At 41.7% G+C, this 127,204-nt stretch overlaps 2 protein-coding genes and 1 pseudogene across 3 annotated transcripts in view; all 3 read left to right on the forward strand.

Moving 5' to 3' along the window:
- The first annotated feature begins 22,426 nt into the window (after positions 1-22,426).
- Positions 22,427-87,323, forward strand: LOC311099621 (NLR family CARD domain-containing protein 3-like; annotated as a pseudogene). Its single transcript, XR_014615244.1, has 8 exons — positions 22,427-22,610; positions 23,036-24,829; positions 25,088-25,261; positions 26,151-26,324; positions 28,539-28,712; positions 30,159-30,332; positions 80,961-81,007; positions 86,565-87,323. The product of XR_014615244.1 is annotated as an NLR family CARD domain-containing protein 3-like (transcript).
- LOC311099630 (NLR family CARD domain-containing protein 3-like) lies at positions 71,690-76,245 on the forward strand (the record flags this gene model as incomplete). The annotated part of the gene is made up of 4 exons (XM_084140352.1): positions 71,690-71,774; positions 71,904-72,132; positions 72,520-74,277; positions 76,226-76,245. Exons 2-4 carry the CDS (start codon positions 71,922-71,924, stop codon positions 76,243-76,245), a joined length of 1,989 nt encoding a protein of 662 aa, XP_083996478.1. The 5' UTR covers positions 71,690-71,774; positions 71,904-71,921.
- A 33,829-nt stretch (positions 87,324-121,152) lies between the features above and the next one.
- LOC311099642 (NLR family CARD domain-containing protein 3-like) overlaps positions 121,153-127,204 on the forward strand; it is a gene marked incomplete at its 5' end in the record, with an annotated part of 7,338 nt that continues 1,286 nt past the window's right edge. The window contains 4 exons of the mRNA XM_084140359.1: positions 121,153-122,933; positions 123,207-123,380; positions 124,220-124,364; positions 125,384-125,485. Of these exons, the coding sequence (XP_083996485.1) occupies positions 121,153-122,933; positions 123,207-123,380; positions 124,220-124,364; positions 125,384-125,485 (2,202 nt within the window). The remainder of the gene's footprint in view (positions 122,934-123,206; positions 123,381-124,219; positions 124,365-125,383; positions 125,486-127,204) is intronic.

The raw sequence follows: 127,204 nt of genomic DNA on the forward strand, positions 1-127,204 counted from the left end.
GTCCCACTAAGCGCAAACCAGATGGGATTGCGAATCGCTGCAGAATGCTGTGGTAGCCATGCTGGTTAAGTGTGCCTTGAATTCTAAATAAATCACAGACAGTGTCACTAGCAAAGCACCCCCACACCATCACTCCTCCTCCTCCATGCTTCACGGTGGGAACCACACATGCAGAGATCATCTGTTCACCTTCTCTGCATCTCACAAAGACACGGCTGTTGGAACCAATCCAAAGAAAAGGATAGACGGGAGCTTTGTGGACAACAACACCCATTGTGAGGGCAGAGAGACAGATCTTGTCAGTGTATCCATAATCTTTGATTGCACTGAATTAAATTTGACTTTCTGTTACTCAAATTCAAATTCCTGTGGGATGTGGCCAATTAGAATTTCAACTCATGAGCAATGTTCTCTCCAACTTGATAGTTTTCCCGATTAGTTAACACTATCAACATTTGCCTCTACTGTGGGAATTCTGATGGAATCAACACAATATTAGTCACTTTCAGTCCAACATATTGAAATAAAACAAACTATGCAAGACTTAGTATACAAAATTAACTATGCAATAGATTTTGTAGGCAGAGCGCATCAGAGAAGGATGCTGTAGCATTGCCAGGCACGACTCAGGTCTGTACTCTGAGCCATAGTACTCATGCATAAGAAAACAACAAAGGAAAGAAAAGCATTGCAAGTTTACATTTTGCAAAGTTAGTGTGGGAGAGGTAGAATTGTTTTTGTTATCGATCAATAATGAAAAACCTCCTGGCATTGACAACTTAGATGGGAAGCTACTGAGGATGGTAGCTGACTCTATAGTCACTCCTATCTGTCATATCTTTAATCTGAGCCTAGAGGAAAGTCTTTGTCCTCAGGCCTGGAGGGAAGCCAAAGTCATTCCGCTATCCAAGAGTGGTAAAGCAACCTTTACTGGTTCTAACAGCAGACCTAGCAGCTTGCTACCAGCTCTTAGCAAACTGTTGTTTGACTGAATACAATGCTATTTCTCTGTAAACAAATTAACAACAGACTTCCAGCATGCTTCTAGAGAAATGAATATACTTGGCCACTGTTAAAACTGTAACTTCCAGCTGGGACAGCCTCAGTGTTCACAATAAACGGGTGCTGAAAGTTGTACAGAATTTTCACAACATTCAAGTTTGCGCTCAGCAGACCTGAAATTTGCTCAATGCCGATTAATCTTCCTCATGAGTTGAATGGGAGTCAATTCCACAATTCTGAATTGAGCCCAACCCTGATTTCTACAGATATTATGACCTGTGTCTTTATCTAAACCAAAGCAGTTTGACTTCTTAGCAATGGAGTTGCAACTGTGAGCTGCTGTAAACCTATGTGATTGGGTACAAAGGTTGAGTCTCTAGATTCCCTTGCTGCACTGGGGAAATAATGAAATGGTTGTCATGGTGATTTAAACTGGGCCTGGTTATCTCCCAACTCGGAGGCCATGTCATTTGTTACATTTCAGCCAATTGATAAAAGCAGCTACAAGGCTGAACCTAAAAGACAACTCTAAATTGATACTTATTTATATTATCCTAAAATCCTTTATCTCATTCTATTGAGTCTCTTTGTTCAACAGGTAGCCTACGCTATTAATATTGTAGCAAACAGCGGGGCAGGGAAGTGAACCCGGGTCGCTGGCGAGAAAGGCAAACACCCTACACATGGCAATAGGGTTAACCCACATGGTGGGAATTGGAACGTGGCTCATTACACAGCCCCCTCCAAAACAGGAAGGTATTGGGGATTTTTCAGTAGACTATAGTTCAATCCTTTTAGACTCAGTAGACTATAAGTTAAACAGTTAATCACAACATGACAAGCACGGAGCCAGGGTTAAACATAGTTACATCTCTGTTGCTAGGCAGGAACCTCATTGGTTCCTCTCGCTGGTGTAGTCATGGCCCTGCCTGATGCTAGAACCTTCGTGGGCGTGGAAGTTTCTTCTCTCGTCATCTGATCTGACTTCGGGTCGAATTCCTCGCTCCTCCCTAATCCACGGCTGTCCTGCCTTATCAGTGACTGAAACCAGACTGTTGCCCTTTGCCTCCCTCCTTAGGCATATTCCTGGAACGGAGCCAGGGGTTAAACATAGTTCAGACTATAAGTTAAACATGGTTAATCACAGCATGACAGGTGTTGGGACTGAGTGGTACAGAAGGAAGAGGCTTGGAAGAATGCCTGCAATGTGTGAGAACTGCCTGCTATGTGTGGGAACTGTATATGATTGAGAAATTGATTATGGACCTGCCATGTTTAAGCCATGTTTAAGTACCGATTGATAGGTATGGGAATCAATTAGGGGGTCAGAATGGAGCCAGGAAATGGCTCTGCTATTTTTACAGGACAGGGCTGTTATTTTTACAGGACAGGGCTGTTATTTCTACAGGACAGGGCTGTTATTTCTACAGGACAGGGCTGTTATTTTTACAGGACAGGGCTGTTATTTCTACAGGACAGGGCTGTTATTTTTACATGACAGGCCTTGGTCCCGCCACTAATGTTTCCAGACACTGAATTAGAAGGGAGAGAAGTCAGATACCGCCATTATTATAAAATAAGGAAGTGGGCGGAGTGGTCAAGAGGTGAAAACTGGAGACAATGGTGGAGGAACCAAACAGGGAGGGATTAAGCTAGCATGTATGTAAAATGAGTAAGGATGAAACTGTATATAAACTGAGAGCTGAGAGGTGGAAAGTTAGATGTTCTGCAGACTACCTCGGCTATATTATATGTGTAATAAAGTCTATCTTAATTCTACAAAAACTCTGAAAGTACTTTTTGTTTTACTGCACACATACCATTTTCTACATCAAAGGCACTACTCAGCCCCCTCACACGTCCAGGCTTTCTGATGGCCACCATCCCACTTCTGACACCAATGTAGCAAACGTCGAGGCAGGGAAGCAAACCCGGGTCGCTGGTGTGAAAGGCAAACACCCTACACATCATGCCATTGGCACTAAGAGGGTTAACCCACTTGGTGGGAATTGTAACGTGGCTCATTTACTGAGGATCGTCGCAATATAGTGGAACAAATATGATACAATTACATATTTCATACGAAATGTGAAATGTAGAACTATGATATATTCATATGCTATATGTTTTAGAATTTGACTTACCCAATCCCAGTTAGCGCCTGTCCCAGGATTCACTATACTATAATTACACCATACATATAATTTCTCTACACACTTCACAATAATCTCACCTTGTAGCCTGAATTCACTACCAGAACATGTCAAATCATTGAGATGTTTCCCATTCTGCTCAGAGAGCAACTTCCTGATGACGAGCGGTCTGTATCTATATTCTAGGTGCAGTTGATCTCCCATTCTGCTCAGAGAGCAACTTCCTGATGACGAGCGGTCTGTATTTTTTGGTCATTTAGCAGACGCTCTTATCCAGAGCAACTTACAGGAGCAATTAGGGTTAAGTGCCTTGCTCAAGGGCACATCGACAGATATTTCACCTAGTCGGCTCGGGGATTAGAACCATCGACCTTTCGGTTACTGGCACAATGCTCTTACCCACTAAGCTACCTGCCGCCCTATCTATGTTCTAGGTGCAGTTGATCTCCCGTTCTGCTCAGAGAGCAACTTGTATTTGCCACATGCGCCGAATACAACAGGTGTAGACATTACAGTGAAATGCTTACTTACAAGCCCTTAACCAACAATGCAGTTTTTGAGTAGTATGAGAAATCACCCTGGATCATTATTAAACCCCATAGTATTTCATACAGTAATGATGATCAGTAGTATGAGAAATCACCCTGGATCATTATTAAACCCCATAGTATTTCATACAGTAATGATGATCAGTAGTATTAGAAATCACCCTGGATCATTATTAAACCCCATAGTATTTCATACAGTAATGTTGATCAGTAGTATGAGAAATCACCCTGGATCATTATTAAACCCCATAGTATTTCATACAGTAATGATGATCAGTAGTATCAGAAATCACCCTGGATCATTATTAAACCCCATAGTATTTCATACAGTAATGATGATCAGTAGTATCAGAAATCACCCTGGATCATTATTAAACCCCATAGTATTTCATACAGTAATGATGATCAGTAGTATGAGAAATCACCCTGGATCATTATTAAACCCCATAGTATTTCATACAGTAATGATGATCAGTAGTATTAGAAATCACCCTGGATCATTATTAAACCCCATAGTATTTCATACAGTAATGATGATCAGTAGTATCAGAAATCACCCTGGATCATTATTAAACCCCATAGTATTTCATACAGTAATGATGATCAGTAGTATGAGAAATCACCCTGGATCATTATTAACTCTTCCGAGTCGGCGAACGCTTCGGCGCGTTCAAATCGCGGGCCGGCTTTAGGACCGCGCAGCATCCAAACCAAGTGACGCAGAGGGCTGCCGTCGATTTCATGCAGAAATGGAGACCCGAAGCTACGTTTTGAGTGTTTGTTTCATGTAAATACACCAACTAAAACCAAAGTTATGATAATTTCAATTCCATGAAAAAAGTGCGTCAAAATATGCGCTCTTTTATGAGCGCTTTGCATTTATTATAATAACTTTGTCGTCTTTTGTGATAAAAAGGAACGGAAAAAAACGTGTGCTTGTGCTAACCCGGTTCTTCAGGATGCACACGAGTATATAAACATTCATTCCCATGACAACTAGCCATTGCGAAAGAACGAACGAGAGGAATTAGTTCAGTTCATGAGTAGTTTTGGAGAGTTTTTCACGAGTTAGTAGCACCAGCCATGTTCCTGTGGCCATTGCCAATGTTGCAGAGGCCAAAGACAAAGCCACAGCAGGCCGCAGGGTTTGTCAACGCTGTAAACAAGTTGACAAGAAGAGGTTTGTCACACCATGGAAGTGCAAGGCCTGTGATGTGGCTCTCTGTGTCATTGTGGACAGGAACTGTTTTGAAGAGTGGCACAAATAGGGTAAAGGCCAGTGGCTATACCTACTTTTTTTGTAAATAGTTGTGTATTGCTTGTATATATCTCAAGAATACTTTTATATGTTCATATTTGCACTTTGTGGTTCAATTTGAAGCTTTTTTTTTCATTTTGGACAGAAACTGTTTTGAGGAGTGGCACAAAAAGGTTTAGGGTTAGAATAGAAGAAAAACGCCAGTGGTTATACCTACTTTTTATTGTAAATAGTTATTTATTGCTTGTATATATCACCAAAATACTTTTATATGTTCATATTTGCACCTTGTGGTTCAATTTGAAGCTTTTTAAATGCTTGGTTCACCATGTTTGAGGGTTTTACAATAAAAAAACCATCTTTTTTCTAAACGGACTTTGTGTTTTCTGTGTGTGTTTGGGTCCAGTGTGTTGAAATAGTATGTCAAAGTGAAAAACTTACTAACAGATCATATAGGTGAGGTTGTGCTGAAAAAAAAGATACCCAACATTGGTCTGGTAAACATTTCTTTATGTAGTATATCAGGGCAAAATTGAAGGTACCCAAAAACGGCCAAAAAAGCTCCAGACTCCGAAGAGTTAAACCCCATAGTATTTCATACAGTAATGATGATCAGTAGTATTAGAAATCACCCTGGATCATTATTAAACCCCATAGTATTTCATACAGTAATGATGATCAGTAGTATGAGAAATCACCCTGGATCATTATTAAACCCCATAGTATTTCATACAGTAATGATGATCAGTAGTATCAGAAATCACCCTGGATCATTATTAAACCCCATAGTATTTCATACAGTAATGATGATCAGTAGTATCAGAAATCACCCTGGATCATTATTAAACCCCATAGTATTTCAAACAGTAATGATGATCAGTAGTATCAGAAATCACCCTGGATCATTATTAAACCCCATAGTATTTCATACAGTAATGATGATCAGTAGTATGAGAAATCACCCTGGATCATTATTAAACCCCATAGTATTTCATACAGTAATGATGATCAGTAGTATTAGAAATCACCCTGGATCATTATTAAACCCCATAGTATTTCATACAGTAATGATGATCAGTAGTATGAGAAATCACCCTGGATCATTATTAAACCCCATAGTATTTCATACAGTAATGATGATCAGTAGTATCAGAAATCACCCTGGATCATTATTAAACCCCATAGTATTTCATACAGTAATGATGATTAGTAGTATGATAAATCACCCTGGATCATTATTAAACCCCATAGTATTTCATACAGTAATGATGATCAGTAGTATCAGAAATCACCCTGGATCATTATTAAACCCCATAGTATTTCATACAGTAATGATGATCAGTAGTATGAGAAATCACCCTGGATCATTATTAAACCCCATAGTATTTCATACAGTAATGATGATCAGTAGTATGAGAAATCACCCTGGATCATTATTAAACCCCATAGTATTTCATACAGTAATGATGATCAGTAGTATGAGAAATCACCCTGGATCATTATTAAACCCCATAGTATTTCATACAGTAATGATGATCAGTAGTATCAGAAATCACCCTGGATCATTATTAAACCCCATAGTATTTCATACAGTAATGATGATCAGTAGTATCAGAAATCACCCTGGATCATTATTAAACCCCATAGTATTTCAAACAGTAATGATGATCAGTAGTATCAGAAATCACCCTGGATCATTATTAAACCCCATAGTATTTCATACAGTAATGATGATCAGTAGTATGAGAAATCACCCTGGATCATTATTAAACCCCATAGTATTTCATACAGTAATGATGATCAGTAGTATTAGAAATCACCCTGTATCATTATTAAACCCCATAGTATTTCAAACAGTAATGATGATCAGTAGTATCAGAAATCACCCTGGATCATTATTCAACCCCATAGTATTTCATACAGTAATGATGATCAGTAGTATTAGAAATCACCCTGGATCATTATTAAACCCCATAGTATTTCATACAGTAATGATGATCAGTAGTATTAGAAATCACCCTGGATCATTATTAAACCCCATAGTATTTCATACAGTAATGATGATCAGTAGTATCAGAAATCACCCTGGATCATTATTAAACCCCATAGTATTTCATACAGTAATGATGATCAGTAGTATGAGAAATCACCCTGGATCATTATTAAACCCCATAGTATTTCATACAGTAATGATGATCAGTAGTATCAGAAATCACCCTGGATCATTATTAAACCCCATAGTATTTCATACAGTAATGATGATCAGTAGTATCAGAAATCACCCTGGATCATTATTAAACCCCATAGTATTTCATACAGTAATGATGATCAGTAGTATCAGAAATCACCCTGGATCATTATTAAACCCCATAGTATTTCATACAGTAATGTTGATCAGTAGTATCAGAAATCACCCTGGATCATTATTAAACCCCATAGTATTTCATACAGTAATGATGATCAGTAGTATCAGAAATCACCCTGGATCATTATTAAACCCCATAGTATTTCATACAGTAATGATGATCAGTAGTATCAGAAATCACCCTGGATCATTATTAAACCCCATAGTATTTCATACAGTAATGATGATCAGTAGTATCAGAAATCACCCTGGATCATTATTAAACCCCATAGTATTTCATACAGTAATGATGATCAGTAGTATCAGAAATCACCCTGGATCATTATTAAACCCCATAGTATTTCATACAGTAATGATGATCAGTAGTATCAGAAATCACCCTGGATCATTATTAAACCCCATAGTATTTCATACAGTAATGTTGATCAGTAGTATCAGAAATCACCCTGGATCATTATTAAACCCCATAGTATTTCATACAGTAATGATGATCAGTAGTATTAGAAATCACCCTGGATCGTTATTAAACCCCATAGTATTTCATACAGTAATGATGATCAGTAGTATCAGAAATCACCCTGGATCATTATTAAACCCCATAGTATTTCATACAGTAATGATGATCAGTAGTATCAGAAATCACCCTGGATCATTATTAAACCCCATAGTATTTCATACAGTAATGATGATCAGTAGTATCATAAATCACCCTGGATCATTATTAAACCCCATAGTATTTCATACAGTAATGATGATCAGTAGTATCAGAAATCACCCTGGATCATTATTAAACCCCATAGTATTTCATACAGTAATGATGATCAGTAGTATCAGAAATCACCCTGCATCATTCATCATGTCAGACATTTCCCTCTATTTCTCCCCACATGGAACTGCTGATGTAAAAGGGCTTCATAAATAAATGAATGATATAACGTTGAACTCCCAACCTCCCAACCAGACTACAGTCTGTTACATTGTCACATTCTCCACAGATCTTTGAGGAATTCCCCTTTTATAATCTATAATGTATGGCAGTAATCTTACTTTGGGTCAAAGGGCATTGGTCCACTGATAACATTGAGAGGATTGTACATGGACCAGTCATAGACAGACAGCTGGGTATTGGAGACTGCTCTCTGGGTCTGGGGGTTGGCAGTGCCCCCCTCCTCTCTCTCCTCAGAGACACTCATCTTAGGAGTGTGTTCCAACTTCCAGAATTACAGTGTGATAAAAAGACTCACACACCATTTAGGAGACACACACTTCCTTGATTAAACATATACTTACTAGAGTTTACAGGATATCCTGCTCTGTCCTCTCTCCAGTTTAGAGTTTATAGGATATCCTGCTCTGTCCTCTCTCCAGTTTAGAGTTTATGGGATATCCTGCTCTGTCCTCTCTCCAGTTTAGAGTTTATAGGATATCCTGCTCTGTCCTCTCTCCAGTTTAGAGTTTATAGGATATCCTGCTCTGTCCTCTCTCCAGTTTAGAGTTTATAGGATATCCTGCTCTGTCCTCTCTCCAGTTTAGAGTTTATAGAATATCCTGCTCTGTCCTCTCTCCAGTTTAGAGTTTATAGGATATCCTGCTCTGTCCTCTCTCCAGTTTAGAGTTTATAGGATATCCTGCTCTGTCCTCTCTCCAGTTTAGAGTTTATAGGATATCCTGCTCTGTCCTCTCTCCAGTTTAGAGTTTATAGGATATCCTGCTCTGTCCTCTCTCCAGTTTAGAGTTTATAGAATATCCTGCTCTGTCCTCTCTCCAGTTTAGAGTTTATAGGATATCCTGCTCTGTCCTATCTCCAGTTTAGAGTTATAGAATATCCTGCTCTGTCCTCTCTCCAGTTTAGAGTTCATATAATATCCTGCTCTTTCATCTACAAATATGTAATGGCTGGACAAGAACAAAAATACTTTTATATAGGTATGCTTTCTACACACCATGAGGATAAACCATTAACCATGAGGTGTAGCTAACTGTTTTCTTTACTGACAACTGGGGTTAGAGACAGACTGAGAGAGACACAGACATCAAATACTCATGATCTTTGACCTTCCACCATTTCAGGCTTTTTTCACAGAAATTGCATGGTAACACTTTACATGGCAGATTATAGGCATTAAAATACATTCATAAAGCCCTTGACAATTTTAAATAATAGTATTTACATTTTCGTCTTTAATATACGCTCTTATCCAAAGATACTCAAGGGCACATCAACAGATTTTTCACCTAGTCGGCTCGGGGATTAGAACCAGCGACCTTTCGGTTACTGGCATAACTTTCTTAACCACTAAGCTACCTGCTGCCCATTAAAATACATTCATAAAGCCCTTGACCATTTTAAATAATAGTATTTACATTTTCGTCATTTAACATACGCTCTTATCCAAAGATACTCAAGGGCACATCTACAGTTTTTTTACCTAGTCAGCTCAGGGTTTCGAACCAGCGACCTTTCGGTTAATGGTCCAACACCCTTATCCGCTAGGCTACCTGCCACCAGTGTATGATGGGCATCTTACAACAACTACAGCTGACATTATTGTGGTCATGTTAAGTATTTAGTTTTTTATTGGGATCCCCAAATAGACGTTGCCAAGGCAATAATTTTTTTATTCAGGCTGCAAAGTAAGGATCCTACCAGGGATTATTTATGTATGATATTGGTAGAATGTATACATTGGGATAGTAGTAAGGATCCTACCAGGGATTATTTATGTATGATGTTGGTAGAATGTATACATTGGGATAGTAGTAAGGATCCTACCAGGGATTATTTATGTATGATGTTGGTAGAATGTATACATTGGGATAGTAGTAAGGATCCTACCAGGGATTATTTATGTATGATGTTGGTAGAATGTATACATTGGGATAGTAGTAAGGATCCTACCAGGGATTACATTTTAGTCATTTAGCAGATGCTCTTATCCAGAGCGATTTACAGTTAGTGCATACATTTTTATTATTTTTTATACTGGAATCGAACCCACAACCCTGGCGTTGCAAACACCATGCTCTGCCAACTGAGCCATGAGTCCCCATGTCACGGCCAGTCTACGACAGAGCCTGGATTCAAACCAGGATCTCTAGTGGCACAGTTAGCACTGCGATGCAGTGCCTTAGACCACTGCGCCACTCGGGAGTATTATTTATGTATGATGTTGGTAGAATGTATACATTGGGATAGTAGTAAGGATCCTACCAGGGATTATTTATGTATGATGTTGGTAGAATGTATAAATTGGGATAGTAGTAAGGATCCTACCAGGGATTATTTATGTATGATGTTGGTAGAATGTATAAATTGGGATAGTAGTAAGGATCCTACCAGGGATTATTTATGTATGATGTTGGTAGAATGTATACATTGGGATAGTAGTAAGGATCCTACCAGGGATTATTTATGTATGATGTTGGTAGAATGTATACATTGGGATAGTAGTAAGAGGCCGGTGGGTAAATGACTAAGATTCAAGCCTCCCGTCAGTTAAGGAGATTTGTTTCTTCATTGTGTGTTTAGTTGTACCTTTACCTTCCTGTAGTTGGTCATTTGGAAGGATTCTGAATGGAGGAATGGTCTAATATCACTCCAACTCAAAACATTTTAGAAAAAGGCTCAGTGCCGTTATCCTTGCAAGGGAGGTATTGAAAGGGAGAGCCAATTTTGACCCCTACCTTTTTGAGAAAAAAAGTATTACTTGTTAAACAAAATCTCTTTCTCTGAGCAATTGTATTAGCATAAAATCATTGAATTTAATAATTTGGGACCCCACTATATACTTCAAAGTTAGAGATATGTTGAAACTGGATCCCACATAATGATTCTACATTTTATAGTATGCCATGGCCATTACTGGCCAAAGGTTAAACTACTGTTATGTTAATGCTATACTATGGTGTTGTGCCACTAGACTTTAACCAGATATTATTGCATCCAAAGATCAACTGTACCTAGAACACAGATACAGAGCCACTTGTCATCAGGAAGGTGCTCTCTCAGCAGAACGGAAAATATCTCAAAGATTTGACATGTTCTGGTTGTGAATACAGGCTACAAGGTAAGACTCTTCCAAGGGATTATTGTAAAGTGTGTAGGGAAATTAAATATATGGTGTTATTATAGTATAGAGAATGACAGTAAAACACTCAGATCTAACAGTCCATTTCACCTGGGACAGGTACGTGACAGTTCAATCATACAAAATGGCGCTAACTGGGCGTAGGCAAGTCAGATTCAAAAACATATTGTTGTTCATATCTCGTATTATAGGATTCGTATATCGTGGTTATTTTACAATTTATACAAATGTTATGTATCATAGTTCTGAATCATCTTTCAGAATATCAGAACATTTGTTGTTTTCAAAATTACAATGAGCTCCTGCTTCCTGTGTAATTTGGTATGAAACCTGAACGTACTTTTCTTAACATTGATATTATGAATTAAATTCAATAATATCATAATAATATCAGACCTGTTGAACAAAGCAACACACTAGAATGAGTGGAATTATTACAAGAGAAAGTGAGACATTATTATCATTTTTATTTTATTTTATTTTAGTTTTAGATCAGCTTTAATATTTCAGATAGATTGTAACTTCCATCAATCCCCCATTATTATTATTATTACTATTATTATTATTAGTTCCACTACATGGAGAAAAGGTTAACAATATCAGTCATGACATTTACCAGACGCTCTTATCCAGAGCGACTTACATGAGCAATTAGGGTTAAGTGCCTTGCTTAAGGGCACATCGACAGATTTTTCACCTAGTCGGCTCTGGGATTAGAACCAGCGACCTTTCGGTTACTGGCACAACGCTCTTACCCACTAAGCTACCTGCTCACTAACCTACGTGTTGATGTGATTGCATTAAATCACCTGACTGTTTGGACGTGTCTGTTAGTAAATGTTTTATTTCTAAGAGATAATGAATAAAATAGAACAATTGACCTTCAATAATTAGTTGTCACTGTGTTAACCACAACCAAACTGTTGGATCTCTGTTTAGGGGTCAGTGCTCTAAAATGAGTCTCTCTGGGGAGAGAGAGGAGGGGGTCCCTGCCTCTAAAACAAGTCTCTCTGGGGGACATGACATCAAAGCTAAGAGGTGAGATGACAATGTTGTTTAAGAATTTATAAGGAGTTTATTTCTAAAACGTTATATCCACCATTTTTAGCACACACACACACACACACACACACACACAGAGACACATCTTTACCAGCATACACACACATCTATAGAAGTTCTGCATGACACAATCATTTATCCTACTCTTAGTTATTGTCTAATATGTTGTCATGCAGAACCTTATTGTTGTTACTAATTCTGATCGTTGTTCCAAGCGGAATTTTGACAATACTACCGTCAAATCAACACACTCTTCACTCCTGTTTTAAACAACAAGGGTTCTATCGCTTGCTTAATATATGGAACCACTAAAAGTTATATATAGAAATCTTTTATAGGGTTCTTTGATCAGAACTCTAGAGGTTCTTCTTCACTGAACCAAAATGGTTCCATATAGAACCCTGCATGGTGTCATTTATGAATTATGGCTACTACTATTAAATAGGAATACTTTTTGCGAATAATATAATTTATAGGACAATAGGAATGGTTGAAAAATCCCAATATTCATTTAAAATGATCCTTAGAAATAGCAGTGCTGGGGGTTTGGAAAGCCATAGTCAGTCAATCAACAATAGAACAATACTCTTATGGAAAATATTGATCTTTAACTTACAGTCTGTGGATACTATGCGACTAGAAAAGTTAAAAATGCATGTATGACATCACAGCACAGTTGAAAAAAATATGGCAGGTGGAAATCAAAAGAGGATGTTCTACGGAGATAGGTGGGCGGGGCTGAGAGTAGCAGAGGGGTGGGATTAAAAAAGATCATGATTGGTAATAGTCATTACTGTAAACACTATAGATGTCTGAGTACTATCTATCCAAAATGTAATGTGTATAATTAATTATTATTATTATAATATGTATATATATATATATATAAAAAGTAATTACTGTGTATTAAAGTATTGTATGGGGGGTAGAATTGATCTTGGTTATATGCAAACACACTGGTGGCCAGGGAGGCATCTTTTTGTTTTAACAATGGCCCAACTCTGGCTGACTTCTTTACAATACAATACATTACAATACAGTACAACTTTGTCCATTAGTTACAGCAAACAACAAAAACATGTATTCTGCTCCGTTCTTAACCCCCCCAAACAGCAGACCTCACACATACAGTTGAGACCAGCACAGGTTCAAGCTGCAGTGCAGCGCCCCTGGATGGAGAGCATGTTGTGGGGTTAAGGGCCTTGCTCAAGGGCCCAATGAAAGGTGATTGTTTTGAGTATGTGAACCCATTAGCTCTCCAGGGGTCAGATCAATTCCGCCTGTTTTTTCCAGCGCCCGGCCCGGGATTCAAACTGGACACTTTTCTGCCATAGGTCCAACTCCTGCCACAGCTCCAACTCATTTGCCGCTGAGCGAAAACCTGAGTTAATATTCAGAAATAAGCATGAGTTAATCTGCCAAAATGAAGACAAAATGTTATGCAGACATCATTATTATGATAACATACATGCAGTTGTCATCAGCAGCAGCCACAAGAGAGAGCATCTGATAGTTCTGGGTAACTGCCAGACTGAGCAAAACATAGATAGTGTGTTAAAAGTCATGTAATGATTAACTAGGATATTGAATCACCAACACTTATTATACATAATTATTATACAGAAATCATTGCCAAAAGCACAAGACATACGGTTGCATGTAGGTCTATATTATTTATGGATTGATCATATAGAAATATAAAAATATTATTTTAACTACTCCAAAGCAAATTACATGTGGCGCAGGAACCACTGACTCACTGCATTATTCTATAGTATTATCAAGACACCTGCTGTTAACCCAGGGTTAGGTTTAAGCCAACATGTGGATGGACATGAGTCTAAGGTTTGAGGATATATCATTAATTACCTGGCTGTATTGACCTGATTGAACCCTATATCTAGTCCTGCAAACAGAGAGAGAAAGACATACATGGGAATGTGTTTATTTTATTTTAATGTATTTAAATGTGTTTCATGTATTTTATTTTATTTTTGTACAAAAACATTTTAATAATCTAAATTTGTGGCAGATTCTCAGTAGGTTTCCATAGTCCATTAACCTAACAGCCTGGCAGGACTAGAGAGAGAGAGAGATAGAGAGAGAGAGAGAGAGAGAGAGAGAGAGGTCAGAGTCTATGTTTGTGAGAGAGAGTGGAGTGTGGAGACTGTAGAGGGGGAGACAGAGAGGAGCGAAGAGAGAGAGAGGAGACTGGAGACATTATCACCACCTACCACTAGAGGGTGACTAATACACAGTTTTGTTAGTTAGTCATTCTTACATTCAAACTACTCCAAAGCAATTACATGTGACACAGGAACCACTGACTCACTGCATTATTTTATAGTATTATCAAGACACCTGCTGTTAACTCTTAACTGGTTAGGACAGCTCATGAGGTGTCCTAAATATCTGCCGACTAGGTGGGACTAGAGGCTTCATGCATAGCTTTAATTTATACCCATAAGTGTAAAATGTCTTTATTGTCAGCACTTATACCACCAATGTTCTACATTTTTTTTACATTTTAGTCATTTAGCAGACGCTCTTATCCAGAGCGACTTACAGTCGGGAAACAAACCCACAACCCTGGTGTTGCAAACGCCATGCTCTATCAACTCAGTTGCTCTACCAAGTGAGCTACATCCCTGCCGGCCATTCCCTCCTCTACCCTGGGCCAATTGTGCGCCGCCCCATGGGCCTCCCGGTCGCGGCCGGCTGCGACAGAGCCTGGATTCGAACCAGGATCTCTAGTGGCACAGTTTGCACTGCAATGCAGTGCCTTAGACCACTGCGCCACTCAGGAGTGAGTGGTCTCTACTCTGAGACATTTTGTGGTTATGGGCCCAGATCTCAAAATATTGTTTTACACACACATATATATCTATATATGAATATTACTAATGTAAGCCACTGTAAAGACTGGGTTTAGTTTATTGTGTGGCTCTGCTCATGTCCGCGTTCAGGAACTGTCCGCGTCCCGGTACAGAACTGTCTGCGTCCATGTACGGTTTGGTGCCAAGCATATTGTCCAGTTACGCGCAGAGTTGTCTGAGGTGATGTTGGGGAATAACGACTGAGTTCGTTACAGTGTTGAGACGCCGAAGTTTATTGTTCAATTTGCTTTTTTGCGTAATGGTCAGTGACAGTATGAGTGTAGCCAGATCCTTTTCACTCGCTATCCTTGTTTCATTTTGTGGTTAACCGGATTCTTCATCATCCTCGAGACGAGGGACAGACGAACGACCTGCTAGTTAGCCAAGCTAGTCGGTACAGCTAGCTAAGCTAGCTACTCTACCAGCAGCATCCTAGTTATCCTAGCTACCACTACATCATCACCGGCTGCCTGCATTTCTTGTGGACCGATGGAGCTCCCTGGTTGTTTCTTCCACCTGTTAAATACCGTGGAGGGCTTCTCCCTTTCTCGTTGACGGATGCTGGCCTACGCTCCCTCTGTGCGGTTCTCCTCTCCACTAGATGGACGGTAACTTTAGTGATTAACCCCTCTGTGTCCAAGGACCGAACTTTTGAAAATTATTTTCGAGGCGCCTCAAGTAGGCTGGACACATGACATTTTTTACGTTTTCTTCTAATAAAAAGTAGTTAATTGCATCTGCCATGGAGCCCAGTTTCATAATATTACCTTCTGTCCCTGGTTATGAAGTAATCGTGAAACAACAGGCCTTATTTTAGTTCTATTGAGCTCCGTGACACTGACTCGCCTTCAGAATGTTCTATTCCCAGCCCATTGTTCTGCGTCACAATGCCAGCTTCACTATTGTTATCAATGAGACCTGCCTGCGTTAACCCTGTAGGTTTACCTCAGGTAACTTACTATTAACAAGGTTACGGCTACTTATGGCTCACAGTTCACCTGTGTACACCTTGTGGTAACCCATAGCGCTAGCGATGGCTCGCGAAAAGCCATGAAACGTTAAACAGTTTCTGATCATGGTTAACCATGTTTTCAGAAAAAGGTGTACAACCTAAACAAAACGTATGTCCCTGTCCTCTTTTTCAAGAGGTGGCCGATTTAATCAGCCAGAATACATTTTTTTATTAAGAAATAACTATTTTTCTTTGATTTGTTGTTTCTAAATGGCCTCTGGGTAATTTGATATGCATCAAAATCTTTATTAGTAGGCATCAAATTGAGCGAATGCTGCACAGGTTCACAGAGTTGCAAACCAAATGGATATAATGGGGTGATTGTTGTCTAATCGGGTGGTCTAGCTCATTGATTTGTAGATCTGATGCAGTTGCTACCTCAGATTATGAGCCTAGCAAGTGTCATGAATGAGTTATGTAGTAACCACAGACGGCCACAGGGAGGCGCAAGAGAGCTATAAACAATACTGTTTTTTGCCATAAAAATCCTAAACCTAACAATCAATCAAATGTATTGATAAAGTCCTTTTTACACCAGCAGATGTCACAAAGTGCTATACAGAAACTCTTACACTACGTATTACCTATTTCAGCCTTAAGGGTAGGGTAGCCTAGAACACTTGTAGAAACTATTTTTGTAATAATATTATGTTAGTAAATAAAATTATAGTATTAAATAGCATTTTTTGGTTAATCAAAACCTGTCAAACATTTTGCTTTTTTGGTTGTTATTAGTTATTTTATGATATTTATTATTGCAAGGCAGAATGCTTGATAAACAAGACACATTTATTTTATTTTTCAAATGTGGTTTGAACTGGGTGACCTAGTCACCTCTATGTGAATGTCCAGAAATTGGCGTGGGATAGGTGGGGCAGGTTTGAGACTGATCTAAGGAATTAACTAGAAAAATACACTTTATTCTCAGCTGCCTCACCAATGTCTGTACTTGAATTAATCACTTTTAATTGCTAAATATTTCCAATAGATGGCAGCATATGACCACGAAGCATCAGTTATAGGCTACAAGCAGCAATATGATTCACATAAAATAGCATGCAACCAAAGACTATATGTCCCATGATTTTCTAAGATAGTCACTCATTAATTTAGTTAGCTATATATCTCGTATTAGGCCAGTGATGCTTTTGGAAGAGCAATTAAATAGTGACTATAGCAGGTGTTGAACCCCGGGTAAATAATCACTAGTCAGATGCTCCAACCTCAACCCTAGTATTCATGTATTATAAAACATGATCTTAATATCTGATATTGGGAGTAAACAACCTCGGAATAGATAAGACAAGAGTGCATCTTCCAGCCCGCCAATAAATTACATCATGCAAATGTACCTCAACATTCCCCTCGCTTGCGCTAGAAGGCAGAGTACTCGCTGCCGCTGACGGCACAAGCTTCTTATCAGGGCTGAGTTGGTTACTTGTTCGAGAAGGCAGAGTGCTCGCTGCTGGTTGATGAAATCTGACAATGAATGTACTAGGAAAATACATTTTTCTCTACCAGAGGTGACTCAATTAATGTTAATTGATTGGGTCTAATGGTCGTCTTGTGCTGAACTGCACATGTGCAGGCCGTCAAATCAAAGGCACTCCTTCCATATAAAGTTGTTTTTGACTAACATGAAAATGTGTCAGTTTGTTAAACTACTTAAGACAGAACATTTTCTAAATTAACAACTAAGGAAGTGATTTTGATCTCTCATTGACTTCTCAAACCCCAAACCCTTTACATCAGCAGTTGTCACAAAGTGCTTATATAGAAACCCAGTCTAAAACCCCAAACAGAAAATGCAAAAAAAACATTTGTCTCTCTGAAATGAAGCCATTAAGTGATCGATTTTAAACAAACACATGTCTGTCATTGAACAACACCATGCCATGATTAGCTAGTGAGAAAACACAACCATTTATTTGATAATTTCTTTAAACAATAGAAGGTAATTTACGAACATTTCTGAATATGGATATATAGCGTTTTGGAATGAAATTCTTGTTATGTTTCCAAATCTGAGCTCAGAGTAGATGAGACATGTAATGTTTGTCTCTGTTGTGTTGAAGTCCAATCAAGCAGGAGAGACCAGCCTCCCCTGTACCCAGCTGTGTGTCCATGAAGAGTGACCTGTCTATGAATCAACCTATAGTGTTTAGAGAGGGAGACTTTTCTAGTGAAAAAAGGTAAGAAGAACTCATGGGTCATGGTCAGTGAGTTAAACAACACTGTCTCTAGTCATTTCTCCTCTCCCATTTTACCATTTATTTTTGTTGTTTTCATAATCCATAGGCTAATAATTTTTTCAATTTTCATAGTCCTGAAACAATATTAAACAAACACAACATTCCCTGTGAGTGTGTGTGTGTGTGTGTGTCAGTGAGTGTGTGTGCACTCCCTGGATGAAGAGATGTAATCTCTATCCTGATTGCCTAGTCACTTTTAACCCTACCTACATGTACATATTACCTCAACTACCTGGTACCCCTGCACATTGACTCAGTACTGGTACTCCTTATAGCCTCATTATTACCTCAACTAACTTGTACCCCTGCACATTGACTCAGTACTGGTACTCCTTGTATATAGTCTAGTTATTACCTCAACTACCTGGTACCCTGCACATTGACTCAGTACTGGTACTCCTTGTATATAGTCTAGTTATTACCTCAACTACCTGGTACCCCTGCACATTGACTCAGTACTGGTACTCCTTGTATATAGTCTAGTTATTACCTCAACTACCTGGTACCCCTGCACATTGACTCAGTACTGGTACTCCTTGTATATAGTCTAGTTATTACCTCAACTACCTGGTACCCCTGGACATTGACTCAGTACTGGTACTCCTTGTATATAGTCTAGTTATTACCTCAACTACCTGGTACCCTGCACATTGACTCAGTACTGGTACTCCTTGTATATAGTCTAGTTATTACCTCAACTACCTGGTACCCCTGCACATTGACTCAGTACTGGTACTCCTTGTATATAGTCTAGTTATTACCTCAACTACCTGGTACCCCTGCACATTGACTCAGTACTGGTACTCCTTATAGCCTCATTATTGTTATTTTATTATGTTACTATTTCCTTTTTTTATTTAGCTAATTTTTGTTACTTTTTAACTAAATTGTTGGGAAAGGGCTCGTAAGTAAGCATTTCACGGTAAAGTGTACCACTGTTGTATTCGGCGCATGTGACATATACAATTTAATTTAATTTAATTTGAAGCTCATTCGTAAAAACATGTCATCAGGTCGAGCAGTCGTCTCACGCCGAACGGTCGTCTCACGCCGAACTGCGCATGTGCAGGCCGTCAAATCAAAGGCACTCCTTCCATATAAAGTTGTTTTTGACTAACATGAAAACGTGTCAGTTTGTCACTTTCATGAGGTTGAAGTAATAATGTGTTCAACTACTAAAGCCAGAACATTTATAAAATGAACAAATCAATCAATCCAAATTAGATTTGTCACATGCTCCTAATACAACAGGTGTAGACCTTACTGTGAAATGCTTACTTACGAGCCATTAACCAACAATGCTGAGTTAAAAAATGTTTTACTAACAACTAAGGAAGTCATTTTTACTTCTTTGACTTCTCAAACCCTAAACCCTGGCCTGGTCTGCTTCATATGCGTACCACAATTATATATATTTTTACATCAGCAGTGTTGTCACCAAGTGCTTATATAGAAACCCAGTCTAAAACCCCAAAGAGCAAACAATGCCGATGTAGAAACACGGTGGCTAGGAAAAACTCCCTAGAAAAGCAGGAACCTAGGAAGAAACCTAGAGAGGAACCAGGCTCTGAGGGGTGGCCAGTCCTCTTCTGGCTGTGCTGGGGGGAGATTATAAGAGTACATGGCCTTTAAGGCCAGATCATTCTTCAAGATGTTCAAATGTTAATAGATGAGCAGCAGGGTCAAATAATAATCACTGTGGTTATAGAGGGTGCAACACGTCAGCGCCTCAGGAGTTAATGTCAGTTGGCTTTTCATAGCCGAGCATTCAGAGTTCGAGACAGCAGGAGTGGTAGAGAGAGAGAAGGAGAGGGAGAGAGAGAGAGAGAGGGTCGAAACAGCAGGTTCGGGACAAGGTCGCACGTCCGTTGAACAGGTCAGAGTTCCATATCCGCAGGCAGACCAGTAGAAACTGGATCAGTCACGTCCGGTGGAGCATGTATCGACACTGATAGGATCGAAAGAAGGGGAGCGCAGCTCTCGGATCAGTTTTGTCCATTCAAATCTTTCCAGAACATTATAATTATTTCACAGTATTGACCACAGTTCAGCTTCTAGAAAGATATTACTACCTACGGCTGCAAATATTGAGGTAGTTTATTCTAATGCTTACCCAATAAAAATGCACTAAATCACAGATTCGGCACATCATTGGGCACATGTTAAGCTACACATCATGAAATATATTGAGACAAATTACAGACAGTAGCCTACAAGTAGCAAACTAAAACTAAATATATTGAACATGGAATATATTCCAATATGATTGAAATAGGCCTATAGCCTACTGTTTATATTGTAATGCAGTCATCTCGGTTTTCATTTGAAGCAAATTTTTATACGTCCCTTGTTTGAATCAATTGCAAAGACATTGGCAACTTTGTATTTGTAGTCAACTTTGTTCTGAATTTATCTGCGGTCACAAAGAGACGGATAAACCATGTGATTCTTTGTGTGGTCAAGTGGTCTGAGGCAGGTGTTAGAATATGAGCGTTTTCAAGTGCAACGTTAATAACGATGGTTTTGGGAAACAGCTCAGAGATTTAACAATGATCCTACGAAGGTTCTAATGATGAACTTGGCCTTATAATGCTTTTGGAAAACCGGACCCTGGATAAAAAACATCTGCTAAATGTTAAATGACTAAATGACTAAAAAATAAAATGTAAATGTTTTACATACAGATCTCATATTACTGTATTTATTATTATTTTTTAAATATATTTAAATATTGATGTCACAAGTGTATCATTTCTACTACTAAAAATGTAGTTATTGGTTACATTTAACTGTGTAAAATCTAATAGTACTACTTATTTCTCTGAGAGTGAGGCAGATATATAGCATTTTGCAAAAAAAAAAACATTTGTCTCTCTGAAATGAAGCCATTAATTGATAGAATTTAAACAAACACATGCCTGTCATTGAACAACACCATGCCATGATTAGATAGTGAAAAAACACAACCATTTATTTGATCATTTCTTTAAACAATAGAAGCTAATTTACTAACATTTCTGAAAATGGATATATAGCATTTTGGAATGAAACTCTTCTTATGTTTCCCCATCTGAGCTCAGAGTAGATGAGAGACGTAATGTTTGTCTCTGTTGTGTTGAAGCCCAATCAAGCAGGAGAGACCAGCCTCCCCTGTACCCAGCTGTGTGTCCATGAAGAGTGACTGGTCTATGAGTCGTCCTATATACTTCAGAGAGGGAGACTTTTCTAGTGAACAAAGGTAAGAAGAACTCATGGGTCATGGTCAGTGAGTTAAACAACACTGTCTCTAGTCATTTCTCCTCTCCCACTTTCCCATTTATTTTTGTTGTTTTCATAATCCATAGGCTAATTCTTTTTTCCAGTTTCATAGTCCTAAAACAATATTAAACTAACACAACATTCCCTCCCTGTGTGTGTGTGTGTGTGTGTGTGTGTGTGTGTGTGTGTGTGTGTGTGTGTGTGTGTGTGTGTGTATGTGTGTGTGTGTGTGTGTGTGTGTGTGTGTGTGCACTCCCTGGATGATGAGATGTAATCTCATGTTTTGTCCACAGAAACCAACAGGAGAGATCAGAGTCAGAGATTCTCAGTGGTCAGTCTTCCCAGAGTCATCAAACAGACCTGGCCTCCATATTCAGTGTATGTGGTCCTGTTATGTACATTTGTTTTTGTTTACCTCAAGTAAAGTTGATCTGTCAATCATTCAATAATGTGTTAATGAGAAAGCATTTAGTCTCTTGCTTAACTTATTAACTTTATTTATTTCAGTTGCTTGAAGAGAATATTATGACATTTGTGAAGAAGGAGCTGAAGATGTTCAAGAGGATTCTTTGTCCAGAACCCCCAGAAGGCTTTGGGAGTAAGAAGCAGGATAAGGAAGTGGTGGATGCTGAAGATGAGAAGCAGGAGAGCAGTGCCAGAGAGGGGGCTCTGAAGATCACACTACACGTCCTGAGGAAAATGAACCAGAAGGAGCTTGCTGACACACTGGAGAAAAGTAAGAGCTGTCTGCCTCATGTTGAATGCTGTTTTAGAACATTTAAAAGCTGTAGCTAAAGTACAGCTAAAGTAGCTGTGTAACTCAATGATATTGTAGCAGCCTTAACACAACACCTAGTGACCTCATCAAGTAGCAGCAGGAATGTGTTGTGTTGATTCATTTAGACAGAGAATAGAAGAAGAGAGAGAGAGAGAGAGCGAGAGAGAGAGAGAGAGAGAGAGATAGAGAGAGAGAGAGAGAGAGAGAGAGAGAGAATATAATCAGTCACTCCAGTCTGTAATGCATTATGAAAACATTTACACATTTATACAGTCAGTTAAGAGAATAGATTACTTTATTTAAAACTTTATAACAGCCCTACAATACTGTAGGCATTAAAACAGACTTAATATTAATATCCTCTGTGTTATTTCTTCATTCAGATGAGCTTGCTGTGATTTGCCAACGTGAACTCAAATCTAATCTAAAGAAGAAGTTTCAATGTGTATTTGAGGGGATCGCTAAACAAGGAAACCCAACACTTCTCAATAAGATCTACACAGAGCTCTACATCACAGAGGGTGGAACAGGAGAGGTCAATAATGAACATGAGCTGAGACAGATTGAGACAACAACCAGGAAACAAGCAAGACCAGAGACTGCAATCAAATGTAACGACATCTTCAAACCCTTAACTGGACAAGACAAACTTATCAGAACTGTGCTGACAAAGGGAGTCGCTGGCATTGGAAAAACAGTCTCTGTGCAGAAGTTCATTCTGGACTGGGCTGAAGGAAAAGCAAATCAGGATGTCCAATTTGTATTTTCATTCCCTTTTCGGGAGCTGAATTTGATGAAAAAGGAAAAACACACTTTGATTGAACTTCTCAGTCACTTCTCAATGGAAACCAAAGAATCAACAATCTCCAACTATGACAAGTACAAAGTTCTGTTCATCTTTGATGGTCTGGATGAGTGCCGACTGCCCCTAGACTTCCAGAAGAACAAGATCTGTTGTGACGTCACAGAGTCAACCTCAGTGGATGTTCTGCTGACAAATCTCATCAAGGGAAATCTGCTTCCCTCTGCTCTCCTCTGGATAACTACCCGACCTGCAGCAGCCAATAAGATCCCTTCAGGGTGTGTTGACCAGGTGACAGAGGTACGAGGGTTCAATGACCCACAGAAGGAGGAGTACTTCAGGAAGAGATTCAATGATGAGGACCTGGCCAGTAGAATCATCTCACACATAAAGACATCAAGGAGCCTCCACATCATGTGCCACATTCCAGTCTTCTGTTGGATTTCTGCAATAGTCCTTGAACACATGCTAAACATAAGACAGAAGAGATGCCCAAGACTCTGACTGAGATGTACACACACCTTGTGGAGTTTCATACCAAACAGAAGAATGAAAAGTATCTTGGGAAAGAAGAGACAGGTCCACACTGGAATAAAGAGAGCATTCTGTCACTGGGAAAACTGGCTTTTCAACAGCTTGTGAAGGGCAATCTGATTTTCTATAAAGAAGACCTGAAAGAGGCTGGTATTGATGTCAATGAAGCCTCAGTGTACTCAGGATTGTGCACACAGCTCTTTAAAGAGGAATGTGGGCTGTACCAGGACAAGGTGTACTGCTTCGTGCATCTGAGCATTCAGGAGTTTCTGGCTGCTGTATATGTGTTCCTCTCATTCATCAACAACAATGAGAATCTAATGGCCAAACCACAATCAATGTTCAGCTACTTTTTTGCGCTGTTCAGAGACTACAAGCCTGAAGTTACAGTCTTCAAGAGTGCTGTGGATAAAGCCTTACAAAGTGAGACAGGAAACCTGGACCTTTTCCTCCGCTTCCTTCTGGGCCTCTCACTGGAGTCCAATCAGAAGCACTTACGAGGTCTACTGACAAAGACAAGAAGCAGCTCACAGAGCCATGAAGAAACAGTCGAGTACATCAAGGAGAAGATCAGGGAGAATCCCTCTCCAGAGAGGTGCATCAATCTGTTCCACTGTCTGAATGAACTGAATGACCATTCTCTAGTGGAGGAGATCCAAAGCAACCTGAGATCAGGAAGTCTCTCAGAAGAAGAACTGTCACCTGCACAGTGGTCAGCTCTGGTCTTTGTGTTGCTGACTTCAGAAAAGGAGCTGGATGTGTTTGACCTGAAGAAATATACCAGATCAGAGGAAGGTCTTCTGAGGCTGCTGCCAGTGGTCAAAGCCTCCAGAGCTGCTCTGTGAGTACATAAAATGACATTTAAGTACTAATCATCAGGAAGAAATATTCAGTTTAGAGACATATGTATTATTGAATAACATATTGAATCAATGTATTGATGTTCACATTAGTCTAACAATATGACCATACAATTCTAGGAGACGGAAGATGAATCTATAAGTTGTTTAAGAGAATAAACCAAATGCATCTGCCATTGTCCTTCTACACTACTGGTGTTAAATTAACAGTTTGTGAAATCATGATGATCTATTTGCAGGCTGTCAGGCTGTGGAGTCACAGAGGAAGGCTGTGCTTCTCTGGTCTCAGCTCTGAGTTCAAACCCCTCACACCTGAGAGAGCTGGATCTGAGTAACAATGACCTGAAGGATTCAGGAGTGAAGCTGCTCTCTGCTGTCCTGGGGAATCCCCACTGTAAACTGGAGACTCTGAGGTCAGTATTCCTGTAGTTGGTCAACAAGTGATAACTGTTCACCAGATCCACATGTGTTTACCAGGCACACATAGTCCACACCATATGTGTTTGGACAGTGAAGCTTACAGTTTTACATTTGGTGCTATACTCCAGCATTTTGGATTTCAGATTGAATGGTTCATATCAGGCAACAGTACAGAATGTCACCTTTTATTTGATGTTAATGGTGAGAGTTAAGCATGTTTTGTTGTAGCCTCTGTAACTTTCTCACTCATAATTATTCATGATTCATTCATGATCTTTCTCAATCATGGCAGTCACAGGCTTGATTTAGTCATTGCATTCAAATAATATGGGACCAAATACTAAACTTTTGACTACTTTAATACACTATAAGTTAATTGGTCAAAATACTTGACTTCTTGAAAAAGGGGGACTAGATACATAAAGGGCTTTTATTTTTCTAAATGGTGAAACAGATATGTATAAAAATTCTCTCAAATTAAAGGTGACATTATATACTGTCACCTCATATAAAACATTTGATCTCAAATCCAAAATGCTGGAGTATAGAGCCACATTTAAAATGTTAGCTTTACTGTCAAAATAGATATGGTGTGGACTGTATACTCAATACAATCTAAATCTGATACCTCACTGTTTGTCTTTTGACTGATACTGCTTTTTAAACTGCTCTGGTCAGTCTACTCAAATATTCGTACTATACATGTTTCTCTCTACAATCAATATATGATCATTTCTAATAATGAAACATTCATTCATTTATGAATAGATATGGCAGGTTTCAGGACACTGATATATCTGAATATGTTGAAAAAATATATTGCCACTATTTTCACCACCAAAGAATAGCAGTGTGGTTTTAATATGATTTGACTCTTTACAGGCTGTCAGGCTGTCTAGTCACAGAGGAAGGCTGTGCTTCTCTGGTCTCAGCTCTGAAGTCAAACCCCTCACACCTGAGAGAGCTGGATCTGAGTAACAATGACCTGAAGGATTCAGGAGTGAAGCTGCTCTCTGCTGGACTGGGGAATCCCCACTGTAAACTGGAGACTCTGAGGTCAGTATTCCTGTAGTTGGTCAACAAGTGATAACTGTTCACCAGATCCACATGTGTTTACCAGGCACACATAGTCCACACCATATGTGTTTGGACAGTGAAGCTTACAGTTTTAAATGTGGTGCTATGCTCCAGCATTTTGGATTTGAGATATAATGTTTCATATTAGGCAACAGTACAGAATGTCACCTTTTATTTGAGGGTATTCATACATATCTGTTTTACCGTTTAGAAATGAAAGCATTTTATGTGTCTAGTTCTCCCATTTGAAGAAGTCGTAATTATTTGGACAAATTCATTTAGTCATAAGTTTAGTATTTGGTCCCATATTCCTTACCTGCAGTGATTACATCAAGCCTGTGATTCTACAATCTTGTTGAATACATTTGCAGTTTGTCTTGGTTGTGTTTTGGATGATGTTTTTCCCAATAGAAACTGAATGGTGAATTTTTTTTTACATTTTACATTTTAGCCATTTAGCAGACGCTCTTATCCAGAGCGACTCACAAAATGGTGCATTCACCCCATAGCCAGTGGGATAACCACTCCACAATTTTTTTTTTGGGGGGGGGGGGGGGGGTAGAAGGATTACTTTATCCTATCCCAGGTATTCCTTAAAGAGGTGGGGTTTCAAATGTCTCCGGAAGGTGGTGAGTGACTCCGCTGTCCTGGCGTTGTGAGGGAGCTTGTTCCACCATTGGGGTGCCAGAGCAGCGAACAGTTTTGACTGGGCTGAGCGGGAACTATGCTTCCGCAGAGGAAGGGGAGCCAGCAGGCCAGAGGTGGATGAACGCAATGCCCTCGTTTGGGTGTAGGGACTGATCAGAGCCCGAAGGTACAGAGGTGCCGTTCCCCTCACTGCTCCATAGGCAAGCACCATGGTCTTGTAACGGATGCGAGATTCAACTGGAAGCCAGTGGAGTGTGCGGAGGAGGGGGGTGACGTGAGAGAACTTGGGAAGGTTGAACACCAGACGGGCTGCGGCGTTCTGGATGAGTTGTAGGGGTTTAATGGCACAGGCAGGGAGGCCAGCCAACAGCGAGTTGCAGTAATCCAGACGGGAGATGACAAGTGCCTGGATTAGGACCTGTGCCGCTTCCTGTGTAAGGCAGGGTCGTACTCTCCGAATGTTGTAGAGCATGAACCTGCAGGAGCGGGTCACCGCCTTGATGTTAGCGGAGAACGACAGGGTGTTGTCCAGGGTCACGCCAAGGCTCTTCGCACTAATGTCCTGTCATTTTGGAGTCACTTCACTTGTATTGTCAGTAAGAATAGAAGATGTTTCTGAACACTTCTACATTCATGTGGATGCAACCATGATTATGAATAATCATGAATGAATCGTGAATGATGATGAATGAGAAAGTTACAGAGGCACAAGGATCATACCCCCTCTGTTATTGGTAATGGTGAGAGGTTAGCATGTTTTGTTGTAGCCTCTGTAACTTTCTCACTCATAATTTTTTATGATTGATTTATGATTTGTATTAATCATGTCATCATCAGGATTAATTTAGTAGTGTTTAGAAACCTTAGACAGAACATTACTCCCGTTATCATCGACCATTCAGTTATTATCGGGCAAAACATAACCCAAATCACAACCAAAACAAACTGCAAATGCAATCAATGAGTTTACAACCAAATACTCAACTTTGACTACTTTAATACACTATAAGTGAATTGGTCAGAATACTTATGACTTCTTCAAATGGGAGATACATAAAGTGATTAATTTCTAAATGGTGAAACAGATATGTATTAATACCCTAAAATAAAAGGTGACATTATATACTGTCACCTCATATGAAACATTTGATCTCAAATCCAAAATGCTGGAGTATAGAGCCACATTTAAAATGTTAGCTTCACTGTCAAAATAGATATGGTGTGGACTGTATACTCAATACAATCTAAATCTGATACCTCACTGTCTGTCTTTTGACTGATAATGCTTTTTACACTGTTTTGGTCAGTCTACTCAAATATTTGTACAATACATGTTTCTCTCTACAATCAATATATATACATTTTAATATCTACAAGCAATACATTCATAACATGTCATTTCTAATAATGATACATTAATTTATGAATAGATACGGCAGGTTTCAGGACACTGATATATCTGAATATGTTGAACAAAATATACTGCCACTATTTTTACCACCAAAAAATAGCAGTGTGATTGTAAAATGATTTGACTCTTTGCAGGCTGTCACGTTGTCTAGTCACAGAGGAAGGCTGTGCTTCTCTGGTCTCAGCTCTGAAGTCAAACGCCTCACACCTGGGAGAGCTGGATCTGAGTAACAATGACCTGAAGGATTCAGGAGTGAAGCTGCTCTCTGCTGGACTGGGGAATCCCCACTGTAAACTGGAGACTCTGAGGTCAGTATTCCTGTAGTTGGTCAACAAGTTATAACTGTTCACCAGATCCACATGTGTTTACCAGGCACACATATTCCACACCATATGTGTTTGGACAGTGAAGCTTACAGTTTTACATTTGGTGCTATGCTCCAGCATTTTGGATTTGAGATATAATGTTTCATATTAGGCAACAGTACAGAATGTCACCTTTTATTTGAGGTTTTTCATACATATCTGTTTTACTGTTTAGATAGGAAAGCATTTTATGTGTCTAGTTCTCCCATTTGAAGAAGTCGTAATTATTTGGACAAATTCATTTAGTCATAAGTTTAGTATTTGGTCCCATATTCCTTACCTGCAGTGATTACATCAAGCTTGTGATTCTACAAACTTGTTGAATGCATTTGCAGTTTGTATTGGTTGTGTTTTGGATGATGTTTTTCCTAATAGAAACTGAATGGTGAATAATGTCCTGTCAGTTTGGAGTCACTTCACTTGTATTGTCAGTAAGAATAGAATATGTTTCTGAACACTTCTACATTCATGTGGATGCTACCATGATTATGAATAATCATGAATGAATCGTGAATAAGGATGAATGAGAAAGTTACAGAGGAACAAGGATCATACCCCCTCTGTTATTGGTAATGGTGAGAGGTTAGCATGTTTTGTTGTAGCCTCTGTAACTTTCTCACTCATTATTATTCATGATTCATTCATGATCTTTCTCAATCATGGCATCATCAGGATTCATTTAGTAGTGTTTAGATACATGTTAATTACTCACTTAGACAGAAAATTACTCCAGTCATCATCCACCATTCAGTTACTATTGGACAAAACATAACCCTAAACACAACCAAAACAAACTGCAAATGCAACCAACGAGTTTGGGATCAAATACTCAACTTTTGACTACTTTAATGCTTTATAAGTCAAATGGTCAGAATACTTATGATTTCGTTACGTATTACTTCTTCAAATGGGGGGACAAGATACATAAAGTGCTTTCATTTCTAAATGTTGAAACATACTTGTATAAAAATACCCTTAAATTAAAGGTGACATTATATACTGTCACCTCATATGAAACATTTGATCTCAAATCCAAAATGCTGGAGTATAGAGCCACATTTAAAATGTTAGCTTCACTGTCAAAATAGATATGGTGTGGACTGTATACTCAATACAATCTAAATCTGATACCTCACTGTCTGTCTTTTGACTGATACTGCTTTTTAAACTGCTCTGGTCAGTCTACTCAAATATTTGTCATATGCATTTTTCTATCTACAAGCAATACTTTGATAATTTGTCATTTCTAATAATGATACATTCGTTTATGAATAGATATGGCAGGTTTCAGGACACTGATATATCTTAATATGTAGAAAATATATACTGCCACTATTTTCACCACCAAAGAATAGCAGTGTGGTTTTAATATAATTTGACTCTTTGCAGGCTGTCACGCTGTCTAGTCACAGAGGAAGGCTGTGCTTCTCTGATCTCAGCTCTGAGGTCAAACCCCTCACACCTGAGAGAGCTGGACCTGAGCTACAATCACCCAGGACATTTAGGAGTCAGACTGCTCTCTGCTGGACTGGAGGATCCACACTGGAGACTGGAGAAACTCAAGTATGTAGAGGGTTTATGTCAATGTTCATATCAGACATGTTGGTGTTATCAGGCTAGTTAAGACAAACATTCTGACCACCACTTGGACTAAGTTATATAAAGACTGTGTGTGTGTGTGTGTGTGTCCAGTGCATATGTCCTGTGTGTGTGTGTGTGTGTCCAGTGTGTGTGTGTCCAGTGTTTGTGTGTGCGTTTTTGTGTGTGTGTCCAGTGTGTGTGTGTGTGTGTGTGTCCAGTGTGTGTGGGGGTCCAGTGTGTGTGTGTGTATGTGTCCAATATGTGTGTGTTTGTGTGTACAGTACACATACTGGACAAACACACACACTGGACCCACACACACACACACACACACACACACACACACACACACACACACACACACACACACACACACACACACACACACACACACACTGGACACACACAGACACAAACACTGGACACACACACACAAACTGGACACACACACACACTGGACACACACACACACACTGTACACACACACAAAAACACACACACAAACACTGGACACACACGCACACACTGGACACACACACACTGGACACACACACACACACTGGACACACACACACACACTGGACACACACACACACACAAAAGGAAACACACACACAAACACTGGACACACACGCACACACTCGACCCACACACACTGGAAACACACACACACACACACACACACTGGACACACACACACTGGACATACACTGGACACACACTGGACACACACACGGACAAACATTCTTACCACCGCTTGTACAAAGTTATATGCTGAATGTGTGTGTGAGTGTGAGTGTGTGTGTGTGTGTGTGTGTGTGTGTGTGTGTGTGTGTGTGTGTGTGTGTGTGTGTGTGTGTGTGTGTGTGTGTGTGTGTGTGTGTGTGTGTGTGTGTGAGTTCAGGTGTATCCCTCAATGACTGTCTGTTCTTCTGCTTACCGCTACAGTGTGGAACATGGTGGAGAGAACACAATGAAACCTGGACTTAGAAAATGTGAGTGTTGACTGCTGTGAAGAATATGACTAAGAACAAGTCTTAATTCAAGTGAAGTCAAAGTCAAAGACCACCATCATTACTTACTTGGTCATATTAAATATCAGCTGTAGTTCTACAGAAGCACAAATCAGGGACACCAAAGTTTACAAAGAGTTGCTTTGACAATGTGTGTGTCTGTGTGTGACATGTTCGTGTTACGTTAGAAATGTGTGTGTGTGTGTGTATCCAGTGTGTGTGTATGTGTGTGTTCAGGATGTGTGTGTGTGTGTGTTCAGGATGTGTGTGTGTGTGTGTGTGTTCAGGATGTGTGTGTTTGTGTGTTTGTTCAGGTTGTGTGTGTGTTCAGTGTGTGTGTGTGTGTGTGTGTGTGTGTGTGTGTGTGTGTGTGTGTTCAGGATGTGTGTGTGTGTCCAGTGTGTGTGTGTGTGTGTGTGTGTGTTCAGGATGTGTGTGTGTGTCCAGTGTGTGTGTGTGTGTTCAGGATGTGTGTGTGTGTTCAGTTTGTCTGTGTATGTGTGTGTGTGTAATTAATGGGAATAAGTGTGTTTTATATTACCATACAGTATAACATATGATCATTCAACAAGTCTCAAGTTACCTTAACTTCTCCTTTTGATACATAGAAACATCTACATTAAATGAATTAGTGAAAAGTGAGTTAACATTCTAATGTGAATGATGATGATTTCTAATATTGTGTCTGGTTTCATCCATCAGATGTCTGTGATCTCACACTGGACCTAAACACAGTAAACAGACTCCTCTCTCTGTCTGAGGAGAACAGAAAGGTGACATGGAGGAGAGAGGAGCAGCCGTATCCTTATCACCCAGAGAGATTTGAGTTCTATAGTCAGGTGCTGTGTAGAGAGGGTCTGACTGGGCGCTGTTACTGGGAGGTAGAGTGGAGTGGGAGTTGGGCTGGTATAGGAGTGACATATAAAGGAATCAGCAGGAGAGGAAGGGGTGGTGACTGTTGGCTTGGATACAATGACAAGTCCTGGAGTCTGGTCTGCTCTGGCAACAGTTACTCTGCCTGGCACAATAATAAGTCCACTACCATAGACGTCCCCTCCTCCAGCTCCCACAGAGTAGGAGTGTATCTGGACTGGCCAGCCGGCACTCTGTCCTTCTACAGAGTCTCCTCTGACACACTGACCCACCTGAACACATTCCACTCCACATTCACTGAGCCCCTCTATCCAGTGTTTAGGGTTCATGATGTTTGTGGTTCCTCAGTAACTTTAACACACTGGACACACACACACACACACTAGATTCACACACACACACAATGGACACACACACACACACTGGACACACACACACACACTAGACACACACACACACACTAGACACACACACTAGATTCACACACACACACACACACTGGACACACACACTGGACACACACACACACTGGACACACACACACTGGACACACACACACTGGACACACACACACTGGACACACACAGACTGGACACACACACACACTGGACACACACACACACTGGACACACACACACACACACACACACACACACTGGACACACACACACATACTGGACACACACACACACTTGATACACACACATTGTACACACACACACACACACACACACTGAACAAACACACTGAACACACACACACCGGACACACACACACACACACTGGACACACACACACACACACACAGAGAGGACACACACACACTGGACACAAACAATGGACACACACACACTAGCCACACACACACACACTAGAATCACACACACACACACACTGGACACACCCACACACACACTGACACACACTGGACACACACACTGGACACACACACACTGGACACACACACACTGGACACACACACACACTGGACACACACACACACACACTGGACACACACACACACTGGACACACACACACTGGACACACACACACACTGGACACACACACACACACACACACACACACACACTGGAAACACACACACTGGACACACACACACATACACATACACACATATACTGAACACACACACACACTGTAGACACACACACACACACACACTGAACAAACACACTGAACACACACGCACCAGACACACACACACTGGACACACACACACACACACACACTGGACACACACACACACTGATCACACACACACACACACACACACACACACACACTGGACACACACTGAACACACACACACACTGGACAAACACACACACACAATGGACACACACACACACTGGACACACACACACACACTGAACACACACACACTGGGGACATACACACTGGACACACACACACACACACACACACTGGACGCACACACACACTGGACACACACACACACACACACTGAACACACACACACTGGACACACACTGGACACACACACACACACAAACACTGGACAAACACACACACACACACAGGACACACACACATACACACTGGACACACACACACACTGGACACACACACACACCTGACACACACAAACACAGGACACAACTACACACGCTGGACACACACACACACACACACACACACTGGACACAAACACACACACTGGGCACACACACACACACTGGACACACACTTACATACACACACACACACACACACTGGACATACTCACACACACAAACACATACACACACTGGACACACACACTGGACACACACACACAGGACACACACACTGGACACACACACACATACACACTGGACACACACACACACACACACACATACACACTGGACACAACTACACACACACACTGGACACAGACACACTGGACACACACACACACACACACACACACACACACACTGGACACAAACACACACACTGAACACACATACTCACACACACTGGATACACACACACTGGCCATATTTCCATGTGTTGGATTTTGATGAAAGGAAATCCCATATAGCCTACTGGACAGGACTTTGCTATGGCATCTTCTGTTTGGGTGTCTCAGGTCAGGTCTGAGCCATGATCAGAATGCGTCTCTGTGTCTATTTCCAGCCCTGCCATTTCTACCTGTCCTGATCTAGTGTTTCACCCCTGACCTCCTCACACCGTCTCACTGTCCATGTCTGCTTTTAGCTCCCACCTCTACTTCACTGTGTTATAATGGACCTTATGCTTGTTATGTCACCTCTGTAACCAGTTATCAAACATACTGACCTTTCTGACCCTATCCCATGGCCCTACTTTCTACCACTGAACATTTCAATTCCTCTATGAGTTTTGTTTAGTGTCCATTTACTTATTTAGGTATTTGTTGAATATTGGGGTTGTGCTGCAGAGCATCATGGGGGTTTGTATGTGTTGAGATGATCACGTTCCAGATAAATGGTTGAACTGATTCCTGTCTCCTGTCTCATCATTATTGAATTGTTGTACAGACGTGGTTATGAAACCCACGAGACATAACAACAGATTGGTGATGAGTAAGTCTGAATCTACAGGAACTATTCTGTGTGGAATAAGTGGGTTTTTACAACTGTTTAAAACTGTAATTTTCTGTGGTACAGAATAGGCTAATGTTAGCACAGTGTATTGCTAGCAGAGGCAAGTGCATAGTCGAGCTAGCTAAGAAAGAGTTAACATCGTCATGACGTCAGAAAAGGACTCGAGACGGACGTCGGAGCGGGAAAACAACTTGATTAAAAATATGGAATATACAGTGGGGAGAACAAGTATTTGATACACTGCCGATTTTGCAGGTTTTCCTACTTACAAAGCATGTAGAGGTCTGTAATTTTTATCATAGGTACACTTCAACTGTGAGAAACGGTATCTAAAACAAAAATCCAGAAAATCACATTGTATGATTTTTAAGTAATTAATTTGCATTTTATTGCATGACATACGTTTTTGATACATCAGAAAAGCAGAACTTAATATTTGGTACAGAAACCTTTGTTTGCAATTACAGAGATCATACGTTTCCTGTAGGTCTTGACCAGGTTTGCACACACTGCAGCAGAGATTTTGGCCCACTCCTCCATACAGACCTTCTCCAGATCCTTCAGGTTTCGGGGCTGTCGCTGGGCAATACTGACTTTCAGCTCCCTCCAAAGATTTTCTATTGGGTTCAGGTCTGGAGACTGGCTAGGCCACTCCAGGACCTTGAGATGCTTCTTACGGAGCCACTCCTTAGTTGCCCTGGCTGTGTGTTTCGGGTCGTTGTCATGCTGGAAGACACAGCCACGACCCATCTTCAATGTTCTTACTGGGGGAAGGAGGTTGTTGGCCAAGATCTCGCGATACATGGCCCCATCCATCCTCCCCTCAATACGGTGCAGTCGTCCTGTCCCCTTTGCTCTCTTCAGGTCATTGACCAGGTCCTGCCATATAGTTCTGGGCTGATCCCTCACCTTCCTCATGATCATTGATGCCCCACGAGGTGAGATCTTGCATGGAGCCTCAGACCGAGGGTGATTGACCGTCATCTTGAACTTCTTCCATTTTCTAATAATTGCGTCAACTGTTGTTGCCTTCTCACCAAGCTGCTTGCCTATTGTCCTGTAGCCCATCCCAGCCTTGTGCAGGTTTAGACTTTTATCCCTGATGTCCTTACACAGCTCTCTGGTCTTGGCCATTGTGGAGAGGTTGGAGTCTGTTTGATTGAGTGTGTGGACAGGTGTCTTTTATACAGGTAACGAGTTCAAACAGGTGCAGTTAATACAGGTAATGAGTGGAGAACAGGAGGGCTTCTTAAAGAAAAACTAACAGGTCTGTGAGAGCCGGAATTCTTACTGGTTGGTAGGTGATCAAATACTTATGTCATGCAATAAAATGCAAATTAATTACTTAAAAATCATACAATGTGATTTTCTGGATTTTTGTTTTAGATTCCGTCTCTCACAGTTGAAGTGTACCTATGATAAAAAATTACAGACCTCTACATGCTTTGTAAGTAGGAAAACCTGCAAAATCGGCAGTGTATCAAATACTTGTTCTCCCCACTGTACATTGATTACAGGAAAGACATTTATTAAACTGTGAAGACAAACCTTTTAATTAAAACTGCCTCTATGAGCGAACTTAGGAGGAAAAGTCAGTGAGTGAAGTGAATGAAGATCACGTGACTGAGGAAAATATTGCTTTGGTTGAGGACAATATTGAAGTGAGTGACAATCAGGAGCTTGTTGAGATACGAAAAATTATTGGAAATGTTGGAAACATTGGACAGTTTGATGAAAGTATTGAGCAGTGGAGCTCATATATAGAACAGTTTGAATATTTTGTTCTTGTAAATGACATGGATGAGGACAACATTGTGCCTCCATGTTTTTTGTTCAGAATTGTTTCCTTAAAGGACCAGTGCTGTCAAAAATGTGATTTTCCTGTTTTTTTATACATATCTCCAAGCTATGAGGTTGGAATAATACTGTGAAATTGTGAAAATTATGATACTGCCCTTTTAGTGTAAAAGCTGTTTGAAAAGACCTCCTGAAAAATCAGCGTGTTTTGGTGGGATGGAGTTAATAGCCAATAGCCAATAACAACTCGTTTTCAGTTTTCCCCTTCCCACTCAGACCACTCCCAGACAGTCCTAGCAAAATACTTGCTTGAAAAATTGCTCTTTGCTAAGAGAAGCTATTTTTTAAAACCATTTTAATTCAAACCAATCACAGTAAGGTACTTAATTGTTACGCTGAAATTATTTGATATAAAAATGGCTGCATTAGTTTTTGTATATATACTGTTTATAATTTACCTCCACAGCAACATGGACACCAGCATACTTGCACATACAAACCAGAGGAGGCTGGTGGAGGAGCTATAGGAGGATGGGCTCCTTGTAAAGACTGGAATGGAATTATGGAATGGTATTTAACGCATTATTTATTTATTCCATTCCAGCCATTACAATTAACCTGTTCTCCTATAGCTCTTCCCAACAGTCTCCTCTCGGAAACTTCTCGGTTCTGGTAAAAGATAAGTTGAGAGTATCACATCATGTTTTATCTCAGCGAAGCTGTACAACAGCATATTTAAGAAGCATAAACTGCAACCATGTGATGTTGTTTTGAGAACTTACTCAGCTCAGCCTATTCAGTTATTGGGAAAGCTGGAGGTTAAAGTGAAATGTGGTGCTCAGGTGTTACCACTACCCCTATTAGTGTCAATAGGGAAGGGGTCCTACGATAATGGGGAGAAACTGGATTCAGCACCTAAAATTAGATTGGTCAAGAGTGAACCATGTGTCAGACCCAGTTGCACAGCTGTGCGATAAATATGCTGAGGTGTTTAGTGGTGAAATGGGTGTGGTAAAGGGAGTTAAAGGTGTTTAGTGGTGAAATGGGTGTGGTAAAGGGAGTTAAAGGTGTTTAGTGGTGAAATGGGTGTGGTAAAGGGAGTTAAAGGTGTTTAGTGGTGAAATGGGTGTGGTAACGGGAGTTAAAGGTGTTTAGTGGTGAAACGGGTGTGGTAAAGGGAGTTAAAGGTGTTTAGTGGTGAAATGGGTGTGGTAACGGGAGTTAAAGGTGTTTAGTGGTGAAATGGGTGTGTGGTAAAGGGAGTTAAAGGTGTTTAGTGGTGAAATGGGTGTGGTAAAGGGAGTTAAAGGTGTTTAGTGGTGAAAGGGTGTGGTAAAGGTGAGTTAAGGGTTTAGTGGTGAATGTGTGGGTACGAGAGTGTAGTGAGAGACGAGGGAGAAGTCCATGTTATAAGCTAGACCTTGCACTCAGAGAGGCAGTACAACAGAGATAGAAACAAGGAGGGATCACACCATTAGAATATAGTGAATGGGCAGCACCTATAGTTTGCCTTCCAAAGACAAAACGGGGGTGTCAGAATATGTCATGATTACAAGGTGACTGTAAATGCATGGGTGGATGTGGACCAGTACCCCTTACCAAAGACCCAGGACTTGTTTGCTACTCTAGCTGGGAGGTAAACAGTTCACAGAGTTAGAGCTTACACAGGAACTACCAGCAAGTGGAGGTAGATCAAGAGTCAAAGCATTTCCTGACTATAAACAAGGGTTTCTACCAGATGAATAGACTGCCTTATGGAGTATCAAGCGCTACAGCTATATTCCAACGTATTATGGACCAGGTCTTACAGGGTTGACCTGGGGTTGGGTGCTTTCTGGATCACATTCTCATCACAGGGAAATCGGCAGAGGACCACTTCCAGAACGTAGAAGCAGCAGTGTTACAGAGACTGCAAGAGCCTGGGTTAAGAGTAAAACGGGAAGTTTATGGAGAATCTCTCTACTCTCATCAAACCTGTGACAGAGCTCTTCCAGAGAGATAGACCTTGGGTGGGGTCAGAACAATGTCAGCAGGCATTTGAAACGACGAAGACGCAGCTGTCTTCCTCCTCAGTGTTAGTGCACTACGACCCTCACATGCCAGTAATATTGGCTTGTGATGCCTCACCAAATGGGGGGTGGGGTGTGCTGTCATCTCACATACAATGCCCCACGGTAGTGAGAGGCCTATTGCATATGCTTCACCCACACTCAAATAGAGAAGACAGAGGTGAAGTATGCCCCAATAGAGAAGACAGAGGTGAAGTATGCCCCAATAGAGAAGACAGAGGTGAAGTATGCTCCAATAGAGAAGACAGAGGTGAAGTATGCCCCAATAGAGAAGACAGAGGTGAAGTATGCCCAATAGAGAAGACAGAGGAGAAGTATGCCCCAATAGAGAAGACAGAGATGAAGTATGCCCAAATAGAGAAGACAGAGGTGAAGTATGCCCCAATAGAGCCGACAGAGGTGAAGTATGCCCAAATAGAGAAGACAGAGGTGAAGTATGCCCAAATAGAGAAGTTAGAAGTGAAGAATGCCCCAGTAGAGAAGACAGAGGTGAAGTATGCCCAAATAGAGAAGACAGAGGTGAAGTATGCCCCAATAGAGGAGACAGAGGTGAAGTGTGCCCCAATAGAGAAGACAGAGGTGAAGTATGCCCCAATAGAGAAAACAGAGGTGAAGTATGCCCCAATAGAGAAGACAGAGGTGAAGTATGCCCCAATAGAGAAGACAGAGGTAAAATATGCCCCAATAGAGGAGACAGAGGTGAAGTGTGCCCCAATAGAGAAGACAGAGGTGAAGTATGCCCCAATAGAGAAAACAGAGGTGAAGTATGCCCCAATAGAGAAGACAGAGGTGAAGTATGCCCCAATAGAGGAGACAGAGGTGAAGTATGCCCCAATAGAGAAGACAGAGGTGAAGTATGCCCAAATAGAGAAGACAGAGGTGAAGTATGCCCCAATAGAGAAGACAGAGGTGAAATATGCTCCAATAGAGAAGACAGAGCTGAAGTATGCCCCAATGGAGAAGACAAGGGTGAAGTATGCCCCAATAGAGCCGACAGAGGTGAAGTATGCCCCAATAGAGAAGACAGAGGTGAAGTATGCCCCAATAGAGAAGACAGAGGTGAAGTATGCCCCAATAGAGAAGACAGAGGTGAAGTATGCCCCAATAGAGGAGACAGAGGTGAAGTATGCCCCAATAGAGAAGACAGAGGTGAAGTATGCCCAAATAGAGAAGACAGAGGTGAAGTATGCCCCAATAGAGAAGACAGAGGTGAAATATGCCCCAATAGAGAAGACAGAGCTGAAGTATGCCCCAATAGAGCCGACAGAGGTGAAGTATGCCCCAATAGAGAAGACAGAGGTAAAATATGCCCCAATAGAAAAGACAGAGGTGAAGTATGCCCAAATAGAGAAGACAGAGGTGAAGTATGCCCCAATAGAGAAGACAGAGCTGAAGTATGCCCCAATGGAGAAGACAGAGGTGAAGTATTCCCCAATAGAGAAGACAGAGGTGAAGTATGCCCCAATAGAGAAGACAGAGGTGAAGTATTCCCCAATAGAGAAGACAGAGGTGAAGTATGCCCCAATAGAGAAGACAGAGGTGAAGTATGCCCCAATAGAGAAGACAGAGGTGAAGTATGCCCCAATAGAGCAGGAGGCCCTAGGGATCATATTTGGGGTAATGAAGTTCCATGACTACCTATATGGTGGTAAGTTTCCATTGACAGACCATCAGCCTCTTGTTAAAATACTAGGACCAACAACAGACGACCCAGCTCCAGCAGGAGCCAGACTCCAGAGGAGGGCGTTAATACTAGCAGCATATCAGAATGACATACAATACAAGTCCTCTCAGCAGCATATCAGTATGACATACAATACAAGTCCTCTCAGCAGCATATCAGAATGACATACAATACAAGTCCTCTCAGCAGCATATCAGAATGACATACAATACAAGTCCTCTCAGCAGCATATCAGAATGACATACAATACAAGACCTCTCAGCTGCATATCAGAAAGACATACAATACAAGACCTCTCAGCAGCATATCAGAATGACATACAATACAAGTCCTCTCAGCTGCATATCAGAATGACATACAATACAAGTCCTCTCAGCTGCATATCAGTATGACATACAATACAAGTCCACTCAGCAGCATATCAGTATGACATACAATACAAGTCCTCTCAGCAGCATATCAGAATGACATACAATACAAGTCCTCTCAGCAGCATATCAGAATGACATACAATACAAGACCTCTCAGCTGCATATCAGAATGACATACAATACAAGTCCTCTCAGCAGCATATCAGTATGACATACAATACAAGTCCTCTCAGCAGCATATCAGTATGACATACAATACAAGTCCTCTCAGCAGCATATCAGAATGACATACAATACAAGACCTCTCAGCTGCATATCAGTATGACATACAATACAAGTCCTCTCAGCAGCATATCAGAATGACATACAATACAAGTCCTCTCAGCTGCATATCAGAATGACATACAATACAAGTCCTCTCAGCAGCATATCAGAATGACATACAATACAAGTCCTCTCAGCTGCATATCAGTATGACATACAATACAAGTCCTCTCAGCTGCATATCAGAATGACATACAATACAAGTCCTCTCAGCTGCATATCAGAATGACATACAATACAAGTCCTCTCAGCAGCATATCAGAATGACATACAATACAAGACCTCTCAGCAGCATATCAGTATGACATACAATACAAGTCCTCTCAGCTGCATATCAGTATGACGTACAATACAAGACCTCTCAGCTGCATATCAGTATGACATACAATACAAGTCCTCTCAGCTGCATATCAGTATGACATACAATACAAGACCTCTCAGCAGCATATCAGTATGACATACAATACAAGACCTCTCAGCAGCATATCAGTATGACATACAATACAAGTCCTCTCAGCAGCATATCAGTATGACATACAATACAAGTCCTCTCAGCAGCATATCAGAATGACATACAATACAAGTCCTCTCAGCTGCATATCAGTATGACATACAATACAAGTCCTCTCAGCAGCATATCAGAATGACATACAATACAAGTCCTCTCAGCAGCATATCAGAATGACATACAATACAAGTCCTCTCAGCAGCATATCAGTATGACATACAATACAAGTCCTCTCAGCTGCACATCAGAATGACATACAATACAAGTCCTCTCAGCAGCATATCAGAATGACATACAATACAAGACCTCTCAGCAGCATATCAGAATGACATACAATACAAGACCTCTCAGCAGCATATCAGAATGACATACAATACAAGACCTCTCAGCTGCATATCAGTATGACATACAATACAAGGCCTCTCAGCAGCATATCAGAATGACATACAATACAAGTCCTCTCAGCAGCATATCAGAATGACATACAATACAAGACCTCTCAGCAGCATATCAGAATGACATACAATACAAGACCTCTCAGCAGCATATCAGAATGACATACAATACAAGACCTCTCAGCTGCATATCAGTATGACATACAATACAAGTCCTCTCAGCAGCATATCAGTATGACATACAATACAAGTCCTCTCAGCAGCATATCAGAATGACATACAATACAAGTCCTCTCAGCTGCATATCAGTATGACATACAATACAAGTCCTCTCAGCAGCATATCAGAATGACATACAATACAAGTCCTCTCAGCTGCATATCAGAATGACATACAATACAAGTCCTCTCAGCTGCATATCAGAATGACATACAATACAAGTCCTCTCAGCAGCATATCAGTATGACATACAATACAAGACCTCTCAGCTGCATATCAGAATGACATACAATACAAGTCCTCTCAGCTGCATATCAGTATGACATACAATACAAGTCCTCTCAGCAGCATATCAGAATGACATACAATACAAGTCCTCTCAGCTGCATATCAGAATGACATACAATACAAGTCCTCTCAGCAGCATATCAGAATGACATACAATACAAGTCCTCTCAGCTGCATATCAGTATGACATACAATACAAGTCCTCTCAGCTGCATATCAGAATGACATACAATACAAGTCCTCTCAGCAGCATATCAGAATGACATACAATACAAGTCCTCTCAGCTGCATATCAGAATGACATACAATACAAGTCTTCTCAGCTGCATATCAGTATGACATACAATACAAGTCCTCTCAGCTGCATATCAGTATGACATACAATACAAGACCTCTCAGCTGCATATCAGAATGACATACAATACAAGTCCTCTCAGCTGCATATCAGTCTGACATACAATACAAGTCCTCTCAGCTGCATATCAGTCTGACATACAATACAAGTCCTCTCAGCTGCATATCAGTATGACATCCAATACAAGACCTCTCAGCAGCATATCAGATTGACATACAATACAAGTCCTCTCAGCAGCATATCAGAATGACATACAATACAAGACCTCTCAGCTGCATATCAGAATGACATACAATACAAGACCTCTCAGCTGCATATCAGAATGACATACAATACAAGACCTCTCAGCAGCATATCAGAATGACATACAATACAAGACCTCTCAGCTGCATATCAGTATGACATACAATACAAGTCCTCTCAGCTGCATATCAGTCTGACATACAATACAAGTCCTCTCAGCTGCATATCAGTCTGACATACAATACAAGACCTCTCAGCTGCATATCAGTATGACATACAATACAAAGCCTCTCTGCTGCATATCAGTCTGACATACAATACAAGTCCTCTCAGCTGCATATCAGTATGACATCCAATACAAAACCTCTCAGCAGCATATCAGAATGACATACAATACAAGTCCTCTCAGCAGCATATCAGAATGACATACAATACAAGACCTCTCAGCTGCATATCAGAATGACATACAATACAAGACCTCTCAGCTGCATATCAGAATGACATACAATACAAGACCTCTCAGCAGCATATCAGAATGACATACAATACAAGACCTCTCAGCTGCATATCAGAATGACATACAATACAAGACCTCTCAGCTGCATATCAGAATGACATACAATACAAGTCCTCTCAGCTGCATATCAGAATGACATACAATACAAGTCCTCTCAGCTGCATATCAGTATGACATACAATACAAGACCTCTCAGCAGCATATCAGAATGACATACAATACAAGTCCTCTCAGCTGCATATCAGAATGACATACAATACAAGTCCTCTCAGCTGCATATCAGAATGACATACAATACAAGTCCTCTCAGCTGCATATCAGAATGACATACAATACAAGTCCTCTCAGCTGCATATCAGAATGACATACAATACAAGTCCTCTCAGCTGCATATCAGAATGACATACAATACAAGACCTCTCAGCAGCATATCAGAATGACATACAATACAAGTCCTCTCAGCTGCATATCAGAATGACATACAATACAAGACCTCTCAGCAGCATATCAGTATGACATACAATACAAGTCCTCTCAGCTGCATATCAGTATGACATACAATACACGTCCTCTCAGCTGCATATCAGTATGACATACAATACAAGTCCTCTCAGCTGCATATCAGTATGACATACAATACAAGTCCTCTCAGCAGCATATCAGTCTGACATACAATACAAGTCCTCTCAGCAGCATATCAGTATGACATACAATACAAGTCCTCTCAGCAGCATATCAGTATGACATACAATACAAGTCCTCTCAGCAGCATATCAGTATGACATACAATACAAGTCCTCAGCTGCATATCAGAATGACATACAATACAAGACCTCTCAGCTGCATATCAGAATGACATACAATACAAGACCTCTCAGCTGCATATCAGAATGACATACAATACAAGTCCTCTCAGCTGCATATCAGTATGACATACAATACAAGTCCTCTCAGCTGCATGCTATCCAGTGTCAAACTATCCAGGGTCATTTGTAGATGTACTTCCCATTTCAGAGCAATCCAAACTATCCAGTGGCATTTGTAGATGTACTTCCCATTTCAGAGCAATCCAAACTATCCAGTGGCATTTGTAGATGTACTTCCCATTGTAGCTAAGGACACAGCCAGGGAAACTACCAAGGACAAGGGTTTGGCTAAAGTGAAGCACTTCCCACTTACAGGGTGGCCTAACCACTGATCCTGAACTAAAGCCTGATTGGGTGAGAAGGGATGAGCTCACTGTAGACAGTGATTGTGTGTTATGGGGTATGAGAGCGGTGGTGCCGGCTACTCTACAGAGGAACCTACTGAAGGAGCTACATGAAAACCACTGGAGCCTGGTTCAAATGGAAGCTCTGGCAAGGAGACACTTTTAGTGGCCCAGGTTAGACTCAGACATAGAAGACATGGTAAGGAGATGGCCCAGGTTAGACTCAGACATAGAAGACATGGTAAGGAGATGGCCCAGGTTAGACTCAGACATAGAAGACATGGTAAGGAGATGGCCCAGGTTAGACTCAGACATAGAAGACATGGTAAGGAGATGGCCCAGGTTAGACTCAGACATAGAAGACATGGTAAGGAGATGGCCCAGGTTAGACTCAGACATAGAAGACATGGTAAGGAGATGGCCCAGGTTAGACTCAGACATAGAAGACATGGTAAGGAGATGGCCCAGGTTAGACTCAGACATACAAGGTTATCACTGGTTAAACCCAGCTTTTCAGCTGACATGCAGTCTAAGATACAGGACAAGGGGTTGGGCAAGAGGCTTCGTTTTTTACAGTCGGAACAAACAGTGCATGTCCCAGATTACCGGGGAGGAGAGAGAGAGAGAAATGGAGACCCGGGGTTGTGAAAAGGCTACTTGGTCCTGTAACCTACTGAGTGGCGCAGTGGTCTAAGGCACTGCATCGCAGTGCTAGCTGTGCCACTAGAGATCCTGGTTCGAATCCAGGCTCTGTCGCAGACGGCCGCGACCGGGAGACTCATGGGCGGCGCACAATTGGCCCAGCGTCGTCCAGGGTAGGGGAGGGAATGGCCAGCAGGGATGTAGCTCAGTTGATAGAGCATGGTGTTTGCAACGCCAGGGTTGTGGGTTCGATTCCCACGGGGGGCCAGTATAAAAAAAAAAGATGTATTCACTAACTGTAAGTCGCTCTGGATAAGAGCGTCTGCTAAATGACTAAAATGTAAAATGTTAGTGCAGACTGAGGGAAAAACTGTGTAAGAAGCATGTGGATCAAATGATGATGCAACCCAATGAAAGAGAAGACCTGAATGTGTCAGAGTGGAACATCTCTGATTGGGACTTGGACACTACGACTGGGACGGGCACCAATACAGACACACAGATGGTTCCAGGCCGTGAGCCTGAGGGTCCAGAGCATCATGAGAGGCCAAAAAGGGTCAGAAGGCCTCCGGACCGATTGGATCTGTAAACAGGTTGTATATGAGTTGAGAAGTGAAAAACTGTTTTGGAAAACTCATGATGTTCGTCGAGGATGTTTTCAGAGGAAGTGAGAATTTCCTGGGAGGAGTTTGGTGTATTGAGAAATGTATTATGTGTTAATGAGTTTAGATTTAAAATGGTTGCAAATAGCCAATGGGATTTGTATGCAGGAGTTATTTGAATTAACAAATGACATTGGGTTTTCCATTCTTGCATCGAAGTGATTGGATTACAAGATGCAGGGCAGTAAAAAGTTTAATGATGTATTGGGGAGTTGGGCTGAAGACACTGTAGAGAGTGGTCCACTGGAATGTGTTAAGGAGAACATGAAATAAATCTGTTCAGTTTATTATAAGTACGCTTCGGAGTCTTCAGTAAAATAACCCAGCATCTTAGGATGCAACAATGATCCTTTATCACGTTTACAAAATAACAGATTGAAAGACAACAAATAGCCTAATTTTAATTAATTAAAAATATGTTAGAGAAATGGGACATGGCCTTGTGTTGCTGCACTGTCTAAATATGTTAGAGACATGGGACATGGCCTTGTGTTGCTGCACTGTCTAAATATGTTAGAGACATGGGACATGGCCTTGTGTTGCTGCACTGTCTAAATATGTTCGAGACATGGGACATGGCCTTGTGTTGCTGCACTGTCTAAATATGTTAGAGACATGGGACATGGCCTTGTGTTGCTGCACTGTCTAAATATGTTAGAGACATGGGACATGGCCTTGTGTTGCTGCACTGTCTAAATATGTTAGAGACATGGGACATGGCCTTGTGTTGCTGCACTGTCTAAATATGTTAGAGACATGGGACATGGCCTTGTGTTGCTGCACTGTCTAAATATGTTAGAGACATGGGACATGGCCTTGTGTTGCTGCACTGTCTAAATATGTTAGAGACATGGGACATGGCCTTGTGTTGCTGCACTGTCTAAATATGTTAGAGACATGGGACATGGCCTTGTGTTGCTGCACTGTCTAAATATGTTAGAGACATGGGACATGGCCTTGTGTTGCTGCACTGTCTAAATATGTTAGAGACATGGGACATGGCCTTGTGTTGCTGCACTGTCTAACTATGTTAGAGACATGGGACATGGCCTTGTGTTGCTGCACTGTCTAAATATGTTAGAGACATGGGACATGGCCTTGTGTTGCTGCACTGTCTAAATATGTTAGAGACATGAGACATGGCCTTGTGTTGCTGCACTGTCTAAATATGTTAGAGACATGGAACATGGCCTTGTGTTGCTGCACTGTCTAACTACCTTAACAAACAGTGACACATTATATTATTATTCATATTATTATTGACATTTAACATGGAAAAGAGGTGACTCCTTGACTTTTTCCACATTTTGTTACGTTACGGCCTTATTATAAAATTGATTAAATAAAATAATGTCCTCATCAATCTGCACACAATAACCCATAATGACAAAGCGAAAAACAGGTTTATAGAAATGTTTGCAAATGTATAAAAATTCAAAATGAAAAAAACATGTGTACATAAATATTCAGACCCTTTGTTATGAGACACTAAATTGAGCCCAGGTGCATCCTGTTTCCATTGATCATCCTTGAGATGTTTCTACAACTTGATTGGAGTCCACCTGTGGTAAATTCAATTGTTAGGACATGATTTGGAAAGGCACACACCTGTCTATATAAGGTCCCAGAGTTGACACACCCTTCTCTATTGTCATGGTTGCACTAATTGAACTGTTTGTCTACATAACCTGGTTCAATCATTCATGACATCAGTTGATATACAGAGTGTGAGACTCTCTATATATTTTTATATCTTCCAGTTCATTCTCCGTTAGTCAGCACCTCTACACTAAATAATGTTCTCTGGGGGTGCGCCAGCTCATGCTTTTTATTAGAGACTTTAGTCCCCAGAGGTCTTGACCTGGAAAAGGACTATAGTATGTTTTAGATACTTTAGTCCCCAGAGGTCTTAACCTGGAAAAGGACTATAGTATGTTTTAGAGACTTTAGTCCCCAGAGGTCTTAACCTGGAAAAGGACTATAGTATGTTTTAGAGACTTTAGTCCCCAGAGGTCTTAACCTGGAAAATGACTATAGTATGTTTTAGAGACTTTAGTCCCCAGAGGTCTTAACCTGGAAAAGGACTATAGTATGTTTTAGAGACTTTAGTCTCCAGCGGTCTTAACCTGGAAAAGGACTATAGTATGTTTTAGAGACTTTAGTCCCCAGAGGTCTTAACCTGGAAAAGGACTATAGTATGTTTTAGAGACTTTAGTCCCCAGACGTCTTAACCTGGAAAAGGACTATAGTATGTTTTAGAGACTTTAGTCCCCAGAGGTCTTAACCTGGAAAAGGACTATAGTATGTTTTAGAGACTTTAGTCCCCAGAGGTCTTAACCTGGAAAAGGACTATAGTATGTTTTAGAGACTTTAGTCCCCAGAGGTCTTAACCTGGAAAAGGACTATAGTATGTTTTAGAGACTTTAGTCTCCAGCGGTCTTAACCTGGAAAAGGACTATAGTATGTTTTAGAGACTTTAGTCCCCAGAGGTCTTAACCTGGAAAAGGACTATAGTATGTTTTAGAGACTTTAGTCCCCAGAGGTCTTAACCTGGAAAAGGACTATAGTATGTTTTAGAGACTTTAGTCCCCAGAGGTCTTAACCTGGAAAAGGACTATAGTATGTTTTAGAGACTTTAGTCCCCAGAGGTCATAACCTGGAAAAGGACTATAGTATGTTTTAGAGACTTTAGTCCCCAGAGGTCTTAACCTGGAACCACTAAAACAATTTGGGAGACAGGGCAATCATATTTTTTGTGAAGAGTCCATTCCCTTGGTAGTCCAGTCCCCCCCCCCCCCCAACCCCCCCCTTCCCAACTTGTTGTTGTTTATTTCCAATACCTAACATATTTAACATGTGTTATATAGCAGTGGTTTTACATCAATGATATCTACTGCAGTTGAAATATGATTGCCCTGTCTCCCAAATGGTTTTAGTGGTTCCATTTGTGTAATTGACCACTAGGTGGAGACATTGACCACAGTACCGCTCACCCTGAGGACCAACCTGTATAGTCCACCACACCCTCTCTCATTAGCACCACCAGCTGAAGACAGTTTCTCCCTAATTGTGTTCCCCATGCAGGCCCTGCGCCACGAGGGTGCAAAAGGGGGAAATGGCATTGTGTGCATGGAGCACTTTAACAATTCCATGTCCAAGGAGGTCTGGGTGCAGTGTTGGGAATGATGGGCTCACCAAACCTGAACCCCAGGACAGCCATACCACTGTCACCAAGCCTGAACCCCAGGACAGCCATACCACTGTCACCAAACCTGAACTCCAGGACAGCCATACCACTGTCACCAAGCCTGAACCCCAGGACAGCCATACCACTGTCACCAAGCCTGAACCCCAGGACAGCCATACCACTGTCACCAAGCCTGAACCCCAGGACAGCCATACCACTGTCACCAAGCCTGAACCCCAGGACAGCCATACCACTGTCACCAAGCCTGAACCCCAGGACAGCCATACCACTGTCACCAAGCCTGAACCCCAGGACAGCCATACCACTGTCACCAAGCCTGAACCCCAGGACAGCCATACCACTGTCACCAAGCCTGAACCCCAGGACAGCCATACCACTGTCACCAAGCCTGAACCCCAGGACAGCCATACCACTGTCACCAAGCCTGAACCCCAGGACAGCCATACCACTGTCACCAAGCCTGAACCCCAGGACAGCCATACCACTGTCACCAAGCCTGAACCCCAGGACAGCCATACCACTGTCACCAAGCCTGAACCCCAGGACAGCCATACCACTGTCACAACTGTGACTCTGATTAAATGAACATGTCGAACATTCAGTCACACACACTCACTCACACACACACACACACACACACATACAGACACACACACACAGACACGCACATACAGACACACACACATACACACAGACACACACATACAGACACACACACGCACACACACACCACAAACGTTCAGGTGTATAGTTTTGCCTAGATGTTGTTTGTTTGAGAAAGACCATTTAGTGGAGGGGGAAATAATACAATATTTATTATTATTTCTGCCAAATGAAATGTTGAACATGGCAATGTTGCTCTCATGGTCTCAATAAAGTTGTACAATATTTAGTTGCATGTCATGATCTATGCCCTTTTTCATTCTGTTCCAATTCAGCCCAAGCACTGTTACAATTAAGCCAGACCATGGGGTAAATTGTAACACTTCACTCCTTGTAGTTAAGACACCACCATGCGTTTGCAGTTTGATTTACATATATAATAACCACACCAATTTGTAAAGGACAGACGTAGGTTGTTTGTATCAAGTTTTGAATACACCACCATAAAGGATCTCTGAGAAACTGACAAAAAGGTGAAAAGTGTTACAACCATCTCCGGTCTCCCCTACATGTTCAACTTAATAGACATGTTTTCCATCTCAAGAGGTCAAATAAAACAAATGTCTATAGTGCCTGTTAAGTGCAGGCCCGGCGCCACCAGGGGGCAGAAGAGGGCAATGCCCCCTTAGTTGGAATATTGTGCCTCAGTTCTGTATCCATATTCTGTCCCACAATCTGCCCCCTCCGTAATGCCCAACCCATTTGTTGTGTATGCTTCGTTCATGCAAATCCCTTGCACGCATCATACCTACGTCATACACATTTTACCGGTTAGAAGAGCGGGGTCAATCTGACCGTTTAGGTTTACTTTCAAAGTTATGTACTACAAAAAAAAAAAAAACATTCACTGCGCAGCTGGATGGAATGTAGCTAACGTTAACAGTTAGGTAGGTAGCTGATAGTATGATGGATATTAGAAAGTGGCTTCTCCAGGGCACAACAGCAGCATCGGATCAAAGCAGCAGGGAGGAGGAGAAGCCTGCCATAGAGGCCAAAGGCAAAGGCTGCTGGTCGACGCTAATCACCGAGGCCAAGGCCGCTGAGCCGACGCTAATCACCGAGGCCAAGGCCGCTGAGCCGACGCTAATCACTGAGGCCAAGGCCGCTGAGCCGACGCTAATCACCGAGGCCAAGGCTGCTGAGCCGACGCTAATCACCAAGGCCAAGGCTGCTGAGCCGACGCTAATCACCGAGGCCAAGGCTGCTGGTCGACGCTAATCACCGAGGCCAAGGCTGCTGGTCGACGCTAATCACCGAGGCCAAGGCTGCTGGTCGATGCTAATCACCGAGGCCAAGGCCGCTGAGCCGACGCTAATCACCGAGGCCAAGGCCGCTGAGCCGACGCTAATCACCGAGGCCAAGGCCGCTGAGCCGACGCTAATCACTGAGGCCAAGGCCGCTGAGCCGACGCTAATCACCGAGGCCAAGGCCGCTGAGCCGACGCTAATCACCGAGGCCAAGGCCGCTGAGCCGACGCTAATCACAGAGGCCAAGGCTGCTGAGTGGTTTGTGGGGCTGTTTAAAGTCCTGAGGAGGGTTAATGAGGTAACCTACCGTTTGCAACTCCCTGTTGATTACAGTATTAACCCGACTTTTCATGTGTCTCTCCTCAGGCCAGTGGTGCCTGGTCCCCTCGCTGAGGCTGGACACCATCAGTAAGAATGGAAGGGATGGAGTCCATCTACACTACTAACTATAGCAGGACACCATCAGTAAGAATGGAAGGGATGGAGTCCATCTACACTACTAACTATAGCAGGACACCATCAGTAAGAATGGAAGGGATGGAGTCCATCTACACTACTAACTATAGCAGGACACCATCAGTAAGAATGGAAGGGATGGAGTCCATCTACACTACTAACTATAGCAGGACACCATCAGTAAGAATGGAAGGGATGGAGTCCATCTACACTACTAACTATAGCAGGACACCATCAGTAAGAATGGAAGGGATGGAGTCCATCTACACTACTAACTATAGCAGGACACCATCAGTAAGAATGGAAGGGATGGAGTCCATCTACACTACTAACTATAGCAGGACACCATCAGTAGGAATGGAAGGGATGGAGTCCATCTACACTACTAACTATAGCAGGACACCATCAGTAAGAATGGAAGGGATGGAGTCCATCTACACTACTAACTATAGCAGGACACCATCAGTAAGAATGGAAGGGATGGAGTCCATCTACACTACTAACTATAGCAGGACACCATCAGTAAGAATGGAAGGGATGGAGTCCATCTACACTACTAACTATAGCAGGACACCATCAGGAAGAATGGAAGGGATGGAGTCCATCTACACTACTAACTATAGCAGGACACCATCAGTAGGAATGGAAGGGATGGAGTCCATCTATACTACTAACTATAGCAGGACACCATCAGTAAGAATGGAAGGGATGGAGTCCATCTACACTACTAACTATAGCAGGACACCATCAGTAAGAATGGAAGGGATGGAGTCCATCTACACTACTAACTATAGCAGGACACCATCAGTAAGAATGGAAGGGATGGAGTCCATCTACACTACTAACTATAGCAGGACACCATCAGTAAGAATGGAAGGGATGGAGTCCATCTACACTACTAACTATAGCAGGACACCATCAGTAAGAATGGAAGGGATGGAGTCCATCTACACTACTAACTATAGCAGGACACCATCAGTAAGAATGGAAGGGATGGAGTCCATCTACACTACTAACTATAGCAGGACACCATCAGTAGGAATGGAAGGGATGGAGTCCATCTACACTACTAACTATAGCAGGACACCATCAGTAAGAATGGAAGGGATGGAGTCCATCTACACTACTAACTATAGCAGGACACCATCAGTAAGAATGGAAGGGATGGAGTCCATCTACACTACTAACTATAGCAGGACACCATCAGTAAGAATGGAAGGGATGGAGTCCATCTACACTACTAACTATAGCAGGACACCATCAGTAAGAATGGAAGGGATGGAGTCCATCTACACTACTAACTATAGCAGGACACCATCAGTAAGAATGGAAGGGATGGAGTCCATCTACACTACTAACTATAGCAGGACACCATCAGTAAGAATGGAAGGGATGGAGTCCATCTACACTACTAAATATAGCAGGACACCATCAGTAAGAATGGAAGGGATGGAGTCCATCTACACTACTAACTATAGCAGGACACCATCAGTAAGAATGGAAGGGATGGAGTCCATCTACACTACTAACTATAGCAGGACACCATCAGTAGGAATGGAAGGGATGGAGTCCATCTACACTACTAACTATAGCAGGACACCATCAGTAAGAATGGAAGGGATGGAGTCCATCTACACTACTGACTATAGCAGGACACCATCAGTAAGAATGGAAGGGATGGAGTTCATCTACACTACTAACTATAGCAGGACACCATCAGTAAGAATGGAAGGGCTGGAGTCCATCTACACTACTAATTATAGCAGGACACCATCAGTAAGAATGGAAGGGATGGAGTCCATCTACACTACTAACTATAGCAGGACACCATCAGTAAGAATGGAAGGGATGGAGTCCATCTACACTACTAAGAATAACTACCTAGTTATTCTTCTGTTGTTGATATCAGGTAACGTGCAACCTAACCCTGGCCCTGATATGCAATGTCTCCAAACCCCCTCTGATTTTAAATCTAGATCTGGTTTTGGTATTTTTCATTTAAATGTACGCAGCCTGTTGTCAAAAATTGATGGGGTTAGGATTTGGGCTAAATCAACTGATGCTGATGTAATTGTGTTTTCGGAAACCTGGCTCAGCAAGTCTATTTGTGATAAGGATATTTGTATAAGTGGTTACAATGTTTATCGTACAGATCGGGTTAAGAAAGGTGGGGGTGTGGCTATATATGTAAAATCTAAATTCCATGTAAGTGTGGCAAAGTCTGAAACTATTTGTAAACAATTGGAATTTCTTGCTTTGAATATTGAGGTTTCAAAGGGCCTCTCTATAACTGTGATTGGCTGTTATAGACCCCCCTCTGCTCTTGGTGATGCATTTTCTTCATTGACGCACCTTATGTCTAAACTTCTTTACAGTGAAATGATCTTGATTGGTGATCTCAACTGGTGTTGGTTAAAGCCGGTGTCTGATGATTTAAAAATGTTTTGTAATTCTATGAATCTTACCCAGTTGATTAATTCACCCACTCGCCCAAATCTTAAATGCCGTGATAAATCTACCCTGATTGATTTGATATTGACAAATGTTCCACATAAATATTCTGCGGTTGGTGTTTTTTGTAATGATTTAAGTGACCATTGTGCTGTTGTTGCTGTTAGAAATACTAAGGTTCCAAAGACAAATCCACGTTTTATTCATAAGAGAAATTTGAAGTGTTTTAATGAGCAGGCTTTCTTTCATGATTTGTTTTATTTTGACTGGAGCAAGATTGAGCTTATCCCTGATGTGGAAACTGCCTGGATATTCTTTCATGATGTTTTTTTCCAAATAGTAAACAAACATGCACCATTCCGCAGGTTCAGGGTTAAAGGGCGGGATAATCCATGGTTTTCTTCTGAGCTGTCTTGTATTATTCACGACCGTAATCTAGCCTGGGCTAAAGCAAGGAAATCTTGTTCTGATGCTGATTGGCTTATTTTTAGGCAGTTAAGAAACAAGTGTTCTTTTCTTCTCAGGAAGGCCAAGTCTGAATATTTTATGTCTGTTACCACTGATAACCTGAATGACCCTAGAAAGTTTTGGAATGCTATTAAGTCTATGTCTGGTAACAGTAATGTTAATGAATTACCGTCATGTGTTTTGAAGGACTCTGTTGCTATATATGACAAAACTGAAATGCTGAATTGTTTCAATGAGCACTTTGTATCATCTGGTAGGCTGTTTGATTCAGTGTCCTCTGTCTCTGTACAACCCTGTGTGGATGAACCAGTGTCCTCTGTCTCTGTACAACCCTGTGTGGATGAACCAGTGAGAGCTGGTCAAACTTTTAGTTTTCTGCCATTCTCAGTGCAGGTGGTACATAAAGCCCTGAAATCCTTAGATCAAAGAAAGCCTGCAGGTCCTGATCTTTTGGATCCCTGCTTTTTAAATCTGGCAGCTGATTTCATAGCTGAACCACTTACATATCTGTTCAATCTAACCCTGGAATGTAATGAAATTCCAAAGATCTGGAAATCAGCATTTGTCCTACCACTTTTAAAAGTGGGAGATCCAACTATTTTAAATAATTATAGGCCAATCTCAAAGCTGTCACCCCTGGTGAAAATACTTGAAACCCTTGTAAGTGAACAGCTAAAATAGTTTTTATTTACTAACTCTATTTTATCAATGTATCAATCGGGCTTCAGGAAGAAGCATAGCACAATTACAGCAGCCATGAAGGTTTTAAATGATATCACTGAAGCCCTTGACAAAAAACAGCACTGTGTCTCACTTTTTATTGATCTCTCTAAGGCTTTTGATACAGTTGATCATGCTATACTAAGGCAGAGATTGTTGAGTGTAGGTCTTTCGGAGCATGCAGTTGCATGGTTTGCTAACTATCTGTCTGATAGAACTCAGTGCACTCAATTTGATGGGCTTATGTCTGTTAAATTGTCTGTCCTGAATGGTGTGCCCCAGGGCTCTGTACTTGGTCCTCTCTTATTCACTATTTATATTAATGATTTAGACAAAAATGTCCAAAATGCACAACTTCATTTTTATGCTGATGATACTGTTATTTACTGTTGTGCCTCATCTCTTACAAAAGCTTTCCAGAACTTGCAAACTGCTTTTTATACTGTTCAACATACCTTGTGTCAATTGAAGCTTATCCTCAACACTGACAAAACTAAACTAATGGTGTTTTCTAATGCAAGAAATAGACCTCTGAACCTTTCACCTGTTATTACCTGTCAGGGCAAGGAGATTGAGGTTGTAACCTCATATAAATATCTTGGAATTCTAATTGATGACGGCCTCTCTTTTAAATTGCATATTCAACAACTTACAAAAAAATTGAAGCTGAAATTGGGATTTTATTTTAGGAATAAGGCCTGTTTTTCTTTTGAAGCCAGAAGGAGGCTAGTATCAGCTACATTTATGCCTTTACTAGATTATGGGGATATTTTATATATGAATGCTTCCGCTCAGTGTTTGAGATCAATTGACACTCTTTATCATGGTACTTGAGATTTATTTTAAACTGCAAAACCCTTACGCACCACTGTACTTTGTATACCAGGGTTGGCTGGCCTTCTCTAGTCACTCGTAGGCTCAGTCACTGGTATACTTTTATTTACAAAGCCATTTTGGGTTTACTACCTTTTTATTTGGGCATTTTTATTGTTCAGAAATGTGGTGGGTACTCTCTTCGTTCACTGGACTTTATCCTGCTAACTGTTCCAAATGTCAGAACTGAATTTGGTAAAAGGTATTTTATGTACTCTGCGCCATCGTCTTGGAACACCTTACAAAATAACTTTAAACTGGAAGAACTTGTCCCGATTGGTGTTTTTAAATCTCTGATGAAGGATTTTGAGGCTGATTCCCTGACCTGTCAATGTTTTTAATTTGCTGTTTTTGATATTGTTATACTCTTGTGAATTCATGAATGGTTTTTTACTAGATTACTTGTAGTTTTTCATGTTGTCTGTCTGTAATTTTTTGTAATGACTTGGTGCTGCCTATCTTGGCCAGGACGCTCTTGAAAAAGAGATTTTAAATCTCAATGAGCCCTTCCTGGTTAAATAAAGGTTAAATAAAAAATAAAAAACTATAGCAGGACACCATCAGTAAGAATGGAAGGGATGGAGTCCATCTACACTACTAACTATAGCAGGACACCATCAGTAAGATTGGAAGGGATGGAGTCCATCTACACTACTAACTATAGCAGGACACCATCAGTAAGAATGGAAGGGATGGAGTCCATCTACACTACTAACTATAGCAGGACACCATCAGTAAGAATGGAAGGGATGGAGTCCATCTACACTACTAACTATAGCAGGACACCATCAGTAAGAATGGAAGGGACGGAGTCCATCTACACTACTAACTATAGCAGGACACCATCAGTAAGAATGGAAGGGATGGAGTCCATCTACACTACTAACTATAGCAGGACACCATCAGTAAGAATGGAAGGGATGGAGTCCATCTACACTACTAACTATAGCAGGACACCATCAGTAAGAATGGAAGGGATGGAGTCCATCTACACTACTAACTATAGCAGGACACCATCAGTAAGAATGGAAGGGATGGAGTCCATCTACACTACTAACTATAGCAGGACACCATCAGTAAGAATGGAAGGGATGGAGTCCATCTACACTACTAACTATAGCAGGACACCATCAGTAAGAATGGAAGGGATGGAGTCCATCTACACTACTAACTATAGCAGGACACCATCAGTAAGAATGGAAGGGATGGAGTCCATCTACACTACTAACTATAGCAGGACACCATCAGGAAGAATGGAAGGGATGGAGTCCATCTACACTACTAACTATAGCAGGACACCATCAGTAAGAATGGAAGGGATGGAGTCCATCTACACTACTAACTATAGCAGGACACCATCAGTAAGAATGGAAGGGATGGAGTCCATCTACACTACTAACTATAGCAGGACACCATCAGTAAGAATGGAAGGGATGGAGTCCATCTGCACTACTAACTATAGCAGGACCCCATCAGTAGGAATGGAAGGGATGGAGTCCATCTACACTACTAACTATAGCAGGACACCATCAGTAAGAATGGAAGGGATGGAGTCCATCTACACTACTAACTATAGCAGGACACCATCAGTAAGAATGGAAGGGATGGAGTCCATCTACACTACTAACTATAGCAGGACACCATCAGTAAGAATGGAAGGGATGGAGTCCATCTACACTACTAACTATAGCAGGACACCATCAGTAAGAATGGAAGGGATGGAGTCCATCTACACTACTAACTATAGCAGGACACCATCAGTAAGAATGGAAGGGATGGAGTCCATCTGCACTACTAACTATAGCAGGACCCCATCAGTAGGAATGGAAGGGATGGAGTCCATCTACACTACTAACTATAGCAGGACACCATCAGTAAGAATGGAAGGGATGGAGTCCATCTACACTACTAACTATAGCAGGACACCATCAGTAAGAATGGAAGGGATGGAGTCCATCTACACTACTAACTATAGCAGGACACCATCAGTAAGAATGGAAGGGATGGAGTCCATCTACACTACTAACTATAGCAGGACACCATCAGTAAGAATGGAAGGGATGGAGTCCATCTACACTACTAACTATAGCAGGACACCATCAGTAAGAATGGAAGGGATGGAGTCCATCTACACTACTAACTATAGCAGGACACCATCAGTAAGAATGGAAGGGATGGAGTCCATCTACACTACTAACTATAGCAGGACACCCTCAGTAGGAATGGAAGGTCCTCATTTGGGTACCGGTCACAGGAGCTAACTATAGCAGGACACCATCAGTAAGAATGGAAGGTCCTCATTTGGGTACTGGTCACAGGAGGAGCAAGAAAGGCTGCCTTTCTAATGACTTCTGGAGTCACACTCCTCTTACACATACAGAGAGAAAAACAACATGGATGCTGTTTAAATGAACTGTAGAGTACTATTAAAAACAATCAGGTTGAATAACAGGGATAGAGGACATAACCAGAAACTATTATCTACAAACTACAATATACTACCAGTGATGTTATAACAACCAGTACACTACTAAATGAAGTATAAAACAGGAGACCGTGAGCAGAAACCCAACTCCAGCAGATGATGCCAAATGTAGTTCAGGTGGTCTGCAGGAGGTTCAGGTGACAGGAGTTGTCCTCAGACTCACAAGCATCTAAAGGATGATTTAACACTTCAGTGTAGCGTGTAGAGGTACAAGAGAACAAGGATTGAGAACACAACCATAAACCTTAAACTAAACACTGGCCTATATACACACACACAATGGCTGGGAGTCCCAGAGAAGAGGTTAGAAAATAACTGATGTTGTAGATTCTCAGAAACTGCTGAGGCCTCTTCTGATCCTGGAAAAGGTAGAAGCTGCTCTTGCAGGCCTCGAGAGAAGAGTCAGTCATATTTCCATAAAATGGAAAACAAAGCCTGTAATTACAAAAAAATTGTGAATTCAATAAAATGTGAGATTAAACCTTACACACTTTTGCAATTACTCAGGAGGAAGATATGGCTGAGAAACATCAGGCGTAGGGACATCAGTCTGCAGAAGTCCTTCGAGGACCTTAAGAAAGTGGGTTATGCTGTGTGCGAGGATCACTTTCAAGAGTGTTTTATTCTGATTAAGGTCCAGCTACTATCTTTGTCAATAGAAATACATGTAAGTCACATGATACTTTTCTGGTAAGAATGTCTCTTTCAACAGTGTTCACGGAAGACCCTGTCCTCCGAGGCAGCACCTACCAGAATAAATAGCATGAATCCACCCCCTCAATCTGCAACAGATGCACGGCGTTGTGGAAAAAGCAGTAAGCCAACTACAAAGTTCGTAGCAATTAAAGATGCACCGTTGTTGTTTTATATCAACACAACAGGTTTAAAGTCTTGAATTGTCTATTTTTGAAGGAGAGGACAGGGAAGCAGATGGAGGAGTTTTAGGTGAGAAAGACAGAGAGAACAAGAGAGTGAAGGAGAGCGTAGACCCAGCTCCAGCAGAGACCCAGCTCCAGCAGAGACCCAGCTCCAGCAGAGACCCAGCTCCAGCGTAGACCCAGCTCCAGCAGAGACCCAGCTCCAGCAGAGACCCAGCTCCAGCAGAGACCCAGCTCCAGCAGAGACCCAGCTCCAGCAGAGGAAGCAGCAGATGCTATATTTAGTTCAACGGTCTGCAGGAAGGGGGTCTGTCAGGTGACAGAGGTGGCAGGAGGCTTCCTCACAAGCATACAGGAGGAGCCTCAGATGACAGGAGGAGGCATCCTCACAAGCATACAGGAGGAGGCTCAGGTGACAGAAGGAGGCGTCCTCACAAGCATACAGGAGGAGGCTCAGATGACAGAAGGAGGCGTCCTCACAAGCATACAGGAGGAGGCTCAGATGACAGAAGGAGGCGTCCTCACAAGCATACAGGAGGAGGCTCAGGTGACAGAAGGAGGCGTCCTCACAAGCATACAGGAGGAGGCTCAGATGACAGAAGGAGGCGTCCTCACAAGCATACAGGAGGAGGCTCAGGTGACAGAAGGAGGCGTCCTCACAAGCATACAGGAGGAGGCTCAGATGACAGAAGGAGGCTTCCTCACAAGCATACAGGAGGAGGCTCAGGTGTCAAAGTCAAATCTCATACAGATGTTTGGTTTTCTAAATGAATACAACTCCTGGAAAAGAAGCTGTCAAAATCACAAAACAACTACAGGCAAATGCAAACCAGGCATGCCGCAAAACTAAAAGCCATCAAAACCAAGTACGTCGTCATCTTAGAGATTGGAATAACACATATGTTGACTTCTAATACACAACATTAGGATTGATTATACAATGATATGGTGATTTCATCATGCAGCTATCCTCTTTATAATGTGTAGAACACAACAAGATCCAATGTTGGAGGCCATGGAGTCACTACCTCCACATCTAAATGACTTCTTTAAACTACAGTGTTGGAGGCCATGGAGTCACTACCTCCACATCTAAAGGACTTCTTCAAACTACAGTGTTGGAGGCCATGGAGTCACTACCTCCACATCTAAAGGACTTCTTCAAACTACAGTGTTGGAGGCCATGGAGTCACTACCTCCACATCTAAAGGACTTCTTCAAACTACAGTGTTGGAGGCTATGGAGTCACTACCTCCACATCTAAAGGACTTCTTTAAACTACAGTGTTGGAGGCCAGGGAGTCATTACCTCCACATCTAAAGGACTTCTTCAAACTACAGTGTTGGAGGCCATGGAGTCACTACCTCCACATCTAAAGGACTTCTTCAAACTACAGTGTTGGAGGCCATGGAGTCACTACCTCCACATGTAAAGGACTTCTTCAAACTACAGTGTTGGAGGCCATGGAGTCACTACCTCCACATCTAAAGGACTTCTTTAAACTACAGTGTTGGAGGCCATGGAGTCACTACCTCCACATCTAAAGGACTTCTTTAAACTACAGTGTTGGAGGCCATGGAGTCACTACCTCCACATCTAAAGGACTTCTTCAAACTACAGTGTTGGAGGCCATGGAGTCACTACCTCCACATCTAAAGGACTTCTTCAAACTACAGTGTTGGAGGCCATGGAGTCACTACCTCCACATCTAAAGGACTTCTTCAAACTACAGTGTTGGAGGCCATGGAGTCACTACCTCCACATCTAAAGGACTTCTTCAAATACAGTGTTGGAGGCCATAGAGTCACTACCTCCACATCTAAAGGACTTCTTTAAACTACAGTGTTGGAGGCCATGGAGTCACTACCTCCACATCTAAAGGATTTCTTCAAACTACAGTGTTGGAGGCCATGGAGTCACTACCTCCACATCTAAAGGACTTCTTCAAACTACAGTGTTGGAGGCCATGGAGTCATTACCTCCACATCTAAAGGACTTCTTTAAACTTCAGTGTTGGAGGCCATGGAGTCATTACCTCCACATCTAAAGGACTTCTTTAAACTACAGTGTTGGAGGCCATGGAGTCATTACCTCCACATCTAAAGGACTTCTTCAAACTCCAGTGCAGTGTGTAGAGAAATAAGAGAGGGCGGAGGTTCTCTGTGGAGATAAAACAACTTGGAATACAGCTGTACCAACACAGTCCTTCCACTTACAGATTTCTGTGTAAAAATATTCTCCTGTCATCCCTGAGTACCCTCCATCGCTACCTTCCCCGCACCATCGGTTTCTTTTCTGTAGGAATAAATACTGCATTTTGCTCTTACAGGAGGATTAATTTGTTGGACTGCATGTTTTCATAAATTATATAAAAGATGGTATTAATTATTATTTTATTTTGAAGCCCGGATTCCTCAACTGTGTCATGGAGAAGATGGAACTCCTGGTCTGACATATGAGCACAACAGAAAGAAATGTGTCTCTAATGTTTGATGAAATGGCAATATTTTTTTAAAATCTAGATTACAATCACGAAAGGGCTTAACCATCAAGGGAGATATCTGTTGCCAATCAGGCAATGGTTGTTATGGTTAGGAGTGTCACATCGAAATGGAAACTATCAGACAATACATTCTGACCACTAGACACTATCTGGACTCCCATTCTGACCACTAGATACTATCTGTACTCCCATTCTGACCACTAGACACTATCTGGACTCCCATTCTGACCACTAGACACTATCTGGACTCCCATTCTGACCACTAGACACTATCTGGACTCCCATTCTGACCACTAGACACTATCTGGACTCCCATTCTGACCACTAGACACTATCTGGACTCCCATTCTGACCACTAGACACTATCTGGACTCCCATTCTGACCACTAGACACTATCTGGACTCCCATTCTGACCACTAGACACTATCTGGACTCCCATTCTGACCACTAGACACTATCTGGACTCCCATTCTGACCACTAGACACTATCTGGACTCCCATTCTGACCACTAGACACTATCTGGACTCCCATTCTGACCACTAGACACTATCTGGACCCATTCTGACCACTAGACACTATCTGGACTCCCATTCTGACCACTAGACACTGTCTGGACTCCCATTCTGACAACTAGACACTATCTGGACCCATTCTGACCACTAGACACTATCTGGACTCCCATTCTGACCACCACTAGACACTATCTGGACCCATTCTGACCACTAGACACTATCTGGACTCCCATTCTGACCACTAGACTCTATCTGGACTCCCATTCTGACCACTAGACACTATCTGGACTCCCATTCTGACCACTAGACACTATCTGGACTCCCGTTCTGACCACTAGACACTATATGGACTTCCATTCTGACCACTAGACACTATCTGACCAGTGGAGGCTGCATCCTGGAAGGCCATGTCCAGCAGTGGTGTGGTGTTATCTGACCATTACTTTATCCCAGGGATCATCAACTAGATTCAGCCCTTTATCCCAGGGATCATCCACTACATTCAGCCCTTTATCCCAGGGATCATCCAGTAGATTCAGCCCTTTATCCCAGGGATCATCAACTAGATTCAGCCCTTTATCCCAGGGATCATCCACTAGATTCAGCCCTTTATCCCAGGGATCATCCACTAGATTCAGCCCTTTATCCCAGGGATCATCCACTAGATTCAGCCCTTTATCCCAGGGATCATCATCTAGATTCAGCCCTTTATCCCAGGGATCATCATCTAGATTCAGCCCTTTATCCCAGGGATCATCCACTAGATTCAGCCCTTTATCCCAGGGATCATCATCTAGATTCAGCCCTTTATCCCAGGGATCATCCACTAGATTCAGCCCTTTATCCCAGGGATCATCAACTATATTCAGCCCTTTATCCTAGGGATCATCAACTAGATTCAGCCCTTTATCCCAGGGATCATCAATAGATTCAGCCCTTTATCCCAGGGATCAACTAGATTCAGCCCTTTATCCCAGGGATCAACTAGATTCAGCCCTTTATCCCATGGATCATCCACTAGATTCAGCCCTTTATCCCAGGGATCATCAACTAGATTCAGCCGCGTGAAGTTTTTCTCTTGAGCGGATAGTTGGGGGGCCGGAATATAATTACAAATAATTTGTAGACTGCAAATTGACTGCAAGAAGCCGAACAGATATAATGTTTGACTAAAATATAATCACTCAAACCTTGCTTACAATCAGGTACCTCTATTATGCATGGGGATACTTGAACAGATTTCTTACATACAAATCACTTGGAGCTGATTTCCTGGTCTTTTTACAGTCTTTTATGTCCAACAAGAAAAATAATTTCATTAAATAAATAAAAATGCCTCACAAAATGCCCCGCGAGTTGGGGGAACCCTGCTTTGTCCTCACTGTCACTTAGAAACTAATTCCAATGTTGCCTGGTAATGGTTCTCCTCACTGTCACTCAGAAACTAATTCCAATGTTGCCTGGTAATGGTTCTCCTCACTGTCACTCAGAAACTAATTCCAATGTTGCCTGGTAATGGTTCTCCTCACTGTCAATTAGAAACTAATTCCAATGTTGCCTGGTAATGGTTCTCCTCACTGTCACTCAGAAATTAATTCCAATGTTGCCTGGTAATGGTTCTCCTCACTGTCACTCAGAAACTAATTCCAATGTTGCCTGGTGATGGTTCTCCTCACTGTCACTCAGAAACTAATTCCAATGTTGCCTGGTAATGGTTCTCCTCACTGTCACTCAGAAACTAATTCCAATGTTGCCTGGTAATGGTTCTCCTCCCTGTCACTCAGAAACTAATTCCAATGTTGCCTGGTAATGGTTCTCCTCCCTGTCACTCAGAAACTAATTCCAATGTTGCCTGGTAATGGTTCTGTTCAAAACAATACGATGTTGCAGGCAGCGGATGTTGAGGCCTGGAAGGGGTTGAGGGAGCTACTCCACATGCCTGCAGTGGAGCTGGAATGTCCTCCACCCAACGCCGTCTGCAGTGGAGCTGGAATGTCCTCCATCCAACGCCGTCTGCAGTGGAGCTGGAATGTCCTCCACCCAACGCCACCTGCAGTGGAGCTGGAATGTCCTCCACCCAACGCCATCTGCAGTGTGTGTAGAGTTTTGGAGGAGGCTGAGCTATGTCGCGGTGGGGATTGTGGCTCAGATAAATATTTCTGTGCCACTTGTGCCGTGAGAACACACAGCACTCCCAACATTGTCCACCAGTTGGAGTTACTGAAGGTAATACATTTTATGTTATGTCAACAAACCTGTCAGCTTCTGGCTAAATAAATGTGCTTCCCAGTCAAAGATGTTGACCAGAGCTTTTAAGCCCCAACTTAGATGAGAATTGCCCTCATGATGTATTTGAGACGGGGACTGATCCCATTGAAGATGACATGAGCGATGTAGAGAGTCTGCCAGAGGCTGAATATGTTCAAGCCATAGAGATCAACACTGAGCAGCTAATTGAAGGTCTCAAAATCAATATCTGTCTTTTTATTTAGAACATCAGTGAAGAACACTGCATCCCAGTTACGGTACAGAATAGCATTGTTGAGGACCTCAGAACCATTTTTGATGCATTGATGACACACTACAGCGATCCCCTCAGGTTTCATCTTACAAAAAAAGTAAATAAACGTTGTTGAACATGACGATCTCAGGGACTTGCTCAACAACTCTGCAGTATTTGAGGAATGCATTAGATGCATAAGCTCTGAGTGGATGCTGGAGCATTACTGTGTGAAAGAATTGGGCATGGTCAGGCCAATTGAAGTACAACTGAGCAACAAAGAAGGTTATAAAACAAGGTCATTTCAATACAGCTACATGGTCCCCAGGGTATATTAATATAAAGAGACATGAGACAAAACAATCATAATGAATAAGATTACATGGACAGGGAGACCTGATCCTAGGTCAGCAATCCTCCTCTGAGACACTTCCCAGGAGTCACCAGGACCAAGAAACATAACACTTACTGTTGTAAAGTCTAGTTACAGCAGGTTTTTACTGCCATCTAGTGGAAGATACCAATAAAACACTTTATTATCAGGGTGGGGAGACTGCTGAGTGAAACAGAAAGTAAATGTGTTCTTTTTTTACAGGATCCATTTTGAGACGACAGAGCAGAAAACACGATATGGAGAGAACTAAAAAATAAAGTGAGTATTTCTTCTAAGTATTTCTGAACAATAATCTATTCTAAAGGACAGAGTAAGAATTAATACCTGGAATGCGATATTACTAGTTAGTAGAACTGCTACTTGAGCTGAGTTGCTGACAGACAGCAGTTTTCAAAGTGGAAACTAATCAGTAGGCCCACATGTTATGAGGTAGGCTATTATCATTGTCATTAAAGTAAGCCTATAACTTTTTTTACACATGCTCAGTTCTTGGGTCTCTCGAGTGGAAATTTCAAATGGAAGTTATGGAACTCCATCATGTGCTTCTGTTATGAGAAAAACTCCACAATGAAACTGACATTAAATGTGGAGAATGATAGATATGTTGGCCATCAAGTAGCCTATTCATTGTTATGCCTGTCTAGGCTACTGTAGCCTGCCATTTTATACTATAAATATGTTGAAATGACTGGAGTCGTTGCAAATCATTTTGTGCCACTTGTGTAGCCAACCTGGAGCTGGCAAACAGATGTAATAAATAGCCTATAACTTCAGTTTATTGTTGTTGTAGCCTTGTGTTATTATGTAATTATTAATGGCCGTGTTTAGTTAATTCAATTGGAAGTTATCAAGTGTCACCATGGTCACAGTTCTATTTCAATTGCTGATCAGATGTTAGAATGCATTAGATTGAAGGTAACAGTCAGCCAGATTAGGCTACACGTAAAGAAATAACCTGGCTGTTGTTGACAAGCATGGACCTATTCAGTTCATATCCATATTATTAATATTTCATTCAGAGATTGAAATTATGACCCCATCCTCAGTAGCCTATTCCAGCAGGCTACTGGGCAACAGAAGCACTTCCTACCTCAAAATCGCCTTGCTATTCATGTTAAATAAATTAATATGTCAATTTGAACTAAGCAAGCTGCTAAATCGTTCAGCTTACATCTTGCCTACATCTTGCCCAGGCTACTGGAGGCTATCTGAAATAAGATGTAGGCCTATCAGGGTCTATGTTTTGGCCTAGTTTTCAGGCCTTGTTGGTGGGTTTTGAGGAGTCATTGGGCTAGAAAAAGTCATTGCATTAAATCACCTGACTGTTTGGATGTATCTATTAGTTAATGTTTTATTTCTAAGAGATAATGAATAAAAGAGAACAATTGACATTCAATAATTAGTTGTCACTGTGTTAACCACAACCAACATGCTGGATCTCTGTTTAGGGGTCAGTGCTCTAAAATGAGTCTCTCTGGGGAGAGAGAGGAGGGGGGCCCTGCCTCTAAAATGAGTCTCTCTGGGGAGAGAGAGGAGGGGGGCCGTGCCTCTAAAATGAGTCTCTCTGGGGAGAGAGAGGAGGGAGGCCCTGCCTCTAAAATGAGTCTCTCTGGGGGACATGACACCAAAACTAAGAGGTGAGCTGACAATATTGTTTAAGAATTTATATTCCAAAACGCTATATACAAAAAAAAATCACATTTGTGTTTTTTCATCAGAAATTATTGCTTATGGGTACCTTCAATATAACTGTTCTAGATTGTATGAAAATGATAATTTTTTCTGCACAACGCTATATATCCATTGTTTAGCTGGAATGGAATGTTCGTATCCTGTATATTTGACTGTGATATGTTGTTGTCTCACCTAGCTATTAGAAGATTAATGCATTTACAGATGACATCTTAATTTGACCCAGTTTCTCACAGCAGGAAAATAATCCTGCAAGAACAGCAAATGTGCATTATTATGTGGATTATAATTAATGGAAATGTGTTGTAGGGGTTGGTAAATTTTTCATTAGGGCAAATCAAGTCTGAAATGTTTAAGTGTAAAACACCTTATAAAGCCTTGTAGTGGTTTCATAATTTATTTAAACAATAAAAGCTAATTGACCAACATTTCTGAAAATGGATATGAAGTGTTTTGGAATGAAACTCTTCGTATGTTTCCCCATCTGAGCTCAGAGTAGATGAGATATGTAATGTTTGTCTCTGTTGTGTTGAAGCCCAATCAAGCAGGAGAGACCAGCCTCCCCTGTACCCAGCTGTGTGTCCATGAAGAGTGATTGGTCAATGAGACCCCCTTTACACTTTGGAAAGGGAGACTTTTCTACTGAACAAAGGTAAGAAGAACTCATGGGTCATGGTCAGTGAGTTAAACAACACTGTCTCTAGTCATTTCTCCTCTCCCATTTTCCCATTTATTTTTATTGTTTTCATAATCCATAGGCTAATCCTTTTTTCAATATTCATAGTCCTAAAACAATATTAAACAAACACAACATTCCTTCCCTGTGTGTGTGTGTGTGTGTGTGTGTGTGTGTGTGTGTGTGTGTGTGCTTGTCAGTGAGTGTGTGTGCACTCCCTGGATGAGGAGATGTAATCTCTATCCTGATTTCCTAGTCACTTTTACCCCTACCTACATGTACATATTACCTTAATTACCTCAACTACCTGGTACCCCTGCACATTGACTCGGTACTGGTACTCCTTGTATATAGTCTAGTTATTACCTCAACTACCTGGTACCCTGCACATTGACTCAGTACTGGTACTCCTTGTATATAGTCTAGTTATTACCTCAACTACCTGGTACCCCTGCACATTGACTCAGTATTGGTATTCCTTGTATATAGTCTAGTTATTACCTCAATTACCTGGTACCCCTGCACATTGACTCGGTACTGGTACTCCTTGTATATAGTCTAGTTATTACCTCAACTACCTGGTACCCTGCACATTGACTCAGTACTGGTACTCCTTATATATAGTCTAGTTATTACCTCAACTACCTGGTACCCCTGCACATTGACTCAGTACTGGTACTCCTTGTATATAGTCTAGTTATTACCTCAACTACCTGGTACCCCTGCACATTGACTCAGTACTGGTACTCCTTATAGCCTCATTATTGTTATGTTATTGTGTTACTATGTCCTTTTTTTTATTTAGCTAATTTTTCGTACTTTTTAACAGCATTGTTGGGAAAAGGCTCATAAGTAAGCATTTCACGGCAAAGTTTACACCTCTTGTATTCGGCGCATGTGAGAAATAAAATTTGATTTGAAGCTCCTTGGCAGAGACACGTCATCGGGTCAAACGGTCGTCTCGTGCCTGACAGCACATGTGCAGGCCGTGAAATCACTACTTTGATATAAAGTTGTTTTTGACAAACATGAAAACGTGTGAGTTTGTCCCTTTCATGAAGTTGGAGTAATAACGTTAAATGTTAAACTACTTAATTCAGAACAATTAGAAAATTAACAAGTAAGGAAGTCATTTTTACTTCTTTGAGTTCTCAAACCCCAAACCATGGCCATGTCTTTTTCCATTCAAATCTTTCCTTAACATTATAATTATTTCACAGTACTGACCACGGATCAGCTTCTAGGGAGATTGAGGCGGCTTATTCTTACCCAATAAAAATGCACTAAATCACAGATTTGGCACATCATTTCAGACATGTTAGGCTACACATGAAATATATTTAGTCAAATTACAGATAACCCTACAAGTAGCAAAATATAACTCAATTGATTGAACATGAAGTGTATTTCAATACGATTGAAATAGGACTATAGCCTACTGTTTATATTTTAATGCAGTCATCTCGGTTTTCATTTGAAGCATCATTTCATACATTGCTTGTTGTATCAACTGCAAAGACATTGGCAACTTTGTATTTGTAAGTCAACTTTGTTCTGAATTTATCTGCGGTCACAAAGAGACGGATAAACCATGTGATTCTTTGTTTAGCGGGGATCTTCTGTGTATAAAGTGACGTGGGAGGGCAAAAAAGCATCTAACGACACACTTGGCTGTTCTACAAGTGGTCTGAGGCAGGTGTTAGAATACGAGCGTTTCCAAGTGCAACGTTAATAACAATGGTTTTTTGAAACAGCTCAGAGATTTAACAATGCTCCTACGAAGATTCTAATGATGAACATTTGTTATATTTTTTAAGGGGGTAGATCAGCTTTAATATTGCAGATAGATTGTAACTTCCATCAATGTAATTGTCTGAATCACTTCCAATCCCCCATGTATTTTTTTGGCAAATTTATATATATATATATATATCCTTTAAAAATATTTATATATCCTTTTTAAAAATATATACCCCTTCCCTAATTGGAGTAAACTAGTGAACAACAATGCTTAGGCCTCTACTTCCAGCTTATAGATACAGTGAGGGAAAAAAGTATTTGATTCCCTGCTGATTTTGTACATTTGCCCACTGACAAAGAAATGATCAGTCTATAATTTTAATGGCAGACAATGACTAATGAGGGAATAAGGACCAGGAGTGTGTGATTGAAGACAAGACAAATGGAGTGATGATAAATGGATCAGCAGTAGCTAGTAAGCCGGTGACGCCGAACGCCTAATCCTGCCCGAACAAGGAGGGGAGGCAGCCTCGGCGGAAGTCGTGACAGTACCCCCTCCATGACGCACGGCTCCAGCAGCGCGCCGACCCCGGCCTCGAGGACGGCCAGGAGATCGCGGAGCAGGGCGAGCCGAATGGTGACGGTAAAAATCCCGTAACATGGAGGGATCGAGGATATCCCTCACCGGGACCCAGCATCGTTCCTCTGGACCGTACCCCTCCCACTCCACGAGGTACTGAAGGCCCCCCACCCGATGCATCGAATCCAGGATGGAACGGACAGAGTACGCCGGGGCACCCTCGATGTCCAGAGGAGGTGGTTAATGCGGTAATCAGAGGGAAGTAATAACCTATAAGTGACCTCGTTGACTCTCCTCAGGACTTTGAACGGCCCCACAAACCGCGGGCTCAGCTTCCGGCAGGGCAGGCGGAGAGGCAGATTCCGGGTCGAGAGCCAGACCCGATCACCCGGTACGAAGACCGGGGCCTCACTGCGGTGGAGGTCAGCGTTGGCCTTCCGACGACGCACGGCGCGTTGGAGGTGAATGTGGGCAGCATCCCACGTCTTCTCTGCGCGCCGAAACCAGTCATCCACCGCAGAAGCCTTGGTCTGGCTCTGGTGCCACGGTGCCAGAACCGGTTGGTAACCTAGAACACACTGGAAAGGAGTTAGGTTAGTGGAGGAGTGGCGGAGAGAGTTCTGGGCATATTCTGCCCACGGTAAGAACACCGACCACTCCCCCGGCCAGTACAGTAGGACCGCAGGAACCTACCCACGTCCTGATTTACCCGTTCCACCTGCCCATTACTTTCGGGGTGGAACCCAGAGGTCAGGCTGACCGAGACCCCCAGACCCCGGTCAGACACTATATCCTCTGGTACCCCGTAGTGCCGGAAGACGTGTGTAAACAGGGCCTCCGCAGTCTGCAGGGCCGTGGGGAGACCGGGCAGAGGAAGGAGGTGGCAGGCTTTAGAAAAGTGGTCCACAATGACCAGGATGGTGGTGTTACCTTGGGAGAGGGGAAGATCAGTTAGAAAATCAACACTTAAGTGAGACCATGGTTGTTGTGGAACTGGTAAAGGTTGTAAGCTACTTTACCAACCTTTATGAAAATGGATATGTAGCGTTTTGGAATTAAATTGTTCTTATGTTTCCCCGTCTGAGCTCAGAGTAGATGAGAGATGTAATGTTTGTCTCTGTTGTGTTGAAGCCCAATCAAGCAGGAGAGACCAGCCTCCCCTGTACCCAGCTGTGTGTCCATGAAGAGTGACTGGTCTATGAGACCTCCTTTATACTTTGGAGAGGGAGACTTTTCTACTGAACAAAGGTAAGAAGAACTCATAGGTCATGGTCAGTGAGTTAAACAACACTGTCTCTAGTCATTTCTCCTCTCCCATTTTACCATTTATTTTTGTTGTTTTCATAATCCATAGGCTAAACCTTTTTTTCCATTTTCATAGTCCTGAAACAATATTAAACAAACACTACATTCCCTCCCTATGTATGTGTGTGTGTGTGTGTGCGTGTGTGTGTGTGTGCACTCCCTGGATGAGGAGATGTAATGTTATGTTTTGTCCCCAGAAACCAACAGCAGAGATCAGAGTCAGAGTCAGAGATTCTCAGTGGTCAGTCTTCCCAGAGTCATCAAACAGACCTGGCCTCCATATTCAGTGTATGTGGTCCTGTTATGTACATTTGTTTTTGTTTACCTCAAGTAAAGTTGATCTGTCAATCATTCATTCATGTGTTAATGAGAAAGCATTTCTTCTCTTGCTTAACTTATTTACTTTATTTATTTCAGTTGCTTGAAGAGAATATTATGACATTTGTGAAGAACGAGCTGAAGATGTTCAAGAGGATTCTTAGTCCAGAACTCCCAGAAGGCTTTGAGAGTCAGAAGCAGGATATGGAAGTGGTGGATGCTGAAGATGAGAATCAGGAGAGCAGTGCCAGAGAGGGGGCTCTGAAGATCACACTGCACGTCCTGAGGAAAATGAACCAGAAGGAGCTTGCTGACACACTGGAGAAAAGTAAGAGCTGTCTGCCTCATGTTGAATGCTGTTTTAGAACATTTAAAAGCTGTAGCTAAAGTACAGCTAAAGTAGCTGTGTAACTCAATGATATTGTAGCAGCCTTAACATAACACCTAGTGACCTCATCAAGTAGCAGCAGGGATGTGTTGTGGTGATTAATTCAGACAGAGAAGAGGAGAGAGAGAGAGACAACATTAATAATACCATCAAAAAAAAACAATAATAATATAATCAGTCACACCAGTGTTTAATGCATTATGAAAACATTTACAGATTTATACAGACAGTTAAGAGAATAAATTATTATAATGTACAACTTTATAACACAGTCTTACAATACTGTAGGCATTAAAACTGATTTAATATTAATATCCTCTGTGTTAGTTCTTCATTCGGATGAGCTTGCTGTGATTTGCCAACATGAACTCAAATCTAATCTAAAGAAGAAGTTTCAATGTGTATTTGAGGGGATCGCTAAACAAGGAAACCCAACACTTCTCAATAAGATCTACACAGAGCTCTACATCACAGAGGGTGGAAAAGGAGTGGTCAATAATGAACATGAGCTGAGACAGATTGAGACAACAACCAGGAAACAAGCAAGACCAGAGACGGCAATCAAATGTAACGACATCTTCAAACCTTTAACTGGACAAGACAAACTTATCAGAACTGTGCTGACAAAGGGAGTCGCTGGCATTGGAAAAACAGTCTCTGTGCAGAAGTTCATTCTGGACTGGGCTGAAGGAAAAGCAAATCAGGATTTCCAATTTGTATTTTCATTCCCTTTTCGGGAGCTGAATTTGATGAAAGGGGAAAAACACACTTTGATTGAACTTCTCAATCACTTCTCAATGGAAACCAAAGAATCAAGAATCTCCAACTACGACAACTACAATGTTCTGTTCATCTTTGATGGTCTGGATGAGTGCCGACTGCCCCTAGACTTCCAGAAGAACAAGATCTGTTGTGACGTCACAGAGTCAACCTCAGTGGATGTTCTGCTGACAAATCTCATCAAGGGAAATCTGCTTCCCTCTGCTCTCCTCTGGATAACTACCCGACCTGCAGCAGCCAATAAGATCCCTTCAGTGTGTGTTGACCAGGTGACAGAGGTACGAGGGTTCAATGATCCACAGAAGGAGGAGTACTTCAGGAAGAGATTCAATGATGAGGACCTGGCCAGCAGAATCATCTCACACATAAAGACATCAAGGAGCCTCCACATCATGTGCCACATTCCAGTCTTCTGTTGGATTTCTGCAACAGTCCTTGAACACATGCTGAAACATAAGAGAGAAGAGATGCCCAAGACTCTGACTGAGATGTACTCACACCTTGTGGTGTTTCATACCAAACAGAAGAATGAAAAGTATCTTGGGAAAGAAGAGACAGGTCCACACTGGAATACAGAGAGCATTCTGTCACTGGGAAAACTGGCATTTCAACAGCTTGTGAATGGCAATCTGATTTTCTATGAAGAAGACCTAAAAGATGCTGGCATTGATGTCAATGAAGCATCAGTGTACTCAGGATTGTGCACACAGATCTTCAAAGAGGAATGTGGGCTGTACCAGGACAAGGTGTACTGCTTCGTGCATCTGAGCATTCAGGAGTTTCTGGCTGCTGTATATGTGTTCCTCTCATTCATCAACAACAATGAGAATCTAATGTCCAAACCGCAATCAACATCCAGGAATGTGTTTGTGCTGTTCAGAGACAAGCCTGAAGTTACTGTCTACAAGAGTGCTGTGGATAAAGCCTTACAAAGTGAGACGGGAAACCTGGACCTTTTCCTCCGCTTCCTTCTGGGCCTCTCACTGGAGTCCAATCAGAAGCACTTACGAGGTCTACTGACAAAGACAAGAAGCAGCTCACAGAGCCATGAAGAAACAGTCAAGTACATCAAGGAGAAGATCAGGGAGAATCCCTCTCCAGAGAGGTGCATCAATCTGTTCCACTGTCTGAATGAACTGAATGACCATTCTCTAGTGGAGGAGATCCAAAGCTACCTGAGCTCAGGAAGTCTCTCAGAAGCCAAACTGTCACCTGCACAGTGGTCAGCTCTGGTCTTTGTGTTGCTGACTTCAGAGAAGGAGCTGGATGTGTTTGACCTGAATAAATACTCCAGATCAGAGGAAGGTCTTCTGAGGCTGCTGCCAGTGGTCAAAGCCTCCAGAGCTGCTCTGTGAGTACATATAATGACATTTAAGTACTAATCATCAGGAAGAAATATTCAGTTTAGAGAAATACAGTGAGAGAAAAAAGTATTTGATCCCCTGCTGATTTTGTACGTTTGCCCACTGACAAAGAAATGATCAGTCTTTAATGGTAGGTTTATTTGAACAGTGAGAGACAGAATAACAACAAAAAAATCCAGAAATACTTGTTCTCCCCACTGTACATGCCTGTCTGAAGTTTGCCAATGAACATCTGAATGATTCAGAGGAGAACTGGGTGAACGTGTTGTGGTCAGATGAGACCAAAATGGAGCTCTTTGGCATCAACTCAACTCGCCGTGTTTGGAGGAGGAGGAATGCTGCCTATGACCCCAAGAACACCATCCCCACCGTCAAACATGGAGGTGGAAACATTATTTCTCGTTTTTCTGCTAAGGGGACAGGACAACTTTACCGCACCAAAGGGACGATGGACGGGGCCATGTACCGTCAAATCTTGGGTGAGAACCTCCTTCCCTCAGCCAGGGCATTGAAAATGGGTCATGGATGGGTATTCCAGCATGACAATGACCCAAAACCCACGGCCAAGGCAACAAAGGTGTGGCTCAAGAAGAAGCACATTAAGGTCCTGGAGTGGCCTAGCCAGTCCCCAGACCTTAATCCCATAGAAAATCTGTGGAGGGAGCTGAAGGTTTGAGTTGCCAAACGTCAGCCTCGAAACCTTAATGAATTGGAGAAGATCTGCAAAGAGGAGTGGAACAAAATCCCTCCTGAGATGTGTGCAAACCTGGTGGCCAACTACAAGAAACGTCTGACCTCTGTGATTGCCAACAAGGGTTTTGCCACCAAGTACTAAGTCATGTTTTGCAGAGGGGTCAAATACTTATTTCCCTCATTAAAATACAAATCAATTTATAACATTTTTGACATGAGTTTTTCTGGATTTTTTTGTTATTATTCTGTCTCTCACTGTTCAAATAAACCTACCATTAAAATGATAGACTGATAATGTCTTTGTCAGTGGGCAAACGTACAAAATCACCAGGGGATCAAATAAATTTTTCCCTCACTGTAGCTTAATTGACTTAACTGTATATGTATTATAATATGTATAACACGTCATATTATATTGACAAAGATATTGAATCAATGCATTGATGTTCAGTAGTAATGTATCTGTAGTATAATGTGTTTGTGAAGTCATGTGGAGTCTCAGCTCTAACGTCAAACCCCTCAAATCTGAGATGTTGATATGAATATATATGGATATGGCAGGTTTCAGGACACTGATCTGAATCTGAACATGTTGAACAAATATACTGCCACTATATTCACCACCAAAGAATAGCACTTTGAATTTAAAATGATTTGACTCTTTGCAGGCTGTCAGGCTGTCTAGTCACAGAGGAAGGCTGTGCTTCTCTGGTCTCAGCTCTGAAGTCAAACCCCTCACACCTGAGAGAGCTGGATCTGAGTAATAATGACCTGAAGGATTCAGGAGTGAATCTGCTCTCTGCTGGACTGGGGAATCTCCACTGTAAACTGGAGACTCTGAGGTCAGTATTCCTGTAGTTGGTCAACAAGTGATAACTGTTCACCAGATCCACATGTGTTTACCAGGCACACATAGTCCACACCATTTGTGTTTGGACAGTGAAGCTTACAGTTTTAAATGTGGTGCTATGCTCCAGCATTTTGGATTTGAGATATAATATTTCATATTAGGTAAAACAGTACAGAATGTCACCTTTTATTTGAGGGTATTCATACATATCTGTTTTACCTTTTACAAATGAAACCAATGAATGTAGTTCTCCCATTTGAAGAATTCCTAATGATTTGGACTAATTCACTTATTGTATTAAAGCAGTCAAAAGTTTCGTATTTGTTCCCATATTCCTTGCCTGCAGTGATTATATCAAACTTGTGATTCTACTAAGTTGTTGAATACATTTGCAGATTGGTTGTGTTTTGGATTATGTTTTTCCCAATAGAAACTGAATGGTGAATAATGTCCTGTCATTTTGGAGTCACTTCACTTGTATTGTCAGTAAGAATAGAAGATGTTTCTGAACACTTCTACATTCATGTGGATGCTACTATGATTATGAATAATCATTAATAAATGGTGAATGATGATGAATGAGAAAGTTACAGAGGAACAAGGATGACACCCCCTCTGTTATTGGTAATGGTGAGAGGTTAGCATTTTTTGTTGTAGCCTCTGTAACTTTCTCACTCATAACTTTTCATGATTTTTCTTAATCAAGGCATCATCAGGATTAATTTAGTAGTGTTTAGAAACATGTTATCTACTCACTTAGACAGAAGATTAATCCAGTCATCATCCACCATTCAGTTACTATTGGTCAAAACATAACCCAAAACACAACCAAAACAAACTGCAAATGCAACCAATGAGTTTGGGACCAAATACTAAACTTTTGACTACTTGGTCAGAATACTTATGACTTCTTCAAACGTGGGGACAAGATACATAAAATGCTTTCATTTCTAAACGGTGAAACATATGTATGAAAATACTTCAAATAAAAAGATGACATTATCACGGCTCAAGATAAGACCTAGCTGCAGACAGTTCAAAATAACAAAAGTTGATTTACAAAACAGGGGGCAGGCAAACAACAGGTCAAGGGCAGGCAGAGGTCAATAATCCAGGGTGGTGTAACAAGGTACAGAACGGCAGGCAGAATGGTCAAAACTGGGAAAACTAGAAAACAGGGACTAAAGCGAAACGGGAGTATGGGGAAAACCGCTGGTAAACTTGACGAGACAAAACGAACTGGCAACAGACAAACAGAGAACACAGGTATAAATACACTGGGGATAATGGGGAAGATGGGCGACACCTGGAGGGGGGTGGAGACAATCACTAAGACAGGTGAAACAGATCAGGGTGTGACAACATTATATACAGTCACCTTAAATGAAACATTTGATCTCAATTCTAAAATGCTGGAGTATAGAGACAAATTCAAAATGTTAGATTCACTGTCAAAATAGATATGGTGTGGACTGTATACTCAATACAATCTAAATCTGATACCTCACTGTCTGTCTTTTGACTGATACTGCTTTTTAAACTGCTCTCGTCAGTCTACTCAAATATTTGTTTTTTGTTTTTCTCTCTAAAAGTAATACTTTGATAATTTGTAATTTATAATAATTATACATCCATTTAAACTCAGCAAAAAAAGAAATGTCCCTTTTTCAGGACCCTGTCTTTCAAAGATAATTCGTAAAAATCAAAATAACTTCACAGATCGTCATTGTAAAGGGTTTAAACACTGTTTCCCATGCTTGTTCAATGAACCATAAACAATTAATGAACATGCTGCTGTGGGACGGTCTTTAAGACACTAACAGCTTACAGACAGTAGGCAATTAAGGTCACAGTTATGAAAACTTAGGACACTAAAGAGGCCTTTCTACTGATTCTGAAAAACACCAAAAGAAAGATGCCTAGGGTCCCTGCTCATCTGCGTGAACGTGCCTTAGGCATGCTGCATGGAGGCATGAGGACTGCAGATGTGGCCAAGGCAATAAATTGCAATGTCCGTACTGTGAGACGCCTAAGACAGCGCTACAGGGAGACAGGACGGACAGCTGATCATCCTCGCAGTGGCAGACCACGTCTAACAACACCTGCACAGGATCAGTACATCCGAACATCACACCTGCGGGACAGGTACAGGATTGCAACAACAACTGCCCGAGTTACACCATGAATGCACAATCCATCAGTGCTCAGACTCCGCAATAGGCTGAGAGAGGCTGGACTGAGGGCTTGTAGGCCTGTTGTAAGGCAGGTCCTCACCACACATCACCGGTAACAACATCGCCTATGGGCACAAACCCACCGTCGCTGGACCAGACAGGACTGGCATAAAGTGCTCTTCACTGACGAGTCGCGGTTTTGTCTCACCAGGGGTGATGGTCGGATTTGCGTTTATCGTCGAAGGAATGAGCGTTACACCGAGGCCTGTACTCTGGAGCGGGATCGATTTGAAGGTGGAGGGTCCGTCATGGTCTGGGGCGGTGTGTCACAGCATCATCCGACTGAGCGTGTTGTCATTGCAGGCCATCTCAACGCTGTGCGTTACAGGGAAGACATCCTCCTCCCTCATGTGGTACCCTTCCTGCAGGCTCATCCTGACATGACTCTCCAGCATGACAATGCCACCAGCCATACTGCTCGTTCTGTGTGTGATTTCCTGCAAGACAGGAATGTCAGAGTTCTGCCATGGCCAGCGAAGAGCCCGGATCTCAATCCCATTGAGCACGTCTGGGACCTGTTGGATCGGAGGGTGAGGGCTAGGGCCATTCCCCCCAGAAATGTCCGGGAACTTGCAGGTGCCTTGGTGGAAGAGTGGGGTAACATCTCACAGCAAGAACTGGTAAATCTGGTGCAGTCCATGAGGAATAGATGCACTGCAGTACTTAATGCAGCTGGTGGCCACACCAGATACTGATTGTTACTTTTAATTTTGACACCCCCTTTGTTCAGGGACACATTATTCAATTTCTGTTAGTCACATGTCTGTGGCACTTGTTCAGTTTATGTCTCAGTTGTTGAATCTTGTTATGTTCATACAAATATTTACACATGTTAAGTTTGCTCTAAATAAACGAAGTTGACAGTGAGAGTTTTGGCAGGTTTCAGGACACTGACATATCTGAAAATGTTGAAAAAATATACTGGCACTCTGCTTTCACAGCCAGCGAATAGCAGTGTTATTTAAACATTATTTGACTCTTTGCAGGCTGTCAGGCTGTCTACTCACAGAGGAAGGCTGTTCTTCTCTGGTCTCAGCTCTGAAGTCAAACCCCTCACACCTGAGAGAGCTGGATCTGAGTAACAATGACCTGAATGATTCAGGAGTGAAGCTTCTGTCTGCTGGACTGGATAATCCCCATTGTAAACTGGAGACTCTGAGGTCAGGATTCATGTATTTGGTGAACAAGTGATAACTGTTCACCAGATCCACATGTGTTTACCAGGCACACATAGTCCACACCATATGTGTTTGGACAGTGAAGCTTACAGTTTTACATTTGGTGCTATGCTCCAGCATTTTGGATTTGGATTTGAGATTTTGGTTTTGTTTCATATTAGGCAACAGTACAGAATGTCCCCTTTTATTTGAAGGTATTCATACATATATGTTTTACCATTTAGAATTGAGAAAGTTTTAATTAGTTGGACAAATTCACTTATAGTGTATCAAAGTAGTCATAAGTTTAGTATTTGGTCCCATATTTCTTCCCTGCAGTGATTACATCAAGCTTGTGATTCTACGAACTTGTTGAGTGCATTTGCAGTTTGTTTTGGTTGTGTTTTGGATGATGTTTTTCCTAATAGAAACTGAATGGTGAATAATGTCCTGTCATTTTGGAGTCACTTAATTTGTATTGTCAGTAAGAATAGAATATGTTTCTGAACACTTCTACATTCATGTGGATGCTACCATGATAATGAATAATCATGAATGAATCGTGAATGATGATGAATGAGAAAGTTACAGAGGAACAAGTATCATACCCCCTCTGTTATTGGTAATGGTGAGAGGTTAGCATGTTTTGTTGTAGCCTCTGTAACTTAATCATTCATAATTGTTCATGATTCATTCATGATTTTTCTTAATCATGGAATCATCAGGATTCATTTAGTAGTGTTTAGAAACATGTTATCTACTCAATTAAAAATAAATACTCAACTTTTGACTATAATACACTATAAGTGTATTGGTCAGTATACTTATGACTTCTTCAAATGGGGGGACTAGATACATAAAGTGCTTTCATTTCTAAACGGTGAAAGAGATATGAATGAAAATACCCTCAAATAAAAGGTGACATTATATACTGTCACCTCATATGAAACATTTAATCTCAAATCCAAAATGCTGGAGTACAGATCCACATTTAAAATGTTAGCTTCACTGTCAAACTAGATATGGTGTGGACTGTATACTCAATACAATCTAAATCTGATACCTCACTGTCTGTCTTTTGACTGATACTTCTTTTTAAACTGCTCTCGTCAGTCTGATAAAATATTTGTACTATACATGTTTCTATCTACAAGCAATATTATGATAATTTCTAATAATGATACATTAATTTATTAATATATATGGCAGGTTTCAGGAGACTGATGTATCTGAAAATGTTGAAAAAATATACTGCCAATATTTTCACCACCAAGAAAAGCAGTGTGATTTTAAAATGATTTTACTCTTTGCAGGCTGTCACGCTGTCTAGTCACAGAGGAAGGCTGTGCTTCTCTGGTCTCAGCTCTGAAGTCAAACCCCTCACACCTGAGAGAGCTGGACCTGAGCTACAATCACCCAGGAGACTCAGGAGTCAGACTGCTCTCTGCTGGACTGGAGGATCCACACTGCAGACTGGAGAAACTCAAGTATGTAGAGGGTTTATGTCAATGTTCATATCAGACATGTTGGAGTTATCAGGCTAGTTAAGACAAATATTCTGACCACCACTTGGACTAAGTTATATGCTGAACGTGTGTGTGTGTGTGTGTGTGTGTGTGTGTGTGTGTGTGTGTGAGTGAGTTAATGTGTATCCCTCAATGACTGTCTGTTCTTCTGCTTACCTCTACAGTGTGGAACATGGTGGAGAGTACACAATGAAACCTGGACTTAGAAAATGTGAGTGTTGACTGCTGTCAAGAATATGACTAAGAATAAGTCTTAATTCAAGTGAAGTCAAAGTCAAAGACCACCATCATTACTTACTTGGTCATATTAAATATCAGCTGTAGTTCTACAGAAGCACAAATCAGGGACACCAAAGTTTACAAAGAGTTGCTTTGACAATGTGTGTGTGTCTGTGTATTACATTTACATTTACATCATTTAGCAGACCCTCTTATCCAGAGCGACTTACAAATTGGTGCATTCACCTTATGATAGCCAGTGGGACAACCACTTTACAATTATTATTATTATTTTTTTTTTTTTACATTTGGGGGGGGGGGGGGGTTTGGGGAGGGGGGTAGAATGATTACTTTTATACCATCCCAGGTATTCCTTAAAGAGGTAGGGTTTCAAGTGTCTATGGAAGGTGGTCAGTGACTCCGCTGTCCTGGCGTCGTGGGGGAGCTTGTTCCACCATTGGGGTGCCAGAGCAGCGAACAGTTTTGACTGGGCTGAGCGGGAACTGTGCTACCGCAGAGGTAGGGGGGCCAGCAGGCCAGAGGTGGATGAACGCAATGCCCTCGTTTGGGTGTAGGGATTGATCAGAGCCTGAAGGTAAGGAGGTGCCGTTCCCCTCACAGCTCCGTAGGCAAGCACCATGGTCTTGTAGCAGATGCGAGCTTCAACTGGAAGCCAGTGGAGTGTGCGGAGGAGCGGGGTGACGTGAGAGAACTTGGGAAGGTTGAACACCAGACGGGCTGCAGTGTTCTGGATGAGTTGTAGGGGTTTAATGGCACAGGCAGGGAGCCCAGCCAACAGCGAGTTGCAGTAATCCAGACGGGAGATGACAAGTGCCTGGATTAGGACCTGTGCCGCTTCTTGTGTAAGGTAGGGTCGTACTCTGCGAATGTTGTAGAGCATGAACATACAGGATCGGGTCACTGCTTTGATGTTAGCGGAGAACGACAGGGTGTTGTCCAGGGTCACGCCAAGGTTCTTTGCACTCTGGGAGGAGGACACAACGGAGTTGTCAACCGTGATGGCGATATCATGGAATGGGCAGTCCTTCCTCGAGAGGAAGAGCAGCTCCGTCTTGCCGAGGTTCAGCTTGAGGTGGTGATCCGACAACCACACTGATATGTCTGCCAGACATGCAGAGATGCGATTCGCCACCTGGTTATCAGAAGGGGGAAAGGAGAAAATTAATTGTGTGTCGTCTGCGTAACAATGATAGGAGAGACCATGTGAGGATATGACAGAGCCAAGTGACTTGGTGTATAGGTAGAATAGGAGAGGGCCTAGAACTGAGCCCTGCGGGACACCAGTGGTGAGAGCATGTGGTGCGGAGACAGATTCTCGCCACGCCACCTGGTAGGAGCAATCTGTCAGGTAGGACGCAATCCAAGAGTGAGCCGCGCCGGAGATGCCCAACTCGGAGAGGGTGGAGAGGAGGTCTAGAAGGATGAGAGCAGAGAGAGAGTTAGCTTTAGCAGTGCGGAGAGCCTCCGTGACACAGAGAAGAGCAGTCTCAGTTGAATGACCAGTCTTGAAACCTGACTGGTTTGGATCAAGAAGGTAATTCTGAGAGAGATGGCAGGAGAGTTGGCTATAGATGGCACGTTCAAGAGTTTTGGAGAGAAAAGAAAGAAGGGATACTGGTCTGTAGTTGTTGACATCGGAGGGATCGAGTGTAGGATTTTTGAGGAGGGGTGCAACTCTCGCTCTCTTGAAGATGGAAGGGACATAGCCAGCGGACAAGGATGAGTTGATGAGCGAGGTGAGGTAAGGGAGAAGGTCTCCGGAAATGGTCTGGAGAATGGTCTGGATAAGAGAGGAGGGGATAGGGTCAAGCAGGCAGGTTGTTGGGCGGCCGGCCGTCACAAGTCGCACAATTTCATCTGGAGAGAGAGGGGATAAAGAAGTCAAAGCATAGGGTAGGGCAGTGTGAGCAGGACCAGCGGTGTCATTTGACTTAATAAATGAGGATCGGATGTCGTCAACCTTCTTTTCAAAATGGTTGATGAAGTCATCCACAGAGAGGGAGGAGGGAGGGGGAGGGGAAGGATGATTCAGCAGGGAGGAGAAGGTGGCAAAGAGCTTCCTAGGGTTAGAGGCAGAGGCTTGAAATGTAGAGTGGTAGAAAGTGGCTTTAGCAGCAGAAACGGAGGAAGAGAATGTAGAGAGGAGGGAGTAGAAAGATGCCAGGTCCGCAGGGAGTCTAGTAGCGTTGGAGGAGAGCGAGAGAGAAAAGGATACAAAGTAGTGGTCAGAGACTTGGAGGGGAGTTGTTGTGAGATTAGTAGAAGAACAGCATCTAGTAAAGATTGTGAGTAGGGGGGGACGGTGAGAGGGTGAGGTCAAAAGAGGAAAGGAGTGGAAAGAAGGTGGCAGAGAGAAATTAGTCAAAGGCAGACGTAGGGAGGTTAAAGTCACACAGAACTGTGAGGGATGAGCCATCCTCAGGAAAGGAACTTATCAAGGCGTTAAGCTCATTGATGAACTCTCCAAGGGAACTTGGAGGGTGATAAATGACAAGGATGTTAAGCTTGAATGTGCTTGTGACTGTAACAGCATGGAATTCAAATGAGGAGATAGACAGATGGGTCAGGGGGAAAAGAGAGAATGTCCACTTGGGAGAGATGAGGATTCCTGTATCACCGCCGCGCTGACCAGATGCTCTCGGGGTATGCGAGAACACATGATCAGATGAGGAAAGAGCAGTAGGAGTAGCAGTGTTTTCTGTGGTAATCCATGTTTCCGTCAGCGCCAAGAGGTCGAGGGACTGGAGGGTGGCATAGGCTGAGATGAACTCTGCCTTGTTGGCCGCAGAACGGCAGTTCCAGAGGCTACCGGAGACCTGGAACTCCACGTGGGTCGCGCGTGCAGGGACCACCAGATTAGAGTAGTAGCAGCCACGCCGTGTGAAGCGTTTGTATGGCCTGTGAGGAGAGGAGAGAACAGGGATAGACAGACACATAGTTGACAGGCTACAGAAAAGGCTACAATAATGCAAAGGAGATCGGAATGAAATTAATTAAACATCTGGGAAAGCTAGAGAGCAGGGCCTCCCTCACGTTTCACTGAAACACTCAAATATAACTCTCCCAACTTCCACTTTAGAGATTCTAATTGTTGTAAACTACAGCGGTTTAATGTTTTCTAGGAATAGACTAACTTAGTTTATTCATCTAGCTAACTTGGTACAGTATTCTAACATGAAACCGCCCAGGGCACCGTATCCTATGACGCCATATCTGACTAGCATGCTAGCTTCCAATAACACGGTTTAGCACCAATACTCAGTTACAACAGACTACCAATAGTGTGTTAACACGCTAAACAGATCATTCGTGTCCGTGTCTAACGTTGTGTAAGGTTTTGGGTTAGTTTTAACAGTTTGAGTGTGTAAGTCGTCAACTTATTCAGCCAGTTAGTTAGCTAGCTAGAATAGTTAGCATATTAGCTAGCCATTACGCTCTGTCAGCGAACAAACCCCTCCCCCCACAGTATTAAACACAGAGAGCCAAGCTAACGTTAACTAGTCACCCACGTCTTGAACTCCTTTTGAAAGACTCTGGTTACCAGTATGTAAAGATAAAAAATAAATATAGGTTATACCCTTAGTAGCTACTGATAGCTAGTTAAGTGTAGAGCTAGCTACTGAATCGATTTAGCCAATTTGCGTCTGTCCCAACCGAGAGAAAGCGTCTCCAAACATTCCAGCTAGGTCGTTCCAGCTGTTGTTGAGTAAATATGCAAATTATTTACTTAAACATCATACAATGTGATTTTCTGGATTTTTGTTTTAGATTCCGTCTCTCACAGTTGAAGTGTACCTATGATAAAAATGACAGACCTCTACATGCTTTGTAAGTAGGAAAACCTGCAAAATCGGCAGTGTATCAAATACTTGTTCTCCCCACTGTAAAGAAGAAGCCAAGCTAACCTCCCGCTTAGAGAAACACAACCTCACCCCATTGCGTCCCCCCAGCTTGTGTAGGTGTGTTCGTTTACATTAGAAACGTGTGTGTGTGTTCATGTACAGTGAGGGAAAAAAGTATTTGATCCCCTGCTGATTTTGTACGTTTGCCCACTGACAAAGACATGATCAGTCTATAATTTTAATGGTAGGTTTATTTTAACAGTGAGAGACAGAATAACAACAACAAAATCCAGAAAAACGCATGTCAAAAATGTTATAAATTTGCATTTTAATGAGGGAAATAAGTATTTGACCCCCTCTCAATCAGAAAGATTTCTGGCTCCCAGGTGTCTTTTATACAGGTAACAAGCTGAGATTAGGAGCACACTCTTAAAGGGAGTGCTCCTAATCTCAGCTTGTTTCCTGTATAAAAGACACCTGTCCACAGAAGCAATCAATCAATCAGATTCCAAACTCTCCACCATGGCCAAGACCAAAGAGCTCTCCAAGGATGTCAGGGACAAGATTGTAGACCTACACAAGGCTGGAATGGGCTACAAGACCATCGCCAAGCAGCTTGGTGAGAAGGTGACAACAGTTGATGCGATTATTCGCAAATGGAAGAAACACAAAATAACTGTCAATCTCCCTCGGCCTGGGGCTCCATGCAAGATCTCACCTTGTGGAGTTGCAATGATCATGAGAACGGTGAGGAATCAGCCCAGAACTACACGGGAGGATCTTGACAATGATCTCAAGGTAGCTGTTTTTCTGCTAAGGGGACAGGGCAACTTCACCGCATCAAAGGGACGATGGACGGGGCCATGTATCGTCAAATCTTGGGTGAGAACCTCCTTCCCTCAGCCAGGGCATTGAAAATGGGTCGTGGACGGGTATTCCAGCATGACACTGACCCAAAACACATGGCAACGAAGGAGTGGCTCAAGAAGAAGCACATTAAGGTCCTGGAGTGGCCTAGCCAGTCTCCAGACCTTAATCCCAAAGAAAATCTGTGGAGGGAGCTGAAGGTTCGAGTTGCCAAACGTCAGCCTCGAAACCTTAATGACTTGGAGAAGATCTGCAAAGAGGAGTGGGACAAAATCCCTCCTGAGATGTGTGCAAACCTGGTGGCCAACTACAAGAAACGTCTGACCTCTGTGATTTCCAGCAAGGGTTTTGCCACCAAGTACTATGTCATGTTTTGCAGAGGGGTCAAATACTTATTTCCCTCATTAAAATGCAAATCAATTTATAACATTTTTGACATGCGTTTTTATGGATTTTTTTGTTGTTATTCTGTCTCTCACTGTTCAAATAAACCTACCATTAAAATTATAGACTAATCATTTCTTTGTCAGTGGGCAAACGTACAAAATCAGCAGGGGATCAAATACTTTTTTTCCCTCACTGTATGCATGTGTGAGTGTGTGTGTGTGAGTGTGTGTGTGTGTGTGTAATTAATGGGAATACGTGTGTTTTATATTAACATACAGTATAACATATGATCATTGAACAAGTCTCAAGTTACCTTAACTTCTCCTTTTGATACCTAGAAACATCTACATTAAATGAATTAGTGAAAAGTGAGTTAACATTCTAATGTGAATGATGATGATTTCTAATTTTGTGTCTGGTTTCATCCATCAGATGTCTGTGATCTCACACTGGACCCAAACACAGCAAACAGACTTGTCTCTCTGTCTGAGGAGAACAGAAAGGTGACACGTAGGAAAGAGGAGCAGCCATATCCTGATCACCCAGAGAGATTTGAGGACAGGGAACAGGTGCTGTGTAGAGAGGGTCTGACTGGGCGCTGTTACTGGGAGGTAGAGTGGAGCGGGAGTGTGGCTGTTATAGGAGTGGCATATAAAGGAATCAGCAGGAGAGGAGGGGGTAATGACTGTGTGATTGGATTCAATGACAAGTCCTGGAGTCTGTACTGCTCTGACAACAGTTACAGAGCCAGGCACAATAATAATCTGACTACCATAGACGTCCCCTCCTCCAGCTCCCACTGAGTAGGAGTGTATCTGGACTGGCCAGCCGGCACTCTGTCCTTCTACAGAGTCTCCTCTGACACACTGACCCACCTGTACACATTCCACACCACATTCACTGAGCCCCTCTATCCAGGGTTTAATGTTTGGGTTGATGCCTCAGTGTCCCTGTGTCAGGTGGTCCCTGTGTCAAACACAACATGATGTTTCACTCTAATCATGTGTTTTATGTTTGATTAGAATATGGAATTTAAATACACAGAGTAACACACCAGTTTGGGCCAGTTTATTCCTGTAAATAATAACCATGGTAACTCTGTGTCTGTCTCTTTCCGTGATCCTGCGCCCTTTGAGAACGGTTCAGATGCACCACACACACACACTGGACACACACACACACACACACACACACACACACACACACACACAGGACACACACACGTCCGTGTTTATACTACCTACTGGGGACACCTGTTCTGGAACCACAGTCCCATCTGGGACAATAACTGTTTTGGGCAAAAGGGCAAGAAGGATTCTAATGTAGATACGTTTGTATTGGTAGAACCGTCTGGCCTTTCAGCATATAAATACCTGCTAGAGATCGTTGTCGGGGATCCTCTTTAGCAAGGTGGTCAAACATAAGAACCCAGACTTGATAAATAGCATCAACTATTGTAAAGCATGAATTGATGGATATACACTGCTCAAAAAAATAAAGGGAACACTTAAACAACACATCCTAGATCTGAATGAATGAAATAATCTTATTAAATACTTTTTTCTTTACATAGTTAAATATGCTGACAACAGAATCACACAAAAATTATCAATGGAAATCAAATTTATCAACCCATGGAGGTCTGGATTTGGAGTCACCCTCAAAATTAAAGTGGAAAACCACACTACAGGCTGATCCAACTTTGATGTAATGTCCTTAAAACAAGTCAAAATGAGGCTCAGTAGTGTGTGTGGCCTCCACGTGCCTGTATGACCTCCCTACAACGCCTGGGCATGCTCCTGATGAGGTGGCAGATGGTGTCCTGAGGGATCTCCTCCCAGACCTGGACTAAAGCATCCGCCAACTCCTGGACAGTCTGTGGTGCAACGTGGCGTTGGTGGATGGAGCGAGACATGTGTTCAATTGGATTCAGGTCTGGGGAACGGGCAGGCCAGTCCATAGCATCAATGCCTTCCTCTTGCAGGAACTGCTGACACACTCCAGCCACATGAAGTCTAGCATTGTCTTGCATTAGGAGGAACTCAGGGCCAACCGCACCAGCATATGGTCTCACAAGGGGTCTGAGGATCTCATCTCGGTACCTAATGGCAGTCAGGCTACCTCTGGTGAGCACATGGAGGGCTGTGCGGCCCCCCAAAGAAATGCCACCCCACACCATGACTGACCCACCGCTAAACCGGTCATGCTGGATGATGTTGCAGGCAGCAGAACGTTCTCCACGGCGTCTCCAGACTCTGTCACATCTGTCACATGTGCTCAGTGTGAACCTGCTTTAATCTGTGAAGAGCACAGGGCGCCAGTGGCAAATTTGCCAATCTTGGTGTTCTCTGGCAAATGCCAAACGTCCTGCACGGTGTTGGGCTGTAAGCACAACCCCCACCTGTGGACGTCGGGCCCTCATACCACCCTCATGGAGTCTGTTTCTGACCGTTTGAGCAGACACATGCACATTTGTGGCCTGCTGGAGGTCATTTTGCAGGGCTCTGGCAGTGCTCCTCCTGCTCCTCCTTGCACAAAGGCGGAGGTAGCGGTCCTGCTGCTGGGTTGTTGCCCTCCTACGGCCTCCTCCACGTCTCCTGATTTACTGGCCTGTCTCCTGGTAGCGCCTCCATGCTCTGGACACTACGCTGACAGACACAGCAAACCTTCTTGAAACAGCTCGCATTGATGTGCCATCCTGGATGAGCTGCACTACCTGAGCCACTCGTGTGGGTTGTAGACTCCGTCTCATGCTACCACTAGAGTGAAAGCACCGCCAGCATTCAAAAGTGACCAAAACATCAGCCAGGAAGCATAGGAACTGAGAAGTGGTCTGTGGTCACCACCTGCAGAACCACTTCTTTATTGGGGGTGCTAATTGCCTATAATTTCCACCTGTTGTCTATTCCATTTGCACAACAGCATGTGAAATGTATTGTCAATCAGTGTTGCTTCCTAAGTGGACAGTTTGATTTCACAGAAGTGTGATTGACTTGGAGTTACATTGTGTTGTTTAAGTGTTCCCTTTATTTTTTTGAGCAGTGTATATCAGTAAAAAAAATAACAATAGTTATTTGTTCAGAGAGTCAAGGATATGTTTTGTATAATTCTACAAAGTCCTAGAAAAAATGTAGGCCTATTTTCCTACAGTGAGTATCTATATCCACCATCATCAGTACAAATGACTCCAGTGCTTTTACCATTCCCCTACAGTGAGTTACTATAGCCAGCCGTGATGTCAGAGTTTTCAGTTCAACTGAAAGCTAACTTTGCAACAAGATTTGATGAGTTTAGTATCACAAAGGTGATGCATTTTTTTAATGTTTATTGTTATTATTATTATTTATTTATTTATTTTTTATAGGGGGTAGATCAGCTTTAATATTGCAGATAGATTGTAACTTCCATCAATGTAATTGTCTGCATCACTTCCAATCCCCCATATGTTTTTTTTCTTGCAAATATATATATATATACACACATACAGTTGAAGTCAGAAGTTTACATACACCTTAGCCAAATCCATTTAAACAGTTTTTCATAATTCCTGACATTTAATCCTAGTACAAATTCCCTGTCTTAGGTCAGTTAGGATCACCACCTTATTTTAAGAACGTGAAATGTCAGAATAATAGTAAAGAGAATGATTTATTTCAGCTTTTATTTCTTTCATCACGTTTCCAGTGGGGCAGAACTGAAAAAAGCGTGTGCGAGCAAGGAGGCCTACAAACTTGACTCAGTTACACCAGCTCTGTCAGGAGGAATGAGCCAAAATTCACCCAACTTATTGTGGGAAGCTTGTGGAAGGCTACCCGAAACGTTTGACCCAAGTTAAACAATTTAAAGGGAACGCTACCAAATACTAATTGAGTGTATTGTGGGAAGCTTGTGGAAGGCTACACTCAATTAGTATTTGGTAGCATTCCCTTTAAATTGTTTAACTTGAGTCAAACGTTTCGGATAGCCTTAGTAACTGAGTCAGGTTTGTAGGCCTCCTTGCTCGCACACGCTTTTTCAGTTCTGCCCACATATTTTCTATAGGATTGAGGTCAGGGCTTTGTGATGGCCACTCCAATACCTTGACTTTGTTGTCCTTAAGCCTTTTTGCCACAACTTTGGAAGCATGCTTGGTGTCCATTTGGAAGACCCATTTGCGACCAAGCTTTAACTTCCTGACTGATGTCTTGAGATGTTGCTTCAATATATCCACATAATTTCCTTCCTCATGATGCCATCTATTTTGTGAAGTGCACCAGTCCCTCCTGCAGCAAAGCACCCCAACAGCATGAGGAACAGTGCTTCACGGTTGGGATGGTGTTATTTGGCTTGCAAGTACTCCCCCCCCCTTTCCTCCAAACATAGCAATGGTCATTATGGCCAAACAGTTCTATTTTTGTTTCATCAGACCAGAGGACATTTCTCCACAAAGTACGATCCATGTCCCCATGTGCAGTTGCAAACTGTAGTAAGGCTTTTTTATGGCAGTTTTGGAGCAGTGGCTTCTTCCTTGCTGAGCGGCCTTTCAGGTTATGTCGATATAGGACTCGTTTTACTGTGGATATAGATACTTTTGTACCTGTTTCCTCCAGCATCTTCACAAGGTCCTTTGCTGTTGTTCTGGGATTGATTTGCACTTTTCCCGCCAAAGTACGTTAATCTCTAGGAGACAGAACGCGTCTCCTTCCTGAGCGGTATGACGGCTGCGTGGTCCCATGGTGTTTATACTTGCGTACTATTGTTTGTACAGATGAACGTGGTACCTTCAGGCATTTGGAAATTGCTCCCAAGGATGAACCAGACTTGTGGTGGTCTAAAAAAAAAATCTGAGGTATTTTGATTTTCCCATGATGTCAAGCAAAGAGGCACTGAGTTTGAAGGTAGGCCTTGAAATACATCCACAGGTACACCTCCAATTGACTCAAATTATGTCAATTAGCCTATCAGAATCTTCTAAAGCCATGACATCATTTTCTGGAATTCTCCAAGCTGTTTAAAGGCACAGTCAACTTAGTGTATGTAAACTTCTGACCACCTGGAATTGTAATACAGTGATTATAAGTGAAATAATCTGTCTCTAAACAATTGTTGGAAAAATTACTTATGTCAAGCACAAAGTAGATGTCCTAACCGACTTGCCAAAAACTATAGTTTGTTAAGAAGAAATTTGTGGAGTGGTTGAAAAACAAGTTTTAATTACTCCAACCTATGTGTATGTAAACTTCCGACTTCAACTATATATACATATATATACACACATATACATATACATACATATATATATATATATATATATATATATATATATATATATATATATATATATATACACATATACATATATATATATATATATATATATATATATATATATATATATATATATATATATACATACATACATACATACATACATACATACATACATACACATCCTTTTTAGAAATATATTTCCCTTTATTACTTTCCAACCCCACCACCCCTTCCCTAATTGGAGTAAACTAGTGAACAACAAGGTTTAGGCCTCTACTTCCAGCCCATACAGTCAATTCTACAATAATTATATTTAGTTTGTTTTTACTCCTGAACTTCCTCTACCCTCAACCTCTCCGATCATTTTCATGATGTCCATCCGGTTTGCTTCTATATGCCATATCTTTCTAACTGTGCTCTTTCACAAAGCTCTCAACCTATAACCTATATACTTGTTATGCTTATTATTGACACAGTATGCTTACATTATTAGTTATCTTGTTGTTATTGCTTGTTGTTAGTTGTTATTAGTCCCATCCTTAAACTCCATTCAATACCTCCCATCTATCTCTTAACACCATCCATATAGGATTTCTATTTGCCATATATGTTTCAACTGTACTGTGATGTTTTACAAAAGTTCTGAACCTTTCTATTCTCATTGTTTCTACAGATTGTAAATTGAAAATAAACATTTTTGCTAAAAGTATTATTATATTATTGATCGATTGACTATGACTTTTCAGATCACCCAGTAATGATATCTGCAGGGTAAGCTCCAGGTAAATATTGCAATCCTTTAGCCATTCCTGGACCTGTGTCCAAAAACAAGCTACAAATGGACAGAACCAAAACAAATGATCTAATGATTCAGTGTCTTCGCAGCAAAATCTGCAGAGCTGGGAAGATTGTATCCCCCATATAAATATCATTCTATTGGTTGCAAGAATTTAATATAATAATTTAAATTGAAAAATTCTAAGTTTTGAATACGGCGTCGTTTTGCGTATCAGTTCATAAACACTATGCCATGGAATGGGTACGTCAAAAATCTCTTCCCAACTATTTTGCAATCTATATGGGACGGCTGTCAATCCTTTGGTCCTTAAATGAAACTGGTATATTTATTTATTTATCACAGTTTTCTTTAACCAATTATGTTCTTTAATGCAAGGCCGACAGACAAGTTCCTTACTTTTTCCCCCTTCCACTTTCCTCTTCCATTTTTGCGGTAATGCTGCAATTATTTGGTTGCAATTTTGGGTAGAGCAGACATTTCCATATGTTTTTGTTAGCTGCATGTGTGGTGATGCAGTTTGTTAGGGACTCTTTCTATACTGATGCGGCGGGGGAGACTTCTCTGTGAAAGCTAAGGTGCCGATGTCACATGACAAGGGTTCCCTCTACCTAGAGATCGTAGACATGCAAGTATCTTATCTGAGGCAGGCGCTTCAGTCTGTGGGCTGCGCAAAGTTTTGGACTGAGCATATTATTGCAGAAAAATTCCCAAACAGACAGGAGTAAATCCAGCTTCTCTCATATGAAAACGAACACTGATCCTCCCTGTCAAATGGGAATCACTGCAGGTTGCCCTGATTACCTGCCAAACTTTTCTGCTCTCTCCAAATCTTAAAAGTGCAATTTCTTCCATTTGAAGGCAAACACTTGTGTGTTTCTTATGTTAAAAATAAATGGTGTAAGACAGGAAAGAATGAAATGAAATAAATATAGAACGGAATGTGATGCTGCTCAGTTGAAATATGCATAAAAGGTTTCCTATGTGTAGATGAAGAATAAAGATAAAGCTATGGATGTAGAATGGAATGCAGGTCAACTGTGTTAGAAGTTATTTCCTGTCTTGCACCATTTAGTTTTAACATAAGAAACACACAAGTGTTTCTCTTCAAATGGAAGAAATTGCACTTTCACTAAATATCCAGTTAAATAACGCTGACTGACACCCAATAGCTTCAGGATGCTGAGCACTAATGCTAGCTTATTAGAAGTCTTTGATCATCTTGTCTGTTCAATCTCCCTCCCTCCCTCCCTCCCTCCCTCCCTCCCTCCCTCCCTCCCTCCCTCCCTCCCTCTCCCTCTCCCTCTCCCTCCCCCTCTCAGCCAGTTCGACCCATCCCCACTCCCCTCCCTCCCTCCCTCCCTCCCTCCCTCCCTCCCCCCTCTCAGCCGGTTTGACCCATCCCCACTCCCCTCCCTCCCTCCCTCCCTCCCTCCCTCCCTCCCTCCCTCCCCCTCTCAGTAGATTGTGCTGATTTACTGGTACACTGAACCATGTTGCACACCGTAGTTTAAGAACTCTGTGGAGCAGTAGTAAAAACAATGACGTCATATCTGAATTCGGCCATCTTTATGCACCTTGAAATTGTAACTCTGGTATGGAGTGGTTTGCTGTGTGTTGGATTTGTCCAGGGTAGGGCAGGGAATGGCTGGCAGGGATGTAGCTCAGTTGGTAGAGCATGGCGTTTGCAATGCCAGGGTTGTGGGCTCGATTCCCATGGGGGGCCAGTATGAAAAAATAAAAAATTATGTATGCACTCACTAACTGTAAGTCGCTCTGGATAAGAGCGTCTGCTAAATGACTAAAATGTAGTTAAAGAAATCATCAGTTCAAATGTGTGTGTACAGGATGGATGACTTTTATAGTTTCCTATGAGGCAGGAAAGTTCCGGAGGAGACTATAAGAGAGATGGAGAAAGAGAAGGTGCAAAAGTGAAGATAAATCCAGATAGTGTTGTTTTCCCTGGAATCAAGCTGTTTATTCAATACATTCCACTGGGTCAAATTACATATATTTTGTAATAACTCCCCACTTTAAGTAAATTATGGTTATGAACTTATACAACTATTTATGTTTTATGTCAATGGAAAATATATTATTTAGATTTTCTTCCCTGCATTAGAGTGATGAAAGTGTGCTTCCACTCACGAGTGATGACCAGCTAAGCGCCTACCAACCGTCCTACGGGGATCGCCTTGCCATTCTCACATACTGCAGGCAGAAGACTAAAAGCCTTGCGAAACGAAAATCTAAACTGTTTGACAGATTCAAATTCAAGTTAAAGGCAAAGCAGAGCCATCAGTCAACAGATCAATCGTCATAGGAAGAGAACTCAAGTGGAGACAAAATCAAGACATGCTCAGATGAACAACAGACACATGTAGGTGGGGGGGGGGTCATCAATCAGAGGAAGAACATAACCTTTGTTAAGTCAGAGCCAGGCGAGGTGGGGGCAAAGTTGATTCCCCAAGGACAGGGGAAAGAACTTATATTTTCCAAATGGAGAAAATGATCATGGAAAAATCAAAGACTTTGATGTGGATCTGACTGATTACTAAGAATAATAATATGCCATTTAGCAGATGCTTTTATCCAAAGGGACTTACAGTCATGTGTGCATACATTTTTACGTATGGGTGGTCCCGGGGATCGAACCCACTACCCTGGCGTTACAACCGCCATGCTTTACCAATTGAGCTACAGAGGACCACATTCAATTGATGACAACATCACAGTTGGACAATTATATGAAGCCCAAAGTTTAATATAATGAGTTTCTACCTGACATCACAAGGAAGGTAAGAGGCAAATGGAACTAATGGAAGGGAAGAAGCAAATGGAACTAATGGAAGGTAAGAGGCAAATGGAACTAATGGAAGGGAAGAAGCAAATGGAACTAATGGAAGGGAAGAGGCAAATGGAACTAATGGAAGGGAAGAAGCAAATGGAACTAATGGAAGGTAAGAGGCAAATGGAACTAATGGAAGGGAAGAAGCAAATGGAACTAATGGAAGGGAAGAGGCAAATGGAACTAATGGAAGGGAAGAGGCAAATGGAACTAATGGAAGGGAAGAGGCAAATGGAACTAATGGAAGGGAAGAGGCAAATGGAACTAATGGAAGGGAAGAGGCAAATGGAACTAATGGAAGGGAAGAAGCAAATGGAACTAATGGAAGGTAAGAGGCAAATGGAACTAATGGAAGGTAAGAGGCAAATGGAACTAATGGAAGGGAAGAGGCAAATGGAACTAATGGAAGGGAAGAAGCAAATGGAACTAATGGAAGGTAAGAGGCAAATGGAACTAATGGAAGGGAAGAGGCAAATGGAACTAATGGAAGGGAAGAGGCAAATGGAACTAATGGAAGGGAAGAGGCAAATGGAACTAATAGAAGGGAAGAAGCAAATGGAACTAATGGAAGGGAAGAGGCAAATGGAACTAATGGAAGGGAAGAGGCAAATGGAACTAATGGAAGGGAAGAAGCAAATGGAACTAATGGAAAATAAGAGGCAAATGGAACTAATGGAAGGTAAGAGGCAAATGGAACTAATGGAAGGTAAGAGGCAAATGGAACTAATGGAAGGTAAGAGGCAAATGGAACTAATGGAAGGGAAGAGGCAAATGGAAATAATGGAAGGGAAGAAGCAAATGGAACTAATGGAAGGTAAGAGGCAAATGGAACTAATGGAAGGGAAGAGGCAAATGGAACTAATGGAAGGGAAGAAGCAAATGGAACTAATGGAAGGTAAGAGGCAAATGGAACTAATGGAAGGTAAGAGGCAAATGGAACTAATGGAAGGGAAGAGGCAAATGGAACTAATGGAAGGGAAGAAGCAAATGGAACTAATGGAAGGTAAGAGGCAAATGGAACTAATGGAAGGGAAGAGGCAAATGGAACTAATGGAAGGGAAGAGGCAAATGGAACTAATGGAAGGGAAGAAGCAAATGGAACAAATGGAAGGGAAGAAGCAAATGTTGCTGCTGATGACAATGAAACACTCTCCAGGTTCTCAAGCCCTGTCAGATACTCATATAAGCATTCTGCTGTTACAAGCCCTCCCAGATACTCATATAAGCATTCTGCTGTTACAAGACCTCCCAGATACTCATATAAGCATTCTGCTGTTACAAGACCTCCCAGATACTCATATAAGCATTCTGCTGTTACAAGCCCTCCCAGATACTCATATAAGCATTCTGCTGTTACAAGCCCTCCCAGATACTCATATAAGCATTATGCTGTTACAAGCCCTCCCAGATACTCATATAAGCATTCTGCTGTTACAAGCCCTCTCAGATACTCATATAAGCATTCTGCTGTTACAAGCCCTCCCAGATACTCATATAAGCATTCTGCTGTTACAAGCCCTCCCAGATACTCCTATAAGCATTCTGCTGTTACAAGCCCTCCCAGATACTCATATAAGCATTCTGCTGTTACAAGCCCTCCCAGATACTCATATAAGCATTCTGCTGTTACAAGACCTCCCAGATACTCATATAAGCATTCTGCTGTTACAAGACCTCCCAGATACTCATATAAGCATTCTGCTGTTACAAGACCTCCCAGATACTCATATAAGCATTCTGCTGTTACAAGACCTCCCAGATACTCATATAAGCATTCTGCTGTTACAAGCCCTCCCATATACTCATATAAGCATTCTGCTGTTACAAGCCCTCCCAGATACTCATATAAGCATTCTACTGTTACAAGCCCTCCCAGATACTCATATAAGCATTCTGCTGTTACAAGCCCTCCCAGATACTCATATAAGCATTCTGCTGTTACAAGCCCTCCCAGATACTCATATAAGCATTCTGCTGTTACAAGCCCTCCCAGATACTCATATAAGCATTCTGCTGTTACAAGCCCTCCCAGATACTCATATAAGCATTCTGTTGTTACAAGTCCTCCCAGATACTCATATAAGCATTCTGTTGTTACAAGCCCTCCCAGATACTCATATAAGCATTCTGCTGTTACAAGCCCTCCCAGATACTCATATAAGCATTCTGCTGTTACAAGCCCTCCCAGATACTCATATAAGCATTCTGCTGTTACAAGCCCTGACTCTTCACCCCCTGAGCAGGTGAACCAACACACTGACATTGTGGAGAAGGCTTTTGCAGGAGCAAGCACAGACTTATTATATACAGAGGATATGCAATCTATAATGTATGTCAGTCTTATGGATGAGAGCAATATTGTCACAGTTGGCAGTGGAGAACATCCAGGGATAGTAGACCTCAGTCTGGAGGACACGTTACCTCTTGGGAGAACCTCAGACAATATGGCCAGGATAGTAGACCTCAGTCTGGAGGACACGTTACCTCTTGGGAGAACCTCAGACAATACGGCCAGGATAGAAGACCTCAGGCTGGAGGACACGTTACCTCTTGGGAGAACCTCAGACAATACGGCCAGGATAGAAGACCTCAGGCTGGAGGACACGTTACCTCTTGGGAGAACCTCAGACAATATGGCCAGGATAGAAGACCTCAGGCTGGAGGGAACTTCACCTCTTGGGAGAACCTCAGACAATACGGCCAGGATAGAAGACCTCAGGCTGGAGGACACGTTACCTCTTGGGAGAACCTCAGACAATACGGCCAGGATAGAAGACCTCAGGCTGGAGGGAACTTCACCTCTTGAGGGAACTACCACCAATGCAGCAAATAGTATAACCCTAGTTGTCCACCGAGGCCAAGTACTTAAGGAACTGATCCACCATTTCTGTGATGACACTCTACTCGAAGCTGACATTCAGATCAAACTCATTCTTCCTGATGGAAAGGAGGAACATCTGAGTTCTGGGAGGAGTTTTACCACCAATGCACCATGGGTAATCATGCAAGGTGCCATTTCTACAACAAAACTTAGAGGAAAAGGAGTGGCAATGTGTAGGCCGCATTATTACAATAGGATGGAGAAAGGAGAGATATCTACCTGTGAAGATGGCTCAAACAATATTGGAACAAGCAGCTTTTGGAGCAGTGAGTTCTGATCTTGTGGATAACTTCTTGAAGTACATAACTGAAGGGGAGCTCCTGACCTTGGAGGTCTGTCGGTCAGATTACAGCAGTGTAGATCCAGAGGAGTTGACAGAAATCCTGGATATTTACAGCTGTCTAAAGAAGGCAAAAGCAGACGACCTGGAAGAGATTCTACAGGAGTTGTTGTACTAAACTCTGATTCTATAGCCAGCATACATCATAGAGCAGAGGGGAACTACACTCTCTCCATTTAAACAGGAGATGACAGGGATCTTTGGTGCTTACCAAGACCTACAGCCAACAGGAAGAAAAGTGCAGAAGTCCATGGTTTTTCCAACTACCATGACAGCACAGGAATAGGACATCCAGCGATGTATGATGACATATCTAAGAGAAGCAGATTCACAGAGGCCGTGTCAGTTCCTCCGCGTCTGATCTGTTGTTTGGCGAAGACAATCGCAGTCAGCTTTACAGAGATCCAAGGCTTCCAGTGGAAGACCACTAGTGCGTACCTGCAGTTCTGTGCTAAAGTTTTCAATATACTATGACAACTACCCAGACTTTAGATCTGAGATGAACAAGATTCTAGAGGGTGAAGTGTGGGTGATGGACATTGAGTAGTAGGGAGAGAGTGTCACACCTAGTTCATGTCTTTGGATGAATAATGTGTTCACCTGTGTTCAATGGTTGAACCAATTTGGATAATACCTCTGTTGGTACAGAGGTAGTTGTATGTTTCCTGGTCGGATTTAGATATGGAGCCATCACAAATTTCACACCTGAGGACATGGTCTCTGAAAAAATGCATACAAAGAAATGTCTGTGTGAGTTTGAGATAGTTGGTCTTTAAACAGTGCAATGTTATTACCATTTTTGTACAAAATGTTTGTTTTAAAATGTTTGGTTGTTTTTGATTGAATAACAACAATAAGGTTGCTTTGATACTAAACACAATACAGAGGGTTGCAAATGATTTCCATAATAGATGTACATTAGTCCTCCTTTCCCATCGATTACAATCTCACCCAGAGTTGGTCCCTTTTATTGAAGAAAGGATCTCCTTTAGGGTCATCAACTAAATGTGAGGACATACAGTTCTATTGTGTCTGTTGTGGTATTTAACAGGACATTGTGTCTGTTGTGGTATTTAACAGGACATTGTCTGTTGTGGTATTTAACAGGACATTATGTCTGTTGTGGTATTTAACAGGACATTGTGTCTGTTGTGGTATTTAACAGGACATTATGTCTGTTGTGGTATTTAACAGGACATTGTGTCTGTTGTGGTATTTAACAGGACATTGTGTCTGTTGTGGTATTTAACAGGACATTGTGTCTGTTGTGGTATTTAACAGGACATTGTGTCTGTTGTGGTATTTAACAGGACTTTGTGTCTGTTGTGGTATTTAACAGGACATTGTGTCTGTTGTGGTATTTAACAGGACATTGTGTCTGTTGTGGTATTTAACAGGACATTGTGTCTGTTGTGGTATTTAATAGGACATTCTGTCTGTTGTGGTATTTAACAGGACATTCTGTCTGTTGTGGTATTTAACTAGACATTGTGTCTGTTGTGGTATTTAACAGGACATTGTGTCTGTTGTGGTATTTAACAGGACATTGTGTCTGTTGTGGTATTTAACAGGACATTGTGTCTGTTGTGGTATTTAACAGGACATTGTGTCTGTTGTGGTATTTAACAGGACATTGTGTCTGTTGTGGTATTTAACAGGACATTGTGTCTGTTGTGGTATTTAACAGGACATTATGTCTGTTGTGGTATTTAACAGGACATTGTGTCTGTTGTGGTATTTAACAGGACATTGTGTCTGTTGTGGTATTTAACAGGACATTATGTCTGTTGTGGTATTTAACAGGACATTGTGTCTGTTGTGGTATTTAACAGGACATTATGTCTGTTGTGGTATTTAACAGGACATTATGTCTGTTGTGGTATTTAACAGGACATTGTGTCTGTTGTGGTATTTAACAGGACATTATGTCTGTTGTGGTATTTAACAGGACATTATGTCTGTTGTGGTATTTAACAGGACATTATGTCTGTTGTGGTATTTAACAGGACATTGTGTCTGTTGTGGTATTTAACAGGACATTGTGTCTGTTGTGGTATTTAACAGGACATTGTGTCTGTTGTGGTATTTAACAGGAAATTGTGTCTGTTGTTGTATTTAACAGGACATTGTGTCTGTTGTGGTATTTAACAGGACATTGTGTCTGTTGTGGTATTTAACAGGACATTGTGTCTGTTGTGGTATTTAACAGGACATTGTGTCTGTTGTGGTATTTAACAGGACATTCTGTCTGTTGTGGTATTTAACAGGACATTCTGTCTGTTGTGGTATTTAACTAGACATTGTGTCTGTTGTGGTATTTAACAGGACATTGTGTCTGTTGTGGTATTTAACAGGACATTGTGTCTGTTGTGGTATTTAACAGGACATTGTGTCTGTTGTGGTATTTAACAGGACATTGTGTCTGTTGTGGTATTTAACAGGACATTGTGTCTGTTGTGGTATTTAACAGGACATTGTGTCTGTTGTGGTATTTAACAGGACATTATGTCTGTTGTGGTATTTAACAGGACATTATGTCTGTTGTGGTATTTAACAGGACATTGTGTCTGTTGTGGTATTTAACAGGACATTATGTCTGCTGTGGTATTTAACAGGACATTATGTCTGTTGTGGTATTTAACAGGACATTGTGTCTGTTGTGGTATTTAACAGGACATTGTGTCTGTTGTGGTATTTAACAGGACATTATGTCTGTTGTGGTATTTAACAGGACATTGTGTCTGTTGTGGTATTTAACAGGACATTATGTCTGTTGTGGTATTTAACAGGACATTGTGTCTGTTGTGGTATTTAACAGGACATTATGTCTGCTGTGGTATTTAACAGGACATTATGTCTGTTGTGGTATTTAACAGGACATTGTGTCTGTTGTGGTATTTAACAGGACATTGTGTCTGTTGTGGTATTTAACAGGACATTATGTCTGTTGTGGTATTTAACAGGACATTGTGTCTGTTGTGGTATTTAACAGGACATTATGTCTGTTGTGGTATTTAACAGGACATTATGTCTGTTGTGGTATTTAACAGGACATTATGTCTGTTGTGGTATTTAACAGGACATTGTGTCTGTTGTGGTATTTAACAGGACATTGTGTCTGTTGTGGTATTTAACAGGACATTATGTCTGTTGTGGTATTTAACAGGACATTGTGTCTGTTGTGGTATTTAACAGGACATTGTGTCTGTTGTGGTATTTAACAGGACATTGTGTCTGTTGTGGTATTTAACAGGACATTGTGTCTGTTGTGGTATTTATCAGGACATTGTGTATGTTGTGGTATTTAACAGGACATTGTGTCTGTTGTGGTATTTAACAGGACATTGTGTCTGTTGTGGTATTTAACAGGACATTGTGTATGTTGTGGTATTTAACAGGACATTGTGTCTGTTGTGGTATTTAACAGGACATTATGTCTGTTGTGGTATTTAACAGGACATTGTGTCTGTTGTGGTATTTAACAGGACATTATGTCTGTTGTGGTATTTAACAGGACATTGTGTCTGTTGTGTTATTTAACAGGACATTGTGTCTGTTGTGGTATTTAACAGGACATTGTGTCTGTTGTGGTATTTAACAGGACATTGTGTCTGTTGTGGTATTTAACAGGACATTGTGTCTGTTGTGGTATTTAACAGGACATTGTGTCTGTTGTGGTATTTAACAGGACATTGTGTCTGTTGTGGTATTTAACAGGACATTGTGTCTGTTGTGGTATTTAACAGGACATTGTGTCTGTTGTGGTATTTAACAGGACATTGTGTCTGTTGTGGTATTTAACAGGACATTGTGTCTGTTGTGGTATTTAACAGGACATTGTGTCTGTTGTGGTATTTAACAGGACATTGTGTCTGTTGTGGTATTTAACAGGACACTGTGTCTGTTGTGGTATTTAACAGGACATTGTGTCTGTTGTGGTATTTAACAGGACATTGTGTCTGTTGTGGTATTTAACAGGACATTGTGTCTGTTGTGGTATTTAACAGGACATTGTGTCTGTTGTGGTATTTAACAGGACATTGTGTCTGTTGTGGTATTTAACAGGACATTGTGTCTGTTGTGGTATTTAACAGGACATTATGTCTGTTGTGGTATTTAACAGGACATTGTGTCTGTTGTGGTATTTAACAGGACATTATGTCTGTTGTGGTATTTAACAGGACATTGTGTCTGTTGTGGTATTTAACAGGACATTATGTCTGTTGTGGTATTTAACAGGACATTGTGTCTGTTGTGGTATTTAACAGGACATTATGTCTGTTGTGGTATTTAACAGGACATTATGTCTGTTGTGGTATTTAACAGGACATTGTGTCTGTTGTGACCTTACTCTGACACCTCTTATCTTTTCTCATATCACATCTCAATTGAAATCAGCAGTTGAAACATTAACAAAGTGAAATCCCCGCCACTGTTTCGGTAAAAAGCTGAGGGATGGGGCTGGAGAAATGTAACCACTCTCAAATTCATAGACATAGCAATGGATGCGTGACCATCCATGATTTTTAAGCATGTTTGGGGGCTATATAGTGTTAGTTTACATTCACTTTGTTTACAAAGTAAAACAAGCATATATTTTGGGTTCTGATGAGGTACGACAGTTGAACTAAACTCATGAGGCATTTATAAGTTATGGCCGATTCTTCAAGAATCAATGGGTACATACATTATTATTCATTTATAAGTCCAAAAATGAATGTAGTAACTGCAGATTGGATCTTTAAGTGAGAGAAGAAGCTGTAATCCTCAACACCCAGTCCATCAAGGATCATTTGATGACGTCTGATGTAAAGGTCAGTCATTTCATACACATCATCAGACATAAGGTTGTGTTCTGAGTTCAACACAAAGGTGAAACACATCCTCATCACAAGGGTAGTCTTTAAAAGCACAGTCCTCCTGACTAATATCAGCTTCCCTAGGGTCCTCCTGACTAATACCAGCTTCCCTAGTCTCCTCCTGACTAATATCAGCTTCCCTAGGGTCCTCCTGACTAATACCAGCTTCCCTAGGGTCCTCCTGACTAATATCAGCTTCCCTAGGGTCCTCCTGACTAATACCAGCTTCCCCAGGGTCCTCCTGACTAATATCAGCTTCCCTAGTGTCCTCCTGACTAATACCAGCTTCCATAGGGTCCTCCTGACTAATATCAGCTTCCCTAGGGTCCTCCTGACTAATAAGAGCTTCCCCAGGGTCCTCCTGACTAATATCAGCTTCCCTAGGGTCCTCCTGACTAATATCAGCTTCCCCAGGGTCCTCCTGACTAATACCAGCTTCCCTAGGGTCCTCCTGACTAATATCAGCTTCCCTAGGGTCCTCCTGACTAATACCAGCTTCCCCAGGGTCCTCCTGACTAATATCAGCTTCCCTAGGGTCCTCCTGACTAATACCAGCTTCCCTAGGGTCCTCCTGACTAATATCAGCTTCCCTAGGGTCCTCCTGACTAATACCAGCTTCCCCAGGGTCCTCCTGACTAATATCAGCTTCCCTAGGGTCCTCCTGACTAATATCATCTTCCCTAGGGTCTTCCTGACTAATATCAGCTTCCCTAGTGTCCTCCTGACTAATATCAGCTTCCCTAGGGTCCTCCTGACTAATATCAGCTTCCCTATGGTCCTCCTGACTAATATCAGCTTCCCTAGGGTCCTCCTGACTAATATCAGCTTCCCTAGGGTCCTCCTGACTAATATCAGCTTCCCTAGGGTCCTCCTGACTAATATCAGCTTCCCCAGGGTCCTCCTGACTAATATCAGCTTCCCTAGGGTCCTCCTGACTAATATCAGCTTCCCTAGGGTCCTCCTGACTAATATCAGCTTCCCTAGTGTCCTCCTGACTAACATCAGCTTCCCTAGGGTCCTCCTGACTAATATCAGCTTCCCTAGTGTCCTCCTGACTAATATCAGCTTCCCAGGGTCCTCCTGACTAATATCAGCTTCCCTAGTGTCCTCCTGACTAATATCAGCTTCCCTAGGGTCCTCCTGACTAATATCACTTTCCCTAGTGTCCTCCTGACTAATATCAGCTTTCCCTAGGGTCTACCTGACTAATATCAGCTTCCCTAGGGTCCTCCTGACTAATATAAGCTTCCCTAGTGTCCTCCTGACTAATATCAGCTTCCCTAGGGTCCTCCTGACTAATATTAGCTTCCCAGGGTCCTCCTGACTAATATCAGCTTCCCTAGTGTCCTCCTGACTAATATCAGCTTCCCTAGGGTCCTCCTGACTAATATCAGCTTCCCTAGTGTCCTCCTGACTAATATCAGCTTCCCTAGGGTCCTCCTGACTAATATCAGCTTCCCTAGTGTCCTCCTGACTAATATCAGCTTTCCCTAGGGTCTACCTGACTAATATCAGCTTCCCTAGGGTCCTCCTGACTAATATCAGCTTCCCTAGTGTCCTCCTGACTAATATCAGCTTCCCTAGGGTCCTCCTGACTAATATCAGCTTCCCTAGGGTCCTCCTGACTAATATCAGCTTCCCTAGGGTCCTCCTGACTAATATCAGCTTCCCTAGGGTCCTCCTGACTAATATCAGCTTCCCTAGTGTCCTCCTGACTAATATCAGCTTCCCCAGGGTCCTCCTGACTAATATCAGCTTCCCTAGTGTCCTCCTGACTAATATCAGCTTCTCTAGGGTCCTCCTGACTAATATCAGCTTCCCTAGGGTCCTCCTGACTAATATCAGCTTCCCTAGTGTCCTCCTGACTAATATCAGCTTCCCTAGGGTCCCCCTGACTAATATCAGCTTCCCTAGGGTCCTCCTGACTAATATCAGCTTCCCTAGTGTCCTCCTGACTAATATCAGCTTCCCTAGTGTCCTCCTGACTAATATCAGCTTCCCTAGGGTCCTCCTGACTAATATCAGCTTCCCTAGTGTCCTCCTGACTAATATCAGCTTCCCCAGGGTCCTCCTGACTAATATCAGCTTCCCTAGTGTCCCCCTGACTAATATCAGCTTCCTGACTAATATCAGCTTCCCTAGGGTCCTCCTGACTAATATCAGCTTCCCTAGGGTCCTCCTGACTAATATCAGCTTCCCTAGGGTCCTCCTGACTAATATCAGTTTTCCCTAGGGTCTACCTGACTAATATCAGCTTCCCTAGTGTCCCCCTGACTAATATCAGCTTCCTGACTAATATCAGCTTCCCTAGGGTCCTCCTGACTAATATCAGCTTCCCTAGGGTCCTCCTGACTAATATCAGCTTCCCTAGTGTCCTCCTGACTAATATCAGCTTCCCCAGGGTCCTCCTGACTAATATCAGCTTCCCTAGTGTCCTCCTGACTAATATCAGCTTCTCTAGGGTCCTCCTGACTAATATCAGCTTCCCTAGGGTCCTCCTGACTAATATCAGCTTCCCTAGTGTCCTCCTGACTAATATCAGCTTCCCTAGGGTCCCCCTGACTAATATCAGCTTCCCTAGGGTCCTCCTGACTAATATCAGCTTCCCTAGTGTCCTCCTGACTAATATCAGCTTCCCTAGTGTCCTCCTGACTAATATCAGCTTCCCTAGGGTCCTCCTGACTAATATCAGCTTCCCTAGTGTCCTCCTGACTAATATCAGCTTCCCCAGGGTCCTCCTGACTAATATCAGCTTCCCTAGTGTCCCCCTGACTAATATCAGCTTCCTGACTAATATCAGCTTCCCTAGGGTCCTCCTGACTAATATCAGCTTCCCTAGGGTCCTCTTGACTAATATCAGCTTCCCTAGGGTCCTCCTGACTAATATCAGCTTTCCCTAGGGTCTACCTGACTAATATCAGCTTCCCTAGTGTCCCCCTGACTAATATCAGCTTCCTGACTAATATCAGCTTCCCTAGGGTCCTCCTGACTAATATCAGCTTCCCTAGGGTCCTCCTGACTAATATCAGCTTCCCTAGGGTCCTCCTGACTAATATCAGCTTTCCCTAGGGTCCTCCTGACTAATATCAGCTTCCCTAGTGTCCTCCTGACTAATATCAGCTTCCCTAGGGTCCTCCTGACTAATATTAGCTTCCCAGGGTCCTCCTGACTAATATCGGCTTCCCTAGTGTCCTCCTGACTAATATCAGCTTCCCTAGGGTCCTCCTGACTAATATCAGCTTCCCTAGTGTCCTCCTGACTAATATCAGCTTTCCCTAGGGTCTACCTGACTAATATCAGCTTCCCTAGGGTCCTCCTGACTAATATCAGCTTCCCTAGTGTCCTCCTGACTAATATCAGCTTCCCTAGGGTCCTCCTGACTAATATCAGCTTCCCTAGGGTCCTCCTGACTAATATCAGCTTCCCTAGGGTCCTCCTGACTAATATCAGCTTCCCTAGGGTCCTCCTGACTAATATCAGCTTCCCTAGTGTCCTCCTGACTAATATCAGCTTCCCCAGGGTCCTCCTGACTAATATCAGCTTCCCTAGTGTCCTCCTGACTAATATCAGCTTCTCTAGGGTCCTCCTGACTAATATCAGCTTCCCTAGGGTCCTCCTGACTAATATCAGCTTCCCTAGTGTCCTCCTGACTAATATCAGCTTCCCTAGGGTCCCCCTGACTAATATCAGCTTCCCTAGGGTCCTCCTGACTAATATCAGCTTCCCTAGTGTCCTCCTGACTAATATCAGCTTCCCTAGTGTCCTCCTGACTAATATCAGCTTCCCTAGGGTCCTCCTGACTAATATCAGCTTCCCTAGGGTCCTCCTGACTAATATCAGCTTCCCTAGGGTCCTCCTGACTAATATCAGCTTCCCTAGTGTCCTCCTGACTAATATCAGCTTCCCCAGGGTCCTCCTGACTAATATCAGCTTCCCTAGTGTCCCCCTGACTAATATCAGCTTCCTGACTAATATCAGCTTCCCTAGGGTCCTCCTGACTAATATCAGCTTCCCTAGGGTCCTCCTGACTAATATCAGCTTCCCTAGGGTCCTCCTGACTAATATCAGCTTCCCTAGGGTCCTCCTGACTAATATCAGCTTCCCTAGTGTCCTCCTGACTAATATCAGCTTCCCTAGGGTCCACAGGTTGGAAGGAGTTCTGGGCGCCGTACAGGTTGGGTAAATCATACATCATTATTGGCCGACCATTGGGAACCCGAGAGGAAATAATATTACTGAATGGAAAATGTGGGATTCCACCGAGCTGCAGATTGGAGCACAATAGTTGACACTGACTTGACATATTGCTTAAGAGAGTCTTAAAAAGTTGCTTACCAGAAGAAAATATTATTGATACATAAAATTGGGAATTCGTAGGGAAGTAAAAGATACTGAAATTAAATCTGACTTGGAATACACACGGTACAATGACATGCTGACTGAGTCCAGACTACTGAACTAACTATATGAACCAGACTACTGAACTAACTATATGAACCAGACTACTCAACTAACTGTATGAACCAGACTACTGAACTAACTATATGAACCAGACTACTGAACTAACTATATGAACCAGACTACTGAACTAACTATATGAACCAGACTACTCAACTAACTATATGAACCAGACTACTGAACTAACTATATTAACCAGACTACTGAACTAACTATATGAACCAGACTACTGAACTAACTATATGAACCAGCCTACTGAACTAACTATATGAACCAGACTACTGAACTAACTATATGAACCAGACTACTGAAATAACTATATGAACCAGACTACTGAACTAACTATATGAACCAGACTGCTCAACTAACTGAGAGATGATATTACATGTATTGTGTTTTGGAAACAAAACTGGATTAGAGATTTGTCCAGGAGAGATTCTGCAGAGTGTCCTTCTCCTCTGAGCTGGTCAAAAATAGTCCATCCAAAACTCTCAACATTGACTTCTCAGAGTGAGCCACCAACGCTCAATTCTTTGATTTCCAGTGTTGGGGCCCAAAGTGACGCAGTCTGTTCCAGCCTCATCCACAGAGTGACGCAGACATTTTTGAATCTCTGCAATATGGGTGTTTTCAGTTCCATGATCGAGCCTCAATCTATAGCTGTATCCATTTCTGTCATTCACAGCATCCATGAAATACCCAGAGACGAACCTGAGACGACCCAGAGACGACCCAGAGACGACCCCAGGGTCATTGTTTGTCATTGTTCGTCTCGTAGCCTTCTAGCCATATCCTTTTAGGTGAAAACCCGTCGATGCATCCACTGGTACATATTCCATAAGGTTTTAACTTGTCGTAACCACCCACATGCCAAACATAAGGCGGTTTCTCAGGCGGTTTCTTGCTCGCAGGTTGACACCCTGACCATCCTGAAGGCACAGAAGTTGACGGACAGTTTCCCTGTCGGTAACTATTCCGGCCATCCAACATTTCTGGTGCATCCAGCGGTAGCCATGTTGTCGACCTGATGTTTGAAGCTGCTGGTGTATGAAGGAGAGCACCTCTGCTTCATCTGTTCTGTTTTTAACCCACCAGAGATGATTCCAACTTAGAACTCCTTCTGTCTGAAGACTTATTGTTATGTTGAGTGATTCCTCCAATAATAACATTTTGTTGTTGGTGAATCCACGCTGGAAGTAGTCCTCAATGATATTGTCCATTGTCTATGTAAGAAATTAAGACAATTAGGCTCTTATCAGGGCCACCAATACACCCCAACCAATCAATGTAGACACAGGGAATCTTGAGACTCAGACAAATGAGGTAAGCCCCTCCCCCTCTAATTACACATATTATTACATCACAATATCAGCTAAACAATGTAAAATAAATAACCCAGTTTATCATAAACTATACAGACTCTTATAGGTCGGGGTGTGGCCTCCTTTTCACAATTCAGAACCAGACCTGTACATCCGTTTAACCTTACAAATCAACTAAAAACTTTGAACAGCAATCAGAATATAGTGATTAAACCAGCAGATAAGGGGGCTCAGAATGCTGTAATGGATAAAGTGAATATCTTCTTGAAGCCAATAGACAATAGGATAATGTTAAACACTATGTGCTACATGGTCCCCAGGGTATATGAATATAAAGAGACATGGGACAAAACAATGGACCTGTAGAATGGAATAAGTTATAAGACCTCTATAATTCATTTCATTTGTCAGTTCTTCCAGCTAATGTGAGATGTTTAGATGACATAACATTTGAGGACACATACTGTAATTTAGCTGGCCATCTTTTCCCCTCCCTTTCTGGCTGCCCTCCCCCTTCCCTTCTAAGTTCAAGTTGGTTTATTTGTCATATACATGGAGTTAACAGTGCAATGAAATGCTGACTAGCAGGTTAACCTCTTGACAACAACAATAGAACAAGTCAGTAGCTAAGTTAATATAAAGAGTAATACAATAGTAATAAACCCTGCATTCATAACTATCCTTAACATACCTGGGGTGTTTCTGGGATAGAGGGTTGATATAAAAGTCAAAATAATCAGCAATACAGGAAGATTCTGAGACACAATCACTTACTATTGGTCAGCCGTAGGGAACCGCCAACGTCTCAGGAGATATGTATTTTAGGCAGTAAGTAAAACTGCCTAGGCCTGCCTAGTGATGATGCTGCTGAGCTCCAGTTAGCTCCGTGTGCAGAGCCTACCCACCCTTCCACAAGCACCGCCAGGATAATGGCTCCACAGCCCCCTCCACCTCCGACTGTTCCTGACTATCTTGGAACAGAGGTGCCAGCCCAGATTAGCCTAGAATCCTACCTGGGATCAGTTTGACCTTTTAGATCATAATGAAACAGATTAAATGGACAGGGGGACCTGATCCTAGATCAGCACTCCTCCTCTGGGAAACTGCATGTATGAAACCGAACACATAGTCGTAGTCTAGCTACAGCAGGTGTTTACTGCCATCTAGTGGAAGATACCAATAAAACACTTTATTATCAGGATGGTGAGACGGTTGAGCTGAAACAGAAAGTAAAGTTGTTCTTTTGGACAGGATCCATTTTAAGACGACAGAGCAGAAAACGCTATATGGAGAGAACAAAAAAATAAAGTGAGTATTTCTGAATAATAATCTATTCTAATGGACAGAGTGAGAGAATGAATACCTGGAATGAGATATTACTAGTTAGTAGAACTGCTACTTGAGCTTAGTTGCTGACAGACAGCAGTTTTCAAAGTGTTATCACATGTTATCAGTCAAACGTCTGGTAAAGATGGTGGAGGAGCTTTTAAATGATAGGGTTTTATGTTTATCTCAGGGTTTCTCAATCCTTTTGTTCTTGCCCAGCATTTACACACCTGATTCAACTAATCATCAGATATTTGAAGACAGTTGAATATTTGAGGCATACAAATGAACATTCTCAAATTTAAACCTTTTGGATTTGTAGGCCTGTTTACAATTATTATAGGCCTACAGGAATTCACATTTTGGAGGGAAAAAAGCACAGCTAAACCTGGTGGACATTTAATTTAATGACCAATGGAATGGTCTAAAACATGCCAACTCTGCCCACCCGGGGAGCCGGCCAATGGAAAACTAATTTACCCAGTCACCGTTATAACTTTATTTCCTTATTTGAAATTGAAAGTGACTTTGTAGCCTACGCAGTTACAAAATGTCTGTTCAAACTGTGGCGCATATGGAACATTAGAACAGTGGTGGAAAAAGTAAAGATTCCTTAATAGAAAATGACTCAAGTAAAAGTTTAAGTTACTCAGTAAAACACTACTTGAGTAAAAAAGTATTTGATTTTAAATATACTTAAGTATCAAAAGTAAATGTAATTGCTAAAGTAAAGTAGGAATAATTAAAATTAAAATTACTTATATGAAGCAAACCAGACGGCACAATTTTTCTTGTTATTTTCATTTACGGATAGCCAGGGTCACATTCCAACACTCAGACATCATTTTAAAAAAGCATTTGTGTTTAGTGAGTCTGCCAGATCAGAGGCAGTAGGGATGACCAGGGATGTTCTGTTGATAAGTGCGAATTGGACAATTTTCTGAATGTAACGAGTACTTTTGGGTGTCAGGGAAATCTATGGAGTAAAAAGTACATCATTTTCTTTATGAATGTAGTGAAGTAAAAGTAAAAGTTGTTAAAAATATAAATAGTAAAGTACAGATACTTTAATGTATTCTTACTTAAGTGCTTTACACCACTGCATTAGAAGACAGATAAATGTGTTGATTTTGAAAGAAAGACGGGCAGATTCTGCTAGGTAGGCTACGAACTATTATAAAGTTAGGTCGTCATCACAGTAGGTTTGAGCTACAGTATGATGACTTACCAACCTGATGGTCTCCGTTGGAAATGTTGTGGAAAATGTTGTACACTCAGTGTATTAAAATATGTAACATAAACAACAAATGATATGCTCAGATACACAAAATACATCTGGTTTCAGATCTAGAAGATTCTCCTCTTCAATAGTAATATCATCAATTCTGACCAGTAACTTACCTGGGGTCAAAGGTCCCTGATTTATCACTAAAATGTATAGGATGATCCATAGAGATGTCACTCTTCATGGACAGATGACTGGGTACTGGAGAGACTGATCTCAGAGTTTGGTTGGAGACTCTGGAAAACATAATAAATGACCATGAAACTAAATTTTAAACTATATAAAAATTATATTTCAATAGATAAAATACATTACATAAAGCATTAAAATATATGCCATTACATAAATCAACAAACATGCAGCTCTAGCAGGGCAGGAATTTGACGAACTGACTTGTTGGAAAGGTGGCATCCTATGACGGTGCCACGTTGAAAGTCACATATGCATCGTTTTTGAAAACATAGTGAACCTGGAGGCAAAAAGCGAACCCCACATTCTAACTAAATGTTGTTTATTAGCACTCAAATCTATCAATGGCATTTTCGGCACAATTTGGTGAAAGCCCCAAAGCGTTCAGAAAGCCTCTGATTCCCACCACTAGTGGACACCCCCATGAGTGTCTTTCAGAACCCCTCCTAAAACCACCTGTTTCGTTTTGGTTGTTGTTAGTGACTCTCTGTTAGTTCCTTCTTCTGTTTGAGAGACAATGTTTTATTTCTTGTTGAGGAACGTAACAATGTTCATGTGATTAAATTAAATCACCCGACTGTTTGGATATGTCTGTTAGTAAATGTTTTATTTCTAAGAGATCATGAGTAAAAGAGAACAATTGACATTCTAGAATTAGTTGTCACTGTGTTCACCACAACCAACATGCTGCATCTCTGTTTAGGGGTCAGTGGTCTAAAATGAGTCTCTCTGGGGAGAGAGAGGAGGGGGGCCCTGCCTCTAAAATGAGTCTCTCTGGAGAGAGAGAGGAGGGGGTCCCTGCCTCTAAAATGAGTCTCTCTGGGGAGAGAGAGGAGGGGGGCCCTGCCTCTAAAATGCGTCTCTCTGGGGAACATGACACCAAAGCTAAGAGGTGAGATGACAATTTTATGAAGAATTTATTGATTTTATTTACAAAATAAATAGCTATCTTAAGATGAATGCACTTACTGTAAATCACTCTGGATTAGAGTATCTGCTAAATCAGGAGTTCTCAATCCGGGGTCAGTGGAGGTACTGCAGGGGTTCTGCAGCACCCTGACTGGACTCGTTGCAATGGAAGACATTTGATAGAATTTTCACGACACGAACACTTTGCCTACTCTTCATTATTGCCTAATATAATGGAATGCATATTTCTTTAACCAATTCTGATGGTTGTTACAAGCGGAATTTTGACAATATTACCGTTATACCAACACACTCTTCACACCCGTTTAACAACTCTAAATAGCTTTGGCATCGTAGGCATCAAGTCCCTTGCCAATAATGTTGCCTACAACGTTGCATACAATGTTCATGTTCATCGAACACATATTTCCCCCTAGATGCCTTCAATTGCCCAATTTATAGCCATGGCCAATTTATGAATCAATTTTTAACAACGTGATGTTGCGCTCCAAAGGGATAACTTGAAAAAACATGATGTAGGTAATTAAATAATCAAAAGAAAAATGTGTTCATTATACACTTAGAAAAGAAGGTTCCTTATAGAACCGAAAAGGCTTCTATCACTTCCTTAATATATGGAACCACTAAAAATTACATATATTTTTGGGTTCAGTGAAGAAGAACCTCTAGAGTTCTGATCAACAAAAGGTGAATGTTTTGAGGATGTGAACCCAGCAGCCCTCCAGTGGTCAGATCAACTCCAACCTTTTCCAGCGCCCGGCCCGGGATTCGAACCAGCCACCTTTCTGCCATAGGTCCAACTTCTGCCACTGCTCCAACTCCTTAGCCGCTGGGCCAAAACCTGAGTTAATCTTTAGAAATAAGCATGAGTTAATCTGCCAAAACGAAGACAAAATGCTATGCATTCATTTATACCCATAAGAGTAAAATGTCTTAATTCTCAGCACTTATACGACCAATTTTCTACTCTGAGATACTTTGTGGATATGGGCCCAGATCTGAAAATATTGTTATAAAAAACTTTGAATGTTTGTTTTACATATAAAAATAAATAAATGAATATTACTAATGTAAGCCAGTATAAAGACTGGGTTATGTATGCACTCACTAACTGTAAGTCGCTCTGGATAAGAGCGTCTGCTAAGTGATTAAAATGTAAATGTATTGTGTTGCTCTGCTCATGTCCGCGTTCTGGAACTGTCCGCGTCCACGTACAGTGTGGCGCCAAGCATATTGTCCAGTTACGCGCAGAGTGGTCTGTGGTGATCTTGGGGAACAACGACGGAGTTTGTTACAGTGTTGAGACACCGAAGTTTATTGTTCAATTAGCTTTTTTGCGTAATGGTCAGTGACAGTATGAGTGTAGCCAGATCCTTTTCACTCGCTATTCTTGTTTCATCTTGTGGTTCACCGGATTCGTCATCATCCTCGAGGGACAGACGAACGACCTGCTAGCTAGTCAAGCTAGTCGGTACAGCTAGCTAAGCTAGCTACTCTAAAGGCAGCATCCTAGTTATCCTAGCTACCACTACATCATCACCGGCTGCCTGCATTTCTTGTGGACCGATGGAGCTCCCTGGTTGTTTCTTCCACCTGTTAAATACCGTGGAGGGCTTCTCCCTCTCTCGTTGACGGATGCTGGGTACCTACTCTCCCTCTCTCCGGTTCTCCTCTCTTCACTAGATGGATGGTAACTTTAGTGTTTAACCCCTCTGTGTCCAAGGACTGAACTTTTGAATATTATTTTCGGGGCGCCTCAAGTGACATTTTTTACAACGTTTATTTCTGATCAAATTAGTTCATTGCATCCGCCATGGAGCCCAGTTTCATAATATTACCTTCCGTTCCTGGTTATGAAGTAATCGCGAAAAAACAGGCCTTATTTTAGGGCATTTTTCACCCTACCAGCTCCTATTAGTTCTATTGAGCTCCGTGGCACCGACTCGCCTTCAGAACGTTCTATTCCCAGCCCATTGTTCTGCGTCACAATGCCAGCTTCACTATTGTTATCAATGAGACCTGCCTGCGTTAACCCTGTAGGTTTATCTCAGGTAACTTATTATTAACAGGGTTACGGCTACTTGGTGAGCGCACGCACGCACGCACGCACGCACGCACGCACGCACGCACGCACGCACACACACACACACACACACACACACTCACACTCACACACACACACACACACACACACACACTGTTCACCTGAGTACATGTTGTGGTTGCCTATAGTGAGGTGAGACACAGTTTAAGAGGCGATGGCTGGTGTATAGCCATCAAACATTAAACATTTTCTGATCATGGTTAACCATATTTGTTTTAAGAAAAAAGTGTACAATCTAAACAAAAGCATGTCCCTGTCCTCTTTCTCAAGATGTGGCCGATTTAAACAGCCAGAAGACATTTTTTAATTAAGAAATAGCCATTTTTTTTGACGACTTGTTGTTTCTAAGTGGCTGCTGGGTAATTTGATATGCATCGAACTCTTCCGTCGTAGGCATCAAATTAACTGAATGCTGCGCAGGTTCAGTGAGTTGCAAACCAAATGGGTATAATGGGGTGATTGTTTTCTAATCGGGGGGTCTAGCTAATGGATTTGTAGATCTGACGCAGTTGCTACCTCAGATTATGAGCCTAGCAAGTGTCATGAATGAGTTATGTAGTACCCACATACGGCCACAAGGAGGAGCAAGAGTGCCATAAACCCATACTGTTTTTTGCCATATAAACCCTAAACCTAACAATCAATCAAATGTATTTATAAAGCTCTTTTTACACCAGCAGATGTCACAAAGTGCTATACAGAAACTTTTACCCTACTTATAACCTATTTTAGCCGTAACCCTAACCCCTAATTCTAGGGTAGGGTAGCCTAGAACACTTTTAGAAACTATTTTGGTAATATTATCTTAGTAAATACAATTATAGAATTAAATAGCGTTTTGATTATTTTGTTGTTATTTTATTATATGTATAATTGAAAAACAGAACACTTGATAAATAAGACACATTTGTCTTATTTTTCAAATGTGGTTTGAATTGGGTGACCTAGTAACCTCTGTGTGAAGGTCCAGCAATTGGCGTGGGGCAGGTTTGAGACTGATCTAATATACTTTATTTCTCAGCTGCCTCACCAACGTCTGTACGTGAATTAATAACTTTTAATTGCTAAATATTTCCAATAGATGGCAGCATAAGACCACGAAGCATCAGTTATAGGCTACAAGCAGCAATATGATTGACATGAAATAGCATGCAACCAAATACTATATGTCCCATGATTTTCTAAAATGGTCACTCATTACTTTAGCTAGCTATATATCTCGTATTAGGCCTGTGATGCTTTTGGAAGAGCAATTAAATAGTGACTATAGCAGGTGTTGAACCCCAGGTAAATAATCACTAGTCAGATGCTCCAACCTCAACCCTAGTATACATGCATTTAAAAATATCTAATATATCGATTAAACAACCTCGGAATAGATAAGACAAGAGTGCGTCTTCCAGCCCACCAATAAATTACATCATGCAACCCTCCCGGTTAGCAAATGTACCTCAACATGCCCCTCGCGTGCTAGAAGGCAGAGTGCTCGCTGCTGGTTGATGAATCTGACAATGAATGTACCAGGAAAATAAGTTTTTCTCAACCAGAGGTGACTAAATTAATATTAAGTCTTATTGATAATCGTTTTAGTAATGAAGTATAATTTCAAAACATGAGCATAAAAACAGGTAATAATAAACATGAATCATCATTATATTATTTCACAGTAATCTGTTAAATGCTTTTTCAGTCAATCCTCTTGCGTTAGCAGTGTGGAAAGGGACAGTAAAAAGCGTGTGCAGGAGTTTTCCTGTGAGGGGGAGTGGTGGTGTATCCAGGGAGAAAACTAAACTAACCTTCTGAAATGTCATTCGTGGTCTTATGCTACCATCTATTGGAATTATTTAACAACTACAGTAGTACTGAATAAAGTATATCCTTACTAAAGTAGTAATTACTCAGAATTACAAAATATGACATTTTCTAGTTCATTTTACCACTTACAACCATAAAATAACCATTTATAGCATAACAAACAATGAAACTGACATAAACCAAAAAAAAAACATACATTTAGTTAACTATATATAAAAAATATGTATTTAGATGGGTGACATTATCTGCCAAAGTAACACGACTGTAGATAAAGAAGAGCTCTCCAGTACGTGTACAAAACATTTAAAGGCCATTTTCTCAAACATGAGGTTACAAGTTTATCATCTTTCAAAGCAGAATTACTTTCCCATTGTTCCTCAACTGTAGTGTATAATATACCTTTTTCTAGCTGAGTCTCTACTTTTATCCAATGTAAAAAACACAATTTCAAATTTTGCTACATAAGATCGAATCGAGCCGGTCGGTCACATTTGACTGTGTAAAACCTAGCAGTACTACTTATTTCTCTGAGAGTGAGGCCGATATATATTATTACTGTGTAAAACCTAGCAGTACTACTTATTTCTCTGAGTGAGGCAGATATATAGCATTTTGCAAATAAACATGATTATTTGTCTCTCTAAAATGAAACCATCAAGTGATAGATTTTAAACAAATACATGTCTGTCATTAAACAACCCCATGCCATGATTAGCTACTGAAAAAACACACCAATCTCTTTCATAATTTCTTTAAACAATAAAAGCCAAATTACGAACATTTCTGAAAATGGATATATAGCGTTTTTGAATGAAACTCTTGTTTCCCCATTTGAGCTCAGAGTAGATGAGAGATGTAATGTTTGTCTCTGTTGTGTTGAAGTCCAATCAAGCAGGAGAGACCAGCCTCCCCTGTACCCAGCTGTGTGTCCATGAAGAGTGACCGGTCTATGCGTCTACCTTTAATGTTTAGAGAGGGAGACTTTTCTACTGAACAAAGGTAAGAAGAACTCATGGGTCATGGTCAGTGAGTTAAACAACACTGTCTCTAGTCATTTCTCCTCTCCCATTTTCCCATTTATTTTTGTTGTTTTCATAATCCGTAGGCTAATCCTTTTTTCAATTTTCATAGTCCTGAAACAATATTAAACAAACACTACATTCCCTCCCTGTGTGTGTGTGTGTGTGTGTGTGTGTGTGTGTGTGTGTGTGTGTGTGTGTGTGTGTGTGTGTGTGTGTGTGTCAGTGAGTGTGTGTGTGTGCACTCCCTGGATGAGGAGATGTAATCTCTATCCTGATTGCCTAGTCAATTTTACCCCTACCTACATGTACATATTTCCTAAATTACCTCAACTACCTTATTGTTATTTTATTATATTCATTATTGTTATTTTATTATGTTACTATTTCCTTTTTTTATTTAGCTAATTTTTGTGACTTTTTAACTCTGCATTGTTGGGAAAGGGCTCGTAAGTAAGCATTTCACGTTAAAGTGTACCACTGTTGTATTCGGCGCATGTGAGAAATACAATTTGATTTGATTTGAAAATCATGCGCAGAAATATGTCATTGGGTCTAATGGTCGTCTTGTGCCGAACTGCACATGTGCAGGCCGTCAAATCAAAGGCAATCCTTCCATATAAAGTTGTTTTTGACTAACATGAAAATGTGTCAGTTTGTTAAACTACTTAAGACAGAACATTTTCTAAATTAACAACTAAGGAAGTCATTTTTACCTCTCATTGACTTCTTAAACCCCAAACCCTGGCTTGGTCTGCTTCATATGTATTCCCAGAATACATTTTTTACATCAGCAGTTGTCACAAAGTGCTTATATAGAAACCCAGTCTAAAACAACAAAGAGCAAGCAATGTAGAGGCACGGTGGCTAGGAAAAACTCCAGAGAAAGGCAGGAACCTATGAAGAAACCTAGAGAGGAACCAGGCTCTGAGGGGAGGCCAGTCCTCTTCTGGCTGTGCTGGGGGGAGATTATAAGAGTACATGGCCATTAAGGCCAGATCGTTCTTCAAGATTTTCAAAAGTTCATAGATGACCAGCAGGGTCAAATAATAATCACTGTGGTTATAGAGGGTGCAACACGTTAGCACCTCAGGAGTAAATGTCAGTTGGCTTTTCATAGCCAAGCATTCAGAGGTCAAGACAGCAGGTGTTGTAGAGAGAGAGAGAGAAGGAGAGGGAGAGAGAGAGAGAGAGAGAGAGAGAGAGAGAGAGAGAGAGAGAGAGAGAGAGGGAGAGAGAAGGAGAGGGAGAGAGGGAGAGGGTCGAAACAGCAGGTTCGGAACAAGGTAGCACGTCCGGTGAACAGGTCAGAGTTCCATATCCGCAGGCAGACCAGTAGAAACTGGATCAGCAGCACGACAAGGTATCACGTCCGGTGGATCATGTATCGATACTGATAGGATCGAAAGAAGGGGAGTGCTGATCTCTGATCAGTTTTCTCCATTAAAATCTTTCTTTAACATTAGAATTATTTCACAATACTGACCACGGATCAGCTTCTAGAAAGATATTACTACCTACGGCTGCAAATATTGAGGTAGTTTATTCTAGTGCTTACCCAATAAAAATGCACTAAATCACAGATTCGGCACATCATTGGGCACATGTTAGGCTACACATCATGAAATATATTGAGACAATTTACAGACAGTAGCCTACAAGTAGCAACATAGAACTCAATTGATTAAACATGAAATGTATTTAAATATGATTGAAATAGGCCTATAGCCTACTGTTTATATTGTAATGCAGTTATCTCGGTTTTCATTTGAAGCAAATTTTTTCATTGAAGCAAAAAAACATTTGTCTCTCTGAAATGAAGCCATTAATTGATCGATTTTAAAGAAACACATGTCTGTTATTGAACAACCCCCTGCCATGATTAGATAGAGAGAAAACACAACCATTTATTTGATCATTTCTTTAAACAATAGAAGCTAATTTACTAACATTTCTGAAAATGGATATATAGCGTTTTGGAATGAAACTCTTGTTTCCCCATCTGATCTCAGAGTAGATGAGAGATGTAATGTTTGTCTCTGTTGTGTTGAAGTCCAACCAAGCAGGAGAGACCAGCCTCCCCTGTACCCAGCTGTGTGTCCATGAAGAGTGACCGGTCTATGCGTCTACCTTTAATGTTTAGAGAGGGAGACTTTTCTACTGAACAAAGGTAAGAAGAACTCATGGGTCATGGTCAGTGAGTTAAACAACACTGTCTCTAGTCATTTCTCCTCTCCCATTTTCCCATTTATTTTTGTTGTTTTCATAATCCATAGGCCAATCATTTTTTCCATTTTCATAGTCCTAAAACAATATTAAACAAACACAACATTCCCTGTGTGTGTGTGTATGTGTGTGTGTGTGTGTGTGTGTGTGTGTGTGTGTGTGTGTGTGTGTGTGTGTGTGTGTGTGTGTGTGTGTGTGTGTGTGTGTGTGTGTGTGTGTGTGTGTACTCCCTGGATGAGGAGATGTAATCTCATGTTTTGTCCACAGAAACCAACAGGAGAGATCAGAGTCAGAGATTCTCAGTGGTCAGTCTTCCCAGAGTCATCAAACAGACCTGGCCTCCATATTCAGTGTATGTGGTCCTGTTATGTACATTTGTTTTTGTTTACCTCAAGTAAAGTTGATCTGTCAATCATTCATTCATGTGTTAATGAGAAAGCATTTAGTCTCTTGCTTAACTTATTTACTTGATTTATTTCAGTTGCTTGAAGAGAATATTATGACATTTGTTAAGAACGAGCTGAAGATGTTCAAGAGGATTCTTAGTCCAGAACTCCCAGAAGGCTTTGAGAGTCAGAAGCAGGATAAGGAAGTGGTGGATGCTGAAGATGAGAAGCAGGAGAGCAGTGCCAGAGAGGGGGCTCTGAAGATCACACTGCACGTCCTGAGGAAAATGAACCAGAAGGAGCTTGCTGACACACTGGAGAAAAGTAAGAGCTGTCTGCCTCATGTTGAATGCTGTTTTATAACAAACATTTAAAAGCTAAAGTACAGCTAAAGTAGCTGTGTAACTCAATGATATTGTAGCAGCCTTAACACAACACCTAGTGACCTCATCAAGTAGCAGCAGGGATGTGTTGTGTTGATTAATTTAGACAGAGAGAGAGAGAGAGAGAGAGAGAGAGAGAGAGAGAGAGCGAGAGAGAGAGCGAGCGAGCGAGCGAGCGACAGAGAGAGAGAGAGAGAGAGAGAGAGAGAGAGAGAGAGAGAGAGACAACAGTAATAATACCATCAGTAATACCAATAATTATTTAAATCAGTCACACCAGTCTGTAATGCATTATGAAAACATTTACATTTTTGTCATTTAGCAGACGCTCTTATCCAGAGCGACTTACAGTTAGTGAGTGCATAATTTTTTTTTTTTCATACTGGCCCCCGGTGGGAATCGAACCCACAACCCTGGCGTTGCAAGCACCATTCTCTAACAACTGAGCTACAGGGGACCTTAAATGTACACATTTATACAGTCAGTTAAGCGAATCAATTATTATAATTAAACATTTTATAACAGTCCTACAATACTGTTGGCATTAAAACAGACGTAATATTAATATCCTCTGTGTTATTTCTTCATTCAGAAGACCTTGCTATGATTTGCCAACGTGAACTCAAATCTAATCTAAAGAAGAAGTTTCAATGTGTATTTGAGGGGATCGCTAAACAAGGAAACCCAACACTTCTCAATAAGATCTACACAGAGCTCTACATCACAGAGGGTGGAACAGGAGAGGTCAATAATGAACATGAGCTGAGACAGATTGAGACAATAACCAGGAAACAAGCAAGACCAGAGACTGCAATCAAATGTAACGACATCTTCATACCCTTAACTGGACAAGACAAACTTATCAGAACTGTGCTGACAAAAGGAGTCGCTGGCATTGGAAAAACAGTCTCTGTGCAGAAGTTCATTCTGGACTGGGCTGAAGGAAAAGCAAATCAGGATGTCCAATTTATATTTTCATTCCCTTTTCGGGAGCTGAATTTGATGAAAGGGGAAAAACACACTTTCATTGAACTTCTCAATCACTTCTCAATGGAAACCAAAGAATCAACAATCTCCAACTACAACAAGTACAAAGTTCTGTTCATCTTTGATGGTCTGGATGAGTGCCGACTGCCCCTAGACTTCCAGAAGAACAAGATTTGTTGTGACGTCACTGAGTCAACCTCAGTGGATGTTCTGCTGACAAATCTCATCAAGGGAAGTCTGCTTCCCTCTGCTCTCCTCTGGATAACTACCCGACCTGCAGCAGCCAATCAGATCCCTTCAGGGTGTGTTGACCAGGTGACAGAGGTACGAGGGTTCAATGACCCACAGAAGGAGGAGTACTTCAGGAAGAGATTCAGTAATGAGGACCTGGCCAATAGAATCATCTCACACATAAAGACATCAAGGAGCCTCCACATCATGTGCCACATTCCAGTCTTCTGTTGGATTTCTGCAATAGTCCTTGAACACATGTTGAAACATAAGAGAGAAGAGATGCCCAAGACTCTGACTGAGATGTACACACACCTTGTGGAGTTTCATACCAAACTGAAGAATGAAAAGTATCTTGGGAAAGAAGAGACAGGTCCACACTGGAATAAAGAGAGCATTCTGTCACTGGGAAAACTGGCTTTCCAACAGCTTGTGAATGGCAATCTGATTTTCTATGAAGAAGACCTGAAAGAGGCTGGCATTGATGTCAGTGAAGCCTCAGTGTACTCAGGATTGTGCACACAGATCTTTAAAGAGGAATGTGTGCTGTACCAGGACAAGGTGTACTGCTTCGTGCATCTGAGCATTCAGGAGTTTCTGGCTGCTGTATATGTGTTCCTCTCATTCATCAACAACAATGAGAATCTAATGGCCGAACCTCAATCAACGTCTAGTAACTTTTCTTCGCTGTTCAGACACAAGTCTGAAGTTACTGTCTACAAGAGTGCTGTGGATAAAGCCTTACAAAGTGAGACGGGAAACCTGGACCTGTTCCTCCGCTTCCTTCTGGGCCTCTCACTGAAGTCCAATCAGAAGCACTTACGAGGTCTACTGACAAAGACAAGAAGCAGCTCACAGAGCCATGAAGAAACAGTCAAGTACATCAAGGAGAAGATCAGGGATAATCCCTCTCCAGAGAGGTCCATCAATCTGTTCCACTGTCTGAATGAACTGAATGACCATTCTCTAGTGGAAGAAATCCAAAGCTACCTGATATCAGGAAGTCTCTCAGAAGAAGAACTGTCACCTGCACAGTGGTCAGCTCTGGTCTTTGTGTTGCTGACTTCAGAAAAGGAGCTGGAAGTGTTTGACCTGAAGAAATACTCCAGATCAGAGGAAGGTCTTCTGAGGCTGCTGCCAGTGGTCAAAGCCTCCAGAGCTGCTCTGTGAGTAAATACAATTATATTTCAGTACTAATCATCAGGAAGAAATATTAAGTTGAGAGAAAACTTTGTATTATAATGTATGTAATATTCTATTGAAAAACATATTGCATAAATGCATTGATTTTCACATTAGTATAACAATATGACCATACCATTCTAGGAGACTGAAGATGAATCTATATGTTGTTTAAGAGAATAAACCAAATGCATCTGCCATTGTCCTTCTGGTTAGATTAACAGTGTGTTTGTGAAATCATGATGATCTCTTTGCAGGCTGTCAGGCTGTGGAGTCACAGAGGAAGGCTGTGCTTCTCTGGTCTCAGCTCTGAAGTCAAACCCCTCACACCTGAGAGAGCTGGATCTGAGTAACAATGACCTGAAGGATTCAGGAGTGAAGCTGCTCTCTGCTGGACTGGGGAATCCCCACTGTAAACTGGAGACTCTGAGGTCAGTATTCCTGTAGTTGGTCAACAAGTGATAACTGTTCACCAGATCCACATGTGTTTACCAGGCACACATAGTCCACACCATATGTGTTTGGACAGTGAAGCTTACAGTTTAACATTTGGTGCTATGCTCCATCATTTTGGATTTGAGATAGAATGTTTCATATTAGGCAACAGTACAGAATGTATATAATGTCACCTTTTATTTGAGGGTATTCATACATATCTGTGTTACTGTTTTGAAATGAAATCACTTAATGTGTCTAGTTCTCCCATTTGAAAAAGTCGTAATCATTTGGACATATTCACTTATGGTATATTGTTTTAAAGTAGTCATAAGTTTAGTATTTGGTCTCATATTCCTTACCTGCAGTGATTACATCAAGCTTGTGATTCTACAACCTTGTTGAATGCATTTGCAGTTTGTTTTGGTTGTGTTTTAGATGATGTTTTTCCCAATAGAAACTGAATGGTGAATAATGTCCTGTCATTTTGGAGTCACTTCACTTGTATTGTCAGTAAGAATAGAAGATCTTTTCTGAACACTTCTACATTCATGTGGATGCTACCATGATTATGAATAATCATGAATGAATCGTGAATTATGATGAATGAGAAAGTTACAAAAATATATATATATTATATTATATTGAAATACTTACTGAATCAGTGCATTGGTGTTCACATTTGTATAACAATATGACCATACAATTCTAGGAGACAGAAGATGAATCTAGATGTTGTTTAAGAGAATAAACCAAATGCATCTGCCATTGTCCTTCTACACTACTGGTGTTAAATTAACAGTGTGTTTGTGAAATCATGATGATCTCTTTGCAGGCTGTCAGGCTGTGGAGTCACAGAGGAAGGCTGTGCTTCTCTGGTCTCAGCTCTGAAGTCAAACCCCTCACACCTGAGAGAGCTGGATCTGAGTAACAATGACCTGAAGGATTCAGGAGTGAAGCTGCTCTCTGCTGGACTGTGGAATCCCCACTGTAAACTGGAGACTCTGAGGTCAGTATTCCTGTAGTTGGCCTGATTTGGTGCTATGCTCCAGCAATTTAGTTTTGAGATAAAACGTTTCATATTAGGTGACAGTACAGAATGTCACCGTTTAGTTGATGTTAATGGTGAGAGGTTAGCATGTTTTGTTGTAGCCTCTGTAACTTTCTCACTCATTATTATTCATGATTAATTCATTATTTTGCTTAATCGTGGCATCATCAGGATTAATTTAGTAGTGTTTAGAAACATGTTATCTACTCACTTAGACAGAAAATTACTCCAGTCATCATCCACCATTCAGTTACTATCGGGCAAAACCTAACCCAAAACACAACAAAAATAAACTGCAAATGAAACCAACGAGTTTCTACTTTAATGCATTATAAGTCAAATGGTCAGAATACGTTTGACTTCGTCAAATGGGGGGACTAGATACATAAAGTGATTAATTTCTAAACGGTGAAATAAATATGGATTAAAATACCCTCAAATAAAAGGTGACATTATATACTGTCACCTCATATGAAACATTTGATCTCAAATCCACAATGCTGGAGTATAGAGCCACATTTAAAATGTTAGCTTCACTGTCAAAATAGATATGGTATGGACTGTATACTCAATACAATCTAAATATGATACCTCACTGTCTGTCTTTTGACTGATACTGCTTTTTAAACTGCTCTGGTCAGTCTACTCAAATATTTGTACTGTACATGTTTCTCTCTACAAGCAATATTATGATAATTTCTAATAATGATACAAGCAATATTATGATAATTTCTAATAATGATACATTCATTTATGAATAGATATGGCAGGTTTCAGGACACTGATATATCTGAACATTTAGAAAAAATATACTGCCACTATTTTCACCACCAAAGAATAGCAGTGTGGTTTTAACATCATTTGACTCTTTGCAGGCTGTCAGGCTGTCTAGTCACAGAGGAAGGCTGTGCTTCTCTGATCTCAGCTCTGAAGTCAAACACCTCACACCTGAGAGAGCTGGACCTGAGCTACAATCACCCAGGAGACTCAGGAGTCAGACTGCTCTCTGCTGGACTGGAGGATCCACACTGCAGACTGGAGAAACTCAAGTATGTAGAGGGTTTATGTCAATGTTCATATCGGACATGTTGGAGTTATCAGGCTAGTTAAGACAAGCATTCTGACCACCACTTGGACTAAGTTATATAAGTTATATAAAGACTGTGTGTGTGTGTCCAGTGTGTGTGTGTGTGTGTGTGTGTGTGTGTTTGTGTGTGTGTGTGTGTGTGTGTGTGTGTGTGTGTGTGTGTGTGTGTGTGTGTGTTTGTTTGTGTCCAGAGTGTGTGTGTGCCAGTCTGTATGTGTGTTCACACACACACTGGACACAAACACACACACACTGGACACACACCCACACACTGGACACACATACACACACTGGACACACACACACACACTGGAAAAACACACACACACACACACACACACACTGGACACACACACACACACACTGGACACAAACACACACACTGGACATACACACACACACACTGGAGACACACACACATACACACACACACACACACAAAGGACACACACAAACACACACACACACACTCACACCGGACACACACACACTCACACTGGACACACACAAACAGTGGACATACACACACACTGGACAAACACACACACACTGGACACACACACACACTGGACACACACACACACATACACACACACACACACACACACACACACACACAAACACACACTGGACACACACACGCACTCACACACTGGAGACGCACACACACACACACACTGGAGACACACACACACACACACACTGGACACACACACACTCACACTGGACACACAAACACACATACACTGGACACACACACACACTGGACAAACACACACACTGAACACACATACACACTGGACACACACACACACACACTCACTCACACTGGACACACACACACACACACACACTGGACACACACACACACTCACACACTGGACACACACTGGACACACACTGGACACACACACACACTCACACACTGGACACACACTGGACACACACTGGACACACACATACAGACACCCACACACACACTGGACACACACACACTCACACTGGACACACACACACACTGAACACACACACACACAAAAACACACACATTGGACACACATACTGGACACAAACTGGACACACACACTGGACACACACACACACTGGACACACACACACACACACACACACACACACACACTGGACACACACACACACACAGATACACACACACACTGGACACACACACTGGACACACACACACACACTGGACACACACACAGACAAACGTTCTTACCACCGCTTGTACAAAGTTATATGCAGAATGTGTGTGTGAGTGTGTGAGTGTGTGATTGTGTGAGTGTGTGTGTGTGTGTGTGTGTGTGTGTGTGTGTGTGTTTAGGTGTATCCCTCAATGACTGTCTGTTCTTCTGCTTACCGCTACAGTGTGGAACATGGTGGAGAGAACACAATGAAACCTGGACTTAGAAAATGTGAGTGTTGACTGCTGTGAAGAATATGACTAAGAATAAGTCTTAATTCAAGTGAAGTCAAAGTCAAAGACCACCATCATTACTTACTTGGCCATATTAAATATCAGCTGTAGTTCTACAGAAGCAGAAATCAGGGACACCAAAGTTTACAAAGAGTTGCTTTGACAATGTGTGTGTCTGTGTGTGTGTGACATGTTCCTGTTACATTAGAAATGTGTGTGTCCAGAATGTGTGTGTTTTCAGGATGTG

Source organism: Coregonus lavaretus (assembly GCF_964263955.1).
Source record: "Coregonus lavaretus genome assembly, chromosome: 2".
In the NCBI taxonomy this organism is placed as follows: domain Eukaryota; kingdom Metazoa; phylum Chordata; class Actinopteri; order Salmoniformes; family Salmonidae; genus Coregonus; species Coregonus lavaretus.